Source organism: Pelobates fuscus, chromosome 1, assembly GCF_036172605.1.
Source record: "Pelobates fuscus isolate aPelFus1 chromosome 1, aPelFus1.pri, whole genome shotgun sequence".
NCBI lineage: Eukaryota > Metazoa > Chordata > Amphibia > Anura > Pelobatidae > Pelobates > Pelobates fuscus.
In genome coordinates, this window is record NC_086317.1 from 177,898,146 (window position 1) to 178,042,324 (window position 144,179).

General features: G+C 41.9%; 2 protein-coding genes across 2 annotated transcripts in view; one reads left to right on the forward strand and one right to left on the reverse strand.

Annotated features, from left to right (window-relative positions):
• The first annotated feature begins 31,226 nt into the window (after positions 1-31,226).
• On the forward strand, positions 31,227-105,844 carry BLTP3A (bridge-like lipid transfer protein family member 3A). The gene is made up of 21 exons (XM_063453053.1): positions 31,227-31,314; positions 50,825-50,987; positions 51,158-51,196; positions 56,025-56,116; positions 62,672-62,861; positions 62,938-63,075; positions 63,175-63,336; positions 63,455-63,629; positions 63,814-63,882; positions 69,590-69,736; positions 69,964-70,040; positions 71,316-71,442; positions 71,563-71,753; positions 72,009-73,030; positions 73,217-73,365; positions 73,818-73,906; positions 76,030-76,147; positions 78,334-78,584; positions 83,829-83,937; positions 88,974-89,029; positions 103,599-105,844. The coding sequence occupies exons 1-21, from the start codon at positions 31,271-31,273 to the stop codon at positions 103,707-103,709; spliced, it is 3,519 nt and encodes a 1,172-aa protein (XP_063309123.1). The 5' UTR covers positions 31,227-31,270; the 3' UTR covers positions 103,710-105,844.
• Positions 105,845-139,331: 33,487 nt separating this feature from the next.
• The window catches only part of TAF11 (TATA-box binding protein associated factor 11), a 15,438-nt gene continuing 10,590 nt past the window's right edge, over positions 139,332-144,179 (reverse strand). The window contains exon 5 of the mRNA XM_063444404.1: positions 139,332-140,398. Within this exon, the coding sequence (XP_063300474.1) occupies positions 140,268-140,398 (131 nt within the window). The 3' untranslated portion in view covers positions 139,332-140,267. The remainder of the gene's footprint in view (positions 140,399-144,179) is intronic.

A 144,179-nucleotide genomic window follows, 5' to 3' on the forward strand; every position in this document is an offset into this window, starting at 1 on the left:
GAAATGCACACTAGTGAAGGAAACTGACTGCTATTATATTACAGTCCAAAAAGTTATTTTTTTGTTAAATGCAAGTTATTGTGACACCAGTGAGTGAGTGGTGGCACTGGGCAGGCCCTGAAACGCATACTAGTGAAGGAAACTGACTGCTATTATACTACATTAAAAAAAAAATTTTTTTGTTTAAATCCAAGCTATTGTGACACCAGTGAGTGAGTGGTGGCACTGGGCAATTGGCACAGTATATGCTGTGAGCCTGACACACATGCTGGCTGGCAGGCAGGCAACTGCAATTACATTACACAGAAAAAAAAAAGCAGACTGATGTTCTAGCCCCCTTTTTGGGGTGCTGTCCTTACAGCAGAGATCAGATGAGTCATTCAGGACTGTAGTGGACACTGAATACACTAGCCTAGCTATCAATTTCCCTGTCAAATCAGCAGCAGCTACACTGTCCCTACTCTCATTAAGAATGCAGCTTCACAATGAATGTAAAGTGGATGCTGTCCAGGAGGTGGGAGGGTCTGCTGCTGAATGGCTGGAATGTGCCTGCTGACTGTGAGGTACAGGCCAGGGTCAAATTTTACTCAATGATGACGAATAGGGGGCGGACCGAACAGCGCATGTGTTCGCCATCCGTGGCAAACGTGAACAAGCGATGTTCGCCGGGAACTATTCACGGGCGAACAGTTCGGGACATCACTAACTCTGATGCCTTTAATGCACCTCTTCCAGTCATATTGAACTATCTCAACGATGAGCTTTGGGTTGTTCGAATTGTTCCATTAACGTTACACGTTCAGCCATTTAATCTGTGCATGTACTGATCCAAGGCTTACCAGTCGGTCAAAACCCACTTATTTGTCGACTTTGGGACGTAGTTGTGGTCCTTTGTTTCCTTTGGGACTGGCCAGATGATCCATCGTTTTCGTTGTGTTAGCTTTTGGCAAAATGTACTCTTTTACTTTATCTGGTATCTTTCCATCTCATTTCACACGTTCGGGCTTTTGACATAGATGGCATTTCGCTAGCTTCTATTGTTAGCCGGGATTCATGTAAAATAATGGGGGGGACCTATTGTCCTCCCCCTGGGCCCCCACCCCTGAGCGGCGGGTGGGGTCCCTAAATCAGAATAAGGGGGGAACCTAATGTCCTCCCCCTGGCCCCCACACCTGAGTGGTGGGTGGGGGCCCTACAGTAAAATAAGGGGGGGGGGGAACTAATGTCCTCCCCCTGAGTGGTAGGTGGTGGCCCTAAATACTAATAAGGGGGGACCTAATGTCCTCCCCCCTGGCCCCTACCCCTGAGCAGTGGGTGGGGGCCCTAAATTGGAATAAGGGGGGGACACCTACTGTCCTCCCACCTGGCCCCCACCCCTGAGCGGCGGGTGGGGGCCCTAAATACTAATAAGGGGGGACCTAATGTCCTCCCCCCCGGCCCCCACCCCTGAGCGGCGGGTGTGGGCCCTAAACAAAAAATGTTAACCCACCCTCCCAGGTGACTAGGGGTCCCAGAACCCCTAGTCACCACCCTCCCCCCCCAAAAAATAAACCCCGTAGTTAACACCATCACCCTAAAAATAATGAGGGGGGGGACCTTTAACTAAGTACCTGTAAAAAAACAAAAAACTTACCATTCGATGTTTTCTTTCTTCTAAAATCTTCTTTTCTCAGCCCCCAAAAAAGGCCAAATAAAAAACCATAATAACCAACGCAATAAAAAAAAAAAAAAAAAAAAAAGAGCGCAAAAAAAACAAAACATCTTCACCCATGGAGGGCTCCGCACAGACTGAGCTCTGCAGGGCGGGGGAATGCTTATAAAGCCTTGCCCCACCCTGCATTTAGGCTCCGAGCACCCTGATTGGTGGGTTTAAGCCATCCAATCAGAGTGCTCTGACAAGTAAATGAAGAGACTGACAGGTAAGTCATTTACCTGTCACAGCACTCTGACCGCTCAGGGTGGGGGCCAGGTGGTGGACCTTAGGTTCCCCCCTTAATAGTATTTTGGGCCCCCACCCGCCACTCAGGGGTGGGGGCACAGGGGGGAGGACATTAGGTCCCCCCTTATTAGTATTTAGTAGTATTTAGGTTCCCCACCCGCCGCTAAGGGGTGGGGGCCAGGGTCGAGGACATTAGGTCCCCCCCTTATTCCAATTTAGGGCCCCCACCCGCCGCTCAGGGGTGGGGGCCAGGAGGGACGACATTAGGTCCCCCCCTTATTAGTATTTAGGGCCCCCACCCACCGCTCAGGGGTGGGGGCCAGGGGAGAGGACATTAGGTGTCCCCCCTTATTTTACTGTAGGGCCCCCACCCGCCGCTCAGGGGTGGGGGCCAGGGGGGAGGACATTAGGTCCCCCCCCATCATTTTACTTTAGAGAGGGGGGACCCTATTTTTTTTTTATTTAACAGTGAGCAGCCACAGTCTGCTCACTGTTTACTAGACATGCCCCTACTCGCGGTATAGCGAGTAGGGGCAAATTTTACTAATACTAAGTAATTTATACTTAGTATTAGTAAATTTGGCTAAAATACCAATTTAGGTCTTTCAGCCTTTTGGTAGATAACTCCCTAATACCGTGGGAATTAGGGAGTTATCTACTAAGCGGCTGCAAAAGAAGTGCCGAAGTGTCGAATTTCTGAAGTGTTGAAGTGCCGAAGTGCCGAATTGCGAAAATCCCGAACCACAAATTTTCCCCATGCACATGCCTACATTTTATCCTTGGATCATGGCTTATTGCACTACTGACTGTTCGCGTATCTCCCCTTTGTCTCTACACATATATCGGTATTCTAAACCATCCAGACGGATCAACTCCTGAGGATTGTAACCTTATTTTATTCTGTTATTAGTGAGACTTTATACAAATAATTTTACTATCCGGATGGATCAACTCCTGAGGATTACACACCTATTTTATCCTGCTATTTTAGTGAGACTCTATTTTTTCATTTTATAGGCACAGCCTTTCCTGTTGTTGAACTATTACCTAGACATTCTGGTCTGTTTTGTATTGATTCTTGTTGTTACTTGACTATTATACTATCACCTAGACATTTTTGTCTGTCTCCTATTGATTGTTATTACTAGATTGTGGCGCAGCCCTTACCTCTGTTTTTTTACTACTCATCCTGTTTTTTTAACCCCTTAAGGACACATGACATGTGTGACATGTCATGATTCCCTTTTATTCCAGAGGTTTGGTCCTAGGGTCTTGAGGGATTCCCTTTTTTTGGGTTGCTGCCCTCCTGCTGTTATTTAGTGCTTACCATCTCCCCTTTTGCTGTACATTTAAGGTGTAAGTTGATTGTGCATTCTTTTTTTTTTTTTAATTCTTTATTTTTCTTAAATTGCATATGCATATTAAAGAACATATAGTTTGTCTTACAGTGCCACAACAGCAACTGCAGGCTTGTTATGAACATTGACTTGTTATGGCATATGATTGGCTAGCACATTTTTATAGCATTTATCATGAGAAACAAACGATTACGAACTGTTCTATAACGTAAAGGGTTAAGCATTGGCAGGAGCTTTTTCGTATACGAACTGTAGGATAAGGATCGTTAGGTACATATATAATTTTTACACATCAGAGAGTAAAGTGTTGGTCAGTTGCTATTGGGGATTCTACTAATTATCCCAAAGTAGGCGGCCAGAGGTGCCTGCTTAATTTTATATGACCTAAAGATATTAGCTCATCTCGATGTTATAGCATGTTATAGTTATTCCCTGGTACTAGCTAGTCGTCCGAGTATGCCCTTTTCGCCTTGCTCTCAGGTTAGCATAACGGTACGCTCAGATCAAGCATAATCATGCAGAAACGATTTTAGTTTTAAGTAAGCAAGCTAGCTGGGCTTCCCTCTGCTTTAAACAGTATATCGCTATTGACTTGCTTGGTGTCTAATTCCTGCGTGTGTGTTGGTGGCTGTGTGAAGCTACCGTGGTTACATTCTAAGAATACGTGGATTAAACATGCATGAGACACTGTAAGTATATATAGCAGGTCGAGCAGAGAGAAGAGAAATGCATAAATTAGCGGCATAATAGAAAAACATAAAAACAAAAACAAAAAAAACATAAAAATAGGTCACATAAAAGAGGGTCCGTTTTAAATAGGCTTGTTGGCGTGTATCTAGGGTGTAAGAGATCCAGAGGATATACAGCTGACCTGACTGACCCTGTCATATGTTGCTATCGTAAATCAGTCCACTGTTGGCCCCTGGAAGCAGGCCTCTTGAGAAGCCCGATGTGCATGGCTGGCTCTGTGGAGCTGGGGTATTCTGATGACATTGCTCGCGCTTGCAGGTACAGTTCCCTCTCAGATGCCTTGTCGGTGGGGTTAGAAGGCAGGTATACTTCGAGGCAGTGTCGGCATTAGCCTGATATTCTGGAACATATGCATTACAGCTGACAGTCGACTGCCTCAGAGAAGGTTCTGTGCTGCATGTTGCTCATTGCTTGAAGTCTTGACAAGCCGCCATCCTAGGTGAGTGTAGCATATTTCGGCCAGGGAGGCACGTGTTGCGGGCAGAGGGTCCGGTGGTTCTCTTGGTCCCTTCCACTTTCCAGCCGGTGTTCACTGCGTGCTCGTTTCGCCCTTCGTGTAGGTCAGCGGCGTGGTTGTGGTTTTGAGTTGCCGGAGCGTTTGGTTAGGTGCTCTGAGCCGCTGCCATTTTCGCTTGTGGGACCTGGGTCCGGCAAGCCCCCAATCTTCCAGCGTGTGGAAGTGTGGTGGGGAGACAGGGCAGCGGCCGTCCACCCCGCTCCCCCCCAGGTGGGCCGCAGCCTCCGAAGCCTCGTGTTCTCCGTGTAGGGTCCGAGGCTCCCGATCTCAGGGTCCGCTACCTCTCCCACCGCTGTGTGGGTATTTTCAGGCTCCGTTCGGGTATGATAATCCGCTTATTGTGGCCTAAAGGCCCGGTTCCTCCGGAGCCCTTCCGCCATGCGACCGGTCAGCATGGTGGTCCGGCCCCGCCCCCCTGATTGTGCATTCTTGACCCCAAAGTGCATAACTTTGCATTTCTCTACATTAAATTTCATCTACCATTTTAGTGCCCAGTCCCCCAATCTATCCAAATCCCTCTGCAGCAAAGCAATATCCTGCTCACATTTTATTACTTTACAAAGTTTTGTGTCATCTGCAAACACTGAAACAAGGTTTTCAATGCCTATTTCAAGATCATTTATAAATATGTTAAATAGAAGCAGTCCCAAAACAGAACCCTGAGGTACACTACTTACCACTTTTGTCCAGTCTGAAAATTTACCAAAATGATACCATTTTGATAAAGCCCCAGCGGTGAAACGCGTTATGGTTATTTTATATTGTCCAAAGTACACAATGGTGTGGAATAAGTGGCGCTTATATAATCGTGTATATTTATATCAGAATAGCCGCTAAAACACTCTGTGGGCACTCCTATAAACCCACCACACATACAAGATCACCAAAAACAACAATGAAAACCTAAGTTTTCTATGAGTGTAGCGCTAGGTACAGTTTAAAATATAAAAGTGAAAAAGTGCTTTTAAATGCACTTACCCTCTTTTTCTCACTTGTATATATGAAAAGAAAAAGAGAGAAAATATACAAATAATTGTGCAGTATATTACAGTGGGTTGAATTAGATAGTGAATATGCCGAATATAGGGTTAAATCCACTCACATTTTTTTGAGCCTTTTACAGATCTAAGGCTCTAAACTTCCTAGTGTCTGTGTCTTTTTTGGGTAGACCACACGACCCTTCTCTCCCGATATACGTGTGTGTATTTTCCTCCGTGTTGGGTAGAAAGAAAAGGGCACAGGTAATCCAATCTGAGCGTAGTATTTCAGATACTTTAAATGTCAAGATGTGAAAAAAATATATGATATTGCTCACCTTCTTTAGAGCCTTTGATAACCGGCTCTAAGTATGTTAGCCTAGTGTCAATTTGTGGGGTGACACTTCCCCTTTCTGGAATCACTCCAACAGGATGCAGCAAAGTAGGTTTAAGTATAAAATATATATTTATTATGAACAAAGAATTTCTAAAATTTGTATACAATATACTAGAAAATAAAAAATTAAAATATCATGTGGATAATACAAATATAAATATAAATTGTTGCCAAAACGCGTTTCACCGTTACACGGCTTCCTCAGTCGGCTCCTGATCTTCTCCTGGGTGATTCCGCTTTATGTACCTTTAAATTGGCCGCCAAAAGTCTCGTAATTCTCAGTCCGGTGTGTTTCCAGTGACGTGGGCCGATGCCGTCGCGTCACTTCCTGTTTTTCTGACTACATTTCCCATGATGCTGTGTGTGTCCCGACGTCACTTCCGGTTTTCGTCAATGGTGTTGTGGGAGATCGAGTTCGTAGTGACATCATTGAAAAGTTCATTTATAGTCCATAAACACATAATTAGCATATTGTTAGTTGGGACAGGGATAAAAGGAGACAAATATAATTTAATTATTAAGAGATTTTACAATATGAAAAATATATATAGAACTCAGTAATAAAATGTAAAATGGTAATAATAACAAAGTAAAAACACAGATGTGACTGTATTTGATGTGTAGGTTTCTTTGCTCTAAAATCATGTTATTCTCTCTAAGGGTTTTACTGTGGGGTATATCTATAAAGATAAGAACTGTTGGATTGTCCTACATTTTGAGCAGCATATGTTGGAGAATCTCTCTTACTCCTGATAATTCTTAATATTAAAAAGGATGGAAAAATAATGAAAAAGTGATAAAAAATTGATAAAAAAATTATAAAAATAGTGATAAAAAATTAAAGGAAATGGCATAATTCGAAATCCGCATTTAAACCCGAAGGGGCTAAAGTATTTAAATTAAAAATCCACTTTGTCTCTGTTTTTCCTAGCTTTTTTATTTCATCTTCCCCTCTCCAGTTTAGAGTGACCTTCTGAATGGCTAAAAAGTTTAAAAATTGAGGATCACTGTTATGTACTTCTTTAAAATGATTTGACACACTGTGTTTTTCATACCCTTTCTTTATATTTCGTATATGTTCGTTTATTCTTACGTATAAAGGACGCTTAGTTCTGCCCACATATAGAAGATTACAAGAACATTGTAATAGGTATATAACTCTCTTAGAAAAACATGTAGTCATTTCCCGTATCTTATATTTATTTTCTTTTTTTGAGTCTAAAAATTCTGTAACATGTCTTTTCGTGCTCTTTGTATTTTTACAGGCTGAGCATAGTCCACAGCCAAAGAAACCTTTTTTTTTTAAAGAAAGGGGTGGATTTCTTGTCTTTTATATGATTGTGTACCAATTTCTGTTTTAGGTTGGGTGCTCCCCTATATATAAATGTGGGGTTCTCCGGTAAAATAGAGTGCAGCATTGGATCATTTCTTAGCATTGGCCAATGTCTGCTGATTATTCTTCTTACTCCATGGCTTTCCTGATTAAAATTGCTAATAAAAGGTAAAATGTTGTGTTCTTTTGTGTTTTTTTGCTTGTATGTCAATAAAGAGGATCTATCCATAGCTCCTATTTGTTTAATAGTGCTTGAAAGGGATTCCTCTTCATAGCCTTTCTCTACGAATTGATTTTTAATTTTAATGGCTTGGGTTTCAAATGTATTTGTGTCTGTACAGTTTCTGCGGACCCTCATTAATTGAGCTTTTGGGATATTTCTTAACCAGGGTGAAAAATGGCAGCTGTTTAAAAAAATATAATTGTTCACATCCACTGGTTTAAAAAAAGTTTTTGTCTTAATTTGGGCTCCTTCTATAAAAATTGTTAAATCAAGGAAGTTCACACTTATTTTGCTATACTCAGTGGTTAATTTCACTCCCCAATCATTAGTGTTTAAAAAGTTTAAAAATGACTTTAAAAGATCCTCTGACCCATTCCAGATAAAAAATATGTCGTCTATGTACCGCTTATAAGAGACCAGGTTCGCTCTCCAGTCCTCGTTATGATTTATGAACTTCTCCTCCCAGAATGCCATGAAGAGATTCGCATAACTCGGAGCGAACCTGGTCCCCATAGCGGTACCGACTTTCTGTAAAAAGAATTCGTTATCAAACCAGAAATAGTTGTTGTTTAAAATAAGTTCTATCCCTTCTATTATAAAATTAATTTGTTCTTCAGGGTAGAAATTTTCTTCTTTAAGAAAAAATTGTGTGGCCTCTATTCCTTTAGTGTGTGATATAATCGTATAGAGTGAACTCACATCCGCAGTGACTAAAATATAATCTGGTTTCCATTGTGTCTCCTGTAAAACTTGGATGATATTCAGTGTATCTTTGAGGTAGTTTTTAGTTTTTTGTACAGTTGGTTGTAGACATTTGTCCAGGTATTCCGATAGTCTACTCGATACAGAATCTATACCTGAGACTATCGGTCTACCTGGAGGGTTAATAGCATCTTTGTGGATTTTAGGTAAATGATAAAAAACAGGGATTGTTGGTTTCGTGACATTGAGGTATTTATACTCTCTGTCATTAAGTATCTCTATTTCCTTTCCCTTCTGTAGTAGATTCTCAATTTTTTTCTTAATGTTGGCTGTTGGGTCTCCTACCAGTTTCTCATATGTGTCTACATCTCCAACAAGTCTACGTCCTTCTAATAAATAATCCTCCGTCTTCATGACTACAATGCCTCCTCCCTTGTCAGCTGGTTTGATCACTTTCTCCTTGTCTTTCTGGAGTATTTTTAAAGCTGCCCACTCTTCTTTATTTAAATTCATATACTTTTTATCTTTCGGTTTTATCTTATTGATTTCTTGCATGACTGCATTTTCGAACGAAATCATTTCTTTTGATATAAAATTGTTTGGAAAGAAAGTGGACTTTTCTTTAAGGTCAGTATGTATATATTTTGAGGTAGGTGTTTGTTGTACTGTTTTATCTATCCTCATAAAACATTTCTTTAGACACAGCTGTCTCTTGCATTTGTTTAAATCAATAAAAATGTCAAATTTGTTTAGGGGTTGTGTGGGAACAAATTTCAATCCCTTATTCAGAATCTTTTGTTGAGCCAGTGGTAGGGGGTTGCCGGTTAAATTAAAAATAATTGATTTAGGTTGTGCTAATATTTTCCTTATCTTATTGTGTGTCTTTCCTCCTCGGGTACCCCTCCTCTTAAATTTCTTTGTCTTTTGGGGGGGTGTTTAGAGGAGAGTTTGTGTTGTGTGGGGATTGTGCTGCTTTGTATTTCCCTTTTTGGCGTCCCTCCTGAAAAAAATCATCATCCTCGTTGTGTCTGTTTGTTAAAATGTCAAATCTATTTGTAGTGAAGTCATGACTTTTTTGTGTCTCCTTTCGATTTCTCGTGAGGATGGGTGATCTTTCCCTCACTTTTCTATTTGGTTCATGTCTTTCCTTTGTGGGGGCTGGTGCGAATTTATTGAACCTCGGTTGTGGCATAGGGGGTCTATGTGGTGATCTGACTCTAGAGTGGTGTCTCCTATCCCGTGAATGGTTGCGTTCCCACTGTGAATGTGTAGTGTTCGAGTCATAGTTGTTCTCCCTTCTGTTTGTGTGAGTGTGGTTTCTAACTGGTTGTGGGGAATAGTTCCTTCTCTTCTGATTGTTGTAGTGATTATTGGTGTGTGTGTCTATGTGCTTCTTTGTTGCATACGTGGTGACCTGATTGTTATCATAGTCGTATCTATCCCTTTTGTATTTTTTTCTTTTGATGTTTATAGTTTCTGTCTCTGTTCTGTCTATTTGTTTTTGGATTATTTTTGTTATAGTTTCATATTCTTCGGGGGAGGTGTGGTTTAGAAGTTGGGTTTGGATTTCGTTAATATCTTTATCTAATTTTTGTAGGGTGAGTTTTCTCCTTTGAATTATCATCTTCATACTGGTGAAGGAGAAAGTTTCTAACATTTCCTGCCACTCTTCTATAAATTCCTCCTCCCCTTTATCAAATGTGGGATATTTGTTGTATCTTAGACCTCTAGGAGTAATTTTTTCTTTGATATATTTCTCTAGGGTCGCTACTTCCCAAATTATTTTAACCTCTTGATTCATGCATTTTGTTAATTTGTATTGACATTCTCTTAAATCATATGTATTAACTTGAGGTTGGGAGTTGTGAGTTGAGGTGGGGGTATCAAACATAGTGTCTATATTTGTGCAATAATTTTTTCTCCTTTCAAATAATGACATTTTAGCTGCCTCCACACCTACAAGGAGTAGGATATACAAAAAAGTCCAAAGTACACAATGGTGTGGAATAAGTGGCGCTTATATAATCGTGTATATTTATATCAGAATAGCCGCTAAAACACTCTGTGGGCACTCCTATAAACCCACCACACATACAAGATCACCAAAAACAACAATGAAAACCTAAGTTTTCTATGAGTGTAGCGCTAGGTACAGTTTAAAATATAAAAGTGAAAAAGTGCTTTTAAATGCACTTACCCTCTTTTTCTCACTTGTATATATGAAAAGAAATCAATAAGATAAAACCGAAAGATAAAAAGTATATGAATTTAAATAAAGAAGAGTGGGCAGCTTTAAAAATACTCCAGAAAGACAAGGAGAAAGTGATCAAACCAGCTGACAAGGGAGGAGGCATTGTAGTCATGAAGACGGAGGATTATTTATTAGAAGGACGTAGACTAGTTGGAGATGTAGACACATATGAGAAACTGGTAGGAGACCCAACAGCCAACATTAAGAAAAAAATTGAGAATCTACTACAGAAGGGAAAGGAAATAGAGATACTTAATGACAGAGAGTATAAATACCTCAATGTCACGAAACCAACAATCCCTGTTTTTTATCATTTACCTAAAATCCACAAAGATGCTATTAACCCTCCAGGTAGACCGATAGTCTCAGGTATAGATTCTGTATCGAGTAGACTATCGGAATACCTGGACAAATGTCTACAACCAACTGTACAAAAAACTAAAAACTACCTCAAAGATACACTGAATATCATCCAAGTTTTACAGGAGACACAATGGAAACCAGATTATATTTTAGTCACTGCGGATGTGAGTTCACTCTATACGATTATATCACACACTAAAGGAATAGAGGCCACACAATTTTTTCTTAAAGAAGAAAATTTCTACCCTGAAGAACAAATTAATTTTATAATAGAAGGGATAGAACTTATTTTAAACAACAACTATTTCTGGTTTGATAACGAATTCTTTTTACAGAAAGTCGGTACCGCTATGGGGACCAGGTTCGCTCCGAGTTATGCGAATCTCTTCATGGCATTCTGGGAGGAGAAGTTCATAAATCATAACGAGGACTGGAGAGCGAACCTGGTCTCTTATTTTTTTTTTTTTTAATTCTTTATTTTTCTTGTGCATGTAAAGACATTTAACATTTTGTCTTGCGATGCCACAACAGCATTAGCAAGCCGATTAAGAACAGTAGGTTTAACATGGCATGCGATTTGACAGCACATTTTTATATTAATATCAGGCTAGAGCCGGAACAGTTATGTCAAGATAAGAAATACGATTTAAACTAAAGGTTATGATATTTCAAGCGTAGTTCCACGAGTGGTTAATTTAAGCATTTGCATCCGATTTATAATACAAGCTAAATACCAGCTGAGAAATGGCGTCTATTGTACTGGTTCTCGTCGTGGTTTATAGGCATAACATCGTTAAACACCACAACAGTGTACATAGGGGTGTACAGGTTAGAGACTGTGGCATGGGTATAATCAAAGCAGGTAAGAACCGCTGGCTGTTTATCTCTATCATTCTAATATACAAGGCAGAGATCTGGTTAACGTTAGGACCTAAAAAACAGAGCAAATGCTAATCAAGGAGAACGTATCAGGCAGCCGCTTTTTGCATGCGTATAAGGGGCCCAGTTAGGCTGGCATCAGTGGGTAAGGTATGGAAGTCCCGTCAGTGACAGTTAGTGCTTAAAGTTTGACCCCTTATGGTACGGCTGTACTCGGCGAGATTGTGTTCAACCTATGCCCGCAGATGGGAATCGAAAGTCCTGTGTGTTGAGGGCTAGGGAGGCTGCGGCACTCTGGTGGTTCCGTTGGGTATCCCTCCCGCCCCAGGCCAGCTTTCTGGTATGCTTCCTCTCACCACGGACCTGGGGGGTTTTGGGGTTCCGGCCCTTCCTTGCTAGGGGCAAGCGGGGAGTCTTGGTGGTAGACTGCCGCTGATTGCAGGCGATCCTCCGCCGGTGTGGGTGATGCCTTGGGGCTCTGCCCCTGGTGGCCCTCGGCCTGGGTGATCTCCTGCCAGGAGGTTTGTATGCTGGAGAGGCATGGGTGATCAGAGGGGGTCCACTCACCGCCCGGCTTTCAACCTCCTTGTTGTCCTCTCGGCGTTGGGGAGCTGCAGCAGTTTGGCGTGCGGCCAGCGCGGCCCAGAAGCGGTCAAATATCTCATCCAGTCTCCTCTGCGTTATCTGCTCGGGAGTCAGAGGTGCCGTCTCAGGGCGCTGGGTGTCTGGTTCCTGCTGTTTGTTCCAAGCCGCCATTTTATGTGCATCTGCCGGGCTGTAGATTAGTGGGGTAGGTGGGTGAGAGACTGTTGTGTGGGACACGAGCCAGGGTGGACCGGGATGACCCCCGCCGGTCCATAGGGGGGGGGAACAGGGCTGAGAGGCAAACTTGGGAGGGCACAGTGTCGGTCTCTCAGAGCGGGGGATCGGCCGCTCCACCCGTCCTGTTACCTTGCTAGGCCTCACTCCCACCAGCTCCGTCGGATGTGCCGTGCACCCGCAGGCAGTAAACCCGAGATCCTCGGCTGGCCCCAGAAGCAGGTAGGTCCCGATTTGTGGCGTTTTGGCTGGCTGGGTAGCTATAATCAGGCTGAATTACAGGGTTTGAGCTCAGAGCTCTCATGAGGCACGTCCAGCCGCCATGCTGTCCAGGCCCCGCCCCCCCACCTGGTCTCTTATAAGCGGTACATAGACGACATATTTTTTATCTGGAATGGGTCAGAGGATCTTTTAAAGTCATTTTTAAACTTTTTAAACACTAATGATTGGGGAGTGAAATTAACCACTGAGTATAGCAAAATAAGTGTGAACTTCCTTGATTTAACAATTTTTATAGAAGGAGCCCAAATTAAGACAAAAACTTTTTTTAAACCAGTGGATGTGAACAATTATATTTTTTTAAACAGCTGCCATTTTTCACCCTGGTTAAGAAATATCCCAAAAGCTCAATTAATGAGGGTCCGCAGAAACTGTACAGACACAAATACATTTGAAACCCAAGCCATTAAAATTAAAAATCAATTCGTAGAGAAAGGCTATGAAGAGGAATCCCTTTCAAGCACTATTAAACAAATAGGAGCTATGGATAGATCCTCTTTATTGACATACAAGCAAAAAAACACAAAAGAACACAACATTTTACCTTTTATTAGCAATTTTAATCAGGAAAGCCATGGAGTAAGAAGAATAATCAGCAGACATTGGCCAATGCTAAGAAATGATCCAATGCTGCACTCTATTTTACCGGAGAACCCCACATTTATATATAGGGGAGCACCCAACCTAAAACAGAAATTGGTACACAATCATATAAAAGACAAGAAATCCACCCCTTTCTTTCAAAAAAAAAGGTTTCTTTGGCTGTGGACTATGCTCAGCCTGTAAAAATACAAAGAGCACGAAAAGACATGTTACAGAATTTTTAGACTCAAAAAAAGAAAATAAATATAAGATACGGGAAATGACTACATGTTTTTCTAAGAGAGTTATATACCTACTACAATGTTCTTGTAATCTTCTATATGTGGGCAGAACTAAGCGTCCTTTATACGTAAGAATAAACGAACATATACGAAATATAAAGAAAGGGTATGAAAAACACAGTGTGTCAAATCATTTTAAAGAAGTACATAACAGTGATCCTCAATTTTTAAACTTTTTAGCCATTCAGAAGGTCACTCTAAACTGGAGAGGGGAAGATGAAATAAAAAAGCTAGGAAAAACAGAGACAAAGTGGATTTTTAATTGAAATACTTTAGCCCCTTCGGGTTTAAATGCGGATTTCGAATTATGCCATTTCCTTTAATTTTTTATCACTATTTTTATAATTTTTTTATCAATTTTTTATCACTTTTTCATTATTTTTCCATCCTTTTTAATATTAAGAATTATCAGGAGTAAGAGAGATTCTCCAACATATGCTGCTCAAAATGTAGGACAATCCAACAGTTCTTATCTTTATAGATATACCCCAAAGTAAAACCCTTAGAGAGAATAACATGATTTTAGAGCAAAGAAACCTACACATCAAATACAGTCACATCTGTGTTTTTACTTTGTTATTATTACCATTTTAAATTTTATTACTGAGTTCTATATATATTTTTCATATTGTAAAATCTCTTAATAATTAAATTATATTTGTCTCCTTTTATCCCTGTCCCAACTAACAATATGCTAATTATGTGTTTATGGACTATAAATGAACTTTTCAATGATGTCACTACGAACTCGATCTCCCACAACACCATTGACGAAAACCGGAAGTGACGTCGGGACACACACAGCATCATGGGAAATGTAGTCAGAAAAACAGGAAGTGACGCGACGGCATCGGCCCACGTCACTGGAAACACACCGGACTGAGAATTACGAGACTTTTGGCGGCCAATTTAAAGGTACATAAAGCGGAATCACCCAGGAGAAGATCAGGAGCCGACTGAGGAAGCCGTGTAACGGTGAAACGCGTTTTGGCAACAATTTATATTTATATTTGTATTATCCACATGATATTTTAATTTTTTATTTTCTAGTATATTGTATACAAATTTTAGAAATTCTTTGTTCATAATAAATATATATTTTATACTTAAACCTACTTTGCTGCATCCTGTTGGAGTGATTCCAGAAAGGGGAAGTGTCACCCCACAAATTGACACTAGGCTAACATACTTAGAGCCGGTTATCAAAGGCTCTAAAGAAGGTGAGCAATATCATATATTTTTTTCACATCTTGACATTTAAAGTATCTGAAATACTACGCTCAGATTGGATTACCTGTGCCCTTTTCTTTCTACCCAACACGGAGGAAAATACACACACGTATATCGGGAGAGAAGGGTCGTGTGGTCTACCCAAAAAAGACACAGACACTAGGAAGTTTAGAGCCTTAGATCTGTAAAAGGCTCAAAAAAATGTGAGTGGATTTAACCCTATATTCGGCATATTCACTATCTAATTCAACCCACTGTAATATACTGCACAATTATTTGTATATTTTCTCTCTTTTTCTTTTCATATATACAAGTGAGAAAAAGAGGGTAAGTGCATTTAAAAGCACTTTTTCACTTTTATATTTTAAACTGTACCTAGCGCTACACTCATAGAAAACTTAGGTTTTCATTGTTGTTTTTGGTGATCTTATTTTATATTGTGTTTTATATGAATAAATTATTTTTTGGTTAGATATATGCACCATTATCATCTTTTACACACTATTATAATTTTTATCATTTCAACTATTTTTCCTGGCATTTTTATACTATATATCCTGAAGTGGGGATTATACCACTAACGCTACCCTAAAAGTGCAGTGTGACCTGCACTTCTTTTGTGAGTATATTTTATTCACTACCCCAATAATACCATCAGAGAGCACTATCTACTGTTTTTTATTATTTTTTATTATTATTATCGTATACTTTTTATTTTTTATTGTATTTTTTAATTTTGGCGCAACCTTTCTCTGTTTTTTACTGTGTATTCCTTATATAGAGGGTTAGAGGGTTACCCTCTATAAGGTCGCTGTCTGTCCAATATATTATTAGCGCTAACCTACACCCCTTTTCCTCCGGTACAATACCTGAAACAAAAGAATCTTGAAAGATTAAATACAGAGGTTCACTTATTTCCCCACTTAGCTCCTTAAGTACTCGTGGGTGAATACCGTCAGGCCCCGGAGCTTTATTTACATTAACTCTTTAACTGCTGTAGCACCTTGTCTTGAGTCATCCAATCACAAGTTATCTGCAAGATTTTTGCAGCAATCATTTGCATTTGTCTTACCAGAGGATCCTCATTGATATAAACTATCAGGGTATTTATATCGGCAGACATTTTGTGCTATGATAGAAATTAAAATGTATATTGTCAGAATCACTCTGAACAGAGCAGACTCCATTTTGTTATTTTCAAGCTAACAAGAGACACAAGATTTCTAACCCTTCTGTAAAACTAACCACTTTGCCAGAAGCTAAGGAATGCTTAGTATATACAAACCAAACTGATAAGAAATGAGAACGGGGGATGGACAGACTGTCTAAATGCTAATGGAATATAATTAATTCTAAACCCAGACATTTGTGACAGAGAAGATTAAATAATTCAATTTTACTTTCGATATTGTATAACATCCCATTGTAAGTTTAGGGGTCATATTTAGTTATAATTGTCATATTAGAAATTATAGCAGGATTGGAGACACATAGTCTGAAGAAAGCCTAAAAAAAAAAACTCTTTGAACTGACAGAAAACTTAAGTTAGAGACAACCATAAAGATAAGGTAAATGACGTCAAAATAGCCACCAGGAAAAGTTAACTCTTTCCTGGATAGGAATGTTTAGTGAGACGAGACTGCCCTCTATAGACCAAATACTTAAATTGCTATCTGGAAGGTAACCACACCTCCAGTTTTCTATTGGTCTATCACCTAGTGAATTTTTCCCTTTAAAAGTTAAGACAAAGGGAAGAGAGGTATGCAAAGGAAGCAAAGAAGCAAAGAGGTGAGCAGTCGGGGGCTATGCAGAGAAATCCATAACAGATATCCACTCCAGGGCACTCAGAATTCCTTACACACCATCACACATCCATTCAGTTCCTGAGACTACCTACTAATCTGATGAAAATATCTACTCAACTGGTAATTATACTGGTTTCATTTAATTAATCTAAATTAATTACAATTTTCTAATAGCATGATATATGACTGGATAAATCACAATCAGATTTCGATATTTAGAAATCTTAGTTAACTAAAGAATATATAGTTATAATATCCCAATCTCCAGATGGGAAAATAATAATTATGTATTAATGTGACATATCACATTTTAGCATATCGTGATATTTATCCAGGTGTATTGATTTGCCCTAAAATAAGATAAAATATCTATTTAGGCAAGTTAAAATTCTGCTTATAGAACATGGTAGATTACTCTTATTGGATGGTTCCAGGAAATGACTAATGAGCTGGTTTAAATGTTATTTTATTTCAAATTACATGAGAATAGGTCTTAATTACCTAGGAGGTCTAGCCAGCATTGAAAGGGTTATTCTAACTGTCAGCTAAAGTTTTATGGCCTTAAGCTGCAAGCTCTGTGTGTGTAAGTTTCACTTTCGTGTCTCTGTGAAGTACTATCATAAATCATTGTCAACCATTTATGTGTATTGCCATTAATTGCATATCATGTTATACTGAATATTCATTGATTATTATCACGCATGTTACATATTATTATTATTTAATTTGTCACAATAAATTGTATCTATTTTTATAACAAATTGTGATTTTATTATTTCATTCTTTGGCTATCAATTTCTCATTTTCTAATTTAACCACTTTAATTACCTTTTTGCAATTATTATTGTCTTCCTTATATTTTATATAGGATGCCTCTGATTTTTCTGAATTAAATGCTTTAAATGCTCTTTTCTTATTTTTAATCTCTTGTTTTACTTCTTACTAAGCCACATTGGTTTAGATTTGTTTCTTTTACATTTATCACCCAATGGTACATACAGAGAAATGTTCCTTTCTAACATTTGTTTGAATAGCTTCCATTTATCCTCTGTGATTTTTTCACTAAGGAGTTTATGCCAGTCGATATGTTGTAGAGCTGCCCTAATCTTATTAAAAAAATGGCTTTTTTTAAATGATACGTTTTAGTATACCACACGTGCTTTTGCTTTTTTGAGTTTATCTAAAAAATTACCATATTTTTTTTTTTTTTTAATTCTTTATTTTTGTTGTGCGGGTGGTTACAGTATGTTTAGTGGTCGCCACAACAGTGGTTCACATGGTTCACAACAGTTTGACAGTGGCATGAGAGTACGCACAATTGTTGTTATTTTTAAAACATGCTTAACCAAACAGATAAAAAGGTTGATAAAATAAGATGAACTCAAATATTATAAGGTATACTGACGATTAGTTGTCAATCCTATTTTGCTGTATTGTATAAGTCATAGTGTAGGGGCACAAATAGCATATTAGCAGTAACTACTTGAGAGAGTGTGCCTCAGAGATGTACTATGTGTATACAGGCTGGGGGACAACATATAACAAACATTTAACATTGCTAAAGCCTGCCACTGCTGTGTAGACATATTTCTATCCACTCAGGGCCTAGCCTGCTCTATTGGATATGATTCAACTAAGTATTAGGGCACTAGAAACAAGGTACCACAAACAACGTTATACTGGCAAGCTGGCGGTGGCCTGAAAGAATAATAGACTATGATATAGGCATTAAGAGAGTATAAAGTCACACGTTTATCAGTTGCTGGGTGAGGTAATCGCTGCGGCATGGTTTGGTAATTACGGTATGGCGTAACTGGACAAGATGGCGTCCATCAACATGGCGGGCTCCGAATTTAGTTGCAGTGTCCGCTGTGCTGGGAGTGTCTGCGGTTCAGCCAATCCCCCGGTTCGGGAAGTCCGCTGTACATGGAAAACGGTAAGTTGGGTTCTCTCGCCCTTTGGTCCACGCACCCTCTCCTGTGAGCCGTGGGGGGGGATCTGTGTTCCGATTCTCACACTGATGTTAGCCCTCGCTGCCTCCCGGTTAGCCCCACGGCCGTACCTGCGGGTTCCCGTGTGAGGGGTAGCGCCTTGGTGCGTGTGGGCCGTTCGGGAGCAAGCAGGTCGTGCTCGCTGGTGGGTCCCATACTGAGGCGTGAGGGTGTGCTTGCCGGCATCTGTGGTGCATGGTGCTGTTTCCCTCCGTGAGGGTCTTCGGTGACGGATCCAGCGAGGGTCCGCTTTGGAGGTGCGAGGGGGATTCCCTCCTAGGTGTCGCCGGGTCGTCGGTCGGATCCATGCCGCCACTGCTTTCCTCGCCCTCCGGAAGGCTCATCTCCGGGCATGAAGCTTTGTCCACAGGCTGGCACAAAGCCTATCGAAGAACTCCCCTGTGTTTCTGGGAGGTTTGTTGAGCGTGCGGTTCCTCGCAGGCTGTGCCGCCATCTTTTTTGGGCCTGGGCCGCCCTGTCTTGCAGTAGGCGTCGTCGCTTGTGCATGCTGTGATGCGGGGGTTATCGCCCCCAGCGAGGACCGGGATCTCCCCCGCCGGTCCAGAGGGGGGGGCAGCAGGGCAGTGTTAGGTCCACGCTTGTGAGCGGGCCCAGTGCCGGGAGATCGCCCGTTTCCCCCTGGCTTCAGGCCTCGCTCATGTATAGGCCGCATGGCCGGTCTGGGTTTTTCTTCGTTGTATCGGTGCCGAGCCGGTATCATTCCGTTTCTCGTTCTTTTTTGTGTTGGTCTGTGGCCACCTTGTGTGGCCAGCATCAGTGGGTCGATCAATAATTGCGTGTTTATGCGCTGCATGGCTGGAGCTCTGAAACTGTGCGACCGGCCATCTTGGCTGTCAGGCCCCGCCCCCCCAAAATTACCATATTTTATTACTATTTCCCAAATGCTCACCTACTTGAATGTTGGTCAAAAGATAAACATTGTTTGTTATAACGAGATCCAGACAAGCATCCTTTCTAGTTGGTGCTTGTACCAGTTGTGACATGAAAGTGTCATTTAACACATTCAAAAACCTGATTCCCCTTGCTGAAGTACTAGTCACTATATCCCAATTTATGTCTGGGTAAATAAAATCTCCAATAATTAACGTGTTACCCCGATTTGCAGCTTTCCCAATTTGCTCTAACAGCTGTTCTTCTTCATTAATATTTACATTAGGTGCTTTATAACATATAGCCAATAATTGATTTCCCTTTGTTTGCCCCAAGCAGATAACTACCCATAAAGCTTCCACGTTTTCCTCGTCACACTACACATGCCTAAGATTTGACTTTAACTCATGGTTGACATACAAACATACCCCACCACCCTTCTTGTTTTTTCTATCCTTCCTAAATAACGTGTACCCATTTAAGTTAACTGCCCAGTCATGTGTTTTATCCCACCATGTTTCTGTCATGCCTATTATATCATATTGTTTAGTGTATGCTATTGCCTCTAGTTCCCCCATTTTGTTATATAGTCTCCTTGCATTAGTAAGCATACATTTCATATTATCATGAGTCATTTGTACTTTTTGTGAATTTTCATCAATATTACATACCTCCTCTGTTCTGAGTTTTCCCCTCCCTCTATCTCCATCCAGGTTAGACCCTTAACGACGGGTAACGGACCTTGTCCCTCACGCGTTAAAATTAACCCCAGATCGCCGCAATCACGGGGTTAACGGTGCTCCGGTCTGCCTCTGTCTGTATTAGAGGCAGACCGGGAGCACCCGATCGGGCTGCCCCTGCAGCGGTGCTCGCTCTGACATACTGTCAGAGCGAGCATATGTGCTCCATATACTTACCTTCCGCCTCCCTGCACTTCCGGGTTCTGTGTTAAGTGCAGGGAGACGGATCATCAGTGATCTGCTTCCCTGTAAAAAAATAAATAACGTTTAATTCAAATCCTTCCCCCCTTTACCCATTTTAATAAAAAATTAACCCCTTCCCTGCCAATTGATAACTAACTACAGTGATCAGTTGGCAGGGTATACATTTAACTGTGATCTGCTTTTTTTTCTTTTAACCCTCAGGGGTTAATTTTATTTTATTAATTCATTTAAACATATTAAAATAATATATTTAGCTAGCTGGGGTGGGTGGGGTAATGGGGAATTAGTGGGGAATTGGGGAATTTGGTGTTAGGCTAGCTAGGGGTTAACATTAAAAAAAAAGTTTAAAAAGTTTAAAAAATGTTTTAATAACATTTTCTAAAAAAGTTAAAAAAATCCAACCCTCCTTTACCCAGTCCTAATAAAGATTAACCCCTTCCCTGCCAGTTGATCACTACCTACAGTGATCAAAATGCAGATCACAGTATTATACTGTGGTCCAATTTTATTTTTTAACCCCTTAGGGTTAACTTTTTTTTTTTAACCCTCAGGGGTTCAATTTATTTATTTAATTAATTAATTAATTAAAATATTTTATAATTATATATTTTGCTAGCTGGGGTGGGTGGGAGTTATGATAAATTGGGGAATTTACTGTTAGTGCTGCTTACTGCTGGTTAGGGGTTAACGGTAAAAAAAAAACGTATAAAAATGTTAAATCTGTAAAAAAAAAAGTTTTAAGAAAGTTTAGGAAAGTTTAAAAAAAATTAATAAGCAAAAAAAGTTTAAAAACTAGTTTTAAAAAGTTAAAAAGTTTAAAAAAGATAAAAAATACATTTAAAAATGCTCATTACCACTACACCTGGAACAAACTAGAGAGAAAATGATCCCACGCTAAGGTTCAAAATACGCCTTTTGAATTACCCCAGGGTGTATTCTTTAATAAATAGTATGTGTTTGTGGGGAATAGAGATGTCCCGAACAGTTTGCCGGGAACTGTTTGCCGGCGAACATAGCTTGTTCGCGGTCGCCGCAGCGGGTGAACATATGGGATGTTCGGTCCGCCCCCTATTCGTCATCATTGAGTAAACTTTGACCCTGTACCTCACAGTCAGCAGACACATTCCAGCCAATCAGCAGCAGACCCTCCCTCCCAGACCCTCCCACCTCCATGACGAATAGGGGGCGGACCGAACATCGCATATGTTCGCCCGCCGCGGCGACCGCAAACAAGCTATGTTCGCCGGCGAACAGTTCCCGGCGAACTGTTCGGGACATCTCTAGTGGGCAAGTTTCAATAACCAACCATCTAAACTACTCCAAAATGGAACATGGACACAGCGTAAAACTTCAAAGTTACAAAAACAAACTGGAATGGCTGTGTCCCAAATGTGCCCCTCCGATGTCCACATATAGCTGGCAAAGGTACATATTGGGGTATTGCTGTACTCAGCCGACATTGCTGAGCAACATATGAAGTATTATACAGTCGTAGCACACATACGATTTGCAAAATATACTGTGCAAACTCACTTTGTGTCAAAAAGGCAAAAAAACACTTATTACTACTACACTTGGTACAAGCTAGCGGAAAAATTATCCCACTCTAAGGTTCAAAATATGCCTTTTGAAATACCCTGGGATGTGTTCTTTAAAGGGACACTATAGTCACCTGAACAACTTTAGCTCAATTAAGCAGTTTTGGTGTATAGAACATGCCCCTGCAGCCTCATTGCTCAATCCTCTGCCATTCAGGAGTTAAATCCCTTTGTTTATGAACCCTAGTAACACCTCCCTGCATGTGACTTGCACAGCCTTCTATAAACACTTTCTGTAAAGAGAGCCCTGTTTAGGCTTTCTTTATTGCAAGTTCTGTTTAATTAAGATGTTCTTAACTCCTAAATGTCAGTGAATTGAGCAGTGAAATTGCAGGGGAATGATCTATACACTAAAACTGCTTTATTTAGCTAAAGTAATTTAGGTGACTATAGTGTTCTTTTAAGAAATGGTATGCCTTTATGGTGTTGTTGTAAGATGTAGCCTGCTCAAGTGCTCCAAAGTGGGACACGGAACATCAAAACCCTCCATGAAAATTCACACTTAAAAACCTGAACTTGTCACGTCTCTTTTACAGCACTGTAACTTCACAAAATAGTGTCTAGGTCATACATTGGGTATATTGTTTTACTCAGAAGACGTAGCTGAGCATATTTTTTGGGGGGTTTGAACTTAGTGGCACATATGAAATATACAAAATGCCCAGCAAAAATTTAATCCATATGTATAAAAATGCCCAAAATAGTTTTTTACCACATACTTTAGCATATATTGGTGAAAAAATGGGGGCATGTTAAGGCACAATATGCACCATATGAGATACCCTGGAATGTCTACTTTTACAAATGGTAGGCCCTTGTGTTGTTTTTTTTGTAACAATCAAACTGCTATAAGACCCCAAATTGAAGCATAGGCCCATTAAATCCATCTCTCAAAATTCTACTGTAAATACTGAAAAGGACAGGTCTCCCATATGGCACTGTAGCTTCACGAAATAGTGCCAAAGACATACAATGGGGGTATCGTTGTACTCAGCAGATGTAGCTGAACACAACATAAAGTTTTGTACATGAATAGCACACACCAACTGTATAAAATATACATGAGAAGTTCTTTGTTATAGGTTTGTGTGCCAAAAACCAAAACAAACACAATTTTACTACAATATTCAGCAGAGATTGGTGGTGAAATGGCTACATAGAAAGTGTCAAAACAACCTTAGGACAATAGCCTGTGATGTCTACTTTATATAAATCTATACTTTTGCATGGCAATTTTGTTTTCTTTTATGGCTATTAAGCTTACAAGACAAACATATCTAATTCTAAAATCGCTCCACATTAAAGGACCACTATAGTGCCAGGAAAACATACCGCCAGGCTCTAGGGGGTGGAAGGGGTTAAATTTACCTATTTTTCCAGCACCGGGCGGGGGACTCTCCTCCTCCTTGTCATCGTCTGAATGCGCATGCGCGGCAGAAGCCGCGCGCGCATTCAGCCAGTCCATAGGAAAGCAGTCTCAATGCTTTCATATGGACGCTGGCGTCTTCTCACTGTGAAAATCCCAGTGAGAAGCGCGGAAGCGCCTCTAGCGGCTGTCTCATTGATTAACCCTATTATTAACCCTATTATAAACATAGCAGTTTATCTGAAACTGCTATGTTTATAGAAGAAAGGGTTAATCGTAGCTGGACCTGGCACCCAGACCACTTCATTAAGCTGAAGTGGTCTGGGTGCCTATAGTGGTCCTTTAACCCCTTAAGGACTGGACTGTTTTTGCGATGTTGTACATTTGCGACCAGGCCTCTTTTTACACTTTTGTGGTATTTGTGTTTAGCTGTAATTTTCCGCTCTCTCATTTACTGTTCCTATACAAATTATATGTTGTTTTTTTTAGGACAAAAAAGGCTTTCTTTACATACCATTATTTATATAATCTCATGTAATTTAATTAAAATAAAAATTTAAAAATATGATGAAAAAAATACATGTTTTTTTGACTTTTACTTGAAATATCTTTTACTCATCTACAAAAGCGAATAAAAAAACTGCTAAATAGATTCAAAATGTTGTCCTGAGTTTTAAAATACCCAGTGTTTACATGCTTTTTTGCTTTTTTTTTTTTTTACAAGTTATAGGACTATAGGTACAAGTAGGATATTGCGGTTTCAAAACATACATTTTTTCAAATTTATCAATAGTGACATTGTAACACTATTATCTGTCAAAAATCTCTGAATAACACCCGACATGTACATATTTTTTTTAAAGTAGACAACCCAGGGTATTTATTTCGGGGTATGTCCAGTCTTTTTTAGTAGCCACCTAGTTGCAAACACTGGCCAAAGTTAGCGTTCATATTTGTTTGTGTGTGAAAAAAGTAAAAAACTAAATTGAACGCTAATTTTGGCCAGTGTTTGTGACTAAGTGGCTACTAAAAAAGACTGGACATACCCCATTTGCAATACCATGGGTTGCCTTCTTTTGCAAATGGTATGCCATCATGGGGGTAATTCTCATTCCTGGGCTACCATACGCTCTCAAAGGCAACGTAACCAACCTGGCCATTTTCAATGTAAAAATATTTGACCCATATATTTGACCCTGTAACTTTCAAAAACGCTATAAAATCTGTACATGGGGGCTACTGTTAAACTCGGGAGACTTTGCTGAACACAAATATTAGTGTTTCAAAGCAGGAAAACGTATCACAACAATTATATCATCAGTAAAAGTGCTGTTTGTGTGTGAAAAATTAGAAAAAAGTCTCTTTCACTGACAATATCATCGCTGTGATAGGTTTTACTGTTTTGAATCACTAATATTTGTGTTCAGTGAAGACTCCTGAGTAAAACGGTACCCCCCATGTACAGGTTTTAGGGTGTCATAGAAAGTTACAGGGTAAAATACAGTGCTAGCAAATTAAATTCTCTGCAATTACGGCCTGGGTTGGCAGGCAGGTCCCTCAAATTGCAATTAATAAAATTACTTAATTATGTAAAAATATTACATAAATACGCACGTAGAATTTAAATATGTATGCATATTTATATATTTGAAGTCTACATGTATATTTATATAATTATTTATGTAATTTTGTATATGGACAAATGTATATTTCGTATTATTTTTATTTATTTATATATACATAGATATATATACAATTTCATTCTAAGTGTATTTTGATATAAATATATATATTAATATCAAAATATAGTTCGAATAAAATTTCATATAGATATATAATTTTTTTAAAATTTTTTATTATTATTTTTAAATTTTTTAATTTAATTTAATTTACTTATTATTTGTATTTTATAATAATATATCTATACAATATATAGTTATTATATATATTATATATATACGTGTGTAATTTAATTATAAGTGTATTTTTATATTAATATATGTACATATTAATATAAAAATACACTTGGTATGACATAATATATATGATATATAGACATATATTATATAAATATAATATGTCTATATATCATATATATACACATATATATAATTTTTTTTTTTTTTTTAATTAACATTAACTTTATTTCGTCTTTGATTTTACAGTTGCAGGGAGACTGCCTGTCAGTACAGACAGTCCCCCTGCAGGCAGACACATGGACACCTATTGTGACCATGTGATCGCTCTGTTGAGCGATCACATGGCCACAGGGCCCTAATCTGCCGCGGGGAGACTGTCTGGGCTGCAGGCAATCTCCCCACACCGGGAGCACCGCCGATCGCCGCCGGGGGAACGACGGCGATCGGGTAAGTACATAAGACCGTTAGGACGGTGTCTCCCCTTCCCCTACCTGTCAGCGAGTGGCGTCCTCTCAGCTCCAGGCGCCGCTCGCGTCCTCCTCCTCGCCTCCCAGCGGCAGCATGTATAACGCTGCACGCTGGGAGCCCGCACGCTTTTACGAGCGCCAGGGTCGGTCACGTGACCCGGCGTTAAAGTCACAGTGCAATAATCACAGTGGGAGGTGTAAATATCTCCCACGTGTGATTGTTAATTCTGATTCAAAGTTATCCAATCAGAATTAACCATAGAATTTATATACTTACCTTTCCTGTCTCTCAGTGCCCTGTTGTGGTCTTGTGATACCTGTATTGCAGTCTGTTCGTGCGTCTCTCTCTGGTTACCGATTATTTGGCTTGTTATTCCGATTTTCCCGTATTCTCCATTCCTTTGACCTCAGCTTGTTTTTCGTTATCCTGTTTTCTGGCTTCCTTTGCTTGGCTTGTCTCCTGACTATTCTTAGTGTGCTTAACCCGGCCATTCTAAGGACCGGTATTGCACCCTTTACTTTCTGTGACCTGTTAGCGTGTTAGGTTCCCGAATCGTGACATTACAACAGGGGCACCATGGAACCTGCTGACATTCCACAGCTATTAGTAATAACGCCGCCCTCGTAACAGCCTTTCAGGAGGGTTTGGCCGCTTACATATTAGATGAGATAGCATCCAGGGAATTGCCTGTGCTTCTGGATGATGTAATAGATTATGTCATTCTTATCGACAACCGTATTAGAGAGAGGCGGTGAATACACCGGTGCTACCTGCTTTACCCAGTACCGCATTACTAGCCTTACCTCCTCCTAGACAACCATCTCCCAAACCCATGCAATTGGGTGCTATAGGGTTAACTGAAGCTGAAAGGGCATATCACAGAAGGGAGGGGTTATGCCTTTATTGTGGGAAAAGGGGGCATCTCCGAAGAACCTGCCCTAATCTGCAGGGAAAATTCAGCACCTAAGGCCTAGAGAGGGGTCGGCCTCGGGTGTTATGACCTTTTCCCCTCATGTGTCCATCTCTAGACCGTTTATTACGGTTACTCTTTTGGTCAATCAAACCACTATAACAACCACAGCCTTGATCGATTCAGGTGCTGCAGACAACCTTATGGATGAGAATTTTGCATAAACCGCAGCCTTGACTATGATCCAAAAGGCCACACCCTTGGCCGTTGAGGCCATAGATGGTAGACCACTTAAAAAAACCCTGGTGACCCAGGAAACCCAAGAAATTGTTATGACCATGGGTGCCTTACACAGGGAAAGGTTAACCTTCCAAATAATTGACTCCCCTACAGCTCCCATCGTTCTGGGTTTTCCCTGGTTAGTTAAACACAACCCAGCACTTGATTGGGGTTGTTTAGATATACTCTCCTGGGGGGAATCTTGTCAACGAGACTGTATGGCCCGTGTGCGTTCTGTATGTCTACTTAATGTGCCCACTGCTAAACCGCTTTCTGTTTTTGTCCCTCCTGTGTATGCAGACCTCGCATTGGTTTTTGAAAAAAGGGAGGCTGATAAGCTACCTCCACAACGTGATTATGATTGTGCCATAAACCTGTTGCCAGCGGTACTATGCCCCTAGTGGTAAGGTCTACCCGCTTTCTGAGAAATAAAATCAGGTTATGGAGGAGTACATACGGGAATCCTTAAGTAAAGGTTTTATTTGAAGGTCCTCCTCTCCTGCTGGTGCTGGTTTCTTTTTCGTTGCCAAGAAAGAGGGCGATTTGAGGCCTTGTATAGAATACAGGGGTCTGAACAATATAACGGTTAAAAACGCTTATCCTATCCCTCTCATCACTGAGTTGTTTGACCGTGTTAAAGGTTCTAGATATTATACTAAACTAGACCTTAGGGGGGCTTATAATCTGGTTCGTATAAAAGAGAATGATGAATGGAAAACAGCATTCAATACAAGCAGTGGACATTACGAGTATTTAGTCATGCCTTTTCGACTGCGTAATGCTCCTGCTGTGTTCCAAGACCTCATAAATGATGTCCTTAGAGATCTACTGCATATCTGTGGCGTAGTCTATCTTGATGACATACTTGTATATTCTCCTGATTTGGGGTCACACCATAATCATGTGAGGATGGTGCTTAAGAGATTGTTGCAGAACGGTCTTTATTGCAAGTTAGAAAAATGTTTATTCAACCAAAAATCTGTACAATTCCTAGGGTATGTAATTTCTGAACAGGTATTCAGCATGGATCCTTCTAAGTTAGAAGCCATACTGTCTTGGCCTCTTCCCCGAGGACTTAAGGCAATCCAACAGTTTATAGGGTTTGCCAATTACTATCGGAGGTTTATAAAAAAAAATGTTGTCAGTTATTTCTCCGATCACGAAGCTGATTAAAAAAGGTTTGCACCCCAGGGTTTGGACTCCTGAAGCCCTTGAGGCCTTCGGGAACAGAGAACTATTGGCTATTGTGATGGCTTTTAAGGAATAGAGGTACTTATTAGAGGGAGCCAGACACAAAATCCTGGTTATAACTGATCATAAGAATCTCTCCTATGTAGCTGATGCTAAAAAGTTGTCCTCTCGTCAGGCCAGATGGTCTTTATATCTTTCACGCTTTCAGTACATTATCACATATAGGCCGGGATACCGTAATGTCAAAGCTGATGCTATCTCCCAACAATACGAACCTTTGGAGTCGATTGCCCCCTCTCCTGAACCTATTGTGCCTACAACTAAGATAATAGCTGCTACCCGTTTGGTTGTTTCATCTCTTTTCCTTGATGGTATCAAGGCATACCAATCCCAAGCACCCTCTGAGACACCTGTAGGTAGATTATACGTGAAAGTGAATGACAGAAAGAAGCTGTTAGCTTTATTTCACACCGCCAAAACTGCTGGTCATCTATAGGTTACCAAAACATACAAGGGTCTCCTTCAACAGTTTTGGTGGCCCTCACTTAAACAAGACGTGGTGGATTATGTGCAGGCTTGTCGTGTTTGCACACAGTGTAAGTCCCCTAATGTTAAACCCCCGGGACTCCTAATGCCTCTATCTATACCCAAGAAACCATGGACCCACTTATCCATGGACTTTATTGTGGATCTTCCTTCATCTGATGGACAGACAGTAATTTTGACTGTAACTGATAGGTTCTCTAAAATGGCACACTTTATTCCACTTTAAAAGCTACCTTCTGCGGTTCAGCTGGCTCAAGTGTTTGCCAAAGAGGTGTTCCGCTTGCATGGTATACCACAGGATATTGTATCCGACAGGGGTCCTCAATTTGTCTCTCGGTTTTGGAGGGGCTTTTGTGCTGAGATGGGGGTTTCCTTGTCGTTCACTTCCTCCTATCATCCTCAATCTAATGGAGCTGCTGAACGAGCAAATCAGTCTGTGGAGTTATATTTACGCTGCTTCACGAATGCACACCAGGACAACTGGTCTCATCTCCTTCCCTGGGCTGAATTCGCCAGGAATACCGTGACTCATTCGCCCACTGGCTTAAGTCCTTTTATGGTTGCTTACGGATTCCAACTCTCTGTCCTTCCCGGTGTGTTCTCCGACAAGGGAATGCCCGCTTTGGACGAGCACCTCACCTCCTTACGGAGGATGTGGGATCAGGTCCATGCTGCTCTCTCTCGTGCGGCTGCTGCTCAAAAGAGATTTGCTTATCGTCGTAGGTGTGCGGCTCCTTCTTATGCTCCGGGTGATAGGGTTTGGTTGTCCTCTAAGAATCTCCGCCTCAGGGTTCCCTCGATGAAGTTTGCGCCCAAGTTCCTTGGCCCCTATAAGGTATTGCGTAGGGTAAATCCCGTGTCCTACTCCCTGGCCTTGCCTCCTTCCATGCGTATACCTAACACCTTTCACACCCTTTTGAAGCCCTTGCTCTGCAATCGGTTCTCTGGTCCTCTCAGGCGTCGCGCGGTCTCCAGTGACGTGTACGAAGTAGCTGCTCTCCTTGATTCTCGTTTCTCTCGAGGCCGGTTGCAGTATCTGGTAGATTGGAAGGGTTACGGCCCTGAGGAGCGGTCCTGGGTTTCTGTCTCTGATTTGAACGCGCCCTCTTTGAGCCGCTTCTTTCATGCGCGGTTTCCTTTGAAGCCTTTGGCTTCCCGCCCTCTGGGCGGTCCTCGAGGGGGGGTTATGTCAGGGCACCGGGGGCGGCTGTTAGGGGAGGATGCAATTCACTTGCAGCACTCACCCTAAGTCCCTCGCCGCCCGTGGTCTCCCCTTCCCCTACCTTTAACCTGCGCTAATTCTGCACACATTATTATTGCAAAAACTGTATAAAAAAAAACCAACACACTTTTTTTCTTTTTTTTGTGTTTTTCTGTATTTTTTTATAATAAATAAGCATTTATATATATATATATATATATATATATATATATATATATGTTACATCAAATTAAAGCCCTTTCTGTTCTTTAAAAAACAGTATATAATGTGTCGGTGAAATAAACGAGAGATATGCAAATTGCAGTTGAACGCAAACAGCAAGAAAATGCAAAAATTGCTTGTGTCATTAAGCGTAAGACAAGCTTCTGAAGCTGTGTCCTTAAGGGGTTAAAGGTAATACATACAACTATGTATTCCTAACACTATAATGCCGTAGTCACCGTTTACGTCTCCATTTAAACTCACCTTTCTTTTCCTTGCTGTGCTGGTCTCCCTGCTCAAGTACACCTCTTTGGCTTAGATCATCAGTGTTGATGATCTCAACCGATCCAGTGCCTTACCATAGGAAAGAATTGAGAGGGTAGTGCGCATACAACACAATGCGCTGCACCAATCAGATCAATCCACACTGTGTAAATTGTTTTGTTCAAAATCACATTTTATCTGTATAAATTGTTATTAGTAAGTCACCTAAAGTTTCTCAAAACAGCCCTGCCCACATTCCAACTTACACCCTAAAATTAAAGCATCCCTCTTTGTTTGAACTGTATGCACGTACAAATGTCAAGTATTTGGAATGTGTAACTTTTATATCACAAAATCACAATTTATTCTTATTGCTCTCATTGCAAAGAGCTCCAGTACCACATAACTGCAAATCCAACAGACTGACCTCTGCATCAGTATGACTGACACTAATTTGCTTTTTATTGGTAAAACATAGCTAAAGGAATCCTTGCTTGACAGAACAGTTGCTGTTAATTTAATACATCGTAAACTATGTGACATTGATGTAGGTTTACATCTCCATACCTCTGAGCAATGGGAATGGGTGAGGCAGATCATACAAATATCATCCATTTCTGGATGACACAAACTGGGTGTACCAACATGGCGACTACACTGCTCTGAGACTCTGCTCACTTCCTCTCAATGGTAGGCGGATCTGGCATGGGCTGCTGGGAAACAGCTGGAGGAACAGCAGTGGGATAGCTGCTACAATTCATACCAATAACCGGCATGGCGGGGATTATTAAGAAGCAAATCTTGAAACATCTGTCCAGGTAAGGAATTTTAAAAGTGCATAAATGAATTAGCGAAACAATTGTCTTTTTTAAATAGATCTGGACGCAACAATGGAACCTTGACTGACTTGCAGCATTTTGATTCTACCCAATGCAGCGTACAAGTCAACAGGGTTCTACAGTGAGAATGCTGCGTGACTATTTATACAGTACAGCAAGTCAGAGGGCTGTCTGCTTGGACTCAATCGATGTTTCAGAGACGCTTAGAGTGAATGGAGCCTTTTTCTGTATATATAATTGTGTAGGGAAAATTGCATTGAGTTTATATTGAGATTAGTAAAGTAAACCAAAATGAGGTGTCTTTTAGCACCGATTAATATATTATATACAAGTTCATACAGTGTAAATTAACAACCCTCACTTGCAACCCTGTATTATGTAAACATGCACTCTGAGCAAGAGCAACTTAACCATTACAGTTCATCGTTGTGACTTTGCAGCAATTAGTCTTTTTGGTGCCAGCCCTATATTTACATATTACATGTAGTTGTTGTGTGTTTTTTTTTTTTGTGTAAAAGGTAACTCCAAGCACCAAGACCAACTGCCTCAGTGATTTGAATTAGTCATTTGTGACTGGAGACTGTATGCGCAGCATTAGTTTAACCCGTTTGCTGCCAGAGGTGTAACTCTACATCCAGCAAGCATCATTGGCAGTGGGATGTAGTTGTTATAGTGCTTGGAGTAACCCTTTAAGATCACATATCCTTATGAATTCTGCCTTTCTTGCCATGATAGGAGGTGAGGAACTGCACTTTTTTCTGTCTCCTCCACTTCTTTCATGCAGTAACATTATCTGAACAAAGATTGAATGAATGACAACAGCTGATGAATTAGAATTTAAATAGGCTTTGTACACACAAGTTAGGTTTAAATTAAAGGGATACTGTAGCTTCGTATTCCTGGCAACTATTTATCTTTATATTGTGTTAGCTAAGGTATAGATTTTATGCTGAAAGAGTACTGTCACTTCCCTGGAGTTTACACAATTGAATAAAACATTGAAAATCACATGTATCTTGTAGTAATCTTATTTTTATGAGATGCAGCATTTTCTTTAAAATACATTTGCTCCCTGTTACAAAAATGGCTTGAGAAAAATATGTAAGCATTTTAAGCCTTTTTGTGAATAAATGGTTGAACCCCAAAGTCTCCTCTCCAGATTGCTCTACCCCCTCTAACATCCGCTTAGTGAAAAGCTTGAAAACAGAAGCCTAGAACTGCAGTGGCAAGGGCACAACTGTTTGGTTTAGAGTGGTCAGCTGACTGTAAGAAAGGAGATTTAGTCTAAGACAAAGGAAAGGGTTCTTTACAGTAAGAACAATTAAGGTGTGGGATTTTCTACCTGAATATGTGGTTTTATCAGCTTCTGTACATATTTTTAAACAGAGACTAGATTCATTCATGGAAAAACATGATATTCAAAGATCAAGTATTTTAATATGCGAGACAACAGCTTATTGATCCAAGGACAGATCTGACTGCCACTCTGGGGTCAAGAAATGTAACACTATGTAAGTACTTTTGCCTATGCTCCTAGGTTCAAGACAGATTTGTAATACCCTGTACTACTACTAAAACACATACAATTTTGCTCATTCCCAAATTCCTATACATTTATTCCAAAATAAAGAAATAGGGTTTTATTTTCACAGCATAATTCACATTTAAAACTCAAGTTTTTTGTTCGTCTTAAAGTATTTCGATATTTTTATAGCAGCAGTATATCTAACAGAAAGCAAAGGTATCTTTACAGTATCTTTAAGAGAAATAAACGTTTTCCATATACATTGGTTGTTGTCTTCACTCTGACACGTTTGTTTGAACAATTATATGTCCAAACACACACCTTGGTAAATAGTTGTCACTGTTCCGTAAAGAGCTCTGTAGCGTGTAGTAAAAAAATAACATGACACATTGATAATGTATAGTAGTAATACCTTAAAACATAATTTTCTATGAAATTAGATCAGTGTTCAAATGAGCCACAATTAAAGGACCACTCTAGGCACCCAGACCACTTCAGCTTAATGAGGTGGTCTGGGTGCCAGGTCCCTCTAGGATTAACCCTTTTTTTTTTATAAACATAGCAGTTTCAGAGAAACTGCTATGTTTATACTGAGGGTTAATCCAGCCTCCAAAACCTCTAGTGGCTGTCTCATTGTAAATGCTTTCCTATGCGACCGGCTGAATGCGAGCGCGGCTCCTGCCGCGCATGCGCATTCAGCCGATGACGTTGCAAGGAAGAAGGAGAGGAGGAGGAAAGCTCCCCGCCCGGCGCTGGAGAAAGAGGTAAGTTTAACCCCTTCCTCCCCCCAGAGCCCGGCGGGAGTGGGTCCCTGAGGGTGGGGGCACCCTCAGGGCACTCTAGTGCCAGGAAAACGAGTATGTTTTCCTGGCACTAGAGTGGTCCTTTAAAGGAACTCTCTAAGTATGATAACCAGTAAAGCTTGAAGAAAGAATAAAAATGCATAGGTATTATATCAGTGATTCTGCCACATTTAAAGGGACACTATAGTCATTAGAACAACTACAGCTTAATGTAGTTCTTCTAGTGTCTACAGCCCGTCCCTACAGGTTTTTTTAATGTAAACACTACCTATGGACACCTCTGGTGACAGTCACTCAGACGGCCACTAGATATGCTTCCTGGGTCGCTGTTGTACAGTGTGCAGCACCTATGTTCAGCTTCTCCATGCTCTGCATTGAGACGCTGAACGTTCCTCATATAGGTGCATTGATTCAATGCTTCTCTATAAGGAGATTCTGATTGGCGAAGCACCGCAACATGCCGCGTGTGTGTTTTAGCCTATGTCTGTGTGTATTTCCAATGGGAAAGCATTGGATTTGCTGAGATCATAAATATTGATGATCTCAGCATAGGATACAGAGGCTGGGCGGGGCCAGCCTTCGAGAAGACCCACACAGTGCTGGAAAAGGGTAAGTTAAATACCCTTTTCACTGGGTTACAGGGGGGGCCAACCACCTCAATGGTGTTTTACATCTATAATTGCGCAGAGAAGAGATTGGGGGCACACCCGAAAGATGCATTATGCAAGAAAGGTGCTGCCGCAGTGACCAAAATTCATACAGAAAAAACTAGTTACGGCGCACTCAGACTTGTAAAAATTAATAACTAAGAAGGCTACTATAAAACGCCTATCTAAGAGAATAAATGTAGCGGATTGGTACCGGGCTGTCCCACAACATGTATGAGAATAAGTGTATTTAGTCATATTGCTGGTTTAAGGTGTGTGAACATGTATAGAAATCATGGTATCCGGTTATATTGACAGTTAAATGTATATAAAGAACTGTATTCCTCTAGTTGTTCGGTAGAATCATTCAAATAAAACAAGGGAATGAAACTACCGAACAACCAGACCACCCTGTGTAAAGTGTGCCTTCAATTACCGTTTGCAACAATGTTGCAAACGGGTAATTACCTATTCATGCAGTGTGGTCTTTGTTCTCTGGGTGGCCGCCATTCGGGATGCGAACACGTGGCGGCGGCCATCTTGGACTGCCGAACAGCGGTGTTTTGCCGTCGAGTGTCTGGAACCAAAATCGGACACTTGACTAGGCAAACACCGCTGAGACCTCCAGACTCCTAATACTTCGTGGGGAAACTACCGAACGGCCCGCCGTTCGGTAGAAAGAACCCCACAAACTAGGGGATTCATCCGAATCCCCGTCAGGCCACTTAACAGTAATATTTCACCCCTTTGCATTCGCCTGTTTGTGACCGACCGCAGGGCCAGAATACATGGAACTGTTTTCGGATACTTTACCTCTGCGGTCGGTCCAAACTTCAAAGTCCTATAACTCCCGAACGCTTTATCCGAATGGGCTAATTTTAAAGTATGTTGGTCCCCCAGAATAGAGCTATCTGGGGATGTTGGATTTGTGGATGTACCCCAAGTATTTAGGGTACATCCAAAACTCGGGGAAAACTGTGTACACGATAAGGGGATTATGATGCTAGAGGAGGGGAGGAGATCTGTGGGAGGTTACTGCTTGTAGATTGGATAATGTCTTAAGTGATAGAACCTCCTCCCTTGCATGGGAGAGGGCTTTATAAGGAACTGTGAAATAAAGCTAGTTAGTTCTACTCCTGAAACTGTGTGTCGTCCAGTTATTGGGATTGCGATGGGGATATTGCTGTATTACTCTACCTGCTGGAAACCTTGCCTGTGGACTTAACATCACCTTGTTCCTGAGCCTCACTGGGATCTCTAGTGGAGAATAGCTGTGCAAGATCGGCTCTCCGCTACAATAAATATGGGGATTTAGTTCCACCATATGGCCCTATGATGTTAAGCCCACCACTGCTTCAAAGTACCCCAATGTCAGTGGGTCCTACGCTAATTACAAAATGTGGGAGACAAATTAAATAGTACTGGTGCTAAACACAAGCTACAGTGTATTGAATAAATTTATTTGTAAGAGCAATTGCTTTTATCACTCTTTATTGTATACTCACTTTGCTCTTACAAATAAATTAATTCAATACACTGTAGCTTGTGTTTAGCACCAGTACTATTTAATTTTTAAACATACCCAGCCCAGCATAGAACTCAGAGCTCCATCAGCTGTTCCATGGCCATTTGAAACAGGTAGCCTTCTGGAAGACTCGGTTCCCACCCACCCCATGCTTAATTCTACATTTATAGATAGTCTCCCACACAACTTTGAACCTCTTGAAATTGACAGGTGCAAACACTGATCTTCACGCCCTTCCAATCTTTTAACTCTATAGAACACATACCCTCTCTCCCTACAAATAGTTATCTCACACACCAATACTATATACTTTTTGTTTAATTTTTGTTTTTCACAATTTCTGTTTGTTTCATTTTCAACTACACACCTCATACCACTAACATGAATCCAAATATAACCATACTGATATTCTTAATAACCCTTTTTTCAATTCAATTTTGTTCACACCACTACCAGCATAAGCACACACCTCAAACTGGAAAACAAATTATCATACACCATGGCATGCTTTGTTCCTGTAACTTATCTGCTGAGTGCTGGTGGAGAGTTCTAAAAAATAGCCCTCCTACCCCCACCTCACAAAATTATAAAGTATCCCATTCACTATGTGCCCAAACAAAAATGATGTCCAAATTCCTATTCCTTATGTTACTTGCCCTTGCAAATGATGTGGAGTCTAACCCAGGTCCCCCAGCTAATTCTAGTCCTAATCTCCCCACTAAAAAAGGCCTCTCTTTTGTGCACTGCAACATCCGTAGTTTACTCCCTAAACTGGATGCACTGCAAGCCTGGTGTTCCCATTACAAACCAAAAATCATTGGGCTCTCAGAATCTTGGTTAACAACTAAAATACCAGACACCGCCATTGCAATACAGGGGTATTCATGTTTTAGAAATGACAGAGCAAAGAGAGGAGGAGGCATTGTTATTTATGTTGACAATTCCATAAAGTTTACCCCTTTACAAAACCTTAGTCCTCCTGCCACCTTTGATTTCCTCTCTGGCACAATTGAGATCCCATGCAGTAATTCAATCATTGTTGCAGGAATCTACCGCCCACCTAGCTCCCCTGTGCATACTCTTTCTGACATAGCCCATCTCCTTAGTGAAACCATTGCTCAAAACCCTAAAAGTGAACTGTTGGTCTTTGGAGATTTTAATATTGATTGGCTGAATCCTAAAAATAATAGTTCTTGCACGCTTTTTAAGACTTTGCAGCTAACGCAATTAATCTCCTCCCCAACTCGCATAAACATTAAAAGCCTTAACCATACCCTGCTAGATTGGATTCTCTTCACTTCTCATGATAGAATCCAGGAGGCCAGTGTTCTCCCAAACACTTTCAGTGATCACTGTTTAGTGTACGGTGTGCGCAAAATAAAGGCTATTAAATCCTCTCCCAAGGTTAAAATAACTAGGTCCTTCAAAAAATTTAATATTGAATCCTTTCTAAAGGACATCAAGAACCCCCCATGGCACAGATTAAACATTATCCCGGATCTAGACTGTGCTGTTGAATTCTTTCAGTCTGAACTCCTACAAATTTGGAATCTGCATGCCCCGCTGCGTAAGGTGAGGGTAAAAGGAGCACATATGAACTGGATCACAGCTGACCTCATCCAAATGTACCAGTTTCGGGATTTTTTGTGGTCAAAGTTTAAGCGTACTGGCTCTATGAATGATCACTGTGCGTATAGACAATGGCGAAATATATGCACGAAACAAACAAAATTGGCCAAGGCCCAATATTTCTATGACAATCTGAACAATAACATCTCAAACCCTAGAAACTTTTGGAAAGTCATAAATAAACTACAAACTCCCCCAATCCACTCCAAACCCTCCACTGTCAAAGTGGATAACCAAACCCTGCAACCTCCCTTAGATGTAGCAAATGCCTTTAACAATTATTTTTTCGGATGCTCTACTGCCCTGATTGCCAAGCTGGCACACATCCTGAAACTACAAATGTGGATCAGGTCTCACTAAATTTGCAAACGCCCAATATAGACAAGTTCACTTTTAGACCTGTACCTGTTAGTGTCATTGAAAAACATCTTAATAATCTAAAAATGAAAAACCAGTCCGGACCTGACCAAATCCCAGCAATGCTGTTGAAGCTCAGTGCACCGGCAATTGCTAAACCCGTCACAACTTTAATTAATGAATCCTTGGTGTCTGGATACTTACCCAAACTTTGCAAGACTGCAAGAGTAGTGCCTATCCATAAAAGTGGTGACACTACCTTGGTTTCTAACTATCGCCCTATATCATTGCTCCCGGTATTGTCAAAAATCTTAGAAAAATGTGTCCATACGCAACTATGTGAGTATTACCAACAATCAAACTATCTGACCCCTGATCAATCGAGCTTTCGCCAGAATCACTCCACTACAACTGCCCTCTTAAAAGTTTGCAATGACATCCAAACTGGCATGGAACAAGGAGACCTAACTGGAGCTATTTTCCTTGATTTTGCTAAGGCCTTTGACACAGTAGACCACGACATTCTACTGCACAAACTCAAAAACTCAGGTATTGGTGATCACTCACGAAACTGGTTTCGATCGTATGTATCGGAACGCTCACAATATGTGTCCATTTCTGACAGCGACTCCCTCCTTCTCCCAGTCACGTGTGGTGTTCCCCAAGGTTCCATTCTCGGCCCCCTACTATTTTCATTATTTATAAATGATCTGCCTAATGTCTGCAAATCCTCAAATGTACACATGTACGCAGATGACACAGTAATCTATGCGAGCAGTTCCGATCTACCGCAGCTTGAGGCTGTGCTCCAAGACCAGTTTACAGAGGTAGAAAAGTGGATCGCAAAAAACAAACTGTTCCTAAACACTGACAAAACTGTCACAATGATCTTTGGAACAGTACCTAAATTACACAAATTACACAATTCTCACCTATCCATCAAAACAATTTCAAATGGCACACTGACCGCAGTCCACTCTTTCAAATACTTGGGTATGATGTTAGACCCCAATCTATCTTTTGGCCTGCACATAGAAAACCTTGCATCTAAACTTTATCCAAAACTAGGTGCCCTGTACAGAAACAAATCCTGCCTAAGCCCTTCAGTAAAGGAAAAGATTGTACAGCAAATGCTGATGCCAATCATTGATTATGGGGATGTAGTATATGCATCTGCATCGCAATCCCACATTAATAAACTCAACACATTGTATAACTCGTTCTGACGATTTGTGCTACAATGTAATTACAGGACCCACCATTGTGACATGCTAAAAGAACTAAACTGGCTGTCGCTGGAATCCAGACGCACCCTTCATCTTTCCAGCCTTGTGTTTAAGAGCTTTTCTGGAAAACTCCCACCCTACCTGAACGTAATGCTTTCCCCAGCTGTTCCCACTTCCTACAACCTCCGATCCAGTACCAACACTTTTCTTAGTCTACCTCAATATAAAAAGAAAGCAGCCCGATCCTCCTTCTCGTTTGTGGAACGACCTCCCGCACAAATTAAAATCTTCCCTAAGCTTAAAGTCCTTTAAGAGATCCTTCTCTACATACCTCAAAACAGAATGTACCTGTCATGGTTGATTATATATTTCCTACCTGTTCTATGTTAAATGTTGTATATATTGTATATTTTGTATTTTATTTTACACTAACTGTAACAATGCAATGCTTTGTGGACCCAGGACATACTTGAAAACTAGAGAAATCTCAATGTATCTTTCCTGGTAAAATATTTTATAAATAAATAATTTGTCTCCCACATTTTGTAATTAGCGTAGGACCCACTGACATTGGGGTACTCTGAAGCAGTGGTGGGCTTAACATCATATGGCCATATGGTGGAACTAAATCCCCATATTTATTCTCTTAAATAGGCGTTTTATAGTAGCCTTCTTAGTTATGAATTTTTACAAGTCTGAGTGCGCCGCAACTAGTTTTTTCTGTATGAATTTTTACATCTATAATGTCAGGAATGCATGTTTTGTATTCCTGGCACTATAATGATTATTTTAATATAATATTACATACAAGCACATTTTCAGGGGCGCTGCAAAATGTTTCCCCGGCTCTATGTTTATAGCATGGGAAACATTTCTGCTGAACAGGGACGCGGCACCCAACCGGTCCCCTGTAGTGTCGGCAGGCTGGAAAGGAAGTGACAACCTGTCACTTCCCCACAGCTTCGTGCAAGGAGACAGTATGGGAGGGAGAGTAGACAGTCACAGAGGCAGCTTGAAGGCAGAGAAGATGGAGCACGACGATCTGCTCCAGACCCCTCTCCCCCACTAGCACCAGGACTCCAATCAAGCCACCCTCCTGGACACACATAGTAAGCTAACGGAGGGTGGCTGCAGATATTTAAAAAAAAAATCACTTATATGTGTTAATGTCAGACTGTGTGTGTATACATGTCAGTGTGCTTCTTTGTGTTTCTGTGTGTGCGCACTTACCTGTGTGTTGGGATGTACAACTGTGTGCGTATCTGTGTCATGGTGTGTGCATATGTCAGTAATTGTGTGTGTCAGGGTGCGTGTATCTGTGTGTCAGTGTCCGTTTGTGTGTGTATATGTGTGTATTAAGGTATGTGTGTGCGCATGTGTCGTGTCTATATGAATGTGTGTTAATGTGTATGTATGTATGTGGTAGTGTTTGTGCATACATCTAAGCAAACACCAGTACAACAAACACACCCCTGCATTCAAACTCCAAAATTATATGCAAACACACCCCTTCACACAAATGACATCCGCATTTAAAAGTAAACATTACATTCAAACACACCCCTGCAATCAAACACAAACATTATATACAATTTAATACTAAAATTTATATACAAACACCAACACTATACATTACACTATAGCGCCAGTATATGCCGCAGCACTGTACAGATATATAACCTCGAAATTTGTTTTAACTTGGGACGCCTTGGAATTTTTTTTTAATGTTAAGGGCATCTTGAACCTAAAAAGTTTGGGTAACACTGCTCTAGAGTTATAATAAATAGATGAGCTTTATTTATAATGCTCAAGTGTTGTATGGGCTGTTTTTCTGGTCCCTTTCCTTCCCTCTCTAAATTAAAGTGGTCACTTACATTAAAGGGATACTATAGTCACCCAGACCACTATATCTCAATAAAGTGCTCTGGGTGCAGTGTGCCTGCCCTCTTAACACTGCAATGTAAAATATTTTTTAGAAACTTTAAAGAGTTTACAGCTGAATGTCAATATGACCGCCACTAAAAGGCGGTCATATTGACATTCACTAAAGGCGTTTCCACTGCACTGACTGATATGAAAGCATTTGTTCTCTATGAGGAACATTGGATTGGTTATTGGTGGAGGAAACCATGCCTCCTGTGTGGCGTTGCGGTAGTATGAATGGTAAGCAGCGCCGAGTTACTGTGCCCCAGGCAGTTGCCCTGTTTGCCCCGTGTTAAAGATGGCCATGGGGTACAGGGAAGGGCATAGCACCTGAAAGACACAGGAGTATCCTTGGAAAAGTTCACAAGTAATGAAAGTGACAGGATTGGCAACACTTGGTGTCTTGGAAAAGTTAATCATATTTACAAATGAATTAGGCTTAGGAAGAACAAATCCCTTTAAACATAGAATATACTTATACACATTAAACTAGGTTTGTAAGTCTCACACCCACAATACAGCAGATATTAAAAATATGGAATGTTTGAGTGTGATTAATGTGTTGTAAATTTCTAACACTATACCTCTTTTACTTAGAATCTGCCCAACTGAAAATTACAGAAGTACAAATTGAAGATTATATTAGCTTTAGTGTACTAATAATCTTAATTTTAGTAATGACAGGAGGCGAATATTTGCATATCTTTCTTTGAAGCGAAACAACAAATAACAACTATAATCATATTAAACGCCAACAGTTCAATAACATAATAGAATATCCAACTCCAGTAGTTCCGTGATGTAGAGGTATGGAAGGTGAATCTTTGTCTTGTTGAGAAGACCTTCACACTGCAAGAAAAGAAAAAGGTGAAAGGTCTCTGGCGTGATAAATTGTCCGCATACAATAAACATGCGGACAAACATTAAGAATGCCTGAATGGGTAATAAATCAATATATTAATTCTAAATTACCGGTAATGTGATTTAATAAATATATACACAACATATTCCAAGGTACATGTCTAATTATTCACCCTATACAATCCTCTCAAGATACATGTCTAAGTATTAAACATACAACCATATATCGTACGTGTCTTCCTGAACATAAAAGACGTATTCTGTTCAACTTGAGTAAGACATGGGAGGGATCCTATAGGGTGGGAAATATTCGCCTCCTGTCATTACTAAAATTAAGATTATTAATACACTAAAGCTAATATAATCTTCAATTTAACCACATGACAGGAGGCTTCATATTTGCATTTTTAGAACTTCGAATTGACTAATGTGAAGGAAGCATGAGATGTTTGCCGAAAGTAAAACGTCCTAAATGTACTCTCTCGCGTCCAATCCGCGCAGCGCATAATGTCGGTTAGGGAGGCGCCTGCCGTTAAGGCTTGGGAGGCTGCCGCCCCTCTGACCGAATGCGCTCCGAAGCGAGGCTCAACGCCCGCTAACGATAATAGCCAGCGGACCCATCTAGCCAGTGTTGTCGTAGACACTGGTCCGTGAGGCCTTGCATAAGAAATCAGGAGTTGACCCGTCAAATTAGTTCGAAGGGGAGCTGTGATTTCTGTATACCTCATTAGTGTCCTGACAACACATAGTTTGGGGTCTGACCCAAAATACAGGTATGACACTGAAGATGAATCTGACTTAGTTCGTCCCGATATGGAAAGGGTAACTCCTTCCGGTGTGAGAGAGAAACCGTCCACATTGAACGCTCTAACGTCTGCCACCCGTCGAAATGAGACGAGGCATAACCAGAGGGCCAGTTTGGCTGAGAGTTGTTTCAGCGACAGATAGGGGTTGTCCGGCCATTCCCTAAGGAATTTCAGCACCACATCCACCTGCCAGAGGCATGAATACTTGGGTGCTGGGGGTCTCGTTAATTTGGCACCCCGCAGTAGCCGACAAACCAGTGGATCTTGACCTACTGGCCTGCCTTGTTACAGAACGTTTGCCGCCGATATGGCAGATCTGATCACATTGAGCGATCGATATGATCGTCCCAGTGAGAACAGATGAGAGAGGTAGTTAAGGATCAGTGAGACAGGGGCAGTAAAGGGATCGGAATCCCTTTCCACACACCAATCACTCCAGGTCGACCAGGCGGAAATATTGCATTTCCTGGTGCCGGGAGCCCATGAGTCCCATAGGAGTCTTTAGGTCTTTAGTCGATTGTAATAGGCCGTGGACTGACCAGGATCCCCTGCAATCGTCCAGGCCACTAGCGCCAGTTGTCCTTCCAGGACAAGGGAATGGGCTTCCCCTCGAGGTCCCTTCAGAAGTAGAGGGAAGGTAGGGAGTAGTAGGGGGTTTTCGTGAGACATCTCCAGGAGATCCGGGAACCACGGATGGCTCTGCCAGAGGGGTGTTATGAGCAGGAGCGATATCTTGTGGGTGCGTGTGTATCGAAGCACCCTTGCTATCGTGGAGAACGGCTGGGCCACGTTTGCAGGGATTCATCCACCACTTCGCAGTTCGGATCCGGAGGAAGAGCCAAAGATCACTTTGCCAATCCAAGCTTGTATGTGAAGTAACCACCATCGAAATTCCGTCCTCACTTCTGCTGACAGTGGGATCCAGTGGTTGTATGAGTGACCGGTGCGTAGGTATCTCGCCTTCAGTCGTTGCATGGCCCTGTAGTGTAGTGGGCCCGGGAATATCGCTTGTATGGAGGAGGAGAGGAGTCCCACAATCCGGGCGAGTATCCTGAGAGGAATCGTATCCAACCTTAGAGCGCGTCTGATATCTTTCCTTATAGAGGCGATCTTTGCAGTAGACAGACGCAGAACGCAGTTCTCCAAGTCGATGTCGAAACTGAGGAACTGGCCCGACCTGGAGGGAGAAGCGATCTTTGTCTGTGTACTACAAAACCCATGGATTCCAGAAAGTGACAAATTGTGTCTGCAATCATAGCCTGGATTCGCAAAGGATCAGCAAGTCTTCCAGGTATACGAGACATCGCACGCCCAAATTCTCGGATGCGTGCCCTCACTGGTTTCAGTAGCTTCGTGAGCACCACGGAGTCGTAAACTGCCATGTTTGTCCTCTCCACTGGAATCGGAGGAAACGTCGGCAGTCTAGGGCAACGGATACGGACAAGTATGCGTCCTTGCGGTTCAGATGTGTAAACCAGTCGTTATCGCTTAGGAGGTCTTGTAGAAGATGAATTTCCTCCATCGTGAAGTGTTTGTATACCACGTAGGAGTTCAATTGATGTAGTCTCCTGGCTTCTTCTTGACCGGGAAAATATTGCTGAGGAAGCCTTCCCCTCCAGTGCATATTGAATTGTGCCCTTCTTGAAGAGGGTGCGGATTTCCTTGACCACGAGGCGTTCCTGTTCCCCTAGCATGCGTATTGGAGGTGAAGGGGCGACCTGAACGGCTGTGATAAAAAACTCTATGACGTAGCCTTGTACTGTCTGGAGAACCCAGGCGTCTTTGGTAATTGTCTCCCAATTCTGTAAAACAGGCTGCCGGTCATAAAATTGGAAATAGTTAGCTATGTAGGGGACTCTCTAGTAGAGAAGCGGCCACGGCCCCGACCTCTGAAGCCTCTGGTTCTATCCGCGCCTCTGTAGGATGAGGTCCTTTGTGTAGTAGATGGGAGAAATACGAGGACTGTGTATACGATCTGGAACCTATCGCCCAGAAGCGGCTGGTGGCTTGGTTCCGCTACCGACCAGTCCTCCCAAAAACACCTCTCCCCGTAGGGGTGTGGAAGACTTGTTTTAGCGAGGTTTGGGCTTAATTTAGTGTGGTGAATAAATTCATGTGTTTCTTGAGTTCTGCAATGAACGCTTCGTCAAATAGTAGGCCTTGTGCTTTTGGACCGAAATTCTTTAGTTCCTAAGTCCAAGAGTGTATTGTCGATGCGGACCAGTGCAGATTTGCGTCTTTCGGCGCATAGTGCGTCATTTGCGTTGCCCAGGAGGCATATCGAGCATTGAGCCCATTCTCTGATGGTGTTAGGGTTGAGTTGTGTACCCTGGTTGAGCGCCAGATCCGCAAAATAGAGCATCTTTGCAATTGGGCCTGGGATATCAAGTACTTTATCGTGTGTCGACCTCAGGCCTTTCTCCCCACCATTGCGGGGGTTTCATCCCGAGCGTGCAATGAAGACTACCACAGTGTTGTTGAACTCGGGCGTAACTGCCACTTCGTCTGGTAGCAGTGGTCTGGGGTATTCAGCCTTGAGGCGTGCGCGTACTTCCATCTCCAGAGGGTTGCGCAGCCAATAGTGCACGAAACGTGCTAGGTGGTCCGGGAGGCTCCACTCTGAAGACCGCGGATGCAGGATGTTGCGGGGGTCGAAGAGTGGGGCCCCTTGTTCGTCCAGGAACGTTCTGTCTTCGGCTACTCTGATTTAGTGCCGCTACTGCTATCTCTGCCTCAGCCGTCGTCACCGAGTAAGGTTTCCCTAACGTACTTCGAGGAAGTGTGGGGTAGGTCTTGCCATTCCTCTTCCTCAGATGGCGAGTCGTCTTTGTGCCACTCATCTACCATGTCCAAAGTGCGTGGTGGGTAATAGTCTTCTTTGTCGGAAGATTGTGATGGACGGGGTTTGGATTCCCGGTGCTCTGTCCACTTGGTCTGTTTGATGGGCGTCTTGCCCTTGACCTTAGTGGCAGGGGGGCTGGAGCCCTTCCCTTGCCGTTTTGACTTGGAGACTTTTGTGCCTGAGGCCTCCATCAAGCAGTTTGGGGCAGAGCTCATAACAGAACCTTCTCCACTGAGGCCGCTACTGCGGCGTTTATCATTGCCTGGAAATCTTGGGAAGGTTTAGTGTCCTCCATGACTCGTTCCCGTCCTGTTGGGAGATAGTGGCAGTCAGTGGGAGTAGTGTTGGAGGGTCAGCACGTAGGGGTACTATACTCGTGGTAGAACCGGGGATCACCCAGGTTAAAAGGCTTGAATTGCTTGCTTTAGATTGTCTGAGTGTATGAATACTTGTGCCAAGTGTAGAGGGGTCACCTCTATTAGTTTAATCTGGCTACTGAGAGCCGTGGTGCAGGCGTGACTGACTGGTAGTGGTGTTGGTCTGGTTAGCCGGGTTCACCACAAATGTACGCCAGAGCTGTATGCACGTTTTTTAACAATCAGGTTTATTATCGGAGTGTGTGGGGCCTGTCTCCTTAAGGTCTGCAGCTGCAGGACCCTCGTGCATTCGGCTGGGGTTCATCCCAGGTGGTGTGCCATGGTAACCCAGAGGACACCCACATTATAATTATTGGCACCTTACCAGCATTGCATGCATATCTGGGGGTCACCCCAGGTGGTGTGCCATGAAAAATTACCCAGAGGACACCCACGTTCAATATGTACACTAGGTACAGTAAATATACATATATGTATCCCTGTGAAAGGTACTCTGCAATACACTCAGTCTCCTTAATGATCCTGCATTCAAATCGTATCCAGCAAGTGGAGTGGTACTGTTGCTTTAATGTAAAACTGACAGGCAGTGTTTAAACATCCATATATGTATGTGGAGATCAGTTTGAGCTGAGCTGATTTACTGTGGAGGTGATCCTGAGAAAGGAAAACAATGCTAAGGTGAGGATCGGGTGGTGTGCCATGAGAAAAATACCCAGAGGACACCCACGTTTAGAACGTACACTAGGTACAGTAAATATGTATCCCTGTGCAGGGTAATCTTTAATACACTCAGTCTCCTTTAATGATTTGAATGGTCAAATATCCAGCAAGTGGATTGTTTATTAGTTCATATATGTGAAACTGACAGGCAGTGTAAAACACTCATCACCAGTACATGGAGCAGTTTGATATAGTGAGGGCAATCCTGAGGGAAAGTGTATTGGAAAACTGACAGGTAGTGTTACACATTCATCATAAGTATATTTGTAATTCTTTATTTTGCAATGACACAAGACAAGACTTGTACAGTTTGGCTCATGCAAGAGCCCCACATTTCGTTGGGTTATGGTTACATAGTTTGCTGAAACATTAATACATGAGCCCAAAGAAGGGCAGCTCTTATTTGCGTACCTGCGTCCTGTACCAAGCATCATCGTTTTAGTAACATAAAAAACAAAACAAAACACGTAATATTTTGCGATGACACAAAGCATGACATGTGTGGTTTGGCTCACGCAAGAGCCCCATTTTACGTTGGGTTATGGTTACACTGTTAGCTGAAACATTAATACATGAGCCCAAAGTAGGGCAGCTCTCGTTTGCGTACGTGTGTCCTGTACCAAGTGTCTTCGTTTTAGTAGCATAAGAGACATAACACCTGATATTTTGCAATGACACAAAGCCAGACTCGCATGGCCTGTCTCATGCAAGGGCCCCATATACCGCTGGGACATGGTTACGCAGCTTGCTGAGACATTAATACATGAGCCCCAGGTAGGGCCGCTCTCAATTGCGTGCCTGTGTCCTGTTCCAAGTGTCATCGTTTTGGTAACAGAAAAACAACACAAGACAGAAACACGTGATATTCTGCAATGACACAAAGTAAGGCTTGTATGATTTGGCTCATGCAAGAGCCCCATATACCGTTGGGTTATGGTTACACAGTTTGCTGGTGCATTAATACATGAGCCCAAAGTAGGGCAGCTCTCAATTGCGTGCCTGTGTCATGTACCAAGTATCATCGCTTTAGTAACATAAAAATAAAACTAAACAAAATTTGTGAAAACAGAACATAACTTTGTAAAAGACCTGGGCCGGGGTACCGGTATCCCGGACCCATGGAGGTCGAGTGGGATGGGAGAAGAGGGGAGGGGGGGGGGGAGGGGTGCATCCTGGTCGCCAGTCCGATCATGGCTTCATAAGTATATTTGGTGATGTTAGATTTATGACTAGCAATCCTGAGGAAAAGGCAACACTAAAGGTGCAGATCAAGTGATTCTCGATCTGTAAAGCAAGAGGGAAGGCGGCCGTCGTGGATCTCGCGAGATGCGAGATCCAAGATGGCCGCCGATCACGCGCAAATGTCCGCAACGGTGAAAAAAAACGCCCCGGCCTCCCTCCACCCGTCCCCACACAGTCACAACCAGTGCCGGAAAATGAAATACAAGGAGAACAGGTCCGTGGAGCGGGTGCGGCACGGGCAGCCGTGACGCCCGTTGGCCGAGCAAGGGAAACAAAACTTCTACAGGTAATGCACCAGTATACCAGGGGACAGTGAGAAAACAGTCATGGATACAGTATAAGTCTAGGAGGGACAGGTATAGGAGAGCCAGGATTAGCAAGAAGTATGAAAGGAAAAACAAATACAAATGTCTGTAAACATGAGGTTACACAGGAGAGGCAAAATACTCTGACCTGTGTAGGATGGAGCAGCAAAGAAAGAGGAAGTGATGTCATAGACAGGGCCTTTTATGGGCATCATAACTTTTATTCTGATTGGTTGTTATGTTTCTATTCTGCTGGAGTTTTCAGTAAAGAAAGATATGCAAATATGAAGCCTCATGTCATGTGGTAAAATTAAAGTTTCATGTACCATACCATTGCAGGGTAACAAAACACAAATCACAAAAAAGAAACTGAAGAATATGCGTTCCTGAAATATTCTTACTACTGCTCATTCCCAGTAAAAAAAAAAAAATATCTTTATTGAAAACCTGCTTAAACCTGCTTAATGGGTTTCTTGGTTACAGGGTGAAAAAAGCTCCTAAATTTTCAGAGCCATGGCAAACAGTCTACGTGTTTCACTTTAACTTTTTTAGTGCATCTCATCAATTTTAACAATTCCCCTACAACCCGCTTTTTGAACATACTTCAAAGGAAGCTCACCATTTATGTTTATTAAAGAATCTGTAGAAAGAGCAACACAGAAACAGATTCAGCTACATTTTTAACATAATTTAGATTAGATTAATTGGGACCTTCCTTACTAGGTTTTTATTTTTTATTATTTTTTTTATTGTGTTACTTAAGTCAAAATGGACCAAGGGGACAAAGTTAAGACCCCTTATTAATAGGGTCTGGCTAGATTGGGAGGCGGATAGACTGAAAATGTTCATTTCATTATGGATCTCTACTTGGATGTTTTTCTTTTTTTTTCAATTTGACACTTGACTGTATTTCCAGTTCTTCTGGTTGTTCTTCTTCGTCTGGATAATCCAGACCTTTTCTCCTTTGCTTCATTCGTCTCAAGTTTTTGGGGGTAGACCTGAGAACCATGAGAATCCATATTCTTTAGACTCCTCCCAGTCATTTTATATAACTATTATTATTTATTGGCATTTATATAGCGCCAGCAGATTCCATAACACTTTACAATATTATTAAGGGGACTTTAACAACGAATTAGACAAACTATTACAAATTTGACAGGGACAATAGATTGATGACAATCCAAATCAAATAAGCTTACAATTTTTTCAATTTGACAATTTTTATTGTTTTCCGGGGTACGAAAGGGAGTGTTAGGGGGGAAGGAGATCATACGATAACAACTGTGGTAACAATAACAATATCAGTGATATCTAGTAATGTCTAGGTGGCAACAATGGTATTGTGTTGTTTGTACCGTGTCTAAACCTCATTTTAGTCTGGTGTGTCAATTGCTTGTGCAAGCTTACAATTTGAAGGAGGTGGTGTATAAAACCACAAATAAATGTCTGTTAATATGCTGGTCTTCATGATTGAACATTTCAGGCACAATTAGGCACCTTAACATCTCCTTTGTAATGCTTGTTGACTTTACTTTGCACCTTGATAACCCCTTTGGGGCATCTGCTTTCCTCCCACTCATCTCCTTTAGCCTACATTCAGCTTTCACAAATTACCCAAATAACTTATTTGCATATCGTAGATTGCATTCACAGGCTACAACACACAGTACCCACAGCATTCATTAATTACTGTTGAATTTACACTCCGCTTATTGCATACATTACAAACTCATAAAAAACACATTCATTCACACATGACTCATTGTTTCTAGGTTTCTTCAGATTCTGGTGTGCTAAAATGCAACATTATAGCTGTCCAGGAATCTCAAACTGTCACATAAAATGTCTTGCTTCAAAAGCAGTGACCTCTGAATATTTATTTGTATTGTATTGTTAAAAAGGCTCTCATTTCAAGCTTGCCTTTCTCCTACTTCCCCCTCTTTCAGAATCTGTTCTTGATTTCTAATCTATTTATTTTTAACCCCTTAAAGGGACACTGTAGGCACCCAGACCACTGCAGCTAATTGAAGTAGTCTGGGTGCTGTGTCCCTTTTGCACTTAGTGCAGAGAACTGCAATGTTTACATTACAGCTCGAAGTCTGTCCTCCTGTGACTGTCTAACAGACAGCCACTGGGGGCGCTTCCGGATTCGTAACAGACTTATTATTGAATAATGCTTTCCTATAGGGAGGTCTAGTGTGCGCATTAGGTCTCCCCTGAAGGCGGGGTAGGAGCGTGGGCGGAGCCTGACCCAGCGCCGAGGGACATCGGCGCTGGATTCAGGTAAGTTTTAACCCCTTCAGCTACATGGGATGGGGGCGGGAAGGAGGGGGGCACTCCAGGATTCTCTAGTGCCAGGAAATCGTTTTTTTTTCCCTGGCACTGGAAAATCCCTTTTACCCCTTAAGGACCAAACCTCTGGAATAAAAGGGAATCATGACATGTCACACATGTCATGTGTCCTTAAGAGGTGGCATCCTGCAAAATGTGAGCTTTAATGCTGCAGTAAGAAATTAAAACCCTGATCTGCATTATAGTATGAAACCTCATTCTATTAAAACACCTAAACTATAATGTTGCTCTGGTTCTTTGAATTTAATTATTCTACCCTATGATTTTCAATATAGTAATGTATATTATGGGCAATGAAGTCCACATATTATGTTTTTCTTATATTTATTTTCTCTATTACTTTAAGGTTCACCAAAAACCTGTCCCCAGAACAAATTAATTTAAGCACACTGCGTGGTGAAGGACAGTTAACAGAGTTTGAACTTGATGAAGAGGCTATTCAGAACATGCTGGATTTACCCACATGGCTTGCCATTACACGAGTATACTGTAACCGAGCTGCCATCCGGGTGAGGGCAAATATTCATTGTGGATTGGATGTAAAATAGATGATTTAAAAGCAGAGTTAAATGAAAGAAAATGTGAACCTATGGTGTACGTAATAGCATAAAGACATCATACTGTTTCAGACTTTGTTAAATTGCTTTTGTCAATTTATTAACTGTCCTATTCCTAACAGATACAATGGACCAAGTTGAAAACCCACCCTATCTGTCTGGTAAGCTGTGCTGTGCTTTCTGTCTTTTGCACATTGTTTATCATTTTTCTCTATATATTCTAGGTTAAATCAAAGATTGCCTGTTGTATTCACTAACATGGTTATTCAGTAAACTCTGGATTTTGATTGGATAAACAAAATCCTGTGATAATTGCTGAATTTAGATCGGAATGACCGTTCTCCTATTTACTAATGCCAAATTTCGAAGTCTGTATTAAAAATCATTGTTTTCTCATCCAAATTCTAAACAAAATCTAGGATTTAGAATATCAACAAAACACCAATTTTAACAAAATTCGGAACTAAAGGCATCCGCTGACATGTCGTAAGAAATTATGACCTCTTACAAGGTTAATTGACAAATAAAATATGCAAACATATATGTAAAGATTATATATACATTGGTATTGATGGTTGCATTAGGTTACTGTTACAGTTTTGTCATAAATATAGACATAAAAACCATGTATTAAAGGGACACTATGGTCATCAGAACAACTACAGCTTAATGTATTTGTTTTGGTGAGTAGACTCAGTCCCTTTGCAGTAAACTCTGTTTGTTTTTTTTCCAGAGAAAAGACAGTTTTTACGTTGGTCTAGGGACACCTCTACTGACCACTCCTCAGGTGGCTACTAGAGGTGCTTCCTGGGGCAGTGACTGCCATTCAGTGTATCCACCCTCTGCATGGAGACACTGAACTTTTCTCATAGCGATGCATTGATTCAATGCATCTCTATGAAGAGATGCTGATTGGCCAGGGCTGTGTTTGGCTTGTGCTGGCTCTGCCCCTGATCTGCCTCCTTGACAAGTTCAGCCAATCCAATGCTTTCCTATGTGAAAGCATTGTGATTGGCTAAGAGAATCACTTCTGATGATATCAGACAAGCAGGCAGATCTGGGGCAGAGCCAGCAGCAACATACTGACTTAAAGGTAAGATTTTACTACATTAGTGTACCTTTAATATACAGGCCTTTTTAAAATACAGGCCTTGAATGCAATTTTTTTCAATGCATTAGGATTTCCATTAGTTAGATGTCTGTATTGCTTGTTTCCTTCCCTCCTCCATTCTTGTTACATAAGCTGCCTCCACTCACGGGGTCAGATGAAAAGGAAAAAGTCTTGTTGGGGTTGTTAGCACCAGTTCCTCCCCATGGGTTTACCTCCTTGGAACTCCTCTCTGTGGACACAGTAGTCTGATATTAGCAAAACCGTTAGATGATTTATTTAACCAATTATTGCTAACGGGATTATTCCCAGAAGATTGGAAATTAGTGAATGTTGTGCCTTTACAAGAAAGGTAGTAGGGATGTGTCAGGCAACTATAGGCTATTAAGCCTTACTGCAGTAGTGGGGAAAGTAATGGAAACCATGTTAAAGGATAGGATTGTTGAAGCTCTAAAATCTCATGCCAAACTAATCTTATTGCATTTTTTAAATGTATAACTAAAATAATTGATCAAGGTGGTGCTGTAGGCATTGCTTACTTAGATTTCAGTAAGGCTTTTGGCACGGTCGCACAAAGAAAGCTTATCCTTCAACTTCCATTTCAATATTGTTGAATGGGTTAGGCAGTGGCTGAGTGACAGGCAAAATAGGGTTGTAGTCAATGGAGTACTAGTACTTGGAATACTTGTTACCAGTGGGGTACCTCAGGGATTTTATTCTCTTCAATATTTGTATTAGTCATATTGCAGAAGGTCTTGATGGTAGGGTATGTCTTTTTGCTGGTTATACTAAGATTTGCAACAGGGTTGATGTTCCAGGAGGGATAAGCCAAATGATATAGGATAGCTTGAAAAATGGTCAGAGCTGTGGCAACTGATATTTAATCTTGATAAGTGTAAGATAATGGATCTTGGGCGTAAAAACCCAAGGGCAGGTTATAAAATATTTGATAAAGTCCTAACATCAACATCTGAGGAAAGGGATTTAGGGATAATTATTTCAGATGACTTAAAGGTAGGCAGACAATATAATAGAGCAACAGGAAATGCTAGCAGAATGCTTGGTTGTATAGCGAGAGGTATTAGCAGTAGAAAGAGGGAAATGCTCATGCCATTGTACAGAACACTGGTTAGATCTCACTTGGAGTATTGTACGCAGTACTGGAGACTGTATCTCCAGAAAGATATTAATACTTTGGAGAGAGTTCAGAGAAGAGCTACAAAACTGGTTCATGGATTGCAGGGTAAAACTTACCATGAAATGTTAAAGACTCTTAACATGTATAGCTTGGAGGAAAGACGAGACGGGGGGGATATGATAGAAACATTTAAATATATAAAGGGAATCAACACCATAAAGGAGGAGACTATATTTAAAAGAAGGAAAACTTTCACAATAAGAGGACATAGTCTTAAAATATTTGAAAATAATATCAGGAAGTATTACTTTATTGAGAGGGTAGTGGATGCATGGAATAGCCTTCCAGCTGAAGTAGAGGTTAACACAGTAATGATAGACATAAATCTATCCTAGATATAAGAGACTGATGCAAGTATTAAGAAAATTGGGCAGACTGGAATGGCTCTTATCTGCCGTCACATTCTATGTTTCTATGTATTTTTTACCAGGTAAATTATATCCTTTAGTGTCTTCCCCCAAGCTATAGTAGAGCATTCTGGAAGAAGTGATCAGTTAGGGTGGATTCTTAGGTTTTCTGATAATTACTCTGCTTTTGAGACAGGTTGGCTTGGAAAAACAATTTACACAAAAAAACAAGTAAAAAGTAGGTGCTCGTAAAATACTAGTCTCCAATCAATTTAGTCTACCTTAAAATGAAGCTGCACCAAAAAATAAGTGTAAAAACTCCTCAAAACACTCTTGTGAATACAGAATAATGATAAGGTGCGCTGTGTCTTTAAGACCCAAGTGATTCAAAGTGCACTTTGAATCACTTGGGTCTTAAAGACACAGCGCACCTTATCATTATTCTGGAAAAACAATTACTTGCCTAGATGTTAGTTACTCTGGCCAAAAAATGTAAGTGCACCATTTTTAAACATTGACACTTTGCTGAATATTATAACTCAAAGCTATATGATGGATGGAAAACTGGTTGGAGGGATGTAATCTACAAGTGCAGGTGCTGTAAAATGCAAATGGATCTCCCTGCATCTCTAATTACTTAATGCTTGTACCCCATAGCCACTCCGGGGGCAGGGAAGAGGTTGACATGCCTCCTTGTATAATTATTTAGAGCCTCCACCCGCTGCCCATTACTGGGGCTGGAGTGGTGACACAAGTTCCCTGCCCCTTATTCTAATGAGCGCCCCCACGTGCTGCCAGTGCATTGAGGCTGGGGTGGGGATATCAGGTGTCCCCTATATATTACTATTAGACTACCTTTGCCACCTATGGCTGGGAGTGTGGACACAAGGTCCCTCACGTGCCACCAATGGGTATACATTTAGTAGCACCACCTGATGACCGTGGGTAGGGTGGACATTAGGACAGTTTCCCCTCTTTTATTTTACAGGCCACATCTCCATGGAAGGGTGCTTTTCTAGTAGCTGGGTAGAAGTAGGTATCATAAGGAGGTGGAGGCATAGAGAAGTTTACAAGTTCACACCAGACACCTAATGCACTTCAGCTTAAATGTTGTTAGCATGAAGCGGTTCAGTTACAGGCATGTGGTTTGTCTTTCTCCTTTCCTTTTTCTTTATGCAGTTTGCTGATTTTCACTATTTATTTGTCGAATTTGTTATATGCTTTTTTACTGATATAACATTTAACAAAGAGAAAATTGCTTTGGTGTTACTGTTTTTTTATTTTTTTATTCTCAAACTGGAGTGCAGCATAATGGTTATATTATTATAATTTCCCATAGCACTTGTCTAGTAAAGACTTCTCTTTGAGCTATAATTAAACATAAAGTCCAAGCTGGGTTAGAAGGGGAGGGCTTGCTGAGGCTTCAGGCAAGAGATCTTTTGAAAGCTGTTTTAAGATATCCCCAATAAAAAATAATTGCATGCATGTTTGCTTTGGGGGTATGTCTGCTAAACCATGTTTGCTTTTTCGTTTTTCATTTTTTTATTTTGGCAGTTGAGTTTTCTTTAAAACATCCCTAATACTAATGTGGGCGTCTTTTTTAAATTATTCTTTTCTTTTCTTTTCTTTAAAACTTTTTTAAAGAAACACTATAGTGTTAGAAATACAAACCTGTATTCCTAACGCTATAGTGTCCCTCTGCCCATAAGTAAAGGTCCATCCCCTCCCCCAGTGTGTAATGAGTTAAAAACCTTTTTTTTCCCCTTCACATTAGAGGCAATGCAGTGCTCATTTGCACTATAAAAGGGAGCCAATACAAAGCTCCCCTCCCTCCCCTTCTCTGCTTCCTTTGGCAGGAATGGATAGTGCAGGCACTCACCTTAGTTTTTAACATGGTGAGGGAGCTACAGCTCAGGAGGCTCTGTCCCTTCCCCTGGAAGCTGAGCATGTCCGGCGTTTCCTTCATCCTCTTAGGTGGAACTCACACTGGGTGCCTGCGTTCCACTTTAACACTTCCGACTATGCTGCCCCAGTTGCTGGAAATGGTGAATGAGCACAAGTGCGCATGAGCTTGGTGGTTCTGGTGGTGGAACACAAGCACAGGTCACGATGCGTTCCACCGGGAAATTATTTCAGTCGCCAGAATTAAAATTCAAACTGAAATTTTGGATTTTCAGGACCAGGGAAGCCTTAAATACCCAGCAGCAACTACATGTTTGCCAGATGCATAATTTTCACCATTTTCTTTAGAGAGACCTATCAACACATTTTTATGGTACAGAATCTCCATTGTTGTTATGTGTGGTGCTCATATATTTGATTTTATGTCCTCTCAGACACTTGACAAGGTGGAGGTTGAAATGAAGACTTGTGAAGAGCCTCGGCCGCCCAATGGACCTTCACCTATAGCGTTAGCTGCCGGTCAAAGGTGAGAACATATTTGTCTCTGCATGTTAATCTTCTGTCAAGCTTATAGGTTAAATATACCCCATATGTAGACTAATTAGTGTGATCTTGGGTGCTTAATGAATTATGTTTGAAATATATTCACTGCCTTCAGGGCAGTGATGGGAAATCTACAATTGCAATCAGTGAATGTTTAGGTTGCCGAGGACAATCATGGGAGACACTGGGATGACACAGGGAGATCATGCAGAGAATAGTATGGACAATCATGCAGGTGACCATGGGGAGATGCAAGGAGATCCCAGTAAGGGGTAAAATGGGTGTTAATTGAGGAATACCCAGCAAGGGGCAGAGAAGGGAAAACTAAAGTGTAGCAGTGAGTATAAAACCCAGCGAGACAGTCTGGCAATGAAAGCTTGAAAACCTAGCTGGGGACAGTGCATCCTTTAAGACAAACCCATGCAAGTGACAGTGTGGTAGTGAAGGGGAATAAAAAGTCAAGGACCAACACAACATAGCGACAGTATGGCCATAAAGAGAAAAGACAGCAGGAGACACTGTGGCAAGAAAGAGATTAAATAACATTTTAAAAAACCAACAGCAGGCAAACAAAAAGGTACATATAAACCTTATTTCACTAAGTGACACTGTCATGTATTTTCGTCTTTCAGTTTTACTTTCCTTATGTATCTTAGTTATGCTACCCTTATTGACACCCACCTTGAATATACCCTTCTGTGGGATTCTTTTGATAGAGTGTGTATAAGTTAGCATAGCACTTTGCTTAAAGGGACACTATAGTCACCTGAACAACTTTAGCTTAATGAAGCAGTTTTGGTGTATAGAACATGCCCCTGCAGCCTCACTGCTCAACCCACTGCCATTTAGGAGTTAAATCCCTTTGTTTATGAACCCACCTCCCTGCATGTGACTTGCACAGCCTTCCATAAACACTTCCTGTAAAGAGAGCCCTATTTAGGCTTTCTTTATTGCAAGTTCTGTTTAATTAAGATTTTCTTATCCCCTGCTATGTTAATAGCTTGCTAGACCCTGCAAGAGCCTCCTGTATGTGATTAAAGTTCAATTTAGAGATTGAGATACAAGGATTTAAGGTAAATTACATCTGTTTGAAAGTGAAACCAGTTTTTTTTTCTTCATGCAGGCTGTCAATCATAGCCAGGGGAGGTGTGGCTAGAGCTGCATAAACAGAAACAAAGTGATTTAACTCCTAAATGACAGTGAATTGAGCAGTGAAATTGCAGGGGAATGATCTATACACTAAAACTGCTTTATTTAGCTAAAGTAATTTAGGTGACTATTATTATTTTTATTATTATTGCCATTTATATAGCGCCAACAGATTCCGTAGCGCTTTACAATATTATGAGAGGGGATTTAACTATAAATAGGACAATTACAAATAAACTTACAGGAACAATAAGTTGAAGAGGACCCTGCTCAATCGAGCTTACATTCTATAGGAGGTGGGGTGTAAAACACATTAGTACAGGAATTTGCACTCAAATAAGGTGGACTGCCCTTTAGGAGAGGGCAAGAGACAGGTATGTGAGGTAAGGGTTAGTCTTGGAGGCCATAAGCTTTCCTAAAGAGATGGGTTTTAAGGCACTTCTTAAAAGATGCAAGACTAGGGGAGAGTCTGATGGCGGTAGGCAGGCTATTCCATAGGAAGGGAGCCGCCCGCGAGAAGTCCTGCAAGCGCGAGTTGGCTGTACGGGTCTGGACAACGGACAGGAGGTGGTCACGGGCAGAGCGGAGAGACCGAGAAGGGACATACCTATGGATCTGTGAGGAGATATAAGAGGGGCTAGAGTTGTTCAGTGCTTTATAGGTGTGAGTTAGTACCTTGAATTGACTCTTATAGCATACAGGAAGCAGATGTAAGGACTGGCAGAGGGGTGAGGTGTGAGAGAAACGACTAGAGAGGAAGATCAGTCTAGCAGCAGCATTCATTACGGACTGTAGGGGTGCAAGTACGGCTTTTGGGAAGACCAATCAGGAGAGGGTTACAATAATCCATGCCGGAAATTACTAGAGCATGGACAAGCTCCTTGGTAGTATCTGATGCAAGAAAGGGGCGGATGCGGGCTATGTTATTAAGATGGAATCTACAGGATTTGGCAACATGCTGGATGTGAGGCTCAAAGTTGAGACCAGAGTCAAGTATGACGCCAAGACAGCGCGCTTGCAAGGATGGACTGATATTAGTACCAGAAACTTGAAGGGAGAGCGAAAGAGGAGGATCAGTATTAGGAGGAGGAAAGACAAGGAGCTCAGTTTTTGAGAGATTGAGTACAGAAAGCGGGAGGACATCCAGTCAGAGATGGAAAAAGGCAAGCAGTGACATGTTGAAGGACGGCAGGAGAGAGGTCCGGGGAGGAGAGATATAGCTGGGTGTCATCAGCGTACAGGTGGTAGTGGAATCCAAAAGAGGTAATAAGTTTGCCAAGAGAGGCAATATAAAGAGAAAATAGAAGGGGACCAAGGACGGAGCCTTGGTGGACTCCAACCGAGACAGGACGAGGGGAGGAGGTATCATTAGAAAAAGAGACACTGAATGAGCATTGGGAGAGATAAGAGGAAAACCATGAGAGGACAGAGTCACAGAGACCAAGCGATTGAAGAGTTTGAAGAAGGAGAGCATGATCAACGGTGTCAAAGGCCGCTGAGAGGTCAAGAAGAATTAGTATGGAGTAGTGACCTTTGGATTTAGCTGCGATTAGGTCGTTCGTAACTTTGATAAGGGCAGTCTCTATAGAGTGGAGAGGGCGGAAGCCAGATGGAAGGGGGTCAAGGAGAGTTGGAATTGAGGAAATGAGACACACGGGTAAAGACAAGTCTTTCCAGAAGCTTTGAGGAAAAAGGGAGCAGGGATATGGGACGGTAGTTAGAGGGGGTGGACGGGTCGAGGGATGGATTTTTTTTAGTATAGGTACTACAGTGGCATGTTTAAGGTCAGCAGGGACGATGCTAGAAGAGAGCGAGCAGTTGAAGATGTGTGTTAAAGAAGGCACGAGACAAGTGGAGAGAGATCTGATAAGGTGAGATGGGACAGGATCGAGTGGGCAAGTGGTGGGGCGAGAGGAGCAAAGAAGAGCAGCCACCTCTTGGTCAGTAGCTGGGGAGAATGTCTGAAGGGTAGGAAAGGCATGATCTATGTGTGGTTGAGAAACAGAAAGGCAAGGAGGGGAGAATTATTTCCTTAGCTGTTCAATCTTGTCAGTGAAGTAACATGCAAAGTTATCAGCAGTAAGTTAGTTTGGGGGGTGGCCACAGCAGGGCGAAGGAGAGAATTAAAGGTGTCAAAGAGACGCCTGGGGTTGCGGGAACATGAACTAATGAGAGAGGAAAAATAGGACTGTTTGGCAAGGGCAAGAGCTGCACTGTATGAACACTATATGAATCTATAATGGAGAAAGTCAGATTGGGTGCGAGACTTTCTCCAGGAGCGTTCAGCACAACGGGAGCATCTTTTCAGGTAGCGCGTTGATTTAGTATGCCATGGTTGGGAGCGGGTCCTCCTTGAGGTACTTGTTTGGAGTGGCGCTGCAGCGTTCAAGGCAGATGTAAGAGTAGAGTTATATGTGAAGATGGCCAGTGAAGGACAGGAGCGGGAAGGGATGGACAGCAGTCTTGAATCAATGTCAGCTGACAGCTGCTGGAGATCAAGAGAATTAAGGTCCCTCCTGAGTTGAGGGGGGTTAGGCTGAGGCTGTTGGGTGAGGGGGTACGCGAGAGCAAATGATAAGAGGTGGTCATCAGAGTGAGAAGACGCCAGTGTCCATAGAAAAGCATTGAGAATGCTTTCCTATGTACTGGCTGAATGCGTGCACGGCTCTTGCCGCGCATGCGCATTCAGCTGATGACGACCAAAGGAGGAGAAAAGTCCCCAGCGCCGAGGGAGCCCGGCGCTGGAGAAAGGTGAGTGTTTAACCCTCTTCCCCCCTCTTCAGCCTGGTGGGAGTGGGACTCTGAGGGTGGGGTCACCCACAGGGTACTATAGTGCCAGGAAAACGAATTTATTTTCCTGGCACTATAGTGGTCCTTTAATTTCTACCTCTTGGCACAGCCCTTCTTCTGTATTTTGTGTCACATGTTTTATCTTCAGAGGGTTTGAGGGTTACCCTTTGTTGGGGCTACACATTTTATTTTTAAAATCCCCTCTACTGCGGTAAAGCAGAATCCCCAAAAAAGATGCAGAGACTGTTTTAAGAGGTGACAGAGAACAGTTACTGTATATTACTGTCCTGATTGCCCTGGACAGCCTGGACTCTGCATTGGAGACTGCTTCAAACATTACCACACACTGGTCCATTTAAAAAAAAATGTTTTTACATTTGATGTTCAGTTTTTTTTGTTTTTTTTATTTTGGTGACATTTACCCTATGTATGGGGGGCATGGGTGTACTCCAGTGGCCTTGCAGAAAACAACCTGGATTGTCTTCTTGCAATAACAAACAAAGGCTCTCCTAAATCACAGTCAAAAAGCAATGTGTGTGTGTAAAAATTAAAATTTAAAAATGACCACCACTCACTTTCTCCAATTATTTGGGCTCAAACGGTTGCATCAAAGGCATCAAAGCGCTCCATATACAATACCTCAGGGTGTCTACGTTTCAAATATATACACTTTCATGGCAATAAATAAAACTGGGGTACCTGATAAGCCCCAAACTAATGATAGGCCTATCAGAAGAAATACTCTCAATTTCAACTCAAATTACAAGTCATACAATTGTAACTGAACCTTCCCAAAATCCTGGCAAAACTATACATGGGAGGGCATGGGTGTACTCAACCTGGAGCGTTTTCTTGCAATAACCAACAACAGGCTCCCCTAAAGCGCATACAAATGTATGTGTAAAAATGAAAATTGAAAAATTACCACCACACATTTTCTCCAATTGTTTGACTAAAACTATTGCATCAAAGGCATCAAAACACCCCATATACAATAACTTTTCAAATATAGACACGCTCATGGCAAGAAAATAAATTGGGATATCGAAAAAGGCCCTCAAAAAGAAAATAGGCAAAGAAGATATGTCAAATTTGAAAATCACATTTCAAAAGTATGGCATTGCACCCCCCAAACAACCCAACAAACCTGTACATGGTTGGTATCACGGTATTCAGGATATGTTGCTGAACACATATTGGGGTGTTCTTTGGCAGTAACACCTAACAGGAGCTGATAATCCATGCCTAAAGTACAATGTGAGAGAAAAATAACACAAAAAATGACTACCCAAAAGTTTGACAAAGACTGGTAAATAACATTGGCTGGCTTCAAAAATGTCCCAAATGGGACATGGGTGCATGATGACCAGCTGTGAAAATTCCAAGTTGGAAAACAGGAATGCACACCCTCCAAATAAGGTCTTTTAGCCACCAGAGAGCCAGACACACCTGTACATGGGTGGTTTCACTGTACTCGGGAGACGTTGCTGAACACATATTAAGGGTATTATTTTTAAATTGCTATGTGTCAAAAAAAGCACCAATTTTTTTATTTTATTTATTTAAATTTGTCATAGATTGGTGGTAAAATGGTTGCATAAAAAGAGCACAAAAAGAGTCAATATACACCAAGTTGAATACCTTAGTTTGTCTTCTTTTAAAAAAATAAATAATAATAATACAAATAAATAATACATGTAAAGAGCTATTCAGGGATTCCTGACAGATATCAGTGTTACAATGTAACGTGTTAATTTGGGGGGGGGAAATGGTTTGGAAATAGCAAAGTGCTACTTGTACTTATTGCCCTATAACTTCCTAAAAAAAAGCTAAGAACATGTTAACATTTGGTATTTCTAAAATCAGGACAACATTTAGAAACTGTAGCACGGGTGTTTTTGGGCGGTTGTAGCTGCGCAACAGATTTTGGGGGGGTCAAAGTTCGAAAAAGTGTGTGTTTTTTTTTTTATTTTAAATTTTTCAGCATATTTTATAAAAAAAAAAATTATAGTAAATTATATGATATGATGAAAATAATGGTATCTTTAGAAAGACCATTTAATGGCGAGAAAAACTGTATATAATGTGTTGGTACAGTAAATGAGTAAAAGGAAAATCAGCTTAACACAGACACTGCAGAAATGTAAAAAGAGCCCTGGTCCTTAAAGGGAAACTCCAGTGCCAGGAAAACAATCCGTTTTCCAGGCACTACAGGTCCCCTCTCCCTCCCACCCCCCATCCCCGGTTGCTGAAGGAGTGAAACCCCTTCAGTCACTTTTCCGCTTGCTGCCGCTCCTCCTCTTCCTTACGTCAGCCGGTGGGCGAGACTTATCCCGCCCGTCGGCTAAGGAGACCTAATGCGCTACTAGAGGTTATGAAAACCTGCAATAATTACACTTGCAGGGTTAAGGGTAGTGGGAGTTGGCACCCAGACCACTCCAATGGGCAGAAGTGGTCTGGGTGCCTACAGTGTCCCTTTAACAGAAAGAAAATGGAAAAACGGTCTGGTCACTAAGGGGTTAAGCATTGCCTATTTTGCTATATAATTCTCATGTTGAATTTCTTATTTCCCTACCATATTTCTCTACTTACTCTCTAGTGAATATGGTTTTGCAGAGAAGGTTGTGGAAGGCATGTTCATTGATGTTGGCTGTGTCAGTATAAAAATTAAATCCCGAACATTTCGAGCATCACTTCAGCTCTGGCAGTTTCAAGGATACAGTGTAAGCCCAAATTGGCAGCAAAGTGATCTGCGCTTTACACGTCTTACGCATCCTCAGTGGGGACAGGTAACATTCTAATTTACTTTTTGGGGGTTTGTTGTAAAATTATGTCATACTTAACCTCCTGTTTTCTACCTTTCAGGTTCTTACTTTTAAACAGATCACCTGGCAGACTCTTCGTATTGAAGCTGATGCATCAGAGAGCTGTGAGGATGCCCCCAGCACTCCTCTTCGTTTGCTTACAAATTCAGGACGTATAAATATTGCACTTAAGAGAAGGGTAAAATTCCCCTGCTGCTCTAAAACTGTGCATTACCCCGTAGTGCTTCATATTCTCCTTTCATAGAATATGCATGAATAACCTTTTCACTTTCTTTAGATCAAGGACTGTCTAGTGCTCTCCTCTGAGTTGTCCTTCTTCTTAGATGACCTCCTTTGGGTCCTAACAGACTCTCAACTTCGGGCTTTACTGTCTTACGCAAAGTCCTTGACTGAAGCTATCCAAAAATCTGTGCGGCAGAAAAAAAAGACAGGGGGACAGGTGATATATATATATATAATTTTTTTTAATCTTCCTCCTTAAGTCACCTTTAAATCACATCTCTCTTTACTTCCTATACCACAGTCTTAAATATTTATATCTCTTATTCCTTCTCTAGGTCCCATCTTCACCCACAATTCCCAATATTTGGTCTCATAGCACCCCTCCTCCTTCAACGTCTTCTGGTTTATGTCAGTATTTTGAGAGATTTGATGTGAAGGAGACATCATATCATCTATTGATCTCCAGACTCGACCTACATGTATGTGATGAGAGCCAGGCTCAAGGGACAGGTACATAACCATAGGGTTATACAAAAGGAGATAATATTGGACATGTGCAGAGATACATGCAGTTTAGAAAGCTAGCCTATGAAAATATGACACAGAGAATAAAAATGTGCGTAGAACAACAATCTAAAGCTATGAACCATTTGTATAATGTTCCTGATACAACAAAGCTCTCGTCTCTCTACAGTCTCAGGTGGTGCTATCCAGATGACCCTACACCGAATCACACTAGACTACTATCCTTCCCACAGAGCAGGTAAGGGAAACAAGTAAACTTACCTAAATTGTGCTGGAAAGTATTGCATTTTGCTTCAATCCAGGGCTTTATTTGAGTTGTACCTGTAATACCATATCAGGCCGAAAGTTTTTTGACCAATGCTTTGAGTGTGTTCCTACAATTAGGGAGACACCGAAATGAAAATTCTGGGCCGAAACCGAAAATTCAGGATGCCCTTGACCGAAAACCGAAACAGAAAATGACTTTTTTCCCCCAAATGATTTTTTAAAAGTTTTTTCCCTATAATTTTATTAATATTAGACTTTTTAATTAATCTAATATGGAAAACTTCCCTTCTGTTTTAGTGGTCCCCCCCCCTGCTTAAAGGACCACTATAGTGCCAGGAAAACATACTCGTTTTCCTGGCACTATAGTGCCCTGAGGGTGCCACCACCCTCAGGGTCCCCCTCCCGCCGGGCTCTATGGGGAGGAAGGGGTTAAACTTACCTCTTTCTCCAGCGCCGGGTGGGGGACTCTCCTCCTCCATAGCGACATCATCGGCTGAATGCGCATGCGCGGCAAGAGCCACGCGCACATTCAGGCAGTCCATAGGAAAGCATTCTCAATGCTTTCCTATGGACGGTGGCGTCTTCTCACTGTGAAAATCACAGTGAGAAGCGCGGAAGCCCTCTAGCGGCTGTTAATGAGACAGCCACTAGAGGCTGGATTAACCCTATTATAAACATAGCAGTTTCTCTGAAACTGCTATGTTCATAGAAGAAAGGGTTAATCCTAGCTGGACCTGGCACCCAGACCACTTCATTAAGCTGAAGTGGTCTGGGTGCCTATAGTGGTCCTTTAACCCCCTTAAGGACACATGACATGTGTGACATGTCATGATTCCCTTTTATTCCAGAAGTTTGGTCCTTAAGGGGTAAATGTTCCTTTCTCCCCTCTCTAGTGTTCCTCTCCCCTCCCTCTTTTTTAGTGTTCTTTCTCCCCAGTCCCATAGTGTTCTTTCTCCCCAGTCCCATAGTGTTCTATCTCCCCCCCCTCATAGTGTTCTTTTCTCCCCTCTCCTGTCCCATAGTGTTCTCCCCCCCTCCCCTGTCCCATAGTGTTCTTCCCCCTCCCCTGTCCCATAGTGTTCTTCCCCCTCCCCTGTCCCATAGTGTTCTTCCCCCTCCCCTGTCCCATAGTGTTCTTCCCCCTCCCCTGTCCCATAGTGTTCTTCCCCCTCCCCTGTCCCATAGTGTTCTTCCCCCTCCCCTGTCCCATAGTGTTCTTCCCCCTCCCCTGTCCCATAGTGTTCTTCCCCCTCCCCTGTCCCATAGTGTTCTTCCCCCTCCCCTGTCCCATAGTGTTCTTCCCCCTCCCCTGTCCCATAGTGTTCTTCCCCCTCCCCTGTCCCATAGTGTTCTTCCCCCTCCCCTGTCCCATAGTGTTCTTCCCCCTCCCCTGTCCCATAGTGTTCTTCCCCCTCCCCTGTCCCATAGTGTTCTTCCCCCTCCCCTGTCCCATAGTGTTCTTCCCCCTCCCCTGTCCCATAGTGTTCTTCCCCCTCCCCTGTCCCATAGTGTTCTTCCCCCTCCCCTGCCCCATAGTGTTCTTCCCCCTCCCCTGTCCCATAGTGTTCTTCCCCCTCCCCTGTCCCATAGTGTTCTTCCCCCTCCCCTGTCCCATAGTGTTCTTCCCCCTCCCCTGTCCCATAGTGTTCTTCCCCCTCCCCTGTCCCATAGTGTTCTTCCCCCTCCCCTGTCCCATAGTGTTCTTCCCCCTCCCCTGTCCCATAGTGTTCTTCCCCCTCCCCTGTCCCATAGTGTTCTTCCCCCTCCCCTGTCCCATAGTGTTCTTCCCCCTCCCCTGTCCCATAGTGTTCTTCCCCCTCCCCTGTCCCATAGTGTTCTTCCCCCTCCCCTGTCCCATAGTGTTCTTCCCCCTCCCCTGTCCCATAGTGTTCTTCCCCCTCCCCTGTCCCATAGTGTTCTTCCCCCTCCCCTGTCCCATAGTGTTCTTCCCCCTCCCCTGTCCCATAGTGTTCTTCCCCCTCCCCTGCCCCATAGTGTTCTTCCCCCTCCCCTGCCCCATAGTGTTCTTCCCCCTCCCCTGTCCCATAGTGTTCTTCCCCCTCCCCTGTCCCATAGTGTTCTTCCCCCTCCCCTGTCCCATAGTGTTCTTCCCCCTCCCCTGTCCCATAGTGTTCTTCCCCCTCCCCTGTCCCATAGTGTTCTTCCCCCTCCCCTGTCCCATAGTGTTTCCCCCCCCTCCCCTGTCCCATAGTGTTCTTCCCCCTCCCCTGTCCCATAGTGTTTTCCCCCCCCTCCCCTGTCCCATAGTGTTTCCCCCCCCCTCCCCTGTCCCATAGTGTTCTTCCCCCTCCCCTGTCCCATAGTGTTTCCCCCCCCTCCCCTGTCCCATAGTGTTTTCCCCCCCTCCCCTGTCCCATAGTGTTTCCCACCCTCCTCGTCCCATAGTGTTTTTTCCCCTGTCCCTTAGTGTTTCCCCCCCCTCCCCTGTCCCATAGTGTTTCCCACCCTCCTCGTCCCATAGTGTTTTTTCCCCTGTCCCATAGTGTTTCCCCCCCCCTCCCCTGTCCCATAGTGTTTCCCCCCCCCTCCCCTGTCCCATAGTGTTTCCCCCCCCCTCCCCTGTCCCATAGTGTTTCCCCCCCCCCTCCCCTGTCCCATAGTGTTTACCACCCTCCTTGTCCCATAGTGTTTTTTCCCCTGTCCCATAGTGTTTTTTCCCCTGTCCCATAGTGTTTTTTCCCCTGTCCCATAGTGTTTTTCCCCTGTCCCATAGTGTTCTTCCCCCCGTCCCATAGTGTTCTTTCCCCCCGTCCCATAGTGTTCTTCCAACCTCCCCTGTCCCATCGTATTCTTTCTTACCCCCCCGTCCCAAGTGCAGTATTCTTGACTTGTTATCATTACTATCTTTCATTGTGATATATAATCATCTGAATTGTTAATGCAAGCATAACAATTATAAAAAAAAGAAATTATTATTATTATTATTATTATTTTTTTTTTTTTTAAATGTCAGCATATAAGACCCGTTTTCACCCGAAATGGGATAGGCCCATTTTTGGCCGAAAACTTCGACAGCCGAAATTTCGGTGCATCCCTACCTACAATAATTACAAAAAGTACTGTAACAGCGCTCTGGGCATGCACAGCCCTTAGTAGGGGTGGACAGCATGAATGCAGTCAGCTCGGCATGTATCCACACTAGAAGGGCATGTTAGTTTTTCCACTTGGATAGGGGACAGGAGTGCCGGTGATGCAGTTTGTTCTTTTTTAAAGGCAGGTTTATTTTAAATGCTGAAATCAACTTATGCAGTAAGTATGTAAAAAATTATGTATTTTCTTGTATTTGTTGATATTAAAGAAATATGTTGATATTAAAGGACCACTATAGTGCCAGGAAGACAAACTTGTTTTCCTGGCACTATATAGTCCTTAGGTCCCCCCCCACCCTCTGAGCCCACTTCCCGCTGGTCTGAAGGAGTGAAAACCCCTTCAGCCACTTACCTTAATCCAGCGCCGGGCTCCCTCGGCGCTGGTGACCTCTCCTCCGACGTCAGCTCCCGAGTGGAGCCGAATGCACATGCGCGGCCAGAGCCGTGCACGCATTCAAACTGCCCATAGGAAAGCATTACTCGATGCTTTCCTATGGACGTTCTGCATGCTCAATGCGATTTTCGCATTAAACGTCGCGGAAGTGCCTCTAGCGGCTGTCAGGAAGACAGCCACTAGAGGCTGTATTAACCCTGCAATGTAAACCGTTTACATTTGAAGGGTTAAAACCTGGGGGACCTGGCACCCAGACCACTTCATTGAGCTGAAGTGGTCTGGGTGACGATAGTGGTCCTTTTAAAGGAATATATGTTACTCTAATGTAACACTTTTTTCCCCTTTGCCCATTTCCTACTACATTTTAACCTACATGATTGACCTTGCTTGAGAGTTCATTTCCCCATCACGGTGTAATCCTGAAACTAAACCTCATGCACTGTGACAGCTGTCAAGAAGAGCACAGGATATGCATGAAGGAGGATTCTCCTGTCAGTCAGTTCTTGGCATAGCTCTGACATGTAATGGGAAATAACTATTTTTATTTAATCAATACATTTGCTAGGATTTCTGCTAGAACAATGTATGGATGAATTTGCATGCTGTTTCAAGCATGGATACATTCTGTTATGTCTCATGAGCTAAATTCTTCATCAGCTGATCACTCTCAGCCAATGAGCTAAGCCTGCAGCATCAGGCGTTGCTCAGTCAGAGAGCTTTTGGCTCTCTATCTGAAGCACTGGAAGCAGACCCCGAGTAAGAACCATTCTAAAACAGTTTGACTACTTAAAATTATTAGGGGGTGGGTGCCAGGGCCCTGCTGGCATTATAAGAATTGTAGAGGTTATGGTGCTTGGAATGTTCATTTACCCTCAAGTTGGTGTGCCTAAAGTGGATATCCATAAACAAATATGACTGATCATTTGGGTCTTGCTTGTTCTATAAAAGAGAGAGAATCATTTGTATGTATATCTCTGTAGTGAATAGAGACATGAAAATACCCATCCTGTTTAAAAAAATAAATACACTGAAAAACGCATTTTATGATTCCTTGCAGCATGACCCATGTATTGTAGACCAAATGCTTTCTACAGTGAATTCAGTTTAGAAAAAACATTGCACATAAAAGTTCCCTTTCTCATTCAACATAAAAGAATGCAAAACAAAGAAACAATACATGGCCGCACATACCCACAGTGTACACAGTGGGTAAACTTTAAGAGAAAAATTTAATATAAAAATATAGTTATAAATCTGTTGAATTTACAATACTTAAAATTAAGTGTAACCGAAACAATCTAGCTTCAGGCAAATAGTAGATCTAATCGAAAAAGTGCAGACGCAGACTATAAAATTAATAAAAGGAAGGGAACATTTTAGTTATGAAGAAAGGTTAACACATTTAAATCTTTTTGGTTTAAAATAACAGCGCCTCAGAGGGGATATGATAGCATTATACAAATATATGCTGGCCAATACAAACCATTGTATGGAAATCTATTCACAAACAGGACATAGGATGTGGAATTCTCTGCTTTAAGGGGTGTTTTTTTCAAAGTCTTACAGATGTTTAAAAGACAACTGGCTGCAACATGTACTAAAGTCACAGATGCTTAGAAAAGCTTGTATTCCATACTCTGTTCTGACAAAATCTAGTTTCACCCGACCTTTAAAAAAAATAAAATAAAATGTGCACAGTATTTTCTTATGCCATGTTATGTTTTGCTATTGAGAGGCTTCCTACAGCTATCGTGGCGTAGCAAGCAAGATTGTTCAATTCATGCACAAACAAAATAAAGAATAAAAAAATAAATAAAAGACAACTGAATGAATACTTGTGAAAACATAATATTCAGGGATATAATGTTTAATTAGTGGGATAATTAAAGGAGAGATCGGACTGTCATTTTGGAGTCAAGAAGGATTTTTTCCTAGTTTGTTGCAAAATTGGAAGTGCTTCAAACTGAGTTCTTTGTCTTCTTTTGGATCAACTGCAAAAACAGATGTGAGAAAGGCTGAACTTGATGGATGCATGTCTCTTCGTCCTATCTAACTTTGTAACTTATCAAATCATCCAGAAAACCTGGTGTTATAATGGATAGTATGGAGTTCAGAGCACCTAATTTAGAGAAGCAAAATTCAATTTTGTAAATGTGGCTCCCATCTTCTTGCAGGGCAAAGCTGTGCTCACTGGCTTCACACCTCCTCTGCAATGGGAACATGTGAGCAATGGTTAAAGGATTTAGCGGAAGAAAGGAAAGAGGGTGAGGAACCGGAACTCAGTAAAATGGGAAAGGCATCTGACTTAAAACAAAGGCAAAGTATGATGGCATATTACATCTGATTACACCTTTAAAAAAGATTTTTGATCTACTCTTTTCATCCCCTGTATACACAATTATTCTATTCTTTCTATTTTACTCCCATTTCACTATCTTTATATACCTGATCACTTGGTTCTCTGCTTTACTAATCTTTTTTATTCTTCTACCTACACCGCTTACTGTGTTCTGCATTTCGTACTGAGTGTTTTAAATTCCATATGCAGATGGCAAGAATCCTTCCTCCCCTTCATTATATTTCCGCTCAGTGCTGATCCGCGTAGACAACTTGGACATACATCAAGTAAGATATGTGAAGAGGAAATAAACCATGTCTGTACACAATTCAATGACTTTTATTTTATTTTTTTTCAGTAGAGATTAAAAAACAAAATAAAACTGGGGGACATAATGTAATGAAGAGTTGGAGATTAAGAGGATGGAGATAATAAATAGGAGTTTAAAGACGTATTACCGGTCTGTAAAGCGGCTGGGTTTAAATAAGTATTTCAAAGGAGATAAATAAACACTGTGCATTTTAAACTAAATATATTTATTTTGCTGATGTTTGAGCAGTTGAAATAAATTTAACCCCTTAAGGACCAAACTTCTGGAATAAAAGGGAATCATGACATGTCACACATGTCATGTGTCCTTAAGGGGTTAAGCATTGTTGTGTTGATTATTGTAGCAATATGTTCTGATTGTGACATGTGCATATCACTGTGTAATTTGCATGAGTAGAAAAAACGGATTATAAAAAAAACAAAAGTGCCCTTGGTTGTTTAATGACTCAACCCTGTTAGGGGAGCTGCATAGTAGAGTAGTAAGTGGTATTTCTCCTGGGGCTGTACTGTAGCCCTGCCTGCTAGACCGACTTTGATACCCCCAGGGACTGGGGTGGTATCCATTAGGGAGATGTGACAATAGAGACCCAAGTTTGTGAGGTGTGAGTTTCATGTGGTCCTGAGATTAACCTTTATGTCCGGGCAAAAGTGCGAACAAGATTCAGTGGCAAGAAATCGTAAAAGAAAAGATATATGTGTGTGTTTTTTTCTTTTATACCCTTTCCTTTATCTTTCTCCTTTCCTTTCTTTCTCTGCTTCTTCATATATCATTTTCACCACAACTAATGCACCCATATCTGCTCCCAAGGAGGAGATATTGTTTGGTATACTACTGAGGCAGAAATAGCTCTCAATACTGCTTTATCTATAAGGGACGATAATGGCCAGTTATATTATCCACTGATGGTCATGGGCTGTTATGTGTGTGAGGAGAAAACCACATAATCATCTTGGCCAATGTAAGGTATTGTTGTTACCTCATAATTACTGCACTCTTGTAGAACTGAAATATTTGAAGGATGTAACACCCAAATAATGCTAGAATTCACTTGTGCTACTTGTTAAGTACATGATATGTTCTGTTATGCTAAAGCTCAAATGTTGTGGTGAAATAATAACTACATTAAATCTAAAATAAACATTGTCAATAAAAAAAAACATATTAAAGTCATGTGAAAATAAGAAAACTAAGGCTATGACTAATTATATCAAGTAATTGCTATTTACCTTAGGTATCCTCATCTGGTCACACACCACAGAAGCCTCCTCTTGTTTCTTGTGCGCGTATTCCCAGTTCTTGTTCTGCTGTCCATCTACAATATACCGAGTATTATTGCTTACCAGGAGAGAGCCTTCCAGGTACTTTAGCTTTGCTCCAATGTCACTACTGTAGTTTTCATTCTAACATAATGGTTAGGTCTTTCCACTTCTATATTCTCAAAATGTTCTATTTTTATTTATGTATTTAATATTTTGCAGTACCTTCTCCTGCTCTATACATCCAAATCCATGGTTTACTGCTCTCTCTTGCGGCACCTACCATCTTATGGTTGAATCTCTTTATGCTGGATCTCTCTCACCACCTGCAGCAGTTTGCTGCTGTAAGTTCCACAGTCGGTGAGGGAATCACTGAGAACAGAAATATTCGCCTAGACGGATTCAACCTCAAGGTGCATACTAATAGATTTCCTGTGTAAACTGTTTTCTTGCTTTTTGAACGTATATGCTCCCACATCATTGCTTTACATTATCCCTATATTATCCTCCCTAAGTCTTCTCCATCATGTATTTAAAGCAAACATTTAATTTATTTTAATTATGCTATTCTCTTTTTTCCTTCTATGCTTTTCATGTTTTGTTTAAATGATCCCAAAACTCTCCTGTGTTTGTTTCACTGCTTTTATTTTTTCCCCTTTTTCTCACAGCTCAGTTTACCTGTAGAACCTCCTACATGTAGCCCACCAGAACGCCCCTCTTCTGTCTGTGCCCAAATCTCTAGGGTTACCCTGACAAATACACGACAAGCCCCAGGTTCCTCGCTTGACCTCCTGCAACGTACCTTCCGGTTATTTGCTGCTCAGCCACTACTTCATTGGCCACCAGGACCCTTGCATCCTGTGTTTGTTTCCCATGCATATCCATCTTCTTCTCCCCCTTGCACATCTCTGTGGAGCTTGCACAGTTCTGGTTTATCTGTAAGTTTTGGGGGATTGGGTCTCAAGCACCAGAAACTTCTTCATCCAATTTCTTTTACTGCTTGGGCTTGCCTTCTCCACCCTGAGCATCATCTGCAGGTGCTGTTGAATATAGAAGATTTGATAAGGGTGCAGCTCAATCACTATCAATACCTCACCTTGCTCCGTGGCCAAGAGCAACTGCAAAGTCTACTAGAGAACCTGCAGAAATTTGAGCTTTTGTCTTCAGAAATTGCACTGACAACTCCTTCTGCATTTCCTACTTTAGTGTGTGTAGGTCTGCTGATTTCAACTGTGAATTTGTCTCTCATATTCCCTGTAACTGCTTGCTTGGAAACCCCACCGCAACTGGGAGACTCTGAAAAGAGCAGCCTAATTGGGTTAGATTTGGCTGAAGGACCTGAAAATGGTGGGGAAATGTCGAGAGCAAGTCCCACCAAAGATGGAAAAGTTCCCATCACCGTTCATGCCAAGGAGGCACAACAAAAATCCCTGGATGGTACTCTGCATCAAAATCAACCTGCTCAAGAGGTTCCACAAAAGATGCTTCATTTAATGGAGTTGGCAAAAGATGCACTGGGAAAAACAGAGGTGGTTAGAGATACTGTACAGAGGACAGAGCTGGCGGTAGATGGACTGCAAGGGAAAGAGTTTACATATGATACTTTGCTAAGCACACTTGGTCTGACACAAGAGAGACTCAGTTTGGGGAAAGAGAGAATGCAGCGCTTCTTGAGAGATACAAGGCAAAAGTGTGTGATCGATGTCCCACTGCATGTTTTTGTTTTTAGTTTTCTTGTAATACCTTCCTTTTTGCTATTCCTCTTTTGTTTTATGTATTCTTTTCTATTTCTTACTGGTTTTTTTTCTCAACTCTGTATTTTGCTTTGTTTCTACTTTTCCGATGCTAAATGAACAATATCTGTTTTGTTTCTTAGAGATAATGATGCTTCCCACTGTCGATCCAATGCAGCAATCTCTCGAACACAGTCTCAACAATCTCTTGAAACTGCCTCCTTAGAGGGCCTTGATGTTTTGTCTCTCGACAGTGAAACTAGTGATGGCTTCACTATTCTACTTGAATCTGGTAATCTTGACAGTGATATTTTGTATTTACAATTGTGTTTTTAGTGTTCAGTCACTAAACTCAAATAAAGCTGTTACACCTTATTTCAAGATTCACAAACCAGTCTCCAAGGCACAGAAAGTTTTCACATTTTTGTCAGTTTTCCTGTCGTAACAGAATTGGGAAATGCCTAAATCCTGGGCTATTTGTATATCTTGAAGATTGAGTTGGGAATCACTGCCTTATATAGTGATGTTTTCTCCATTACGGATTTGCACAAATAAGTCTTACATATTGCTTGTTTTACAATGTCCTAATTTATTTTGCCTATAGATATGTCCTCAGCCCCACAAATACTTTCTGTTTATTGATTCATTAAAAGTGTACAATATATTGATAAATATACAAAAAAAAAATCTAAATATCACATTTGAAAAGCTGTGCTTTTTTTAGCTCGCTATCTCTTTTCCTAGAAAATGGTTTGCATCCTGGGGAAGCTGATAGAAGTGGAGAAAGTGCAGATGATATATCACAAAGTACTGAGGGACCTGAACCACAGCAGGTCAGTGACTATAAAACATGCCAGTGAAAATTGTGCAGAAACCGGTACTAGATGGGGATAAGCGTACATGAGTTCAACAAGTTATGAAAAGCAATTATACAAATTAGTGATCGACCGATGTGTCCCCTTCCCCCGTCCCAGGCCACAGGTAAGGAGGGAGGGGGGATATAAAATATATTTGTTTTTAAAAACAAAATAGAAGAAAAGTTATATTTGCTTTGATCTGCTTCCCTCCCTTCCACACACACAATAACACCCTACACATTCACTCACTGCCCCACACACACATAAACTGCCCCCTCATATACACATACTGCCCCCTCATACACTGCGTGCAGAATTATTAGGCAAATTAGTATTTTGACCACATCATCCTCTTTATGCATGTTGTCTTACTCCACGCTGTATAGGCTCGAAAGCCTACTACCAATTAAGCATATTAGGTGATGTGCATCTCTGTAATGAGAAGGGGTGTGGTCTAATGACATCAACACCCTATATCAGGTGTGCATAATTATTAGGCAACCTCCTTTCCTTTGGCAAAATGGGTCAAAAGAAGGACTTGACAGGCTCAGAAAAGTTAAATAGTGAGATATCTTGCAGAGAGATGCAGCACTCTTAAAATTGCAAAGCTTCTGAAGCGTGATCATCGAACAATCAAGCGTTTCATTCAAAATAGTCAACAGGGTCGCAAGAAGCGTGTGGAGAAACCAAAACGCAAAATAACTGCCCATGAACTGAGAAAAGTCAAGCGTGCAGCTGCCAAGATGCCACTTGCCACCAGTTTGGCCATATTTCAGAGCTGCAACATCACTGGAGTGCCCGAAAGCACAAGGTGTGCAGTACTCAGAGACATGGCCAAGGTAAGAAAGGCTGAAAGACGACCACCACTGAACAAGACACACAAGCTGAAACGTCAAGACTGGGCCAAGAAATATCTCAAGACTGATTTTTCTAAGGTTTTATGGACTGATGAAATGAGAGTGAGTCTTGATGGGCCAGATGGATGGATTGGTAAAGGGCAGAGAGCTCAAGTCCGACTCAGGCGCCAGCAAGGGGGAGGTGGAGTACTGGTTTGGGCTGGTATCATCAAAGATGAGCTTGTGGGGCCTTTTCGGGTTGAGGATGGAGTCAAGCTCAACTCCCAGTTTCTGGAAGACACCTTCTTCAAGCAGTGGTACAGGAAGAAGTCTGCATCCTTCAAGAAAAACATGATTTTCATGCAGGACAATGCTCCATCACACGCGTCCAAGTACTCCACAGCGTGGCTGGCAAGAAAGGGTATAAAAGAAGAAAATCTAATGACATGGCCTCCTTGTTCACCTGATCTGAACCCCATTGAGAACCTGTGGTCCATCATCAAATGTGAGATTTACAAGGAGGGAAAACTGTACACCTCTCTGAACAGTGTCTGGGAGGCTGTGGTTGCTGCTGCACGCAATGTTGATGGTGAACAGATCAAAACACTGACAGAATCCATGGATGGCAGGCTTTTGAGTGTCCTTGCAAAGAAAGGTGGCTATATTGGTCACTGATTTGTTTTTGTTATGTTTTTGAATGTCAGAAATGTATATTTGTGAATGTTGAGATGTTATATTGGTTTCACTGGTAAAAATAAATAATTGAAATGGGTATATATTTGTTTTTTGTTAAGTTGCCTAATAATTATGCACAGTAATAGTCACCTGCACACACAGATATCCCCCTAAAATAGCTATAACTAAAAACAAACTAAAAACTACTTCCAAAAATATTCAGCTTTGATATTAATGAGTTTTTTGGGTTCATTGAGAACATGGTTGTTGTTCAATAATAAAATTAATCCTCAAAAATACAACTTGCCTAATAATTCTGCACTCCCTGTATACACATTGCCACACATATAAACTGCCCCAATACACACATGCTGCACCTCTCACACAAACAATGCCCCTCAAAACACAAACTGCCGCTTATACACACAACCGGCGCTCATCACACACACGGCACCCCTTACACCCAACCAGGGAGTGTAATGCCCTATGTACCTGTGGCCAGGGAGGGTGGAATAAACATTTTTTTTTTTTTTTTTTTAAATGTAATAATTATATATAGTCACTCTAGATACTGTTTCTTTGCTCTAGATTTTGTTGTTAACACTTCGCAGTGTCAGTTGTGTGTCACATCTGCAAGGGAAGGATATCTCGATTAGTGTTGAAGCATTGGATGCCTCCTGTGGACCAACTACAGAGAGTGATGAAGGTGAGAATATAAGACTATAAGTGCATAAGAGAGAGCTCAATATAGATATAGAAATATATCCGTGTTTGAGTGGGGGATGATGCAATACATTCATAACTAAATTAGGTTTTACTGAACATGAAAACTTTTTCATTGCAAATGTTAGATGCAATTGATAGGTTATGGCCTCATGCTCATCCTGTGGGTTTTTTTTCTCCCTTTTCAAATCTCAGCATGACTCACATTTCACAAAACCTTCTTAACTGGAAGGTAATCATTGTAACAATGAGAGATTAAGTGCGAGCTGAGCTGCTGGTTTGACCCCGTCCACAGCCATTCACTGTCTTCTTATCTTTATAGTACCGTATATCAAGGAAAGAAGGGCAGAGAATAAGTAGTCCTTTAAAATGTACTGTAACTTCCTTCATTAAAGGACCACTATAGGCACCCAGACCACTTCAGCTTAATGAAGTGGTCTGGGTGCCAGGTCCAGCTAGGGTTAACCCATTTTTTTTTACAAACATAGCAGTTTCAGAGAAACTGCTATGTTTATAAATGTGTTAATCCAGCCTCCAAATCCTCTAGTGGCTGTCTCACTGACAGCCGCTAGAGGCGCTTGCGTGATTCTCACTGTGAAAATCACAGTGAGAGCACGCAAGCGTCCATAGGAAAGCATTGATAATGCTTTCCTATGAGACCGGCTGAATGCGCGCGCAGCCAGCCGCATGGGAGGAGAGGAGGAGGATCGGAGGAGGAGAGCTCCCCGCCTGGCGCTGGAGAAAGGTAAGTTTTAACCCCTTTCCTCTCCCCAGAGCCCGGTGGGAGGGGGTCCCTGAGGGTGGGGGCATCCTCAGGGCACTATAGTGCCAGGAAAACGAGTATGTTTTCCTGGCACTATAGTGGTCCTTTAACCTTCATTGCCTCTGTATTTATAATGCTTGAATATGGTGTTTGAAAACACAAACTACATGACACGAGTATAGCAACGTCACACATGAATATGTGCAGAAATCTTTTATTGGACATCAGCAACAGAATTTCCAAATTATACTTCGGGCTGTGATATTATAGTTTCCTATAATATCACAGCTCAATAGTGGAATTTCCCCCTGACAAAAGTACCCTCTTCTTTAATTAAACACCTCACTTTTATTTCACCTGTTTTCATACAGTCTTTTTCCCAATAACTGCACATGCCTCCTCTCCACCATAAGTAAATCTCTTAATTATGTGCCTAAATACTCAAGCTACATCACTACTTAAGATAATAACATATACTTTAAGAATACAGTATTGTGAAGTCCTGGCACAACACTAGCTGTGCAGAGGTTTATGGCATTTACATATCAGAATAGTTGATGAATCTGCGTGGTACTTCTTGTTTAGGTGAAGGGATTAACCCAACACGTAAAACTTGAACCAATGCTATCCTAAAAGTATGAAAGAGATAGCAGTGTATTACCGGACCTTAAAGTGGGCAGGCTTAACGCAGTGCCAATAGGTGAAAATATCAGTCCGTAAACAAGCCAAGGTCAGGAGATGCAGAGATACACAGAATCTTAATGCTTGGCCGGGCCTAGAAGTACAGAGATAAGACAATTCAGTATACCAGAAAAGACACCGAACAAAGAATGCACTACTGGAAATCACTATTGAAATTACTACTGAGAGCACAATAAGACAGACAAAGAGCACTGTGAAGGCTTATATAAAGGTTTGCCGTAATTAGCTAGGCTTATGTCATTCCTGTGCACCTAGAGAATGACACTGCTCTTGTTGTGTCTGAAAATTGATGCTGGAACGTCTTTTTACAAAAGGACGCAGGACTGCTTGACAATTGATGCTCAAATAATGCAGCCTTTGCTGAACATCAAAGCCGATGCGAGTAGGAGGCAAAGGATGAAAAGAGAAACAAAGATCCACATGTAACCTTACACCTGATTAAAGGCTTTTTTATTCTTAATATTAAATCTTCATCTGGTTGCAAATATTAAAGGGTTACCCAACCAAACAGTGTTCTCATAAAACACTGTTTTTAGTTATAGTAACCTTTTGCTCCGCTGGCATGCCTCCACAAATAAAATGATAAAATGTCTGAGTAGGGATTTAAATCGACTTGCTTTAAATCAAATCCATTCTGGTTGTAGTGGTATAGTGTACATATATTAAAGTTAGTGGAGAATGTCCTATTTTCTTCTTGCGCACAGGTTTAGTGACAACTACCCCTCCATCTTCACCATCTCCATGTGTTACGATGAAGTTTGATTTAGGACCTGCTGCAGCACATCTCTCGCCTCTTGCTCTTCACAATGGCTTCTTGCAAGTAAACATCCAAAGATTTTGTTCAGAACTGCCAGTATCTTCCCTAACACACATTGGACCATTTCTGGAGGATGAACAGATTTCTGAAATATTACCTATGATCATCCAGATTACCAACAGTAGTATTACACTCAAGGTTAGTCCATGTGAATTGTCACAAACCTAATATCTGTATCACGGAAATTAGACTTGTTTAACAAATGTTTCAATCAAAATATAATTGTTTTTTTGTTAGTGAGTGTGTCGTATACACATTTAGAAAGCTTGCAACCAGTTTCTGAGTAGAAAAGTCTGGTGGTTTGCTGCAGGGGTTTTAATATATAGAATATATGTGATAAACTAGAGTGTTTTCTAGCCATGGACAACGATTGACATAGTATACACTATTTCTGGGATTATTCCTACTTCATCTGTGGGGCACATTTTCTCTGATATGCAAAAATCTTTAGCACTGCAGCTGCTTTTAAATACATTTCTCTTAAATGTTAAGTCAGCCAAAGAGCTTCCTGAGCAGCGTGTAAGTGCAGTCCACTGTAGCTGCTGTGAGAAACATTTGTGTGAAACAAATATAAATTGTGAGTGTGAAAGGAATTGCTAGCATTTCTAAGTGTATGTAAGAAAAGGGTATTTGTGGTTTGTCTGCTTGCGCAAGGGGAATTGGTGGTGTGTAGAATGGGAAATTGAATGTGTTTCTAAGTGGGAAAGAAATTGGAGGTGTTTGAGTGCGTGGGAAGAGAAATTGATGGTGTTTGTTTAGAAAAGGAAATGGGATTGGTTTTGTTTGTGGTTTCTATGTCGACCATTGTTGTATCTAAGTGTTTAATATGTTTAAGTGAGGTTTAATAGGTCTGTTCCTGATGTTAATTGATGGTGTTCTAAAGTAGAAGGTGTAGCGGATGGCATTAGACTGTCCTGAAAATTGCATTTATGTCTATGTGTTCGGTTGAATTGTAACCTGTATATGTGAAGTGTATATAGCATTGATTGTTCGGTAAGATCATTCCAGTTACTATGCGAGTGAAACTACCGAACAATCAGACCACCCCAGGAGTAAGTGTGCCTCCAATTACTGTTCGCAACAATGTTGCAAATGGTTAATTGGCGGTTCGTGTAGTGGGTTCTTTGTTCTCTGGGTGGCCGCCATTCGGGAGACGAAAACGTGGCGGCAGCCATTTTAAACTCCCGAACAGATGTGTTTTGCCGTTGAGTGTCTGAAACCCAAATCGGACACTCGGTTAGGCAAACACCGCTGAGACCTCCATACTGCCGCCAATTCGTATACAAACTACCGAACGGCTTCCCGTTTGGTAGTTTGAAGCCCACGAACAGGGGAAATTACCCGAAACTTTCCCAGCTCTCCTAACATAAACCATTTGTGTGTTATATTCCCTTTTCTGTGACCGACCGCAGGGCCAAAACACATGGAAGACTTTTCGGCTGTTAAGCCCAGTGCGGTCGGTCATTTTATTACTTCCATAAATTTCCCGAACCCCTGGTCCGATCTGGGTGATCTTTGGATATGTGTCTCACCCAGATCAGGGCTACCAACATTTAAAGGGGTACTCCTATGTTTCGGGGTACATCCAGAAACTCAGGGAATGTGTGCCCTGTATAATGGGATTATGTGTCACTAAGGGGAGGGGATGTGTGGGAGGCAACTCGTGTATGATTGGAGTATTGTATAATTACTGTAAATCCCTCCCTTGCATGAGAGAATGCTTTTTAAGGAAGTTGTGTGAATTAAAAGCCAGTTCTGCTCCTGATGCTGTGTGTCATCCAGTCATTGGAATTGATGTTGGGATATTGTTGGATTGTTTTCCCTGCTGGAATTATTGCCGTATGGATTTATAATACTTGTTCCTGAGCCTTACTAGGATCTAAAGTGGAGATAACTTGTGTAATAGTAGCTCTCCGCTACAAAAGGATTTACACCACAACATAATTTTCTGATGCCATCCCAGATAAAAACATGATGGTTTGTTGGTTGGGCCAATTACCCTCTATTACACTCGTTGATACAAAACCTATGTTTACAGATAGACAGAGTTGTAGTTCTGACCGGATGACCCTTCCTTCACCCCGTTTCCCAATAATTTAATTTGCTTTACCACATCGGGCATCTTTACTATTTGTTATCAGAATACGGCTCTGCTCACCATACCAATTTATGCCAGGTCACTAGAAAAATTGGAATGACATGTTCAAGCAAAACTAATATAAACTTTATAAAGATATGATGCAAGCAATGAAGGAGTGGAGGGGCAAATCATGGACAGGGACAATAGCAGCCATCAAGACGATATTGCTACCTACACTACTGTATCTCTTTTGGACATTATAGATACTTGTACCCATGGTATTCGTGAAGCCAGTAAACTCTCTTTTTTTTCTAAAATAGTTTGGAACAATAAAAACCTAGATGGAGGGGGGTTATTTCTGCATTCTCCCCATATTTTATTGATACCCACCCAAATGTCTTGCTTGACCAACCCTCACCTCCTCTGTGCATCTCCATTCCATAGCTTTATTGTAGGCCATTTTAAACCACAGTCTTCCACAGTCTGAGTTAAAAAGATCCCAGTTGGAAACCAGAACAATTCTCAGTTGCCCTCCCACCCCACCCCAAACTCTTTATTCGATTTATAGATAGAATCTCACATACAATTTTAGATAATAAGACATGACAGCTGCAAACACTACTTGCAATCAGAACACTCCTACACTCCGTTAACCCCTAACACTCCTCACAACACAACAGTCCTCATACTCCTTACTTCTGCCCATTCTGTTTTTCTCAAAGTATTTGCTCATCTGAGCAATGCTCTATCTTCTCCTCTTTTCCTTTTCTCTCCTCTCCCTTAGCATCAAAATATCTCCCTCACCAACACAATCACATCCAAATTAATCCATCTCTGCTACACTTCCCTCTTGTCTCATCTCATGCCCTGCACTCCTTTCTCTATGATTTCTCTCCTGCTCCTACCCAATCTCATCTAGACCCCGCCCATATAAAACCCATTAACACCTACTGTCACTATCTCTCCTCCTACTTCTAGCAGCTGGTGACGTCTCTCCCAACCCAGTGCCCTTCACCTCGTCTGCTCACACTAAAACAACTAGAAAGCAAACAAACTTAATCCAAATACCCTGCGGTTTATCCTCCTCTACCAACATTCAGTGTGCACTCTGGAATGCCCGTTCCATCTGTAGCAATATTAAATCAACAGCCATACACAACCTCTTCATCTCTAATTCCCTCACACTGAAACCTGGCTTTCCCCCTCTGATACCACTACTCCAGCTTCTTTATGTTTCGGTGGACTACAATTCTCCCACACTCCTAGACTCAACTGTAAAGGCGGTGGTGTAGGTATCCTTCTCTCCCCTCAATGTACCTTTTAACCTATCCTCCTTGCCCTATCCTTTATTTCCTTTGAAGTTCACGCTGTCTGCACATTTAAGCCCACTCCTTTAAGAATTGCCACCATTTATTGCCCCCCGGTCATCCGAGGCTATTCATTGAACACTTTTTTTTTTCCTGGCTACCCCACTTTCTTTCCTCTAGCACTGCTTCCCTCATACTTGGGGACTTTAACATCCCAATCAACAACCTCAACTGCCCTGATGCCTTCCGTCTGCTCTCTGTAACCTCCTTTTTCGGCCCCACACAGTGGTCTAATTGAGCAACTCATACAGCAGGAAACACTCTTGACCTCATCTTCACCAATCTCTGTACTACCTCTAATTTCTCCAATGTTCCATTTCCTCTATCTGACCACCATCTGCTTACCTTTGACATCAGCATTCCCCTTACACAAATTTCACCACCCTCAACTCTCCAATCTCTTGACTCGTGTTTCTGACTGCATCTCTGCGTTTTCCAACTGGATGGCTGCTCACTTTCTTAAACTCAACCTATCCAAACCAGAACTTCTTGTCTTTCCTCCTTCAAGTGTTGCTACTCCCGTGTCTGTCTCCCTCCAAATCAATGGCGCCCCATCACCTCTACGTCGCAGGCTCGCTGTCTAGGTGTACTCTTTGATTCCGACTTCTTCTTCACCGGTCATGTCCAGTCGATCGCCAAATATTGCCACTTCCATCTCAAAAACATAGCATCCGTCCTTATTTTACACCAGATGCGGCTAAGGTGCTGGTCCATGCTGTTGTTCTTTCTTGCCTTGACTACTGCAGTCCCCTTCTCAGTGTTCTTACGTGCTCCCAGATTGCACTGGTGAAACCTTGTTGCGGCAAGCCTCATTTTCCTGTTTGCCCGCACCTCCACGCCTCCCCCCCCTGTCAGTCCCTACATTGGCTTCCAGTTAGATAGAGGACTCAATTTAAGATTCTGAAGCTTGCTTGCAAGTACCTACATAATGCTGCTCTAACATACCTATTTTCCCTAATACCTACGTCTATCCTCTGTCCGTACTTCCACATCTGATGCTTGCCTCCAAGAATTCTCCAGGGCTACACCTTTTCTGTGGAACTCCCCTTCTCCGTTAGACTTTCACCCAGTCTCCACTCCTTCAAAAAAATCTTTCAAAACACTTCAGGAAAGCATATCATTTAAACTGTTAGCGGGTTTTCATTCTCTCTCTCCCCTCTTCACCCACCCCCTCCACCCATGACTCCTCTCCTGCAACTGTCAAAAATAAATAAAATCTTATCGCCGAGAAGACCAACCGAAAAAAAGTTTGAAGTACATTAAGAAAAATGAGAGGTAAAATTATTGATCTGGAAAAATCTGCCTTTTAAGATAATAAGCAAATTATGTAATCCATAATATTACGAAAAGGGGGAAAAAAAGGATTTTTGTTTAATTTATATTTATTGTATATTCTTTGCTGAATTTTGGGGAACAAGCGCTGAACTCCTTATCTTTTAAAGGGAAACCATTGTGCCAGGAAAACAGAAGAAGTTGAAAACGATGTCCATTGGCGCTGGCTTTGGTCGACCTAATATGCATACATGGCAATGGGGGTGCTTGTGTTAGGATTGCCCCATTGGAAAACATTGTACAATGCTTTCCTATTGGGTTTTGAGTGATGCTGGACATCCCCATGCATAGCGTGAGAACATCCAGCGTCAGTTAGGCAAACAAAAGTCGCCTAACAGCCCGGAAATCCCTCTAGTGGCTGAATGGTAGACAGACACTGGAGGTGGAGTTAACCCTGAAAGGTAATTATTGCAATTTCTTAAAAACTGCAATAATTGTCTTTGCAGGATTAAGGGACCTGGGACACTGCACCCAGACCACTTCAGGTCTGCTTAAAAATCACTGTATACAAAGGCATATATAATGTTTCTCGTATTGTTTTGTTTGTTTAAATTATATCCCACTTTCTAGTCACTCTAATATTAACTGTGCACTCTGTGACAGGATGATGGGCCACGAATCTACTTTTCCCCATTGCTACCTCCACCAGTCACCCTCACCATTCAGAAAATCCAGGTACAACGGAAAGAGGATGGGACCTTCTACATTACAGGTATGAATCCAATACAGTGGATTGGCTATCTCACTTGTCAAACTTACATTGATGCAACAGTTTTTTTTTTAAAATTTTTTGTTTTTTAATTATAATGAATTAATTTTATTCTGCACTGTTTTTTCCAACCATTTCTCCTATGTGATGGTAAAGTCTTTTATTTTGTATAATGTATATTATTGTTGTCAGTTACACCTGTGTTGTTCTATGCTTATATTCTTATTGAGTGATCATTTTTTTTTATTTATTTTGCCCTGCTTAATTGACTAAATAATCTTAAACTTCCAAATGCTGCTCCCATAGATTTCTATTGTTAATTTATATAATATATAACGCAGGACTCCGTTTTCTGCCTCTGTCTTTCCCTTCTTGCTAGCAGGTAGAAAGTGGTTCCTGATTGTTCAGCCTGGGAGAGTGTGAAATGTGAATGTATTTAGTGTAACTGGAAAGAGACCTTCTGCAGTGCCAGTTGTTGATTGTGCAATATGAGTGTGCAGAACCTTTAGCGTCTCCACGGTCTGCATGGAGACGCTGTACACTCCCCATAAAGGTGCATTGATTCTATGGGAAAGCATTGGATGGGCTGAGATAGTCAAGATTGATGATACCAGCAATTAAGGTGGGGCCAGCCATGGCGAGACCGGTGTGGTGAAGGAGAAAAGGGGGCGACACATAAACAGCCACTCAAGAACTATCGTGTTAGGATTACATGTTTTCATTCCTAACACAATAGTGTTCCTTTAATTTGAACATTTTTAGAATCAATTATGTTTATCCGGTACTGTAGAGCCTTATACAAAAAAAAAGAGTTATGGTTTTGTCTTTTCAGTTATTTAGCAAGATATAATCATAAGAAATGTAGATAAGAAAATAACATACCATGTTTAACGGAAACTAATTGATGGCACCATTGATATATTTTACATCTCTTCACATTTTGTACAAAAAAAAGTAATGATGAAATATTGCATTAGTCTTGTAAATATAACTGCAACAAAATTACCGGTAATTTGCTTTGCATTCAAATGCACTGTTTATTTACCATGGTAGGTAACATTATCTTGCTTAGGAATGATTGGCTGGAGTGAAATTCTAACATACATATGTGTCAATAAAATTCTTAAGCATATGTCTGTTTTGGTAAGATGTCTAGTTTGTAATTTATGCCACAGTCATGAACTTTGCCATTAAAAAAAAAAAAAAAAAAAGAACAATTTGCAACTTGCAATTTACAACTTCTGTCATTTAACTCCTTTGCTACTGAGCATCTTCTGAATTTCAAAACATTCAGTTTGTTCATGGTTAACCCAAAATAAGCAAAGCAACTAACTGAAATGCAAATACGTGGGAAATGTGAAAAGAATTCATGGTAGATAATACTGTATTTGTGTAAGTTCTCTGTGATTTGTTTAGTTTAAAACACTAACATAGAATGATACAATTTCTCCCATTATATGTAAGCATTAAAAAATAAGCAGGGACTCTCCCTTAGACAACACACCAGACACAGACATACACCAGAACATCTCTGAATTGCTAACCCACCTAAACTACACACTGCGTCCATAGCAGAACTATCCGCACCCATAACCAAAGACGAAATGAACTTGGCCATATCAACCCTCAAAAGCAACACTTCCCCTGGCCCGGACGGCTTTGAGGGAGGCTACTATAAAACCTAGAGAAGAACTACTCCCACACTTGGAAGCCTTATTCCAAGACATAATGGCAGATACCCCCCGAACAGGGACATGGCACAAGCAAACCTAATACTACTCCCTAAACCAGGCAAAGACCACACCCAACCAGAAGCATACCGACCCATCTCCCTCATAATTCATGACCGCAAAATATTCGCCAAGATCCTGGCGGGGAGACTAAACCTATTCATGACACACCTAATCCACGCAGACCAGGTGAGATTCATCCCAGGCAAACAACTGTTAGAGAACACACGCTGAAACATAGACATAATCTGAACACTGGCTGCGGCCAAAACCCCATCCCTAGTCCTCTCCCTTGACGCTGAAAAAGCTTTCGACTGTAAAATGGCCCTACATGTTCGCGCTACTTGAGCACCTAAGATTCCCCCCCCCTAATATCACAGCGGTACGGGTACTATACACTAATGTATCGGCACAAATAATCTGCCCACTATTCAACATAAGCAGCGGCACCCGACAAGGATGCCCGCTATCCCCCTTACTCTTTGTCCTGACCCTCAAACCACTCCTCCAGGCCATCAGGGAACACCCCTGGATCTCTGCAGCCCAGATAGAGGACCTCCAGTTCCTGACCTCTGGATACGCAGACGACATATTGCTCACCTTGACCAACCCTATCCTATCCATGCACGCCCTGCTCCTACTCCTCCAGTCCTACAGCAACATCTCGGGCTACAAAGTCAACATGGAGAAATCCAGTGCACTCCCCTTGAATCTCACACAGGCGGACATCGCCCAAATCACCTCAGACCATCACATACATATCTCGCAATCAAACTACCAGCGGACCCCACCGCACTCCGTAGACTAAATTACATACCCATGATCGACAAACTCATATCAGATATGGAAACCTGGGCGGACAATGTTTTCTTACCCTTCTTGTATAAAAATCGCTGACAGATGGTAGCTACTATACCAGTGTTAACAAGACATACCATGTGTATCGACTGTGATTCTGATCCAACTCTATACAACTGAACCACGCACAGGCTTTAGCACAAGCCACTAAACATCAAGAATGTAATAACCACTGTCATTGCAAAAATAAAGAATTATAAAAAAAATTATTAAGCAGGGACACTTATCGTTATATTGTTTTTTTGCTTCTTCTTGCCTTTCAACCACAAAATGTAAAAGAAAAAAAAAATTGCCTTACCCCTTATTTCTATGTATTTTGAAACACATAACATGTGAACTTCAGAAAGGGGATATATACCTATTTAGGTGACATTTTACTATTTAAAATAAAAGTTGAATGTCATTAAAATTAAGCCATATATTTTTCTCATTCCTTCTGTTTAGTAAAATACTATAGTTGTTCGAAAATATAAACAATTTAGAAAATATTAAATATTTATTTTAAAAAGTTTATAAAATATAAACAAAAATTCAAATCACTTATTGATTTAGTTATTAAATGCATTATTTCTTATTTTAAATGGGCCATTTTATAGCATGTAAACTGTGAAGCTCATTTCCATGAATTCTTTGGGGAATTGGCACTTCCCCGTACAGTGTTTCATGTATGCATAATGGCACGCTGTATCAGACGCTCGTCATAGTTACTCCACCGGCTGCTCCAAAGCCTGTATCTCAGTGGGAAAATAAGCTTGGTAGAATATTTACTGAGGAGTAATGGCAAAAAAAATTACATCTAGCTTATCGGTTTGTTTCATTGAAGATACAAGAATTAAATTATTAATTAATAGCTAGATTGAACAGGACTCTCCAGTCCCTTCTCTGCATGTCAAATATCTTGGCAGAGTCCTATTGGTGTGGGAATGATGTTGGATTTGGCCTGCACAGTTGGTAAACCTGGAATCTGGAATATTATTGCAAGAAACTGGCAAATGATCCATTCTAACATTAGTGAACTAGTAGGCCCAGGTACACTTTGTAAATTAGCTATGATACTACTCAATTTTACTTCACTCTTTGTATTCAAATGTAAGTAAAAGCATTTAATAAAAACATCTACGTTGATAATTCCTACCCCCCCACCCTCTAGCCAAAGTCAACAAACTCAATGCAATGTAATCCCTTACAGCTTCTTTACAAAATTGCTCTGCATGCACTAGCTTGATTTGGCATCCATGGTAGAATGCCTAACCAGAAGGAATCCAACTTCATGTTTATTATTATTATTATTTATGAAGTGCCATCAAATTCCTTAGCGCTGTACAATAGGTGGATTAACAGACATGTATTTGCAACAAGGTGTGCTGGGCGCACAGGAACAGAAGGTGTTGAAGGCTCTGCTTAAATGAGCTTACATTCTTGAGGGTGTGGTGTAAAAGGGCACAAGAGGTAAGGGAAGGATGTAGTAGTTTTTTGGGTGACACAGTTGAAGGAGAGGAATGGACAGGCACAGACCTGCATGCCCAACTGTTTCTCTCTTTTTTTAAATTTATATATTACACTTAAATATGCATCCTACTGGATGATTTGAATTCATCTTTTGCTTTTTTTAATCTCAGTGCTTTGTAAATATTTAAATCCTATACTTAATATAAGATTCAGATGTGAAAAGCACAGATTTTAAAGTTGACAAAGGATTAGTGTGGCTGAATGGTGCAGATTCCGTTGGGATGACCAAATTCGGACCAGATTTGTCGTTAATAAATATGAGCATTAGCAATCCAATTAGAATTTCATAATTTTTACTGAATTTTGTTAATAGTAAATTAACTTGGTATCTGTGTTTTTGGCATCAGAACCAAAAGGATACGTCAGATGCTTTATTATGCATTTGTAAACTAAATACATGCAATGGTTAGACGTAGAGGTTCCAGAAAGGTTTCTTGGCAATAGTCCTACAAGGTTAAAGAAATGCTTTATTATGCATTTGTAAACTAAATACATGCAATGGTTAGACGTAGAGGTTCCAGAAAGGTTTCTTGGCAATAGTCCTACAAGGTTAAAGAAAACCAAGATATCTGTCTCAGCAAACTGAAAAAAAAACACGTGAATGAGAAAGGAACAGCATGATCAGGAAAACACAGTGGCAGGAGTCTCTGCTTCTTCCAGTGCAAAGATTCAGACAAAGCTGTTTCATTGCCACATCTAGATTCACTTGTAGTTTGTGGGGGGAAAAATAGCTAACAGTGTTCTTAAATAGACCTTATCAGAACAATATGGAAAATAAATAAGAAATATTGGAGTTCTTAAAAAATCAGTCTATGGTTATAGAATGCTCCCTAATCCAAACCATATGTTTTCTTTATTGTTCTAGCACATCTTTGGTTGACCCTTTTTCTAGATGTACAGTGACATGCATAACAATAACCTCTAAAAACATTACTGTTTCAGGAGATGACCTATCACAGCATAAAGAAGAATCATGCATGAAATGTCAAAGCAAAGAGGTGAGACATTGGATGTTTTCAGCACTGTATGTCAAAAGATCAGAAACATGCTATAGGGAAAATCTAGGTTAAGAAATGCATATTTTTAAAGTGTTACTCAAAGCACAATGAACACTTCATTGATTTGAAGTGATCATGGTGCTTGGAATCTGTATGTGTAGCTTCTCATTGAGAAACACTGCACATAAAGACTTTACATTCACAGGCTAGCTAATGGGAATACATATTTGGTGTCTGTTTCGTCAGTGTGCATAGCATGGTGGTGACAAACTACCATTAATGGCATTCACCCCCTCTTGTGCCGCCCTAATCCTACTGTTAACAGTTCTCCAGAAGTCCCGTCCAAACAAATGTTTCTCAATTGTAAGCATATTTGGAGGCTAGCACAAAAATATATGTAAAAATAGAAAACATTAATATATATATATATATATATATATATATATTCTTAAATCATTCTTGGATCTTTTACAAATTATGCCTCGATTTAGTATTATTTGATAAATTATGAGCATTTGAAAAGCTTATCAGATTTTTGATATTTTAATATATTGATGCCTATATGAATAAAATACATAGTGCTTCTCAGCAGGTTTGAATGAGTTCTTGTTTCCTCCAGTGAAGGTTTGATTTCTTAAATACTAATAAAGGGCTCACTACATTTTCGAGTGGAAATCCTGCATTCCTCATATCAGTTGATGGAGAGAATTCTGGTAACAGGACAAATGTACTGTTAAAATACATACAAAAATATAATAATCAATAAATCTTTATATTCATTTTCTTGAAAGTCTTCTGGCTATCACATCGTGTTATTTTATGAAACAGCAATCTTCACATTATTCTATTCAAATTAAGCCTGCCATTAGCATAAAACACTAGAAATTGTGGAAAGCTGCAGCCTTCATGTGGAGTTTGGAGCCCGTAAATGCCATTTGTATTGAATCATTTACCACTATGCCTGCAGAAAGAAATACTAAAACAGTATTTATCTACATTTCCCATAGACCTCAATGGTGACTTTTTTAAATAAATAATTTCAAAGGTTTTTCTAACAGATTGTGATCACTTTAAAAGCATACCCAAAATATTAAACGGAGGTCTTAGTTTTAGTATCTATCTCTGCAGGCATCCAACAAAAATGGCATTTAAGGGGCGGGGCCGAACCGCCGAGCTGCATGGTCGCATGCAAGCTTACCTCCTGCAAAACCTCCATAATTTAAGGCATTAAATCATAACCTACAACCTGGAAACAGAACAACAAGCGACGGACCTTAGCGCATGGGGCACACTGGATCCAGGGAGAGGCTGGCTCACCGAGCTACAGCCCCCTGGAGAAGAAACCATTGATATCTCAGACGGGGCCTTCCCTGGTGGTGAGTGGGGTAGATGGTGGCTGCCCTCCTATCTTACCAAACAGCGCCCAGCCAGAGTCCCAGCTCCGAGTGGACCAGGCACCGGGCACCGTTCCCCCCCCCCCCATGTACCGGTGGGGGTGATCCCGGTCCTCACCCGATGGCCACAACCACAGCACCGCAACCAAGACCCGGCAACAACACTACTGTGGTTGGCGGCCCGAGCGCAGCAACTAAGATGGCGGCGCCATGTGCGCAAGAGGTAGAGGGACGACCTTCTCTACCCACACGGCAACGGTAACCAGCGTGGCTCCCGGGCTTAAGCTCAGTGGACCCGCGACCTCCCGACCTCACCTATCCTGGCAGCTATCCAAACCGGCGGTGGACTGTGGGGGTGCTCCATCCACACTGCCGACAATTGCTACACCGAGGGGACGGAGCACGACACGGAGGACATTCCCACCAGACATAACCGCTCTTGTCGACAAACAAGGTACTGCTGTACCGAAGCCAACCCCATACTCACCTTACACCCAGCTAAACTCACGGAGAACAAGACAAACCCAGCGTGGAGAAAAGTGGCAAGTCTTCACAGACACCATCCTGCACTATCCTTCGGACGCCAACCCCCTGCTACACCAATACAGCAGATCGGGCATCGGCTAACCAACAGACTGCTCCCTCCCGTGCGGCCTCGAGACTACCATGGTGCCGGCCCCTACCTGCCGTGGCAACGCCAGAAGCCTCGGTCAAACAGGGTGATATTCCTATAGAAGCAACATACCTCACTCCAGCATGTACCTTATCATTCACTGTACTCTTATTCTAAGCCACAATAGCTATCACTGCAAACAAAAACGTTCTTAGCTACAGCCTTAAGATCCACTAATATTGTCATTGATGTGCATAGAATAGATGTGAAACCATAGACATACCCATGCCAGCTAGTCATATGTAGGTATACATCCTTAGACCAGCCAGTCTAGCCATTCTATTAGAATAAGCTATATCTTCTACTAAGTGAAGACCGCCTGAATGGTGCATAACATGTAGCACCTGTAACCAGCGTTGTTAAAGTGATGCTTTATTTTGCCTACTACACTAAAGCAGCATATCTATGAGTACTTAAATCGAGAGTGGTGGGCATGTTTAAGTACAAATCTGTATTACTCTTGACCTATAAAATTTATAAAATGTGCCGCTATCTCACATGTCACACATGTTTAACACTGTCGTGGCACTGCATGCATGTATGTTAATTCCTGCACAATAAAATAAAGATTTAAAAAATGGAATTTAAATGCTCCAACCTCCACATACCGTATATACTCGAGTATAAGACGAGTTTTTCAGCACATTTTTTGTGCTGAAAAACCCCCACTCGTCTTATACTCGAGTCAATTGTCTGTATTATGGCAACTTACATTGCCATAATACAGACAAGGACCGGGGGCTGGCAGGAAGCTGTTACTTACCTTTCCTGCAGCTCCTGTCAGCTCCCTTCTCTCTCCTCCAGTCCGTGCAGCTCCCAGGTCAGCTCCCTCTGCAAGTCTCGCGAGAGCCGCGGGGTCAGAGCGTTGCCACAGGTTACCGTGGCAACGCTCTGCGCGGCCGCGAGACTTGCAGAGGGAGCTGACCTGGGAGCTGCACAGACCGGAGGAGAGAGAAGGGAGCTGACAGGAGCTGCAGGAAAGGTAAGTAACAGCTTCCTGCCAGCCCCTTCCTACACAGTGCACACCACTGGACCACCAGGGAGTGAGAGTCCCCCTCCCTGGCCAACTAACAAGCAGGGAGGGGGGACGAATAAAAATAAATACAAATATTAATTATAAAAAAAAATATAAAAAAATAAAATAATATTAAATTAGTAATAATTAAATAATAATAAAAAAATGCCCACCCCCCACCAAGGCTCTGCATCACACACACTGCACTCATACACACACACACACACACACACACTGCATTCATACACACACACTGCATTCACACAAACACACACATACTGCATTCATACACACACACACACACACACACACACTGCATTCATACATACACTGCATTCATACACACACACACTGCATTCATGCGCACACACACTGCATTCATACACACACACACTGCATTCATTATATACACACACTGTAAATAAATATTCAATTAATATAATTTTTTTAGGATCTAATTTTATTTAGAAATTTACCAGTAGCTGCTGCATTTCCCACCCTAGTCTTATACTCGAGTCAATAAGTTTTCCCAGTTTTTTGGGGTAAAATTAGGGGCCTCGGCTTATATTCGGGTCGGCTTATACTCGAGTATATACGGTAAATACTGTAGCATTCCAGGAATTCTCAAGTGCTATGCTGCATGTGTCATTGAGTGGCAGGTGCCTGCAATACAAATAGAACAATGTGTAGATAAATATTAAATTGATGCGTACTTACCCATTTCCTTATGCCTTATGAGCATATGCCTTATTTGTGTTTGTTCCATGAGGGGATCCAAGGCCCCTGTCATTATTTCCCTTCCCTTAACTGTGGGAGTGGGCAAAAAAAAATATAAACAAATATAGATATTTATAAACACAGTTGTGAAGTATTTATTATGGGCAAGTAGACCACTAAGGAGTTGTACAGACATCCTAAAAAACACACATGGTTTATAAATGACTAAAGAATCAATGGATGGTGTTAGTTTTCCCCATGTTTCAGAGTTATATAATTTTTATATTTACACGATTTGTAGAAAATTAAAGTTGGTAATTGGCACCTCATTTTTCCCACCATTGTACTCTCACTCATGTCTGTTTATTATTAAAAACAAAACAAAAACATACATCATAGAGTTATGTGAACCACTTACAAACAATCCTTATGGTTTCCAAAATATTGGTGTTATTTAGGAGTTAAGTCACTTTGTCACTTTGTTTATGCAGCCTTAGTTACACCTCCCCTGCATGTGACTTACACAGCCATCTTACATTTTTCCAGTAAATAGAGATATAATATTTACATTTCTTTTAGTGCACAGTCTGTTTTATTCAGAATATGTTATCTTCTGCTTTGTTAATAGCTTGCTAGACCCTTCAGGAGCCTCCTGCGAGGATTAAAGTTAATTTTACAGAGCAGGAGATAAAAATATCTAAATTAGGTTATCATCTAATTGAATATGAAACCATTTTTTTCATGCAGGCTATGTGAGTCACAGCCAAGGGAAGTGGGGGTATGGCCGAATGGAGAGAAACAAAAGTATTTTAACTCGTAAATGGGGGGATCTCAGTTGAGGAAATAGATAAAGCAATTAAGACATTTGAAGATGCAAGTCACATAGAACAGATGAATTTATCGTGTCTTTTGGAAATCATAGAATGTGACGGCAGATAAGAACCATTCGACCCATCTAGTCTGCCCAATTTCCCTACATCTGCCTAAATACTTTAAATAGTCCCTGGCCTTATCTTAAGTTTAGGATAGCCTTATGCCTATCCCACGCATGCTTAAACTCCCTCACTGTGTTAATCTCTACAGCTTTTCCATGCGTCCACTACCCTCTCTGTAAAGTAATACTTACTGAAATTATTTTTAAACCTTTGCCCCTCAGATTTGAGACTATGTGCTCTTGTGGTAGTTTTTCTTGCTTTAAATATAGTCTCCTCCTTTACTTTGTTGATTCCCTTTATGTATTTAATTGTTTCTATCATATTCCACCTCTGTCACGTCTTTCCTCCAAGCTATACATGTTAAGATCCTTTAACGTTTCCTGGTAAGTTTTATACTGCAATCCTTTAACCAGTTTAGTAGCCCTTCTCTGAATTCTTTCCAACGTATCAATATTCTTCTGAAGATACAGTCTCCAGTAGGGATCATCTGATTATCGTTTTAGCCGATGTTCCGGATTTTGGGAAATATCGGTATCTGCCACTTTTGATAACTGATATTGCCGATAATGTAGGAGGCGGCGGTGGTCTTATGGCGTACTGGCTCTAGGGCACAAGGATCAAGTGAACGTCAGAAAGGAAGTGCACAGTGCTCCCAGAACTTGTACTCCCAGAACTATGTGTCATCTGGTTACTGAGAGGGGAAAGAGCTTATCACTGTTCCAGTGTGGAGGATTCAACGGGGAAAGTCCTCCAGGACTAAGTGTCGTCCAGTGCCTGGGGGTGGCTAGAGCGAGTTCTGCATTCGGCTCCAGGAGGGAGCGGTTCCAGGACCCCGGTCAAGCCACGGCGACTGTGGGCAGAAGTGCTTCAGTTTGTCCCCTGTTCCAGCTAGGAAGCGGTCCTTGGCGGAGGTACCCAGCAAGAGGTACAGGGAGCTCTGTTACATTGGTGGCAGCGGTTGGATGGCTTCCTGGCCATGGGAAACCAGCACTACTTCAGCGATGGGAGGCAAGTACTGTCGGGCAGTATCCAGCATCGACTCCCAGCTTCAGTAGCAGTTACAGGAGGTGCTACGCAGTTCGGATTACCCGATCTCCACAGAAAAAGAGACCGAATGGAGGGTGACGCTCTGAAATTTTCCCAAATTCCAACCAACCTCAATGGGACCAATTCGACCTCCAAATGCCGTTTCTGGGAGAGCAGCCCCTAGATGGGTGGGTAATTGAACTAGAGCGGTTGGCCGAAATCGAGGTATGGTTGGACAAATCATAGCGGGCCTTACGGTGGCATGCAGGCCACCTCTACCCAGGGCTACTCCCCTACCAGCTTGTGGAGGGAAAGGACTACGTTGGACCTGGGCTGTTGTGGGAGGCTTTTGAGGATCTTCTGGGGTTTGAAAATCTGGACAGTACCCACTACTGGTGAATCCGCGACAAGTGGGAAGTCAGCTTGGGGCTTACATTGGTGGAAAAATTGCAGCAGGATTTTAACTAACTGGTTAACCTGGAGTGCAAGCTTGAACAGAACTATGCTCGCTTGCTCCAAAGTGTAACTTCAACTGTCTCTGATATGATGGGGCTTGTGGATTGTATACCACCGGGAGCGTTGTTTCGTCCCTTCTCCCCAGCAGCTATGCCTGTCATCAGGAGACCCGGGCACTGTACAACCTACTTCCCAACAAGCCCAAGAAATAAGAGACCTTATCGACTGGTCCTGGGAAGACCCCCAGTTGGCAGATGGAGATGGGAGATCTGGGCAGGTCTCCAACCACAGATGGAGACGTTAGGAGTGGGGACAGTCGGTCTCACTCCGCAGTGGCATAGTGCGTTATTGGGAGAGACAAACCCCCTGGCTTGGATGGCACAGATGGAACTGAGGTTTCTGCACCAGCCCTACGGGGATGCTGGGCAGCCTGCTAACAGAAAAGCTGGCATCAGGGCAGAGCGCAGCTGCCCTACCCGCCTATTAGTTTTAGGGGGCCTCACGACAAATAGGCCACCCCAGCCAAAGCGCTGCCTACAGGGCAGAGCGCCGCTGGCCTCTGCCCATCAAGCACGGATGGCTTCATAAGTGAGGTCCAGGGAGAGGAGAGTATCGGTCTCTCTCCCCAGCGGCAGTATGGGTTAAATGGAGAAGGGACAACCGGTCCCTTTCCCCAGCGGAGGAGTTACCCCCTAGAGTGGGGAATTGCGCCCACCATCCCCAGTGACAACTTGGTCCAACTGGGGAAAATGTGCAGCCGGGTCATTTCCTTGCAGGACACTGGATGTATAAATGGGCACTTGTGGCAGGAGGCCTTCTGGACAACTATGCCTTTTGGGAAAGGCCACCAGACTATCACAGACCCATACCGATTTGGATAGTCTTAATTATCTCTCAAATACAGAGGAGTAGTTTGTAACTTGTAACTAGTCCCCTTTCAGGACCAGGTGAGGGATTATTCTGTTTGTGTGGGAGTGTCAGGGGCGTGCTTAACTGTGTCTGAAACTTATAAAAGCAGGCCATCTGGCCGGATTAAAGCATTCCATCTTGTACTCCCAGAACTATGTGTCGTCTGGTTACTGGGAGGGGCAAGGGCTAATCACGAATCACTGTTCCAGTGTTGAATATTCAACGGGGAAAGTCCTTGTAAGGACTAGAGCTCCCAGGACTGAGTGTGGTCCAGTGCCTGGGGGTGGCTAGAGTGAGTTCCCTATTCGGCTCCAGGAGGGAGTGGTTCCAGGACCCCAGTCAAGCCACGGCGACTGTGGGCAGAAGTGCTGCGGTTTGTCCCCTGTTCCAGCTAGGAAGTGGCGCTTGGCAGAGGTGCCCAGCCAGGGGTACATGAAGCTCTAAGGGGGAGGAGAGAGGGGAGAGCACCACTAAGGAATAGGGATGGGAGGGGAGAGGTATACTAGGGGACAGGGAAGGGAGAGGTACACTAAGGGACAGGGAAGGGAGGGGAGAGGTACATTAAGGGACAAGAAGGGGAGAGAAACACTAAATATTCTTGAAAACATAAAAAAATCTATTTTTTGCATATACCACTTAAGAAAAAAAAGATTTGCTAAAAAAATGAAATAAACATGTTAAGTAAACAGTAGATTTGTGCAGAAATTGGTTTTGGTTTTTTTTAAACGGTAAATGTACAGAATATCGGTAAGTTATCAACTATCTGCCTAAAAGTTCAGAGATTATCAGTGTCTGCTCAAAAAAACCCCAATATCAGTCTATCCCTAGTCTCCAGTACTGCATACCATACTCCAAGTGAGGTCTAACCAGTGTTCTGTACAATTGTATGAGCACTTCTCTCTTTCTACTGCTGATACCTCTCCCTATAGAACCAAGCATTCTGCTAGCATTTCCTGCTGCTTTATGACATTGTCTGCCTACCTTTAAGTCATCTGAAATCATTACGGCTTAATCCTTTTCCTCAGATGTTCAGGTTAGTAACGTATCAAATATTCTATACTCTGCCCTTGGGTTTTTATGCCCAGATGCATTATCTTGCACTTATCCACATTATATGTCAGTTGCCACAGCTCTGACCATTTTTCAAATTAACCTAAATCATTTGCTACTTGGCTTATCCCTCCTGGAACATCAAACCTGTTGCAGATTTTTGTATCAGCAAAAAGACATACGGTACCTTACCATCAAGACCTTCTGCAATATCACTAATAAAAATATTAAAAGTGAATGGGTCCAAGTACAGATCCCTGAGGTACCCCACTGGTAACTAGACCTTGCTTTGAATATACTCCAATAACTACAACCGTCTGTTGCCTGTCATTCAGCCACTGCCTAACCCATTCAACACTATTGGAATCCAAACTTAAACATTGCAGTTTATTGATAAGTCTTCTATGTGCAACAGTGTCAAAAGCCTTACTGAAATCTACGTAAGCAATGTCTACTGCACCACCCTGATCTATTATTTTAGTTACCCAATCAAAAGAAATCAATAGGATTAGTTTGACAAGATCTCCCTGAAGTAAGCCCATGTTGTCTAAGTGGCCTATAGTTGCCAGACTCCTCCTTACTACCTTTCTTGTGAATGGGCACAACATTCACAAATTTCCTGTCTTCTGGGACTACTGCTGTTAACAATGATTGGTAAAAGAAATCCATAAATGGTTTTACTAGTACACCACTACGTTCTTTTAATAACTTTGGGTGTATCCCATCAGGCCTCATCAATTTATTTGTCTTTACTTTTGACAGTTGAAATAGAACCTCTTTCTCTGTCCCTCTCCTTCATTTTCATCTGTAAATGCTGAACAAAAATATTCATTGAGGCACTCGGCTAAGCATTTATGCTCTTCTTCTTTTGGTTTTAATCTAACTAATCATTGGTTTACTTTTCTTTTCCCATTTATGTATCTAAAAACTATTTTATCCCGTTTTGTTTTTTATACCGACTGTGCTATTTTCTCTTCTGTGTGTGCTTTGGAGGCTCTTATAACTTGCTTTGCCTCTTTCTGCTTAATCTTGTAGATCTGCCTGTCTTCCTCACCCTGTTTTTTTTGTTTTGTTTTTTTATAATTACTAAATGCTAACTTTTAGTTTTTTACTATTTCGGCCACTTCTGCGGAGTACCACAGTGGTTTCTTATTTTTTCTACTCTTATTGACAAGCCTGATGGAATTTTCTGTTGCTTTCACTAGTGCAATTTTTAAATATTCCCATTTCTCTTGGGCTCCATTTAAATTGCTTCAGTCTGAAAAGAACTCCTTTACGCATATTTTAATTTTAGAAAAGTCTCTTTTTCTAAAATCTAAAACTTTTTGTTTTTGTGTGGTGTGACTCAGTCACTTTTCTTATATTAAACCACATTGACTGATGATCGCTGGATCCTAATCTTTCACCTACAGTAAAATCTGATACTAAATCTCCATTTGTTAACACTAAATCTACTTGGCTCCTCAACGACTTGTTTTAGAGACAATCCCAGTAGGGAGTTTTAGAATATGTGTGCTCCTGGCACAAGTAACTATTTTGGTTTTCCAGTTCACATCACGAAGATTAAAGTCACCCATGATGATAACATCCCCCTTCATTGTCATTTTAGCTGTTTCCTCAACTAGTACATTAACTCTTCTATTTGTCCTGGGGGGGGGCTATAAATCACACCTCCACGAGTTACTGTGTGATTCCCAAGTTCTAAAGTAACCCAAACTGGTATGTTCGCCCCTCCCCCTTTCTTGCCTTCCCTGTCTTTTTTATATAATTAGTACCCTGGTATTGCTATGTCCCAGTCATTTTTTTCATCATACCATGTCTCAGTAACAAAAAATACTAAAAAGCACAACCTAAAAAATACAAAAGGGAGACCAATAGTGCAGACTGAAAATAAAAAATACGTAATATAAAAAGCTAAAAATACACTCACAAACAAACGTAAAAAATAGGCAGGGTATACTCAGTCCTCTTCATATGCTTCTTCCCTTTTCAGTGTGGGAACAGTTGCTTAAAATGAAGCACAAAGACGGACCATAGTGTAAAAATGTATACAGTGGGACCTCGGTTTACGAATTTAATGCGTTCTCCGGGACGTTTCGTATTGCGAAAAATTCGTAAACCGAAACACGGTTTCCCATAGGAATGCATTGAAAACCAATTAATGCGTTCAGGAGGTGAGAAAAAAGTCAAATAAAGTATTTTATCTGTTCAAAACTCTTTATAAAGTGCACTTTAAAGGCATAAATACTGTACAGGGACATGATTAATCAAGCAATAACATTTCAAACATCCAACTTTATGTTTTAAAACATCACACATCAACACACAGTAAAAGGCATGCAAACAACTAAGCTCAGCTCCCTACCTTTCCACTTCTTGAGATGCACCAAAAAGGCTCCAAAACCTGCTGCAAATGGCTACAAAAGGCTCCACAACTTGCTGCAAATGGCTCCAAAAGGCTCCAAAACTTGCTGCAAATGGCTCCAAAAGGCTCCACAACTTGCTGCAAGTGGCTTCAAAAGGCTCCACAACTTGCTGCAAATGGCTCCAAAAGGCTCCACAACTTGCTGCAAGTGGCTTCAAAAGGCTCCACAACTTGCTGAAAATGGCTCCAAAACCTCTCCAACACCTCCACACTACACACTCACGTGCTATCCACACTTTAGTATGCAGGGGGCGGAGCTATAAACTGGGACACTTGTTTCGTATTGTGAAAAAAATACGTAAACCGAGGCATTTTTTTAAATGAATTTTTATACGTAAACCGAATTTTTCGTTTACCGAGGCATTCGTTAACCGAGGTTCCACTGTAATATTAAAGATAAAGCTTTATTGGACACACTTACAAAATGATAGTAGTAAAAAGGCACTTCAAATCAACATCGATGTCTTCCACCAAAGGAACGATTTCATCATCCAACAATTCCAAAAGACACCAGAGATGAAGAGATCCACAATTAATAATAAAATAACTAAAATAAAGCTTGCCACCCTACGCGTTTCGTCTGTTAAGACTTCGTCAGGGGCTTGTGGCATCAATATACACCAAGCCCCTGACGAAGTCTTAACAGACGAAACGCATAGGGCGGCAAGCTTTATTTTAGTTATTTTATTATTAATTGTGGATCTCTTCATCTCTGGTGTCTTTTGGAATTGTTGGATGATGAAATCGTTCCTTTGGTGGAAGACATCGATGTTGATTTGAAGTGCCTTTTTACTACTATCATTTTGTAAGTGTGTCCAATAAAGCTTTATCTTTAATATTATAAATTTTTACACTATGGTCCGTCTTTGTGCTTCATTTTAAGCAACTGTTCCCACACTGAAAAGGGAAGAAGCATCTGAAGAGGACTGAGTATACCCTGCCTATTTTTTACGTTTGTTTGTGAGTGTATTTTTAGCTTTTTATATTACGTATTTTTTATTTTCAGTCTGCACTATTGGTCTCCCTTTTGTATTTTTTTAGGTTGTGCTTTTTAGTATTTTTTATTTCCAATATCAGAGACATTGAGGAGTCTTTTGCACTTCCTGAATTGGGGTATTTATATTTTATATATATTTTTTCCCCGTTTGATAGCCACAAGGGTTGTTTTTACATTGCTTGCAAACCACTTTTATCTTTTGCATGTCTCAGTAACAGCAACTAAATGTACATTGTCAGTTGACCTTATTGCCACAAGTTCAAGGATCTTATTCCCTAAACAATGAGCATTTGTAGACATGACTCTAATCTTATCATTTTTTAACACACTTGCTACAGTTATGTGTGTCATGCTTTTATGAATGGAAATCTCAAGAGACCTTGTCCTTCCACGATTGTAAGAGTTCCTATACCTAAAAAGAATAATCAATATTTTCCAAATTATCATCCCAGCTCTTTTATGAATGTAGAAATTGAGGTGTATTCAAAGTTTCTGTATTCAAGGCTTGGACATTTCTTACTTAATTAAATTCAAGGTAATCTGTGAACCTGATCTATTCAGTTATGTGCTAAAGCAATGCAAACTTCAGTGGAATTCTCCGAGCTATACTCCCTACTCACAGTTATTATTTTTTTTTTATTTTTTTTTTTACTGTAGCAGCATACATGTTGCACAATATGGTAACATATATGCCAAAATAACTGAAAAAGATCCATCTCGGCTATAGTCACAGCTTGAAAATGTTAACCTATATTTTGTAATTTGGTTTTCAATCCACTATAATTCAATGTTTAGTAAATAATACTCTTATGATACCTCCTAACATTTCAAATGGACAAAGCATGACACTTTTATTGTGGGGTTTTGGCAAGGGACGAGCTGTTCTGAAATTTTAGGTGATTTACTAATGAAAATGTATGAAATGTAATTTACTAATATTTAATTTAGAACAAGAAAAATTTATCTTATTATCTTATCTGATTTATAGACACATTTTTTTGTAGTTTAAAGACACATTATTGTGAGTATTGTTTCTGTGGAGCTCTGTTATAAACTCACACACCAACAATATAGAGCTCCTGGAAAAGAGGGATTTTAGGATAGAAAAGCGGAACAGAGGGATTTGGGCCCTAAATAGGGACACCTGGGGATATGTCATGCTATTGTTAAAACCGATTATTACTCAGTAACTGGGGGGGAAAAACAGCACAATAAGGTGCTAACCTTATAGGAATCCAATTTTTGAAGAAGTGCAAAAGATACCTGTGTAACAGATTACCTGGCACCCCGACTGGGTACCTCCGTTGAAGGATGCTCCTAGCGCTTCCTGAGGACTCCAAGCACTCCAGCCGACACCATAACCATGTGGACTCCTTCAGAGAGCAGGACAGGAACAAACTTTTACAAGAGCTTAGCAGTGAATATAGCAAGAGAGTATGCCGAGCATAGCAATCCCTTGTAGCAGATTCCCCCAATGAGAGATGGCACTCCAAATTGAGGGTGAAGTAGAACTGATCTGTACTGGCACATACAGCCTCTTTTATTCACAATCCACAAACATAGTACTGCCCACAGGGTTTTGAAATACAACCAATCAATCTGTACAATACACACAGACACTCCCACACAATATCCTCCCCTCTGCCTGTGATATGATTACTGAACACAATGGGTAATATAATTATCACAGGCAGAGAAATACAGTTGTTACAAAATATTAATAACTTCCAAAATATACATGCCATTCACATAAAACATACATTTTCAGAATCCGCATGCTTGAAATATACACATACTCAAAAATCAGGGAAATCGGTTCAGGGGTTAAGGGGTTAAAAAGTTAAGGGAAAGTCCTATTTGACCGTCCGCAAGCACATTTTCATGCCCAAAACAGTTCCAGGGAATCAGGCTGTGCGGTCGGTCTATTTCCCATGTTAAAGTCAGTTCAAACACACAAACGACAACCATTCGAATTGTTGAACTGTCGAACGGCGTTCCAGCTGTCGAATGCATTGAAATCTGGAGAAGGTAAAACTTCAACTGAATTAAAGATGGCCGCCGCCACGTGTTCGTTTGTCGAACGGCGGGCCCCCAGCGGTCGCCAATTTACCTACAGCAGGCTCCCTGCACACTTCCACTTCTGGGTGGTCCGCCTGTGTGGTACTTGGTTCAGTAAGCCCCATTTACTGAACCAAGTGGGAGAAAGCCAAGAACACAGTATATTAACAGTCTGGGGACACTGGGGACAAAGTCTTAAAGGAGCATTGTCCCAAATAAGTCTGGGGATACTGGGGACATCGTCTTAAAGGGGTATTGTTCCCAAAAGTCACAGTATGTCCCCAGATGGTTTTTAAAGGGCCAGCAGCAGCATAATAAAATACAATATGCCCAAATACTGTATTTAAAGGGCCAAATCTCCCAGGGGCCATAGTCGGCAGGCAGGAGGCGGGCAAACAGGCTTCTCCAATGCCCAGTGGCAAGGTTGGTTTCGTCACAACCTGTATCTCTTATTTGAAAACTTCTAGAATTTCTTATGTTTATTTTAAACTGTAAAGTACATTTTTCTATTAAAAAATAAATGGCTCATGCTCTAAAGAGAATCACCGAAAATGTAAAATACAATTTAAAAACAAGTTATAAATATACATTTTTATTCCATATAGTTAATATAAAACTTTCCTTGACAGGTGCAAATATATTTAAGGTAATACTTGTCTCTTGGCAATGTAACTGCACGTGAAACCAGCCAAATCACCAAAGACTTTATGATGATTAGTATTATTAAGACCTTTAATTAAAGAGAGGAAAGTTTAGAAAGAGCATGATTACAATCTATAAAGCTTTATAAAACTAGATCAAAATCAGCATTCATCTTCACAATAGCTTGTTTGCAATTCAATATTTTGATTCAACATGACTTTACTTTAAAGAGACACTCTATTCAACCACCACTAATTGTCTTTCACATCCAGGAACTTCAGAAAGAATTACTCATGATGCAAACCAAGTTGGATCAACAGAAAGAAAGAGAGAGTCGTCTGCTTCAAGAAGTCAGGAAATACAACCCCTCCTTTCATCTTTGACATTTACGGAGTATGCCCGTAAAACTTCTTAGGCATTAATATAACTTCTTGGTCTCCCATAAAGTTTCCATAGTTTTCCACACACATGTGAATACTTCACAACAGGATTGTGAATGTGAAGATACAAAATCTATAAATCAGTCATATGCTTATTAAAGCAGCATTCTATTATTGGTGTGTAGCTAAATATTAGAAAGGTGCAGAATTCATTTTGGCCAATACACTGTATGTGTTTGTTTACACTACCGACAATATAGATATTCACATTTTTGCAATATTCAGTGTCGCTGAACTTGCCTGCCCTCCTCCTATCCAAACTGTATGCACATGGTTAATCTGACAAATCCTTGGCACCACTATAAATTAAAAGATCATGTTTTAAATGTCGTCAGAGAACTGATAGAGGGGACTCAGGGCTATCATGGCAAAACCAGAAAGCACAAGGAGTTGTTTAAACAATCAGCTCCTTTCCAGCAGTGCTATAAACAACATTTTAACAATCCATAATTCTGCACGGAAAGGGGTTCGAGAGCAAGACACCATAAAGCATTTGTCTCAGAGAGGGCAATGTGCTGTACCTACCTCCCTACAAAAAAAAAGAGATACTGTAAGTGATAATAAATAGCAAGTGATTAATATAGTTAATTGACAATGGTACTGTTGAATCTACTTTTAGTAATCCTTGGTACTTAAAACTTTTGCAAATCAGTAGACATTTTCAGCATACTTGAATTTTTATATATGTATAAATACAATAGAAAAATATGAACATTCAACTCTTAGAATATCTTTGAAAGCAACCACATTCAATTCACCAGGTTTTCTAGTATGTACAGCTATGCTAATTCCCTAGCTTGTTGCATCCATTTGAATGAGAAAAAAAAAAGAAAATCACCCATGCAGGTCTAGGGAATAAAAAACTTAGGAACATCCAATATAACAGGGCTAGGTAAGAAATCTGAAATCAAGTCAGGTTGCAACGGGAACTCAAGACACTATCATCAGATGAGGTAACAAAGACATTGAGAACTGACTTAGCTATGCCTAAAGGCCATCTGTCAAGTGGTAGTTTACTGAAATGCCCAAAAGGAATTTTATTTTTTTTGCAGCTATTATTTTAAATGCTTATCCTCTATATTAGTGTTTTACAAAGTGGAACTAATCCCAGTGTCGCAATTTCTTAGAACTAATATAACTAAATAGATGCTTATCTGGTTTAACACCGTTTAGTATTTTAGAAAGGTGAACTAATCCCAAATAAACAATACCTCTTATTTTTGAGTTTTAAAAAATGTACACTAATACAGTGTTACCTGCCTTAATTTAAATATCCAGTTTTTACACATTCTGGGTGTTTATGGCAATGGAGATTAACAAAAAATGCATTTTTTGAGATCTGAAAGCTGAAAATAAACAACTTATGTCGGTACCTAACATAAAGTACTAAAACTATCTTCTCAAAAGTCTTCACGGGAAAGGGGTTAAAGGTAAACTACAGGGAATGGTGACTACAATATCACTAATGATCCTAACAACCATCAATGCTTATTTTTATATTGGTCTGATGTGATGGAAAAATGACTGTTACAATCCCACAATTTTAGTATATGTGTATATAATTATGTATACATGTATTTATGTATATGCATAACAGTTTATGTTACACATACATATAATTCTGCAAACTATTTAAGCAATATTTAATTATATATGTAAGTCACCATACAAATCTTAAAAGGCTGTCATTAGATATTATTTTGTACAAAACTAAAGTCTGCCTATATTTTTACCTTCTACAATCAGAACTACTATTTTCCAATACGGCCTACAGCTGTGGGAGTCATAATCTTCTGTATAATCTGACCAAAGAGCTTAAAGGGACACTCCGGATCCATTAGGAGTATGTACTTTATTTTTTTTTTAGATTACAAAAAGTGTAGACTTAAATAGATATTTGCACTTTTTATAACTTAACATGGTTACACCCCCTGGCTGTCAAACAATTGCTCATGTTACTTCCTTGTTCAGCTCATTGGAGCTTTACTCTGCAAGTCAGGTGCTCTAAGCAATTGCCTGCTTTTTAAGACCTAATTGAGCTGCAATGGGAAGCCTGTGATTGGACAGCCACAGAAAGTCTGGGCTGGGTTAGAAGGGGAAGGCTTGCAAAGGCAAAGACAAGAGATGAGTTTTGCAAGCTGGTTTTATATATTCCCACAATAAAAAAAAATAATTAAATGCAAGCATGTTTTCATTGGGGGTATAGTGCATTTTATTTATTCATTTTTGTTTAGGCAGTGGAGTGTCTTTTTTATTATGCCTTGCTATTTAAATTTGCGAATTTAAAAATTGAGGAAGTTAAACTCACTTTGAACAAATTTTATTTATATATATATATATTATATATATAAACAAGACCGGCCACTTCATGTACTTTTGCAGATGAACAAGAAGATGGTAGTGCCTTTTAAAGGAAAGGAAATGCAGAATAATTTGTACAAAATAATATATTTATGGCAAGTGTGCTTTTAGTTACATGTTACCTTGCAAGGGAGCTTAATGTGTTACTCTAACCCATTTTAAACACTCTTTTTGTAAGCTAAAATGCCCTTATGGACATTACTATTAGGTCTCTAATCCAGTGCCAGACAAAGAGTGCTAATCTTTCCCCTCCATCTCAGAGTATATATGGGCTCTGGGCTGTGAAATAAATGGGTGGGGAGGGCTAAATAAATGAAGGGAGGCAGGGAGTGGAGAAGGAGCTTCCCCAAGGATAATAACTAAGCACATCTGTCACCAGTGCACTGTGTGCGCTTACACCAGACATAAAATATGCCCAGAATTAACATTAGGCAGCCATAACAGAGTTCCGCTAAGCCTAAGCCTCATGTGCTGGAGGATTTAACTAGCCCCTGGCATTCAATTACCAATATCATACTTTGTATGTGCAGCATTTCTGGATGAACCGCAAAACATACAAGCTCCTACCACCATGACCACTTCAAATCACTGAAAAGGTCATGGTGGTTGCAGTAATCCGTTAACCGGGCTTATTACTTATTATTTGCCTATAGCATAGATTTTTTTGTTGCAGGAATCTGCTTTGTGCAAACAATATTTTGCGCAACCATATGTTGTCATTGTCATCATTATTGTGATGCATAGTACAGTAGCACAAGGTTTGCTTCTTCTTAATATTGTGGAGTAAAAATAATATAAATGCTTTGGATTATGGAAAAAGTAAAACAGAATGAAGTAATTTAAATAAATGAACTGAACCATCAGTGTCAAAGAGATTAATAGTTACGTAAACCATTCATTTTATCATAATTTCCAAAATGATGATCAAGTTTACTGATTAACAGAACTATATATAAATGGTGTTAATATGTATAGATGATGTGTGTGTGTATATAGACAGATCAAATGCATTTATACACTTGTTACATTACACCACTGTATATTTCTACACGGTTGTTTTGATCCATGTAAAGCCTATAAGATTGTTCTTGACAAACAGAAAGGGGTCGCCGATCCTGTATGGTACCACAAAAATTAAACACATATTAGTGTTAATTATTAATAGCAATTTTCTATGAATAACTAAATATTTAAATAAAAGTATTCTCACTTGATCTTGTCTTGTCTTTTCTTTAACCAATGGAAATTGTAAATCGTACTTTAGAATGTTTTTATTTTATGCAGCAGATAGTTCTTTAAAGAGAGAAGGATCTTTGTCGGCTATAGTAAACTATACTTGTTCTGAAGTGTGTAAATGGACATTCCTGCTACCTATTATGACCTAGCATAAAATCAGTTTCCTTTAAAGGGACACTGTAAGCACCAAAATAACTTTAGCTTAATAAAGCGTTTTGTTCTGTATAGATCATGCCCCTTCACGCTCTCTGCTTTATAAGTGTCTCCACCTATGTGAGTGAGACTAACACAGAATTTCAAGTGTTTTATTTAAAATGTTATTACCCTATGTTGTTTTTTTGTTTAATCTTGGAGGGGCCTGTTTGCCATCATCCTGCCTCAGGAATATGGGCCATGAAAAATTGCTCATAAAAGACCTTGTTCATGCCTTTTTGCTATTCTGTTCGGTAGATTGCATTCCCCTCCTGTTCTAACATTGTCCCGTTCAACTACTGAACAACCGCACAAACCAGGGACCACCCAAGAGCTTGTTAACACCTGTTAACACCTTGAAATGGTTCTAACCGCAGTGTTACATAGCTACATAGTTACATAGCTGAAAAGAGACTTGCGTCCATCAAGTTCAGCCTTCCTCACATATGTTGTTGCTGTTGATCCAAAAGAAGGCAAAAAACATAGTCCGAAGCGCTTCCAATTTTGCCACAAACTAGGAAAAAATTCCTTCTTGACCCCAAAATAGCAGTCAGATGTCTCCTTGTATCAAGCAGCTATTATCCCACTAATTAGAAATTATATCCCTATATGTTATGTTTTTGTAAGTATTTATCCAATTGGAGTTTAAACATCTGTAGTGACTCTGACAAAACCACCTCTTCAGGCAGAGAATTCCATATCCTTATTGCTCTTACTGTAAAAAAAAAAAACTTTTCTTTGCCTTAGATGAAATCTCCTTTCTTCCAGCCTAAATGTGTGACCTCGTGTCCTATGTATAGCCCTGTTTATGAATAGATTTTCAGATAAAGGTTTGTACTGGCCCCGAATATATTTGGATACATTTATCATATCCCCTCTCAGGCGCTGTTTTTCCAAACTAAACAGATTAAATCTTTTTAACCTTTCTTCATAACTAAAATGCTCCATTCCTTTTATCAATTGTGTAGCTCGTCTCTGGACTTTTTCTAGTGCCATGATATCTTTCTTTAGAACAGGCGCCCAAAATTGCACAGCATATTCAAGGTGTGGTCTTACCAGCGATTTCTAAAGAGACAAAATTATATTTTCATCCCGAGAATTTATGCCGCTATTTATATTATTATTATATTATTTATAGAGCGCCGTCAAATTCCGCAGCGCTTTACAATGGGTGGACGAACAGACATGTAATTGTAACCAGACAAGTTGGACACACAGGAACAGAGGGGTTGAGGGCCCTGCTCAATGAGCTTACATGCTAGAGGGAGTTAGGTAAAATTACACAAAAGGTAAGGATAGTATTAGACTAGTGACAGTTGCAGAAGAGGAATCAGTTGGGAGCTATTAAGAGTTTAATTGATACGCTTTTATGAAGAAGTGGGTTTTTAATGATTTTTTGAAGGAGTGGAGACTGGGTGAGCATCTAACGGAGGAGGGAAGCGAGTTCCACAGGAACGGTGCAGCCCTCGAGAAATCTTGAAGGCGAGCATCAGAGGTGGGAGTACGGATAGAAGATAGACATAAGTCTTCAGCAGATCGTAAGGGCCTAGACGGGATATACTTGTGTATAAGGGAGGATAGATAGGTGGGAGCAGCATTATGTAGACATTTGAAAGCAATTGAGCAAATTGAGCTCTATATTTTATAGGAAGCCAATGTGTAGGTACTGACAGAAGGGTGAGGCATGGGAGGTGCGGGCGGACAGGAAGATGAGCCTCGCCGCCGCATTCATTATGGACTGTAACAGCACAAGTTGCGGATTACAGTAGTCAAGGCGAGAAAGTACAGTGGAATGGACCAACACCTTAGTCGCATCTGGCGTTAAGTAGGGGCGGATGCGCGCAATATTTTTGAGATGGAAATGACAGGATTTGGCGATAGAGTGAACATGAGGCTTGAAGGAGAGGTCGGAGTCAAAGAGAACACCTAAGCAGTGAGCCTGCGTGGTGGAGCTGATGGTAGCACCATTGACTTGGAGGGAGACAGACACAGGAGTAACAACACTTGAGGGAGGAAAGACCAGAATTTCAGTTTTGGTCAAGTTTAGTTTAAGGAAGTGGGCAGCCATCCAGTTAGAAACAACAGAGAGGCAGTCAGAGACACTAGTCAAGAGGGACGGGGAGAGATCAGGAGAGGACAGGTAGATTTGCGTGTCATCTGCATAGAAATTATATTGGAAGCCAAAGGAGCTAATGAGTTTACCAAGGGAGGCAGTATAGATGGAGAACAGTAGGGGACCAAGGACTGAACCTTCAGGGACACCAACAGAGAGGAGTTGGGGAGAAGAAGCAGAGCCAGAGAAAGAAACACTGAAAGAGCGCTGGGAGAGGTAGGAGGAGCACCAGGAGAGAGCAATATTTTGTAGACCAATATTGCTAAGGATGAGAAGAAGCTGTTGATGATCAACAGTGTCAAAAGCCGCAAACAGGTCAAGGAGAATTAGGATAGAGTAGTGACCACGAGATTTTGCAGCGAGTAGATCATTGGATACTTTGGTCAGTGCCGTTTCCACTGAGTGCTTAGCGCGGAAACCAGACTGAAGCGGGTCTAGCAGAGAGTTTGATTCGAGGAAGTCTGTCAATCTCGCATCCACAATTATTTCAAGGATCTTGGATGCAAAAGGCAGTAGCGAGATAGGATGATAGTTGGATGGGGAGTTAGGGTCAAGATTGGGCTTCTTTAGAATTATACATGACAAAACCTTACTGGCCTTAGCAACTGCAGATTGACATTGCATATTGCTGCCTAATTTGTTGTCTATAACAATTCCCAAATCCTTCTCATGTGTGGTTATTCCTAATTCACTACCATTTAGTGTGTAAGTTGCTTGTGCATTTTTAACCCCGAAGTGCATAACTTTGCACTTCTCTACGTTAAATTTCATCTGCCATTTTAGTGCCCAGGCCCCTAATCTATCCAAATCCATCTGCAGTAAAGCAATATCCTGCTCACATTTTATTACTTTACAAAGTTTTGTGTCATCTGCAAACACTGATACATGGCTTTCAATGCCCGTTTCAAGATCATTTATAAATATGTTAAATAGAAGTGGTCCTAAAAGAGAACCTGAGGGACACCATTTACCACTTTAGTCCAGCCTGAAAATTTACCATTAATTACAACTCGTTGTACTCTATCCTTAAGCCAATGTTCTACCCAAGAACAAGAATATTCATCTAGACCAATTTCTTTTAGTTTGAAGACTAACCTATTGTGAGGAACCGTATCAAATGCCTTGACAAAATCCAAGTAGATCACATCCACTGCAACACCCTGATCTATACTTCTACTTACTTCTTTGTAGAATGCAATTAGGTTAGTTTGACATGACCTATGTTTCATAAAACCATGCTGATTATTGCTAATCACAAAGTTCTTCCCAATGAATTCCTGAATATTATCCCTTAATAGCCCTTCAAATATTTTCCCAGTTACAGAAGTTAAGCTCACAGGTCTATAATTTCCAGGCAAGGGTTTTGAACCCTTTTTAAATATAGGAACAACATCTGCCTTCCTCCAATCCTCCGGTACAACACCTGAAACAAAAGAATCTTGAAAAATGAAATACAGAGGTTCACTTATTTCCCCACTTAGCTCCTTAAGTACTCGTGGGTGAATACCGTCAGGCCCCGGAGCTTTATTTACATTAATTTTCTTTAATAGCTGTAGCACCTTGTCTCGAGTTATCCAATCACAAGTTATCTGCAAGTTTTTTGCAGCAATCATTTGCATATCTCTTGCCATAGGATTCTCATTAATATATACTGAAGAAAAATAGTTATTTAACATTTCTGCTTTTTCCTGGTCTTCATTAGTTAATAAACCCAACTCTGTTTCCAGTGTACCTACACTTTCATTTTTTTAGAATTGATGTACTTGAAAAAAAAATTGGGGTTGGTTTTGCATTCTTTAGCTATCAATTTCTCATTTTCTAGTTTAGCCCTGATTCTCTGGAACTGTTTTGGGCAAGTGACCATGCGTGCGGTCGGTCAACAATAAGACTTCCAGGAAATTCCTGAACTGATCTGGGGGATTTTTGGATATGTTGGTCACCCAGATCAGGGCTATCATGGGATGTAACTTTTGTGGGGTTTCCATGGGTTTTGGGGGTACTTTCGGGGTGTTGTTAAAAGTTGTTTTTTTTTTGTGCTTGGAGATAATTGAGTGCAGTTCCTGACTCAATTATCTCCCAGGCATAGGGGAGGAATTGTCTTGTTTTGTATGGGAGTGTCCTGGACCTGAGAGCCAATACAATTGTGTGTATGTTTTTACTGTAGTCTACTCTCAGGTCCACGGGGGGAGTGCCCTTGCATGGGGACTGTCATAAAAGGCCAGTTGTGGCTGCCATTAAACAGAACAGTTTACCCCTTCATGAAGTCTAGGCTCATGTTTGGGGGATTGGAGAGCTATATCAACTCTGAGGATTGCTATAATCACTATACTCCCTTTGATCACAACACTTGCTCTTATAAGAGCAGCCTACTTCACTCTGTGGACTTAGAGAGGTCTACCCACTGGAAGCTGGATCCTAGTCTTGGGTCCAGGGTGGGTGGAGGACAGCGAGACCCCAACCAAGCTGCGGCGGTTTGTGGGGTTTACTGTGGTTATGGTGTTCCAGTGCAGTGCTTATGGTGCTCGCAAGTACTAGGAAGCAGCGACTGACTGAGGTACTCTGCCTAAATGGCAGAGACTGCAGGGGCAAGATCTATACACCAAAATGGTTTTATTAAGATAAAGTTGTTTTGGTGCCTAAAGTGTCATGGCTAGAAATCACAAGTGCAAAGAATGTGGGAACCAGCTTACAAGGAAGAGGTAGAACATTGATAAGTTATAACTTGTTATTGTCCTCTTCAATTCCTGCATAATTGCCAGTTCTACAAGATTGATAATCGTCCGCCCTACTAGGGACACAACTACATAAACATAAAGTGTTTTTGTCTTACTGTCACCAGAGATATTTAAAATTTATATGTAAAAAAATTTTTTTTAAATATCTATATATATATATATATATAATTTAAAATAAAAGCTACTTAACAATACACTATACGATAGGGAGGTAATTGATTGACTGCTGCAAGGACTAAATGAAAAGAAATCTATGGTAAGCAAAATTTCATTTTCCCTTGCTTCACTTGAAGATGAATTTCTCCAAATCTATTAAGGGATTGGAACAAAATGAAGGCTGATCAACCTTCTGATAGATATTTGAGGTGGATGAAAATTTACACTGGAAGAATGGAACCATCCAAAGAACTGCTTTGTTTAGATGCATTACCAGATATGGTACTTTTATAGACAAAGCCTGCAACTTGCCCAACACTCTTCACGGAACTAATAGCCAAAAAAAATTGGTCTTGAAGGACTGTAGCTTAATGTTCAAAATGTTCTATGCCATGCATAGCTCTTTCAATAGTAGATTCAAATCCCAAACTGGATTTGAGAATTTAAGTTTTATATTCCCATACCCTTAACCAACCTGTGTATCAGCAGGCAATTAGGCAGCTGTATTGAGAGCAATGCACTTAGAGTTGAGCTAAACACTTTAATTTGTATGAGACTTAATGTTACTTCAAGCACCATGTCAATTTGAAATGGCCATGCTTCTTGGAGTCAATATGTGCAGCGTTTCTGCTCCTCACGTCTATTGCCAACTTGTCCATCTCAACCTTTGTTACCACATCTTGTGGGCTACATCTACCATAATGCTCTTACAGTAATAATGATTGCAAAGCATGAAATGAGATGTAGTGGTCCAGAACATCTTGAGTTGCTGTGGCAAACCTAGCCACTTCTGAACTATATGTATTGCAGGTTGTCCATAGGCTGAATGTATACTGTAAGTCCTTACCTGTATAAGTGCTGTGTTATGGCCGTTCGCATACTGGCAGCCGTACGCTGCCAGCATACAAAGCATTCGTTCGACGAAACACGGCTATCCCAGCCGTTCGCCGTACGAATGCGGGCTCCCCAGGTAGACCACACATTCACAAGTCGTGTGGCACCAATTAACCGATTGCAACAATGTTGCAATCGGTAATTAAGGGCTCTCCTAGGTGGCCGCCGTTCGACTACCGACCATGCGGCGGTCGGCCATCTTGGATCCTTTGTCTCTGCAGCGGTGTTCGGTCGTCGAGAGCCTGGAACTGAAAACAGCTACTCGATGATCCGAACACCGCTGGACTTCCAGAGCGTTCGGGAGTTCCGCGTTCGGTACATTATGTTCCCCATAATGATTCGGTACTTTTAAACCGAACTCAATGTTTGAATGTATTCTGTGCGGCGTTCGGTCAATTCAGCTGGGATCGGAGCGGTATTCTCACAAAGTATGCGCTCCGACCCCAGCTATCTGCCGAACGTTCCGCCAGCGCAAAGTACCGAATATTGTGTAAAATATATATTTTAAAGTAAATTGTCGGTTTTGCTGCACGAGGGGATAATCCACTTAATCGTCCATTTTAGTGGGAGTATCCCTCTCGTGCAGCGGTGCCTATTGGGAAAGTCACAATGCCTGTTGGGAGAAATCCCCTGGATTATCTGTGTGGAAACCCCTTGCATGGGGAACTGCTTAAATATGCCAGCTTGCGAATAAACTGAGTTAGTTGACTCCCAAACTGTGTTTCGTCCGGTTATTGGGAGGATGGGGAATATTGCCGTGCTTTCTGTTCTGACTGTGGATTTCCTGAGGATACCAACGGATATATCGTGGACTAATATACTGCATTCCGTTACAGTTGACCAACCCAGATCTAAGGCTTCAATGAGGAAATCTCGGACTAGGCACTGCTGATAGCTGGTACATTACTTTTTTTATACAGTTGTGGTAATAGGCAGCTAGTGATGGGCTGAGAAAATTGGCCCACACTTTCAGCTTAAACAGTACTTTCTCTCACAATTTTGTAAATGGGTAGCAAGTGATAGTGGTGCAGCCTCTAATGTTAATGCCGTCTCTGCTGCCTTAAAGGGGAAAATGGGTCCTTAAAGGGGTACATTTGTAAACAACATTTTTTGCATAACCAATTGCACTTGCAATTTGTCCCAGTGTGAAAGGCTTAAACCTTACTCAACAAATTGAGTTGTAAAAAAAATGTTTTTGGCAATTTTGGAAAAATTATTCGGACTAACCAAAAATGGTCCAATCAGTATACTGCAAAATCTAAACATTATGTCTATATATATATATATATATATATATAATGCAATACACTAATAGGTGCTTTTTGTTAAAGGACCACTCTAGGCACCCAGACCACTTCAGCTTAATGAAGTGGTCTGGGTGCCAAGTCCAGCTAGCTTTTACCCTTTTTTTTATAAACATAGCAGTTTCAGAGAAACTGCTGTTTATTCTGAGGGTTAAGCCAGCCTCCAGAGCCTCTAGTGGCTGTCTCACTGACAGCCGCTAGAGGCGCTTGCGTGCTTCTCACTGTGAAAATCACAGTGAGAGCACGCAAGCGTCCATAGGAAAGCATTATGAATGCTTTCCTATGCGACCGGCTGAATGCGAGCGCGGCTCCTGCCGCGCATGCGCATTCAGCCGATGACGTCGCGAGGAAGAAGAGGAGGAGGAGTAGAGCTCCCCGCCCGGCGCTGGAGAAAGAGGTAAGTTTAACCCCTTCCTCCCCCCAGAGCCCGGCGGGAGTGGGTCCCTGAGGGTGGGGGCACCCTCAGGGCACTCTAGTGCCAGGAAAACGAGTATGTTTTCCTGGCACTAGAGTGGTCCTTTAACAGATCAAGTGTGAAAAAGAAACCCATAGGGGTGAAATATGTGTATATTTACATATTTATTATACTGGTCATCCTTTTTCCCTCCATTGGTCACTTTTCACTTGATCTGTGAATAAAATCAACATTTAGTGGCTGTCCCCTAACCCTTGATCCAATGTAGATCCTACCAGTGGATGCCTGTGTGCATGTCGTGTTGAATCCTTCCTGTCTAACCAGATCGCACCCAGTACGGTTCCCCCTGAAATTGGGTGCAGCTCGCAGAATTCACGAAAGGAAGCAACCGGGCAAATAAATGAACCAGGGACAACACTCAATCGCACCCATTTACCCTTCCCGAGGACATCCATTTTAGAGCACCAGATCAGAAAAAAAATCTGCACCGGCTCGCACTGAACGTTGGCAAACAACACCCCCTCCATGGCTGCTCCTACTAGGGCTCACCAATTCCCCAATGTGCATGGCCCCAAAGAATGCCAGGGAATAGGCCAACTTAAACAGACAGGCCTCAAACACTGAGTAACAGACTTGCGGGAGCACCCCACAGAGTCTCGACAGTAGCACCACGGAAACCGGCCGCCGTGCATTTACTGAAACAGCCCGGTGCCACAGGCCCTTAAGCGCCTGACACACTACAAACGCTTTAGTCGAATCTTCCCACCCGCACAGCTTAAATAGGAAGCTAAGACCGGAAAAACGTGCAGAGATCGCAGAGGGAGACTTACCCTCCGATTCCCAGTGGTTCAAGAGCTGCAGTAGCCCCCCGATACGCTGGGCTGTGGTACCAAAACCACCCAACTCCAGCTCCCATTGCTCCCATTCACCCCACACCTTACTGTAGCGAGTCCAAGTGGCCTTGGAAACCGATCCACGGACCCATTCAGATCCGCCTGCGGGGCGACTGCCCGAAACTCTGACCACTGTGAATGAGAGAGCCTCTGCCATCACATTGTGAACTCCCGGTATATGCTCTGCCCTACAATACACATTGAGACACAAACATCGAAGTACCAAGTGCCTAAGCAAGCAAACCACCAGAGGGGAGGAGGCTGTCAACCGATTAATGGCCTGAACAACCCCCAAATTGTCGCAGTGAGACCTCCACCGCCACCAAAATGGGGAAAAGCTCCAAATAGGCCAAATTCTTTGTGAGCCCAGAGACATGCCAACTGTCCGGCCACACAGCAGCACACCAACTAGAGCCCAGAATGGCACCAAACCCCACAGAGCCAGCCATGTCCGTAAAGAGGTGGAGGTCGGCGTTAGAAAACTCTGGCATTTGCCAGTAGGGCCGGCCAATATATGCAGCCAAGAAGGAGTCCCAAACCGCCAAATCCTACCGCAGCGGCCGAGTGAGACAAATTAAATGACGTCACAGCAGCCAGACACCGGTTAAAACCCGCCCCACTGGCATGATCCGAAAGGCAAAATTCAGCTTACCCAGGAGCGACTGCAGGCAGCGCTGCTGAATCTTGCGCAGCCCTATGGCCAAGGCTACCTTGCACCGTAAGCATTGAATGTTATCCAAAGGTAAGCAGCATTCCCCCACCAAAGAGTCAATCTCAATGCCCAGAAAGCTGAGACAAGTAACCAGGCCCACCGTCTTGTCATGTGCTAACGGGACCCCAAACCGATGGAACACCTCACCCAAAACCCGCAGCAGTGCATAGGCTGGTGAATCGGCGGGACCCACAAAAAGGATATCATCGAGGTAGTGTAGCAAGGAGTCAATCCCAGCCTCCTTCCTCACCACCCAGTCCAAGAATGTGCCGAAGCATTCAAAGTAAAAGCAGGATATGGAACAAAGGGGAGACCGGCATTTCCGGGAATGGGGAGTCCCTGAAGGGACCAGCCATCCGACCCAACAACTCCTCTTTACATAGTTTTTCCCGAACCAACCGTGGGAACCAGGGCCGGACTGGGGAAAAAATTCGGCCCGGGCATTTTTTATTCACAGCGGCCCACTGAAAAAGGGTCGGAGCCAGATAGGGTGTGTTTTGTCATCCCCAATGACAAGCACGCCCTATCTCAAAATGAGCATGTTGGTTCAATGCTTTTCCAGGGCATGAGAAAAGGGCCCTGTATTTGTTCTGCACAGCGCAAGCGAATTTAATAACATGCTTGCGTTATGTTTGCTACAAACTTGTCTCAGGGGTTTCCATAATTGGGATACTCACTGTATCCCATTTATGGAGACACTATGTGTTTTCTTACATGGAATCTAGTGTGTGCATATGGGATCCAGAGTGTGTATGTCAGAAATGTAGTGTATGTGTAGGTAGTGCAGCGTCTGTATGTAGGGGATCTAGTGTATGTTTGAAGGACTCAGGAGTGTGTATAGGAGATCTAGTGTGTGTGTGTGTGTATAGCGTATTCAGAGTGTATATACAGATCTAGTGTTTGTATATCTGTAGATGATCCAGAGTTGGGTAAGCAATCTAGTGTTTGTCTGGAACATAATATGTTTAGGGGTGCAGTATGTGTGTGAGGGGTTCTGTAGTATATATACATATATGTTTGGAAGTATTGTGTGTGTATGAGTGGTGCAGCGTGTTTGGGGGTTGCTGTGTGTAGTGTGAAGGCTGTAGTGTGCATTTGTGAGGAGTATAGTGTGTGTGTGTGTGTGTGTGTGTGAGGTGTGCAGTGTGTGTTAGGATGCTGTGTGAGGGTGATGTGTGTGTGAGGGTGCTGTGTGTGTTAGGGTGCTGTGTGTGTCAGGGTGCTGTGTGTGTCAGGGTGCTGTGCAAGGGTGATGTGTGTGTGTGTGTGTTAGGGTGCTGTGTGAGGGTTCTGTGTGTGTGAGTGAGGGTGATGAGGGTGTTAGGCTGATGTATGTGTTAGGGTGCTGTATGTGTTAGGAAGATGTGTGAGTGAGGGTGCTGTGTGTTAGGGTGCTGTGTGAGGGTGATGTGTGTGTTAGGGTGCTGTGTGAGGGTGATGTGTGTGTTATGTTAGGTAATTCCACTGAACACTGGATGTTAAATAAGTATAGCAGATATTTCTGTTAAGTGGGATGCTTTATAAATAGTAAAAAAGTATTGGTGAAAGTTTGTTATTGCTGGCTGTATATTTAGTTCTAAAAATGGCATTAGGTTTGGAAAGGGGCAGGATGGGGGCTTCCTATGCTATAGGGATCAGAATCAAAACACAGGAATAATTCTTTTAACACTTGTCTGTGTCACAGGTAGGGGCAAAGTGACAAAAATAATTCCTTATTAAATATCATAATCATCATTATTGTTACTCTAAAAGGCCTACAGAATTGGTCAGGCGTCCCTATCTGCCTGTGGCTTTTAGTGGTCCCACTTTCCACTATAGTCTTGAAGAAAAAAATGTTTATAATAAAAAAATACATTATACCCCCCCCCCTTTCTTACCTGTAGCCTGGAAGGGTGGGGATCCTGCTGCTGACATCCATCCCTGGTGGTCCTCGTGGTAAGTGAAGGCTAGAGTTCAATCTCGCGAGACCCGGACGGTTGCCATGGCAACCATCCGGATCTCGCAAGAGAAACCCGGCGGAGCTGCAAGTTAGAGCTCCGCCGAGTCCTCCTCCCAGGCTGGCTGTCTCCCACCCTCTCTCCCCGCCGGCGGCTGCGTGTAACATCATGTGGGTCGGTGAGGGAGATCTTTGATCTCCCCACCGGCCCGCCATGGAAAACATCGGGGCCGGCGCTCGCATAGTGCCGGCCCTGCATAGACCGGCAGGGGAGATCCTGGGACTTCCCCTGCCGGCCTCGGCCCCTGGCCACCGCGGCCCACCAGGCATTTGCCCAGTTTGCCCGATGGCCAGTCCGGGCCTGGTGGGAACTTCTGAACCAGAGGGGAAGGGGGGGGCGACAGGTGAAAGGAATCCAAAAACCCATGCTCAAACCCATCCAGTAGGATGTCGGTTGCCCGACGATTCCTATAACTGACGAGCCAAGGGTGCATCGTGCTTACGACCACCGGTGTAATCGCCTTTTGACCCTAAATCCCCTTTCTCTGCAACTTTACCCTGCTTGAAGCAGCAGGAGACGAGATGGGCTCACCCGCAGGTGGAACATTTGTGTTTGAAATGGCAAGATGCCCCCCACTTGCATTGACTGTCATTAGTTTCTAACAACACCTCCCCTCGGTCCCCCCAAGAAAGGACAAGAACCCACCCGGGTCTTAATGGAAGAGAACCGGGCGGGTGTTAATGGAGAGCCAGAGGCCAATGTCCATCTGGTCCCATGAAATTGAGGGGCGCACCGCCAACCATTGACGGAATTGCTCATCGTATTTCCACCACCCCAGACTGCCATAGGTACGACAAGCATTCCAAATGGTAGCCTGGTATTAGAACAATGCGGAGCACTTCATGACACTGGCGAGGATCTCAAACGCGCAAATCCAATTCCCGAAATTCTTAGGGATCTTCCGGTATTTCTCCTGGTCTATTTCTGATTCTTTCCCGTCCTTTTCCACCAAAGGAGGAGCCTCCTACATGTGGAGAAGGGAAAAAATCTCAACAAATTCTCCCCTCCAAATATTTTCCCGAACCTCCTGTTCTAGGTGCAAGCCCAAGGGCCCTGACCAACACATATAGGCAAACCCACGTGCAACGTCAGCAACACCCGGGGGTGGGTGGGGGCCCTAAAGTAAAAAAAAGGGGGGGCCCTTCCCCCTGGCCCCCACCCCAGAGCGGCTGGTGGGCGCCCTAAAGTAGGGGCCATAAATTAGAATAGGAGGGGGGACCTATTGTCCTCCCCCCCTGGCCTCCACCCCAGAGCGGCTGGTGGTCGCCCTAAAGTAAAATAATAGCAGGGACCTATTGTCCTCCCCCCATGGCCCCCACCCTTGAGTGGTGGGTGGGGGCCCTAAATTAGAATAAGGGGGTGACCTATTGTCCTCCCCCCTGGCCCCCACCCCTGAGCGGTGGGTGGGGTCGCTAAATTAGAATAAGGGGGGAACCTAAATTACTTCAAGGGGGGGGACCTTTTGTCCTCCCCCCTTTGGCCCCCACCCCTGAGCGGTGGGTGGGGGCCATAAATTAGAATAGGAGGGGGGACCTATTGTCCTCCCCCCCTGGCCACCACCCCTGAGTGGCTGGTGGGGGCCCTAAAGTAAAATAATGGGGGGACCTACTGTCCTCCCCCCACAGCTCCCACCCTTGAGTGGTGGGTGGGGGACCTAAATTAGAATAAGGGGGACCTATTGTCCTCCCCCCTGGCCCCCACCCCTGAGCGGTGGGTGGGGGCGCTAAATTAGAATAAGGGGGGTGAAACCTAAATTACTTCAAGGGGGGACCTATTGTCCTCCCCCCCTTGGCCCCCACCCCTAAACGGTGGGTGGGGGGCCATAAATTAGAATAGGAGGGGGACCTATTGTCCTCCCCCTGGCCCCCACCCCTGAGCGGCTGGTGGGGGCCCTAAAATAAAATAATGGGGGGGGGACCTATTGTCCTTTCCCCCATGGCTCCACCCCTGAGCGGTGGGTGGGGGGCGCTAAATTAGAATAAGGGGGGATCTATTGTCCTTCCCCCAGCCCCCACCCCTGAGCGGTGGGTGGGGGCGCTAAATTAGAATAAGGGGGGACCTATTGTCCACCCCCCTGGACCCAACCCCTGAGCGGTGGGTGGGGGCCCTAAATAAAAATATAACCCCCCCAGGTGACTAGGGGTCCCCAAACCCCTAGTCACATCCCTCACAAAAAATGAATTAACCCCTACCTAATCATAACAACACTCTGGTTGGTTAATTGAAAGTAACCAATCAGAGAGTTATGAGTCAAATTACACAGCGTGGGAAAATTCCAAAGAACCTTCCCATGCTGTGTAAAATGACACAGAGCACTCTGATTGGCTAGATTTCAAGCTAAGCAATCAGAGTGCTGTGACTGATAAATGTAGAGACTTACCTGTCAGTCTCTTCATTTACCTGTCAGAGCACTCTGATTGGATGGCTTAAACCAACCAACCAGAGTGCTCTGAGCCTAATGGCAGGGCGGGGCAAGGCTTTATAATCTTTCCCTCGCCCTGCAGAGCTCAGTCTGTGCGGAGCCCTCCATGGGTGAAGATGGGTTCTTATTTTGTTTTGTGCTTTTTTGGGGGGGGGGGTTATATTTTTATTTAGGGCCCCCATCCGCTGCTCAGGGGTGGGTGGGGAGGACAATAGGCCCCCCTTTATTCTTATTTAGGGTCCCCACCTGCCGCTCATGGGTGGGGGCCGGGGGGAGGACAATAGATCCTCCCCCTTATTGGTATTTAGGGCCCCCACCCACCGGTCAGAGGTGAGGGCTGGGGGGGAGGACAATAGGTCCCTCCCTTCTTCCAATTTAGGGCCACCGCTCAGGGGTGGGGGCCGGGGGGAGGACAATAGGTCCCCCCCCCCTTATTTTACTTAAGTACCCCCACCCGCGGTTCAGGAGTGGGGGCCGGGGTGGGGCAATAGGTCCCCTCTTCAGGTTAGAAGCCCCAACTTGCACGGCTTAGGAGGGGGGACACGTATTTTATTTTATTTTTACAGTGTGCAGCAACAGGTATAGCGGTATAGTGAGTAGGGGCCTAATTTACTAATACTAAGTAATCTTTACTTAGTATTAGTAAATTTGGCTGAAAGACCAATTTAGGTCTTTCAGCCTTTTAGTAGATAGCTCCCTAATACCATGGGAATTAGGGAGTTATCTACTTATTCATTCCTGTAATTCCATTGACTGGCTAAGTAACTTACATTTTATATGAATGTGTGTTACTTGATTGTTGTAAGTGTTGCAAATGCTTACAGCCGAATCCTGGCTATGTTTATATACTTTTTATTTAAACTTGTATACAGTGTAGCAGTCTTCATTCTTCCACTGGGTAGGTATATTAGTACTTCGGCAATACTGTGCTTCGGAACTTCGGCAACTTCGGCACTTCAACACTTCGGAAATTCTGCAATTTCGGGACTTTGGGTCTTCAGCAATTCAGCTATTCGGACATTTGGAAGTATCCGAATGTCCGAATTGCCCGAAATTCATCAGAATTGACAATCGGAACGAAACTAATTGCACATGTCTAGTCTAAATCAGGACACTCATGCACACACATAAATGTATGTATAGATACATACCATTGCATAGGCTTCAGTATAAAAGCAAGTCAAAACCATTTTCTAGCAAAATAAAAAAAAAGGCTGTGATAGCTCTCACACAATATCTGTTATAAAGGGATTAAAGGCCAAAAAGAATCAAGACAATGCTGGTCACAAACAATATTATTCAAGGTGTTCCATAGCTACACCTTGGTTGGGAAGGCCACAAAATAGGATGATAAATCAAGTGTTCCTGTGTATGATAGAACAAACCACCAAAAAGTATATTTAAGGTTCAAAGATAGTTCCAAAACAAATAACATATTGTATTACAGCATACTACTAGTGCTAAAGAGGGCAGAACAACATTTTACTAGTAACAAACACATACAAAGGACGCACAAAATCTACTACCCAACATGAAAGTTTAAATCAGTCATAGTGGAACAACTTCAATAGAAAAAGAAATACCATTACTCCTGGAAGCAAGATTTTACTAATACTAGTAGTCCTGGTCGAATTCTAGATCTTAACCCGTTAAGAACCAAATTTGGATTCCCCTCATGTTCACCTTCTAATTTCTCTATAGTTCATAATGTAAGCAGAAAATACAAAAAATAAGGAAATGAGGGAGAAGCATCCCTAAGCGGAAAACAAATCCCATCAAAACCAGTACCCCCAGTAGAGCACTATACAAAACCTTGCAGAAAAGACTATATCTCAGACAAGGTACGAAAATAATAAAGTTTTAATAGTAAATATATTAAAAACTAAACACCAAGTGTCTAAAATACCAGACTGCTTAACCTATAGGTATGGAAAAATACTGAGAAATATAATCCAGCTCAGTTTAACATAAACTAGTGACAACGTTGTATTGTAGATTGATACTTTGCAAGTAAGTTACTCAAAGTAACAGAGTGGCTAATAGAAAGTGTAGCAACAAAAGTAGCAAATGTATCAATTCATATTATGATAAAAATTAGCTGAAATATACCTAGATTAATCCAGATAGATAGAGTCATGGATATAAAAGAACCTATAGATCTTCTATATGCCTAATTTCTATGTCATAATTCAAAATCCTATTGATTATTAAACTCACTCAGACTATAATAGCCCTTTAAATAAAAAATGAGTAAATTGAAAGGACAGAAAGAGGTAGATAGATGAATTTAAAGTAGGAAGTGATATAGAGGGTTCTCACAACTCCATATAAAGTATATAGAGCAAAAAAATAGAGACTCAGCTGACAAAAAAGAGTCCCTGCATAGGTGTAGCGTGTTAAGTTATAACAGGCTACATAGAAACAGTCTGTACAGCGTGACAAAACACCCACAGCCCTGGGCTACACCTATGCAGGGACTCTTTTTTGTCAGCTGAGTCTCTGTTTTTTTGCTCTATATACTTTATATGGAGTTGTGAGAACCCTCTATATCACTTCCTACTTTAAATTCATCTATCTACCTCTTTCTGTCCTTTCGATTTACTCATTTTTTATTTAAAGGGCTATTATAGTCTGAGTGAGTTTAATAATCAATAGGATTTTGAATTATGACATAGAAATTAGGCATATAGAAGATCTATAGGTTCTTTTATATCCATGACTCTATCTATCTGGATTAATCTAGGTATATTTCAGCAAATTTTTATCATACTATGAATTGATACATTTGCTACTTTTGTTGCTACACTTTCTATTAGCCACTCTGTTACTTTGAGTAACTTACTTGCAAAGTATCAATCTACAATACAACGTTGTCACTAGTTTATGTTAAACTGAGCTGGATTATATTTCTCAGTATTTTTCCATACCTATAGGTTAAGCAGTCTGGTATTTTAGACACTTGGTGTTTAGTTTTTAATATATTTACTATTAAAACTTTATTATTTTCGTACCTTGTCTGAGATTTAGTCTTTTCTGCAAGGTTTTATATAGTGCTCTACTGGGGGTACTGCTTTTGATGGGATTTGTTTTCCGCTTAGGGATGCTTCTCCCTCATTTCCTTATTTTTTGTATTTTCTGTATGGTCTAGGGTTAAGCCCTTTTAGTACCCTTGTAACCCTTTTTGTACTTTTTGCCGGATAGTCTTCTGGCTGAGAGTACTGTGTGTATATTCATCATGTAAGCAGTCTGTATTCAAACACCAATTTAAATTCCTAATCACCCTTAATACATGGGGGTGAATTTTACCACATGACAGGAGGCTTCATATTTGCATATCTTTCTTTACTGAAAACACCAGCAGCATAGAAACAGTAACAACCAATCAGAGAAAAGATATAGTGCCCATAAAAGGCCCTGTCTATGACATCACTTCCTCTTTCTTTGCTGCTGCAGCCAAGATCAGGTCAGAGTATTTTGCCTCTCTGGCAATTGCTTACTATACTTTGTTGTTTAATGAACTTTGTTTGTTTCACTGTACATTGATTTATTTTTCGATTGCCCCTACCTTGGTCCCCTTATCCCTGTCCCTGTATTCTGTGACTTTATGCTTATGCCCCCTGTTAGTTCCCACTTTTCTGCCGTTACCCGCGAGCACAACGGCTCTCAGTGCCGCACGCGCCACGCGGGCCGGCCCCTTCTAATTTCGTGGGGGCCTGTATGGGGACGGGTGGAGGGAGACTGGGGTCAGCGGTTATTTCGTGTATCTAATTCCCTTTGTTTCGCGCCGCGCGAGCGACCGCGGCGCACCTTCACGCGGGCGGCGGCCATCTTGGATCTCGCGGCTCGCGAGATACCGGACGGCCGCCTTCCCCGCTCGCTCGGCGGATCGGAAACTCACCCGACCGCCGGGCTCCACATCTGTATACCCTCCCTAGTGTACACTAAGGGAGTGAATTAGAAAATTATAGCTATTTTGTTCCATGTTTTTCCCCCTGTGGGGATTTGCCTCAGTGCCTGCCAACTGTTCTGCCTCAATTACAATGCACGCACGCATTTAAAGAGACAAACTCATTATTTTCAACACAATGCAATGTCTGGCTTAATCCCACATGAAAAGTGTGCTATGGGAAATGACAAGCAGGACATGACATATTGTATGGTGGCTCAGGGGTTACAGGCTTGCACTGGGAATTTTCCTCCATGAGTTCAACTCCCCTGTACAGCAAGAGTTCAATCTGCTGTGGAATTACACACTGGCTAGAGGATCACGTGTGCTGATTTTTCTTTAACATTCCCTTGTTGCTATTTTTTGCCACAATGCCTGCCAACAGTGTCTGCCAAACAAATACTTACAGGCAGGCATTAAAGGAGACACAATGTTTTTCCTATACCCCAGGATCTTTATGTCTTTGTACCTTACTCAGGGTCACTCTATATTACTATACCCTATCCAGGGTCATACTATATTACTATTCCCTACAGGAATCACCCGATCACCGCACCCTGCATCTGGGATTAACCCCTTCAGGGGTTCCCCTCTCTGGGCACATTCATTTATTGATACAATTATACATTTATTCTCAGGGATATATCTCTCATGGTGCTTTACACTGGATGACTATATGTTGAGCACGCACACAATCTAGGTATTATTGTGAAGCCATACAACATCACAGTTGTTATACAAAACATATACTGTACCTATTACAAGATCAACTATATCACTGTACCCCACAAGGGCATTTTGTATTACTGTACCCTACAAAGGGCATATTCTATTATATTATTGTACCCTACAAAGGGTCATATTATATTACTGTACCTGACGGTGCAAATTTATGTGGGTGTCCTCTGGGTATTTTTTCATGGCACACCACCTGGGGTGACCCCCCAGATATGCATGCAAGGTTATTCATAGACCATTACGTTGATGTGGGTGTCCTCTGGGTATTTTTCATGGCACACCACCCGGGGTGACCCCCCAGATATGCACGCAAGGTCATTCATAGACCATTACGTTGATGTGGGTGTCCTCTGGATTACCATGGCACGCCACCCGGGGTGAACCCCGATGAAATGCACGAAGTCCTATGCCTCAACGTTATCACTGATTACTGCATACATATATGGATGTTTTAACACTGCCTGGCAGTTCTACATTAAAGCAACAGTACCACCTTGCTGGATACGATTTGCAGACAGGATCATGAGTGAACTGAGTGTATTGCGGAGTACCCTTCACAGGGATACATATCTGTACATTTACCTACCTGGCGTACATATTGAACGTGGGTGTCCTCTGAGTAGATTCTCATGGCACACCGCCTGGGGTGACCCCCAGACATGCATGCAATGCTTGTAAAGTGCAAACAATTATAATGTGGTTGTCCTCTGGGTTCACCATGGCACACCACCTGGGATGACCCCAGTCGAATACACGTGGGCCCTGTTGCTGCAGACTTTATGGAAACAGGTCCCACGGGCTTCTATAATAAGCCTGTATAGTTACATCCGTGCATGCAGCTCTGGCGTGCATTTATGGTGAACCCGGCTAACCGGACCAGCACTACCGGTCAATCGTGCCTACGCCACAGCTCCCAATAGCCGGATTAATTTAATGGAAGTGACCCCTCTACAATTGACACGAATATTTCATACACTCCGACAATCTGATGCAGGCGATTCAAGCTGCTTTACCTGGGTGATCCCCAGTGCTACCAGGAGTCTAGCACCCCTACGTGCGGACCCTCAAACTCTACTCCCACTGACGGGTCATGAAGAACACTCTCAACCCCCTAGGACTTCTGGGCATTGATAAACGACGCAGTAGTGGCCTCGGTGGAGAAGGTTTTCTTGTTATGAGCTCTGCCCCAAACTGCTTGCTGGAGACCTCAGCAACAAGGTAGCGTGGCCGAGCGGTCTAAGGCGCTGGTTTTAGGCTCCAGTCTCTCTGGAGGCGTGGGTTTGAATCCCAGCCCCACGAGCCTTCATGTAAAAACGGCAAGAGAAGGGCTCCAACCCCCCTGCCACTAGGGTCTAAGGCAAGTCGCCCATGGAACAGACCAAGTAGATGGAACACTGGGAATTCGTGACCCAGTCCACCACAATCTTCCGACAAAGAAGACTACTATCCACCATGCATGTTGTACAATAATAGATCACTCACACGAAGACAACTCGCCTTCTGAGGAAGTGGAATGTAAGAATGACTAATATTCGGCCCTGAAGCACAAGATCTACTATTTGACAGCGGGAACTTACCCACCACACTAATCCAACCTCGCTGAAGCAAATCCTCCACACCCCTTTGGGGAAAGGTGTTTTGGGAAGACTGGTTGGTAGCGGAACCGAACCACCAACCGCTTCATCTACTAGTGAGCCATCCTATCATCAAGGAAACGTGGTATATCCTACGTGGTATACAAACGCTTCAGGATAGAGAAAATCAACCTTCTACTAGACCTCCTGAATGATAACAACGGGTTTACACATCTGGACCCCGAGGACACATACTTGTCAATATCCGCTACCCTACACTACCTAATTTTCCTCCGATCCCAGTGATGAGGACTAACACAGCAGTTTACGACTCTGTGGTACCCACAAAGCTACTGAAGACGGTGCGGGCTCACATCCGCGAATTTGGACGTGCAATGTCTCGGGTACCTGGAAGACTTGCTGACCCTCTGTGAATCCCGGCTACGTTTGCAGTCAAAGTGGCGTTCACGGTCTTGGACTCCATCGGTTTTTTGGTAGTATGCAGACTAATTGCTCCCCCATCTGTGTCGGGTCAGTTCCTCGTTTCGACATCGGCTTGGAAAACTACGTTCCGCGTCGGTCCCCGACAAGATAACCCCTATACGGATGGATGTCGGACACGCTCTAAGGTTGGATACGATTCATCTCAGAATACTCACCGGATGGTGGGATCCCTCTCCTCCTCTCCTCTTCCATAAAATCGAGATTCCCTGGCCCACTACACTACGGGACCATGCAACGACAGCTGGCTAGATACATACACGCCGGTCACTCATGCGACCACTGGATCCCACTGTCGGCAGAAGTGAGGCTGGAATTTCGATGGTGACTACTTCACTTGCAAACTTGGATCGGCAATCGATCTTTGACTCTTCCTCTGGATACGTAGTGGCGGATGAACCCATGCAAACGGACCCAACCGCTCTCCACAATGGCAAGGGTGCTTTGAAACACACACACACACTGGTTATTGCTCATACTCATGACACCCCTCGGACAATGCCAACCGTGATTTCCCGGATCGCCTGGGGACATCTCGCGAAGACCCTCTACCACTCCCTACCTTCCCTCTGCTTTTGACGGGACCTCAGGGGAAGCCCACTCCTTTGTCAGGGAAGTATGACTGGCCCAAGTGGACTGGACGATTTCAGGGCCTCCAGAAATGTCCACGACCTATTGCATCAACTAAGACCTCTGATGGGACTCAGGTCCCCGGCACCAGGAAATGCTATGTTTCTGCCTGACCGGCCTGGAGTGTTTGTAGGGTGGAAAGGGATTCCGATCCCTTTACCGCACCTGCCCCACTGATCCTTAACTATCTGTTACACCTGGTCTCGTTGGGGCGGTCATATCGATCCCTCAACGTGATCGGATCCGCCATATCGGTGGCGCACGTTCCGGTACAGGACGGACCAGTAGGTCAAGATCCACGGGGTTGTCGACTACTACGGGGTGCCGAATTATCGAGACCCGGCACCCAAGTATTCACACCTCTGGCAGGTGGACGTGGTGCTGTGATTCCTTGAGGGAATAGCAGGACAATCCTTACTTGTCACGGAAACAACTTTCAGCCAAACTAGCCCTCTTGTTATGCCTCGTCTTATTTAGACGGGTGACGGACGTAAGGGCTTTCGATATGAATGGTTTTCTCTATGACACCAGATGGGATTACCTTTACCATATCGAGACGAACTAAGTCCAGTTCATCTTCGGTGTCATACCCATACTTTGTGTCAGACACCAAACTAGGTGTGGTCGGAACGCTAATGGAGTATACCGAAATCATTCCCCCTTCGTATTCATGCAACGGGTCTACTCCTGACTTCTTACGTGGAACCTCATGGAGAGGTGCCTACCGCTACACTGGCCAGATGGAGCCGCTGGCTATTGCATCTGGCGGGCGTCGAACCTTTTTCGGAGCCCACTCGGTCAAGGGAGCGGTGGCCCCACAAGTCCTTTTCGGACGACGCTTCCCTAACCGACACTACACGATGCGCAGTTTGAGCGCGAGAGGGTACGTTTAGAACGCTCTATTTCAGCAAACATCTCATACTTCCTTCACACTGGTCAATTCTAAGCTTTAAAAATGCAAATATGAAGCCTCCTGTCATGTGGTAAAATTGAAGATTATACTAGCTTTAGTGTACTAATAATCTTAATTTTAGTAATGACAGGAGGCAAATATTTCCCACCCTATAGGATCCCTCCCATGTTTTCTCGTGTTGAACAGAATATACACTTTATGTTCAGGAAGGTAAGTACGTTATGGTTGTATGTTTGCTACTTAGATATGTGGCTTGAGAGACTTGTATAGGTTGAATAATTAGACATGTACCTTGAATTATGTTGTATTTATAGATTCTTAAATATCATTGCTTTAGAATTAATATATATGGATATGTTACTCATTCTAGTATCCATTGGTATATCAGATTCTTAATGTTTATTGTATGCGGACAAGTTATCACGCCAGAGTCCTTTCACCTTTTTCTTATTCTTACAGCGTGAACGTCTTCTCCTCAAGACAAAGACTCACCTCCCATAACTCTACATCACGGAACTACTGGAGTTGATTATTCTACTATGTTGTGGAACTGTTGAAGTAATATGATTATGTTTATTGTTGCTATTTATTGTTTCGCTTCAAAGAAAGAGGAAGTGATGTCATAGACAGGGCCTTTTATGGGCACCATATCTTTTCCCTGATTGGTTGTTACTGTTTCTATGCTGCTGGTGTTTTCAGTAAAGAAAGATATGCAAATATTTGCCTCCTGTCATTACTAAAATTAAGATTATTAGTACACTAAAGCTAGTATAATCTTCAATTCAAGTTAATCCATAGAATAATGCAATTTCCATGCCTCAAATACACTACTTTTTTTCTTTTACACTTTTACACTTTAAAGAAACACTCACGCACCAAGGTGTTGCTAGGTGGAAAAAAGACCAGGGGGCTTCAGCCCAAAGGTACATTTGTAGTCACTCCCACATATTTTGGCTAAGCCCTTCCTAAAACTATCCCTATACCCAACCTTTAGTCCAACCTCCAACACTACCCTATTATATGAATCATAGAATGACACCAATGTTATTGCTGTGGAGCTCTGTTGTACACTGAGATACACCAACAATATAGAGGGGACATTAGGATAGAAAAGCGGGACAGAGGGATTTGGGCCCAAAATATTTACATTTGTCAACATTTAAGATACAGAGGTACTCTCCTGCCACATATTAAAACAGTTGTGGTGTAGCACAAGGGGCATAGACCATCCCAAAGTAAAATCTACACTTCCCCATAATGTGTGGTATAAATCCAAGATGAGTGGACCACCAGAGGATGGTAATGAGTGAGTTTGTATTCTGTAATTTTGACTGGGCCGCCAAACAAGGGTTCTATCAGTTTTTGATAGTCTTTGTGATGTGGGGGCGCATCCCCCTTGAGTTGTATTTCATATATGCGTCCCTCGGCCTTTTGTGCAGTCATACCCTTGGTTGCCACTATTCCCCGCTTTGTGTATTCTTAATGTGTTGTAGTAGCATGTCTTAAGAAATTTGTATGTGAAAGATGTTATATTCTGTGGTCCAGTAGACCCAAGTCAAGAAATGTGTCTGTGCAGTTAACTCTAGATCCGTGTGTATGAAGTATGCTGCAACACGTTAGGGATCACATAATGGTATAAGGTGAGACTTGCAGTTCTATGGCACGATATTAACATCGCATCAAGGTTTGCACAAGTCGATTTATCGTTCGCTTACTACGTGTGTGCCAATTCTCACCCCAACTCATCAGTGCTGACAATGGTTTCCGTCTGTCACCTCTCCTTCTATGGGAGTTAGTCTCAATAGCTCTCATGAATATTCACCTATGTATTGATGGTGTTGTACGCCATGATGGCGGAGCCTGTGGTTCGTATGTTCCCTTTATCGCCACCTCCATGCTGCATTTCCTTGTAAAATAGACATTGTGCGTTGGATCCCTTTACTCTATTAATGGATATGTAATGTTGATTTTTTGGATAGAGTGCTATCTAGGTTTGTGTTGAATTTAGTTATATGTTTGGCATGTATGGTAGTTCATCGTCCATTCTCCTGATTTCCAATTGGTAGTGTGATGTAATGTGAGACTTTAAATAAGGGAGGAAGCCGTCTGGGGTTGCCATGATGCTGGATAGTTTACAACCATTCAAGGTTTGGTGTGCTGCCTGTCAGGTGGTCGACCCCTCCGTCCCCCGCTCCTCAGTCCCCCAGACCCAGGTATCTGACAACAGATGAGGTAGAGATAAGAGGGAAAAGTAGATCAGTGTATGAGAGTATAGTGTTAGGAAAAGAGTATGATCTGTATTAAGTGGGGCCTGTACCCGCCATCGCCCCATCCGTAACCCTGGAGCCCTCTCCATCCCATTTGTATTGAGTTATGTATAGGAACCAAGTTTATGTTTAGTCTCTGTGTGTCTGGTTCCCCATCTGGTTAGGGAGGCGTGTAGTTCTTCTGTTCCCTGAATGTCCTCAACCCTGCGAATCCACTCTTTTTTTGTGGGTACTTCATTTTTTTTCTCAGTATATTGGTATGTTAGCTTTGCCCGTGTTTAACAGATGACAAAGTATGGATTTCTTCTTTATCGGAATTGGTTGTGTCGAGATATGTAGCAAGGCCAATTCCACGATCCAGTCCGGTATGTCCCCCAGGATAAGCATTACCGACTCTTTGATTATTTCCCAATATGGGATTATGTTCCTACATTCCCACCAAATGTGTATTAACGTGCCTCTTTCAGCCTGGCATCTCCAGCATATAGAGGGGAATGATGGGAAGATCCGATGCAACAGGGTCAGCGTTCTGTAACACCTCCTGGTAATATGAGCTCATGGAGCTATTGTGTTGCCATAATAACGCTGTATCCCATTGCGGAGTTGTAAACGTTTTGCCGCATTGTTCCTCCCAATGTTGTCGGAAAGTTTGCAGTTGGCATGCCGCCTATTGCTAGATGTTGATAGTGGCGAGATTGCGTGTTCCAATGGGCCCCCTCGTTCGCAAAGATCTTCAAAGCACGTAAGGTCCCTATGCAGACGTTCTTTGTGTGGCATCGTATTGTAATAGTGTTTCAATTGTATGTATCTGAGTAGATTGAGGGGGGTCTGTGGTCTACCCTCCATCATTGACGCTAGTTCCCGTAATCTTCCATCCCCTAAGGCCTTGCGTATAGAGATGTATTCCCCAGTGCTCAGGATGGGCCATGCCCTCGGGGGCAGTCCCCCTCCAATTGCCTCGTTGTGTGTATGCGGAATCATCGGGCTGGGTGTAGGTGAAATATGAGTCTGCTCTCTCAGTGACCTCCACCTAAGGGGCATCTGTAGGATCAACCCCTCATTGTTACATTGAGCTATTGTCCCTCTAGTTCCCCCCCATATCCTTGCTTCAAGCGTCGGTCCAATACAACCCCTATCGAATGTCACCCATTGTTTCTGTGTGGGTTCTGAGTGCCAGTCTAAGATGCGTTGTAATACCGTAGCATGGTGATATTTCTTAAAGTCAGGTAACGCTAAGCCCCTGTAGTTCCTGGGTTGACAGAGGACATCATATTGTATTCTGGAGCGTTCTCTGCACCATACAAATTTAATCACTGATGTTTTTAGAGAGGTAGAGAAGGTCGCTGGTGGGGCAAGAGGTATGGTCTATAGAAGGTATAATATCCTTGGCAGTGCATTCATTTTAAGCACCGCTATGCGTCCATGCCAGGTCACATGCGGATATGCCCATCTAGTCAGGTCCGCGAGGATAGTCTTCAGTAGGGGTTTAAAATTGTGTCGGTATATGTCTCCTGGTTCGGTGGTCATCCATATGCCTAGGTACTTCATCTTGCCATAACACCAGTGAAATGCGAACTGTGTTTCTAATTCCTATTCCTCTGTAGGAATTGTGATGTTCAAAACTTTGCATTTGGAGAGATTAAGCTTGAAGCCAGATATCTCACCAAACTTATCGAATTCCGAGAGGAGGCATGATAGCGTGGTTCTGGGATTTTGTACGAAAAAAAGGAGGTCATCAGCGTATGATGTACCCCTTGCCATTCATATCCCTGAATATCTGGGTTCTGGGTTCTGGCGAATCGCCTGTAGCAGCGGTTCCATGGACATTTCAATCAACAGGGGTGAGAGTGGGCAGCCCTGCCGGGTTCCATTATTGATTGCGAAGTCAGCGGTTCTAGCCTTATTGACCCTCTTGGTCGCCCATGGTTTGCTATATAAGGCGGAGATCCATGTGTTGCGAACATATACTTCGATCAAACGCTTTTTCCGCATCCGTGGATAGCAATAATAGGCGAGTCCCTGTCTTCCTTGCATGATGTTGAATAGAAAAAAGTCACAGGTCGCTATCCCTGGTCTCTCGTCCGGGGATGAAGCCCGTTTGATCCGCGTGTTTCAGGTCTGGTAGGAGATGTTTGCCAGGACTTTTGTAAACAGTTTAGTGTCCAAATTTAGCAATGAGATCAGGCGGCAGCTGCCGCATGTCAATGGATTTTTCCCTGGGTTAAGTAGGACTGTTATGGTCGCGGCTAAGGATTCAGATCCGAAACTCCCTCCCTCACCCACGGCGTTGATTGCTTTAGTCAACCATGGTAACAACATTCCCTTATAGTACCCAGTGGAGAAACCATCTGGGCCAGTTGCCTTACTGGACTTGGTCGTTTTGAGTGCCACGGCTAGTTCTTCTGTGCTGACTGGTGAGTCCAATGCTGTCGCTGAGTCTCGGTTAATCGTGGTTGTGATCGTGTCGGATAAGTAGTCCTGCACCCGCATACGCTTACTTATGACTTGTTCAGTACCCGTAGGCAGATATACGTTGTAGAGAGCCTGTTAGAAATTCCTGAATTCTTCTGCAATCTTCTGTGGAAAGGGGGTCAAGTCCCCCGAGGCGAGGTGTAATTTATGTATTTGTTTGTGGGGCACGGGACCTTTCAGCAATCTAGCCAGGTATTTGCCCCCTTTATTAGCGTGGGCGTAGTAAAAGCCCTTCGTGCGTTGTAAGGACCGAAGGAGCTTTCTCATGATGAGGTCCTTCAGTTTTCTCCTTTGTTCCATTAATGGAAGGAAAGGTGGGAAGATGAAAGTGAGAAGTTATAAGAAGAGAATTTAGGGCCTGTGTTCCCGGGAGGCAGGGTCAGCTAATATGTGTGATAGTTAAAAGGAGGAGTGCCCGATTGTCGGGCGTCCTCACAGACACCAGGTATGTCCCGTATCTAATCCCCCTCTTTATTTTGCCTCATGCAACAACCAGCGCCAGTAGGAGTTTGTTCCGGTTACCAGCCCAGGAAGCGAAGGTACCCACGACCTGGTCGTACTACTCTTAGCACGAGTATATGAATTGGGAAACGTAACTGAGGCTCCGCCCACGGGTAAAACCTACAATCAGTTCTAGGTCTGTCCGCTCCACTTAACCCCCTCTGGAGCTAGTGATAAACCTTCCTTTATGCCATTCACCATAAGGGTGCATGCACATTGTGATTACAAATTACGACAACATCAATATAACATATATCAACATTTCCTTGTACCCCCAGTGTCACCCATCTGCCCCCTGGACATCGAACACCTGCCCGCTCAGAGTTCATTCCCACTCAGCTCTCCGTGACCCTGTGTCTCAGGTTGTTATGGGGCGCCATCCCGAGGCCCTTTACCGTCAGGGCTCCCTGGACCGTAGACCCATGTCCCTCGCTAAGTCTCCAGTCATGCCCCCCGATATGTCCACTTGCCCACTTCCCCATTGTCAGTGCGTCGCATGTCATATCTATGCTATTGACCTGGAAAGTGTCTGTCGTCACTGTTTTGTATGGTTCCCTCCCTTATCAATTGTGGTCAATGGAGTCTCGAAATACCTGACGTGACCCGTGGCAGCTGTCCAGTTGTGGTTACTTAGTAAAGGTGCTAGACTACCCCTTGGGGGTTCTTGATAGGGTGTAGGATTAAGTGTGTTGTGCCAGGGGGGGGAGGGTCTCTGTTCTGCGGTTTGGTATGTATGCGCGTAGGTGCTCCCCCCAACACAAAGATGGTGTATGATGACCCACCTCCCCCCCACACATATTGGCATATACATTCCCCATCCCCTCCTCCCGTAATTTCAGGCCTGAGTAGTAGATGTGGACACATGCACATTGCGGGTATAGCGGGATGCCGACTCAGGTTCAGGTGAAAAGTACCTACATTGCACGGATCTGCTATGGGTCCCCCGGTTGTGAGAGAAAGTCCCAGAGTCGCTACAGGGAGCATCTAATCCCCCCCGAATATTCCTCTCCCCCAACAAAGATGTACGGGCCCCTGAGGAGGAGAGTCCCATGGGGAGCAGGCTGAGGGAGCACGGGATTGGGATTAATATCACAGACTATCATGTGCGTGAATTCCCAGTGTGTTGCTGCATTCCCGGGTTCCCCTCTGCCCAAAGCCCATATGTGAAGAGCCCTTTGTACCTGTGTTTATTCCATACACTGCCTCCTCCCAGCTCACAAATCAGGGGTAATCGAGAAACTTTGGGGCCAGATCATGGTAGAGCTGTCCACAAGGGATTGTGTTGCAACATGGGTCAGGTGGTCGAAGCTGGCCGGATTTCTCTGGTGTTTAGGATACTGCCCATCAACCTGGATAAGTAAGCGTACTCACTCCTCCGGAGACGTCGGATTCCCGTGTTGTCTGGCAGGTTGAGTCGATGTGGACCTCGCATCCCGATGTCTAGGACCCCTCTGCGGCCTCGGTGGTGGTCTCAGTGGCCCCAGTATCCAGTTGGGAACTGGTTGTGGTGCAAGGCCTTGCTCCCCCATAAACCGTGGTACATCCATCCATTGCGGTGCCAGGCCATCAGGGTCTATATTGCGGTCTCGCAATGCGGCAGTCACCGGGCGGAGTGCCCGTCGGGCCTCCAACGTTATAGGAGACAGGTCGTTATACAGTGACACTTGTGCTCCTCTGTAGGGCCATGTAGGCCGTTCACGGGCCTTTTTTATCATAGCATCCTTCACCGGAAAAGAATGCAGACAACACACGAGGTCTCTCGGCCCATTTTCCAGTGCTTGCAGTCGTAGTGCTCTGTGTGCCCTCTCGAATTCGATGGTTTGTGGGGCAGTCGATGGTAAAAGGGACTGAAAGAGTTCTGTAAGTAGCTCCTCCGCGTTCTCAGCCCCTTCAGCCTCAGGCACACTGCAGACGTGGATGTTACACCTCCGGCCTCTATTATCTAAGTCCTCGATCTGTCGTCCCGCCGATGCGAGTCTCACTGTGAGGGCTCCTGTTGCCTCCTCCATCGCGGTGATGCGGCCTGCTTGTGAGGTCACCTCTGAGCGTATCCCCGCCATCTCTGCCCTTAGTGTATCCCGGATGGTGAGGACCTGGAGGTCAACCTTTGTGACCATATAAGCTGTCAGACTCCGCAGCTCATCCCCTATTCTTTCGAGGGCCGGGTTTTCCGAGCCTGCCGGGGATGTCGGCGCCATCTTGGGACTTGCGCTGGGTTGTGGTTTCAGGAATCCATCCAGGGGCCCTTGTTGTGAGCTTCTCGGGGTCAGGGGGTGCTCTAAACGTTTAGTGCAACCCATTTGGCCTCAATTTCTGCTTATTAGGTGCTCTCAATTCATCTTGGTCAGAGCCGGAACCACGCCCCCTTCACTGTATGTCTTGGGGCTGATGTGTACTGTGGTCGTTGTTGCCGCCCAGGAGTGATAGGACTTGTCTTTTTGTATTTGTTTTCACTTTTTGTATCACACAGCTATGTTACAATGCTGCCACCCATTCCATGTGTTCCCTATTAACCCCTTAAGGACACATGACATGTGTGACATGTCATGATTCCCTTTTATTCCAGAAGTTTGGTCCTTAAGAGGTTAAGGGTTAATAAGTATATGGAGGTGTATATGAAAAATACTCCTCTCTGTCTCATTAGAGATATCGTTGCCAGAAGCTTTCTTTGGAACTCACTGGCTCCAGGCAAAAGGTAAAGTTATCTCTCCATATAAGCTTCCTGGACTCGCTGGTGTGTGAAGAGGGTTATTGATCCCTTTTTTGCCCCTATTCTCGCCATCTTAAATTTCTTGTCTCATCTTTTCTCACCCAGAGGTTCCTATCTTTTAATCAATGTGATGCGTACCGCTATATCAGCGGAATACATCCACTTTCAGGGTCTTTTGGTGGGCAGAGACCATGGTGACTTACGTATTAAGTTACGGTAGCCTTTGGTTTCTAAATATTATCACCTTTAGGACATTTCTTGTGTCTTACACTTTTTTACAGGGTTTGGAGAATTGTCCTCTTTGCCAACTATCGGCAAAGTTTACACTTTTGCGTTTAGTGTCTTTTTGGCAGTTGTCGGGCATTCACGCCTTCAACATGGCTGCATTTACCTTTTCTCTGTAGAGTATTACCATCCATATTTCACAGCGTGCTGAACTGGATTCTGCTAGTTTCCTATCCCTTTTTCCAGTTTGATCTGAAACATTGTGTAGTTTCTACTCTTCTTAGTTTACGCATCCATCGTGGTGTCCTTATGCTCATCTGAATCAGGTCAGCTACTTATTTCCTACAGTAAACCTCACAAGCAAGTTCCGGTTACTAGAGGAATTGGCAGGAATTGACTCGTCTTTTGGCAGACTTATAAACGCAGACTTTATCCATCGGCTGCAATCTTCAACACAGGATGTATAGGACTTATATGCTCACCTATAGCCTTTTTAAAATGTAACATTTGCTGTAAGGAAGCACCAATACCAAGTAATAGGAACATATGAAATAATAGAATATCCCCATTCCTGTACTAGCCAGTAATCTAAACCACTGTTGTACTTACCTGACACAGGAAAGTATACACAAAGCAGCTGGTGACAGAGAAATATAGATGTCTGCAGGCCTGTTTTCCACAGGCAAAATTGTTATTGAAAACTTGACAGCAACCTGATAGCCTAAGAGGATTAGACCAGACTTCTTTATGCACCATTAAGGAGAAAATGTAGGTAAACCAGCCATGTGTATATCCAGTTAGACTTTAATGGGGCACTATAGTCATCAGCAGCATTACAGCTTAATGTAGTGGTTCTGGTGTCTGTAGCATTTCTCTGCGGGCTTAGCATTGTGAACTGTGCTTTTTTTAGAGAAATGGCAGTGTAAACATTGCTGCCTCTAGTGGCTGTCACTAATACAGTCACTAGAGGGACTTCTTGGTTTAGGTCCTGCAAGGTGTGTTGAGATCAGCCAAAGAAAACATATGATTACAAAAATAAATAAAAAGGTACAGTACCATCTGCTTGCTACAAAAAAAAATAAGTTTATGATTGGCAACAAAGGATGAGATTAGCTGCAGAAGTTAGATCTGGAGAGATTGTAAATTAGTATTAATTTCAGTGTTATGGTTACAGTGCATGCGTTACCTTTTCTTAATATGAACACAGAAGTAATGTCCTCAAGTGTCCATTTGCTGCTCAAACTAACGTGGAATTATAACATAGTTACTTGCAATGGACAACCAATGAGAATGTCAGCTGATGCTTTGACCTGTCATTGCAGCCCCTTGGTTGCAAAAGCATTAAGCCGGAGAAGTAAAGAAGACTTGCGCCTAGGGACATTACTTATATTTTAAAATGATAAAAACAGTTTACCACTAGGTAAGGTAAGACCGCGCCAGTGGATTCCAGCATTTTAACAAGACCCAAGACATGCAATGCCAAATGAACATGTTAATTAGTTCTCAGTGCCTAAACCCTCCTCTTGGTCCCAACATGACAATTAACTGTTTAGTAAATATACCCCATAAGTAACTTATCTGTTAACTGAAAATAATTAACTTTCTCATATTGAAAACCGCCGGTGGAAATCATACAAAAAAATATAAAGCACAGAGTCTTAATTTGATAAAGAATTTTATTATGGTAAAACCCATGACAGATGTAAGAATGTCATACAAGGAATCTTAACCATTAAAAAGTTCCTTATGCAGGAGCGATATAGTTTGAGCACTCCTCAACTTTCAAACACGCAGAACATTAACAAAATTATATATGCACACCACATAATCACTAACGTGTGCACTGTCGGGAATTCAAAGTGAATCTAACATTTTAGGTCAAAATAGTAAAAAGAAAAAATCTAACCATTCCAGACCATGATATTTCCCAAACGTGGCTTTATTTTGTCGAAAATGGTAAAATTCATCAGATGGCATAATACTAACTAAATAAAGAAGCTAGTCACTTTACACTTTAGCGTATATATATATATATATATCTACAAAAACAGAATTACAGAGCAGTAGTTTGTAAGCAATAAATATACCATAACATCTAATTGTACAAACAACAAACCTGAAAAAAACAAAAAAATTATGAAACTAATGACTTCTCAGACATTGCCTTAAGAACATTAACCTTCATACGAGTACATCTTTTATTTATGGGAAAGTCAGTTTTAGCTAAATTAAGTTGAGACACACTTTGGAAACTGAATTGATGTTTAGGTTAAAAAAAAAAAGCGAGATGGAAAAAAAAAAAAAAAAAAGAATCTTCAACTCAGCTATACTCATGACTATTTTAACCATTTTTTTGTTCCAGTTCACTACCGTTTGGTGTTTAATTTAAATCTCTTAGTGCCTTTTTTTTTTTTTCTCTTTCTTTTTCTTCTTCAAATAAGGAGTAGCCCTACTCACAAGCTTTATCCACCAACTCACTTTCTCTTTCTCACACACAATTGTATAATGGATCCCTATACTGGGGTTAATGTTCTCCAAGAAAGATTTTGGTGTTTAGTAAATAAAAAGGTTTCTTCGCAAATATACAAGTATTGTTAACTGAACAAAATCTTTTTGTGTTTGGAGTCTGGAATCTGTCCACGAGATTTCAACCTACGGAGGGCTTCTCGCATATGTCGAGGCTGGAGAGGTGGATTCTCTCCCCACTTTTCACAAACATCCAATGCTAGAAGGGAGAAAACAAAACAAAAAAAAAAAAATCAGTCTTCCAGAGATCATCACCTTCATGATTAAAAAAATAAATAAGTAATTGAAGCTATATTAACCCCTTCAGGACGGAGTCAATAGTGCACGTTCTGATCAAAACAAAACGTAAACAAAAACTGGAATTTGCGCTATATGTCTGTTCAACCGTAATTCACCTCTTTCATATTATATGCACCCACACTTATTATATATAATTTTGTTCAGGAGAAACAGGGCTTTCATTTCATATCAAATATTTATATATGAAACACAATTTACTATGAATAAAATTTCAAAACTGTGAGAAATTTCAATTTTGTTTTTTTTAAATTTGTAGTTCCGCCTCACATTTTTGCTGTAAATGTCATAATACTGTTGGGTTTTACCGCAGAATAATGCACATATTTGTAATCAGCAATGTCTCAACAGTACCCCCCCTTAACAGGTTTTATGGTGTTTTGGAAAGTTACAGGGTCATATACAGAACGTTCCATTTTCAAATTGAAATTTGCCAGATTAGTAATGTTACCTTTGAGACGGTGTGTTAGCCCAGGAATGAGAATTACCCCCATAATGGCATACCATTTGAAAAAGTAGACAACCCAAGGTATTGAACGTGGGGTATGTTTAGTCTTTTTTAGTAGCCACTTAGTCACAAACACTGGCCAAAGTTAGCGTTCATATTTGTTTTTGTGTGAAAAAAGCAAAAAACTAATATTTGGCCAGTGTTTGTGACTAAGTGGCTACTAAAAATGACTGGACATACCCCATTTGCAATACCTTGGGTTGTCTACTTTTGCAAATGGTATGCCATCATGGGGGTAATTCTTATTCTTGGGCTACCATACGGTCTCAAAGGCAACATAACTAATCTGGCAAATTTCAATGTCAAAAAAATGAAATGCAAGCCTTATATGTCACTCTCTAACTTTCCAAAACACCATAAAACCTGTACATGGGGGGTACTTTTATTCTCGGGAGACTTCACTAAACACAAATATTAGTGTTTTAAAACAGTAAAACATATTACAACAATAATATAGTCCATAAAAGTGACGTTTGTTTGTAAAAAATGCAAAAAAAATTCACTTTTACTTAAAATATCATCGTTGTAATACAATTGACCAGTTTTAAACACTAATATTTGAGTTCAGTGAAGTCTCCAGAGTAAAACAGTACCCCTTATGTACAGGTTTTATGGTGTCTTGGAGAGTTACAGGGTCAAATATAGTGCTTGCGAATTAAATTCACTGCACTTTCTCCCTGTGTTGTCAGGCATGTCAATAAAATTTTAATGAATCAAATGACATAATTATGTTAAAAGATTACTTAAATATACACGTAGAATTTTTTTTTTTAATTCTTTATTTTTCTTGTGCATTTGAGTACATAACAGAGGTACCTGTAGCGCCACGACAGCGATTACAGGCATTTCAATGGCTTACATTGTCATGGTAGAGATAAACAGCACATTTTTAATGAGAAAAATAACAGGCTGGGAACACTTTAAAGATTTTAAACATGCTATATACAGGTTAGCTTTGTATGACTTTCACGGTGGGTCACAATGGGGGTTTCAAGCTTGAGACAGTGAATATACAGTGGTTCTAGCGTGTATAGTAGTGGTTGGATATGATTAAACATTGCCGAACTAGCGAAGGACCTCGGTCAATGTCTCGACAGCTTAGGTAAGTACTGCGTCTTCGCTGTAGTTCGCAGGCATGGCATTAAAGTAGTAGCACTCTTTTGTTTACGGTGTTGACAATATAAACAGGCTATTCGTAGTCATATTGTATAAGCACGGTTGCAGTTAGCAGTAACTTAATGTAATAATACATTTAAAAGTTAAACTATGTGTATTTAAGCTTAGACACATCATACAGTGGTTAACATTCTGTAGGTAATATCACTATTGCTAATACAGTTAAATGTCTAGGCTTACATTCGTAGGTGCATGTATAAATCGTGAGCTATGGTCGCAATAATGCTTGTTAAAGCAAATCAATTCACTCCTGTCAAGCTATATATCTATGTCGTAATGGACAATAACGATACTCGATGTTTGGGCATGCATATAACATAGCGTGACCTCGCTTCACTTCTAAACATAAAATTAAAATGCTGTGGCAAGAGCTATGTAAACTTAAAGTGAGAGACCACTGGGGCTTGCTGTGTACATGAGTAACTTCATTTGAACTGTGTAGTGTTAGGGAGAAATATCTATAACCAAGCAGGTTACATTGGTGTTATAGAACAAGTTGTGGCAGATGATAGCCGTGTTGAGGCTATAATTAGGGGCAAGACATTTCAACAGGGAAGAGTTATTACGCTGAAGGAGAGGGTGTGCTTAAGGGGTGCACTAGAGGCTATGGGCTGAAATCATACCCCTCCTGTGAGTGGTGGGCTATCTTTATGAGAAAGCCTAGTCTCTTGGGGTGTACAAGTACGGGAGTGAAGGAGTTAAGTCCGGTGATGGAGCACCTCGCTGTGGGTTTGCCTGGAGATTTACCCAGTTCGCTGGCTAGTAAGGGCCCTTCAGTGTTAGGGATTAGCATGAGCTGGTAATGGGCAGTGAGCTGCCTGTCGTACCGGCCTGACAAACATGTAAACACATTATGAATAATTTGAGGTGATGTGTAGTCAATTAATAATAGAAAACAGAGACTGTAATATGAATTAAAGTTAAGGGCATAGTAAAAGCATATTGTCCCCTATAACCAAATGCAGTGTCTTAAAGTAAAACATCGAGTATATCGTAGGTAGGATCGTTGCTTGTTTTCTCGAGTGAAAAGTCGTAATTTTTCGTGGTTTTGGTGAGTCCTGTCAGGAGCTAGCTCTGTGTGCGACTTGTCTGCATGGCGGTCAGGCCCCGCCCCCCACGTAGAATTTTAATATATATGCATTTATTAGGTATTTAAATTCTACGTGTATACTAATGTAATCTTTTATGTAATTATATGTATTTATCTCTCTCTCTCTATATATATATATATATATATATTTGCGGTTATTTGGATTTTATAGATAGATATATATAGAATGTCATTCTAAGTGTATTTTGTTACCAATATATATATATTAATAACAAAATACAGTTAGAATGAAATTACATATGAATATATAATTTATTTTACATTTTGTTTCAATATTTTATTTATTTTATTATTTTATTTATTTATTATTGTAATTATACATATATATATCTATTATATATATATTTATATATATATATAATATATATGTAACGTCATTCTAAGTGTATTTTAATACTAATATATACACTAATATTAATATTAAAATACATTACGTATGAGGTTACATATATATTATATATATATATATATATAAATACTTTTAATTTATTTTACACGTTTAATGATTTTGCCGTGGGGGGGCTGCCTGGGCTGTCAGGTGGCCCTCCAGAAGAGGATCGCGGCGGAGGTGAGTAGTTGTGATCTTCTGGGGGCTTATGCCGTTACGGCGTTCTATGCCGCCGCGACGGCATTAAAGCCCTTTAAAGCCGCGACGGCATAGAACACCGTAACGGCGTTAAGGGGTTAAAGGAACACTTTAGTGTTAGGAATACAAACAAACATTATAGTGCTCAATAGCAGTTTAGGCCCTAAGCCCCACACAGAGTGGAGATTAAAGGTGTTACTAGGCAGCAATGTAAACACTGCTTTTTCCATGACATTTACATTAAGCTGTAGTGGTTCTGGTGGCTATAGTGTTCCTTTAAGACATTATTAATATTCTTAAAA

Excerpts from the sequence above, each read along its gene's own strand:
- BLTP3A (XM_063453053.1), top strand. The coding sequence starts at position 31,271 with ATGGCGGGGATTATTAAGAAGCAAATCTTGAAACATCTGTCCAG. Across the intron at positions 56,117-62,671 it reads GCGTTAGCTGCCGGTCAAAG|TGAATATGGTTTTGCAGAGA; the intron begins GTGAGAACATAT and ends CTTACTCTCTAG. Across the intron at positions 63,883-69,589 it reads CTATCCTTCCCACAGAGCAG|GGCAAAGCTGTGCTCACTGG; the intron begins GTAAGGGAAACA and ends ATCTTCTTGCAG.